General features: G+C 40.5%; 1 protein-coding gene across 2 annotated transcripts; it reads left to right on the plus strand.

The window, feature by feature from the left end:
* The first annotated feature begins 16,016 nt into the window (after window positions 1–16,016).
* On the plus strand, window positions 16,017–120,576 carry TBL1XR1 (TBL1X/Y related 1). Of its 2 annotated transcripts, XM_014871512.2 has the most exons (17): window positions 16,021–16,353; window positions 63,387–63,451; window positions 86,137–86,204; window positions 102,450–102,552; window positions 104,787–104,932; window positions 106,391–106,610; window positions 108,598–108,730; window positions 109,855–109,996; window positions 110,274–110,337; window positions 110,439–110,536; window positions 112,257–112,317; window positions 113,337–113,458; window positions 113,941–114,015; window positions 116,433–116,560; window positions 116,737–116,902; window positions 117,782–117,883; window positions 119,580–120,576. In XM_014871512.2, exons 4-17 carry the CDS (start codon window positions 102,495–102,497, stop codon window positions 119,604–119,606), a joined length of 1,542 nt encoding a protein of 513 aa, XP_014726998.1. In that variant the 5' UTR covers window positions 16,021–16,353; window positions 63,387–63,451; window positions 86,137–86,204; window positions 102,450–102,494; the 3' UTR covers window positions 119,607–120,576. The 2 variants fall into 2 exon arrangements, with proteins under 2 accessions (XP_014726999.1, XP_014726998.1); XM_014871513.2 differs by lacking the exon at window positions 86,137–86,204 and having other exon boundaries at window positions 16,017–16,353.
* The last annotated feature ends 1,320 nt before the right edge of the window (window positions 120,577–121,896 follow it).

A 121,896-nucleotide genomic window follows, 5' to 3' on the forward strand; every position in this document is an offset into this window, starting at 1 on the left:
CCTGCCATGGGGAGCTGATGTGCTGCTGGGTGCAGGGCAAGAACCAAGGGCAAGAATCACTTCCCAGGGGAATTCCTGCTGCTCCCAACCCTTCCCCACGCTGTGGCTCGCAGAGACTATGCCTAGAGGACCAAGTGATGACAAACAGGTCAAAAATGGTGGCTTGGCAATGTCAGAGCCAGGAGTCAGCTCGCTATTCTGATTTATAAGAGATCTCTCTGTGTGTCCCAGGGCTGCCTTGGCTTTTCATTCATGCTGGCGATGACGAAGGGCCGTGCTTAAGCAGCATGACCGTGCTGGCATGGGCGGCTTTTAGGAGCAGGAAACCGCTCCCTTTATCCTCACTTGATCTTTGGAGTGAAATACGTGCAGTGCCCTTGTCAGCAGTAAGAGCCTCCTAAGGAAAGAAAGAAAGGTTAGCAAGCAGAAACAGATGTTTACCTTTAACTTCTGGCTTTGTGTGGACTGGGGAGACTGGGGGAGGGGGGTTTGCAGGGCAGGAGAAAATGCTCTCTGAAAGCCTGAGAAAGTCCTGTCGGATCGAATCTGCCTTTCCCTTGATTTTGCTGTGGTTTTTGTTTGGCCCAGTGTCCTTTCATCATCATTATTATTATTATTTAAACACACCATTCTCTTAAGGGAAAGATAATTGCTTTTTCTTTCTTCTGCCTGAGCTTCTCAGCATGATTAAGATATAGAAACCAAATGCCTGGACATGAGGATGATCTAATAGGCACCAACCAGGCCGAGTCACTGTGGCCCAGTTTAAAAACATGGCACTTTTCCAGAATCTATTTGTTTCTCTTAATATGGTGATTTGTTTTTCTATATTGCTCTCTATAATTATCACTGTGTTGTGTATTCACTGGCTCTAGGCTCAGTGTAATATAAATCTGGAATTAGTCTATTGAAGTCAGTGTCAGATACATTTCCTTTAACATCTAAACTAGGTCTTAAGCCCATTTATCCTACTGTAGCTCCAAACTAACTACACTGAAATAAATACACACCAGTGTTTCTCAAAAAGCCATGGTCCTTGCCTAAACCTTCCAGCCTTAGTCTAAACCTTGGGCTAGGGATTAGGAAAAAAATATTGTCAGAGAAGGTAGTCCAGATTAAGTATTAGAACCATTTCTTCACTAAAAAGGTAATGAAACATTGAAGTAAGTTGCCCAGGAAGGTGGTGGAGTCACTGTCGCTGGAAGTGTTCAAGAGGCCTCTGGATGTGGCACTTGGGGGACATGGTTTAGGGGTGATTGTGGTGGGCTGTGTTGATGGTTGGACTTGATGATCTTGAAGGTCTCTTCCAGCCTTGATGAGTCTGTGATTCTGTGAAAATAACAGCTGTGACATCTTGCTGTGAGCCTTTCTTAACCCCCCCACTGAAATCTGGCTGTGTTTGCCCTTAATGGAGAAGGGATGGCTCAGAGCCAGTGCCTGCCCCTGCATTGCTGGTGATGAGGTTGATATTCCAGGGAGTTCAGCCTCCCTCCAAAATGCAGGATAACCCTGGGCTCAGTCTGCTTTTAAATCTGCTGCAAAAGACGAAAATTTGTCCTTCTCTGTGCTGCTACGGCTGAAACTCCTTTTACAGGTCCATGAGATCCTGTGGCTTGTCTCCACACATAACATGTGCCTGGTCAGAGCTGAATTGGGTCCAATATTTATCCTTCCCAAGGCTGTGTTCAGTAGTTCAAGAGGAAGGTGGGGAGGCCCTGGCACAGGCTGCTCAGAGAAGCTGTGCCTGCCCCATCCCTGGAATTGTCCAAGGCCAGGTTGAACAGGGCTTGAAGCAACCTGGGCTAGTGGAAGGTGTCCCTGCCCATGGCAGGGGGTTGGAATGAGATGGGTTGTAAGGTCTCTTGATGTTCATAGAGGTCTCCTCCAGCCTAAATTATTCTATAATTCTTTATATGTGGAAATTATCAGGGAAAATATTATCAGGGCTGCTGTGCTGCACACACACATGGAGCTGACCTGCCTTGAGTAGAGGGACCACAGCTGCTCCCTGCTCATCCCCTGGAAGCAGCCAAATGATTTTCTGCACACTCTCTCAGACATTTCTTTAAAATAAAAAAAAAATATATAACTTTTCAATCTCTTCCAATTTTAGGTTCTGATAATCTGGAGAGATCCTAATATATCTGAGGGATTAAGGGCATCTTTTTCCCTTCTCAGATGAAGGCTGTGCATATCAATGGGTGCCCAAAAACACATCTTGTGTTTCCCAGTGTTTCCCCCATTTTTTTTTTTCTTCAGTCGCTGCACAATGAATGCACTTCACAGGGCTGTGCTGCTGCTTGATAACACAGCTGGAGAGAAGCTATTTTCTGATTTTCAGATACCGTGGTTTATCTCTAATGTTGGTTTTCACTGGCAGTTTAAGAAGTTCTTAGAAAACTCTTCAACTTCCCCCTTAGTACCGAGATGGTAAGAGCAGATAAAACTTGTCGTTTAATAATAACCATCAAAAAATTTAGAGGTTTTTTTGAGATAAACTCAGGAGCTATTATTTGGTTTTTAGAGACAACACGTGGCTCATCTCTGCCCCAAGGAGAAAGGGAAGTTATTAACTGTCCTTTCTACTGGATCTAAACGAACAAACACACCAACAAACAAAACTAACAAATAAAACAAACAATCCCCCCTACCCCTAAAGAATGTACTTTTTTGTTTTTTTTAATTGAAAAGTTGAAACTTGAAAATCTGGGGGCAAACTTTTCAATTCAGAGCCAAAAGTTCTGATTGGGAGATTTTCTTGCTGGGTAGTTTTGTGGGTCAAGACACACACCCTGTGTCACCATGTGATGCCCTTTCAAATGTTCCTGGTAATGGTGCCTCACTGAGGATGAGGCTGGGCTTGGGAGCTCTCCCCATGAGGAAAAAGAAAGTATTTTTTGTTGGCAAAAAAAAAAAAAAAGCCAAACTATTTTCCACAAGACAGGAGACTTATGTTACAAACCCACCATTTTTCCAGAAAACGTTGTTCCTGCTGGCTACATGCATTGCTTCAGAGCAGAGAGAACTTCTGGTCCTTTCCTAAGCATCCCCCCAAACCAGCAATATCCAACCAGCTCCTGCTCCCTGTTAGAATTCAAACCACAGCCTTCCTCACCATTCCTTTTCTCAGATGACATTTAAACCTGTCAGCAGTTACAACTGGTGTCATGTAATCTTTGCAACCAGTGCAAAAATTGTATTCTGGCTTCTAAAAACAGAAAAAGGAAGGAGATGGCTAAGAATGGACATAAATACTCCAAAATGCCTGTGTGCTGCTGGCCTGGCAGTATTTCCACCACTCTTCCCCTCGGAAAGCAAAATAAATCAGGGCAGTGGTGAGCAACAACATGTAATAAGCAGAGATGAGAAATACATTTATCAGTAGTCAAATGACACAGATAGTGTCACCCCTGTCCCCACGCCACATTTGATGGCACCTAAGTGTCTTTAGGGATAAGGAAAGGGTGCTGGGACATGTCTGCTGAGAAGCTGGAATACAATTCCCATAGAGCAGCTGGAAAGGGATCCCAAAAGGAATCCTCAAAAGACTCCTAGAGGGATTAATAGAATTGTTAAGATTGGAAAAATCCTCTAAGGTCCTGAAGTCCAACCATCAGTTCAGCACCACCTCTGAATTCCCTACTAAAGCAAGTCCACAAGTGCCATATCCATGTGTTTTTAACACTTCTAGGGATGGTGACCTCACAGCTTCCTTGGACAGCTTGCTCCAATGCTTGACAACTCTTTCTGTGAGGAATTTTTTCCTAATATCTAATCTAAACGTCCTGAATTCTGTCACCCATGGGCTCTGGCATTTCAGTGCTGAGCTGGTCGGAACACAGCCATGCCCTGATACTGCCTTGAGTCTTGAACACACATGTGAACCATCCTAATTGCTTTCATCTGGCCCAAAATGTGGCCACTGGTAAGCAAAGACCTGCTGTTTATGTAAAGTACAAAGCAGGCCAGACAGTCCTCTCGAGCTGTTTCCGTTTCCCCATGATTAATATATTCAAGTCTATAGTCATTTGTTTTTACAAACTTCACAAACAAAACCTTGATGTTTTGGTACCAAGCTCAAATATGGGAACAATTTGGTTCCCAGAGCCAGCATTTCTGATGCAAGAACTGAAAGGCGTCCAGAAATGCCGTGTTTTCACTGAATAGTCTTCAGTCCCAAGATATAGCATTTTTAAAGCATTACAGAAGCAAAAACAATCCCAGTGCCTTGAAAGCTTTTTACACTGACTCTGCTTCATGGAAACACTGACTCAGGGCCAAATGGCTGATTATGTTGTGTGATGTAAGAAGGAGTTAGAAAGCTTAGCAGGGCATTAGAATAATGCAGTGTGTGTGTCTGTGTCTGTGTGCAGTGAAGGGGGGACATGGCATTTATTAGAAAGCTTTAAATCTTTGCAGCTCCACGTTAGCCACTTGCAAAACAGCCTCAGACCCAGTTGAAAGCGATGGGGATGTGATGTGTGACAAGCTCTAAGCTGCTGAGCTGAGCTCCTGCTCGAGATCTTTTCAGTTCATTTCAAGGCTGCAAAGCCTTTCTCGCTGGGGTGTGGGGGAAGCAAACGCCACTGCTGTACAGCCAAGGCAGAAAAGGGCTCTGTTATGCTTCTGGAAGGGGGAGCTAAATTGTGGCTTGGCTTCTGCTGCCACACGGAACTAAGGGGGGAGGTTAGGAGATGGTGCAGCTCTCCCCCAGTTCAAATGCTGGCAAAGGGAGGACGATGTGATGTGATGTGAGTCCCAGCCCTGTCTGCTCTGTGCTGGTGGGAGCCACTTCGTTGGGAAAGATTTTATAATTTACTTTATCTCATAGTCCAGAGAAGCCATTCATTGCAAACGTGAACTTTGAGACAAGTAAAAATCAGAGATGACCCAAGTGCCTGGAGGCATAAAACCAGCTGCTGAATTGTTCAGCTTGTTTAATGAAATGGAGCAGCACAAAGACACAGTTCAAGTATAGATCGGTATATACAACACTGGCACTCAATTTATGGAGTTCACTGCAAATTTAAGATTGGGAAACCTGGCTGGTGTCAGCGGTTAGGAAGAGATTTGGGATGAAAGTCCTATCAGAAAAGCTGCCCTCACTGTAGTGCTGTGATGGCAGAACATGAAGGAGCTGGGGATGTGCCAGCTCAAAGCTGCTGTGGGAGGTCAAGGGGAGCTGCTGCTTAAACCAGGTCTGGCTACAGCAAAGTGCTGTTGTCATCTTGCCCTTGAGTGGTGACTCCCTGCAGAGCTGCAGGTAAGTCACTGTCCCTGCTGCACCTGCAGGACAGACTGAGCTACGAGGCAGATGTGCTGCAGTTCACTCCTGTTTTCCAAGTATTTCCATCCTACACACACACACACATACACACACACATACACACACACCCCACAGTCATATCACAGCCCTTTCCTTCCCAGCCACGCCATTTCCCAGCAGTCTGACTGTGAGTGGGCAGCTGTCTCTCTGTCCGTATTGCCCTCTGTGCCCCCACCCTGCACCCTGTCTGCCCATGGCAGAGCCCGTGGCCTCTCCTGCCCGCTGGGCGGCTGTGCTGGCTCCACACGGTGAGTGTCCCAGCCTGTTCCCCGTGTGCAGGGTGAGTAAGGCTGTCTCATCACGCTGCTCCCACCTCCAGTGAGTCATCGGCCGAGAGGACATGCAGGCACCGAACTATATTTGATGCCTGTATCTGAAACACTGGGTTTGAATGACTCTGCAGGTCATTAGATCCCTAATTTCTTCTTTAATGGATTTTCTAATATATCTGATGAATAAAGAGATGCTCAATAGTAAATAGAAATACCATTTGCAACCTTGGACACGAAATGGGGCCGTAATGCTGCCTTTATTTATGTTTACCCAAGGGCTGTGGACCCCACGGAGGTGGAACAGTGTGAATGCTGCAATGCCAGGGGCTGGGAGTGCACGGCAGTGCCACACCAGGCTACTGCCAAAGGAACAACTTGCGTGTGCACGGGGTTTTTGGGATGTGAATGATCCCATTGACTCCTGATCGACTGCGGATATGACCTGGGCTGAATGGGTCTTGTGTTTGCACGGAGAGATGGCCCAGAAGGACCCAAGAACCATTCCAAGCAGACATTGCTCAATGTTGCTTTGTGTGTGCAGGGTCTGTCCTCCCCCTGGCTGTGACCCCTGAGGGTGCCAGCGTGCCTGAGTGTGTGCTCGGGGAGGGGGTGGCATGAGCAGGGTCCTGTCTGTGGCCTGACCAGCTCTGAAGGCTGGACTGAGCCCTCAGAAGGGCTCACACTGCCTGCACAGGGGCTGCCATCCCTCCTGCTTGGGAGGGAGCTCTGTGCCCTGCTGGGTGCAGCAATTTGAGCCTCTTGTTTCGCAAGTGCCACGTTGGTGCAGAATAATGTGATTATACATCCACATCCATTTGTGTAAAGCTGGCAGCGTCCTCGGTGAATATTTCTGTACCTCCAGTTTCTAAATGGCATTTCTGCTAACAGCCATATATCATCATTACCAGCAAGGCTTTGGAGGATGCATGAGCAAAGCATGATATTACTTAAACCTCTGCAAGTACTGTCTGATAATTAATCAGGTGTGGGTAGGTTGTGTTTTCACCTTACTCAGTGAGAATAAAGCAATGCAAGAAAGCAGGATTTTGGTTAAAATTCTGTGGTGAGCTGCTCCCCCCAGGTCAGGGCACTGTGTGTGTGTGTGTGTGTGTGTGTGTGTGTGTGTGGGCACCATGCATGGACCAGAAGGCTTGTCCAAATCTTTTTCCTCCTCCTGGAGCATCAGATAGCCACTGAGTCAGTGCCAGAGGTGAGAATTCAGCCCAGAGGAACCAAGGGTCCTATCTAGGACTGCAGACTCCCAGCCATTGCTGGCCCAGACATCATTTGATTTTTGGGGTCTCATTCTGCAGCTGTTTCTGCTATGGTGTTTTCTCCAATCGTGCCATTATGTATTAATAGGGGATGGAGCTGGCAGCAGGAAAGGGCAGCAGAAGCACACATTTGTCTTGCTGTCCAGTAAGCCACATAACAAATAGTGATGCCAAGTGTAATCCTGCTTCAGTTAAAACTTGCTTTGGTTTGTCATCATTCATTGTGTGCAGTACAGCTGCTTAATGACAGGATGTGGGAAATGAAAAGTTTTTTATGTCCTAGGAGACTTTTTAAAATAAAAATTCCTGAGTGATGAAGGGGAAGAAGGTGCTTGCGTGGAAACTCTGGGTCTCAGCACTGAGACACAGCCTGGATGGAGTGAGCCTTCCCCAACAAGGCTCAGGAGATGGAGGTTTTGCTCTCAGCTTTAAAAATAACCCTGCTGTGTAAATCCAGGCAGTATCCATGCCTCAGCTTGCTTTGCTTACATTACACATCTGGTGCAGCTGCCTCTGCCTAGTGCCTTGCAGAACAGGACCCGTGTTTGATAGGAAGAAATTAAAAATAAAAGACAAATGCCATGGATCTGTGTGGGGCCACTTCTTTGCAAAACACCCCATGGCCAATTAAGTTAGCAAATGTTACATATTGAACCTAATACAGAGGAATGGAGGGAATTTATCCACATGGACCATGAGAAAGCAGATGAAATCTGAGGTGGACAGGGCACTTGTAGAGGAGACTTCATTAAGTCAGTAAGGAAAGAGACAACCCCAACTATGCCAAGACCTGGGATGCATGGAGGGGCCTTTTTTATTTCTGGGTACATTTTAACCATCCTAATTTTCATACAGGCTGCAGTGGGGCCACATTGGGGCTCCATCTCTTCTGCCTGTTAATCACTTCTAATTGACAGTGCAGAATTACCAGTGGGTGCATGATCTTTGCTCCCAGTGGGAACTCTCCTACGTGGGTGCACTGCACATCATGTAAGCAAATAGGGAGGGTGATGGGTTTGGTGGGAGATGCATTTCATTTGGTCTTTAAATTAATTTCTGGCAGGTACAGCCCTTGAAGAACCACTGATGTGTATGTGGCCAACAAAGTCTGCATAATTGCTAGCCCATCCCCTGCTTCACTCTGCCTCTAGAAATACTCTCCCTCTCTTCTGTGTATATTTAATGAGTCATGTCCTGAACTATGTGGAATCTGTGTGGAATTTGCCTGAGGTACCTCTCTTCTGGCCCAGGGCTTCTCAGCAGCATAAGCAAAATGAAAGGAGGTGCTGGGGTTAGGATGAAACCACTCCTGCTTATCAAAGAGAGAGAAAAAGACAAGTTAGGGAGCTGTGCTCTCTGCCCTCAGTGCTGCAGGAGGATTGGGGAGTGGCTGAAATCCCTGTGGTGGGCTTTCTGCATACCTGGGATTCTCCACGTTTTACAATCTCAGATAAATGTCACCTCTTTTTAGAATTATTTGATATATTCTTGCAGTAATCTTTTGATGAGCAATGCTCATCAACACTCTCTATGTCCAAAAGTTGGTTTTTTTACTGTGTGTTTGCTTGTATCCCTTGAAAATTTCTATTTCCAACAAGCCTACTGTTATCTCACTTTTGCTATTTTAAGTTCCATGGCACAAAAAGGCTGACTCACAGAAAGCCAGGTTGTAGGAAATATCGGCTCAGCTGAGGAAATAATTCTCAGTTCATTCTTCCACTGTGAGATTTGGGGTTGTTTTTGGTTTTTATTTTTTTTTTTGTTGTTGTTGTTTTTGGGGGGGGGGGGGTTGTTTGGGTTTTTTTGTTTGGTTGGTTGGGTTTTTTTTGTTTGTTTTTTGTTTTTATTTTGTGGAGGGTAGTTTGGAGTTTGGTTTTTTTGGTTTTTTTGTGTGTGCACATGTGTGTGTGTGTTTTGGTCTCATGCTATGGCACACGTCGAGCACTGTGAAATATTGACAGCTATTCCTAAATGCACTGCTCTACCCAGTCGGATCTTTCTTTTTGTACACACCCTCAAGTGTTTTATGTACCTGCTAGGAACATTACACAGGATGCTCACACAGCTCATAAAATTTGTTCTCGTATTGGAAATGTTTTGTGGGAATGTGCTGCTTAATCTACTGCAGCCACTCACAGTTACTGTCGTCGGGAGGGGGTGAAGATTACAGCCGGCTTGGGGAAGTTTGATACCTTATCAGAAGTCCTCAAGAATAAAACTGAAAGAAGTGGATGTTCAACAAAATGTAGATAATTGACTAAAAAAAGGAGAATTACGGCAGGCCCTAGTGAAGTCATCCTTTTGGCTGGACTTACACTGCTGGCAGTTCCCTCTGAGTACCTGCAGTCACCCTCTCGCTAAGGGATTGAGTGGAATAAATCCTGGATGTGCTTTAATTGAGTGTTAAGCACATCAGTGATGTGCAGTGAAAGACGAGGCTGGAGATCCAGGATGGAATCCTTGCCCAGCGGGGTGAGGAAATAAAAACAACCCAACAACTACAAAACCTCTATTGACTTCAAGGGCTTTAATCACTGGAGCAAGTTGTCTAATAACATACTGCAGGGTGTGCTTTGGCACTGCCACCTTCTTCATTCATTTTATGCTTAATATGCTAGAAAACAATGTTTAACATCTGGTATAAGTGGATATAGCATACCTGTCTACAAGAAAGCAGCTGATGCAAATAATTTAAGAAATAAAACCAGGGGCCTTCAAGTGTACCTATTGGTATTTTTTTTCCTACACTTTTTTGACACCATCATTAGCAAAACCTAATTAGAAGGTGGTTTTCAACAACTGCTGTCCTCAAGACATAAAGTATAGCCCTCACATAAATAATATTATAATCTTAAAAATACTTCATAAACACTAATTTACCCTCTCAATTTTCTTGTGAGATAATTATGTGTTAACAATAATATAATCACCATTAGTAGTCGTGTTAGTCCTCTCTTTTTATAGACAGAAGCTCATGCCCTGATAATAAACAGCTTGCTGAAGGCCACATGAGGAGTATTTCAGGACTCTGATTAGGGAGAGAATCAGTCCTGGTTCTGTCCTCCCCTCACATAAAAACCAGAACAATGTTGGTATAATGAAAGAAAAGCAGGGTTTAAGTGTGGGCAAGAAAGAGAAATCTTCTTCAGGTTGGCTGGATTCTTGGAAATAGTAAAAAAGTATGTAGAGATGAAGGTAAATATCATATATTATACCTTTTGTACTTGTGCCTTTATTTACTCTGCAGTAATTACACCAAGTAATGTAGATTACATTATGAATCACTATGACGCTTACAAGACTGAATTTTTTGCAACCACATCCTGAGCCTGTGAGATAATCTATTTGATCTCCTACGAGGACCAGATACGTCTTGCTTGAAACTTCAGAGGTGTGCCAGAGCAGCTGGGACACACCCTTTTTCGTAACCCTGTTAAAATAAAACAAGTTTGGATTTGCTCAGCCACTGTAGGATGTAATATTTGAGTTACAAGCCCGTTGTGAAGGCAGCTTTGCTGTAACCTCAGAGTTAACTGAGGCCTCTCCAGTGTTTCTGTCTGAGAAGTAACATTTTCTTTCCATCTTAAAAAATGTGCATATTTACATATGCAAAAAAAACCCCAAAACCAAAAATATCCACCAAAACAAAACAAAATCCCCCAATCCTTAGCAAATTATTAAAGCCAAAACACAGATTTGTTCTCGTGCCTGTAACAACCCCAGTTCAGTTCACTGAAGCTACAGTGCTGCACCTGCAATAACTAAACTCACTGAGGTCAGTCTGTGTTGCTTCCCAGAGTGAGGTCTGTATCAGCATCTTTCCATGCTGTTCACTCATTTTTCTCCTCTTCTTGTATGAAACCTCCACCAATCCTCCTGGGGCTGGATTATGAATAGCGAGGGATGATATTTAACTTTTATTTTGTCCTCCCTCTTGTGCCAGGAACCACAGTGGGAGCTCAGATGGGCAGGGACATTCTCTGCTCCAAACTACAGCCCTCCATGGAAAGGAAGGCCCTGCAGCAACAAACTCACTGGTTTTCCTCACAAAAAAAACCAAAACAAAACTACAAAAAAACACCCCCCCCCCAAAAAAAAAACAAACCCAAAAGCGAAAAAAACAAAAAACAAACAAAACACCAAAAAACCCCCCAAACAAACAAACATGGCCTAGTAGAAACCAAGGTGCAGGAATCTGGTGCAGGGTGCTTGAAGGAGCTCAAGCAGTGGGCATTGCTTATTTTCCTTTAAAAATCCGTTCCTCTGGCACTGATCTGGAAGCTCTCCTTGATGTGACACGTTTACACACACATCTGTGTTTCTCTTACAGCCTTCAGGGAATGAATGATGGGCCTCTGGATGGGACCTCGGCACCAATAAACAGTGAGGCCAGACTCTGTTTGGTAGGCATCCTCATCTTGCAGCAGTCCTGACCTCGGTTATCTGTACTATTTTTGGGGGTCCTGTAGTAGATTTTGAAAATAACAACATGCAATTGCTCCTGTGCAGAAGGGCCAGGGCCAGCAGCCGTGTCCAGCAGAATCTCTGTGTCCTGGGGAGGTGTGGAACAGTTCACATGCCTGAACACGAAGTGAGCTGAACATGCTCTGAGCAGGGTAACTTGTGTCCTGAAACTTCTGACAGGACCACCTGATGGCTTTGGATCACACAGTTCATCACCTGCCTGTGAATGAGGGACTGTTCACCTGGTCATGCTGTTCCTCTGCTCTGGCTGTTTATTCTGGAAGAAAAAGCCTCCCAAATCGATCTAGTAAGTGTATCAGTGAGATGATTGTTTTCGGATTGACTCTTCCCCAGTTTATGGAGATACACAAGGTTATCCCTGTGTGTGTGCTTTAAAGCAACTGAAAAAAATAGTTGTACTGGTATGTTGATCACCACTTTTGGACATTTTTTACCATATATGATCAATAAATGACGAATCACCAACAAAGTTATGCTAAGTTGGAGCAGAAGATGCTCCCTACTCAGAAAGAAGCCGTATTCCAGCATGTCTTCTCCCGCAAAGTCATTGTCAGCAGCCTCAAAAGGAATAAAACCAGTGCCTTCAAACCAGGGAACCTCCATTTCCTTTCTCAGTATGCACAATACAAAGTCAAATAATTTAGAGGAGTTTTTAAAATTCTGGTCTGCCATTTTTTTTTTTTTAATGTCGATATCTCCCCTCAAAGGTCTTAAGAGTATGAAGGCCTCCAGGCCTAACTGCTGAGTGCTTCCGACGCAGAGCTCGCTGTCACAGGGAAGTCATGGGAAGCCTTGGTGGAATTGCGAGGCTGTGGGTGTACCTGCTCATTAGGATTAAAGTGCCCTTGTGCTTCCCATTAATCCACTTTGGGATGTGAACTGACAAAAGCATCTTTGTGGGGGATCTGTCCTGTGGGGAGCCTGCTCCCTCCCCTGCCCTGCCAGGCCCGGAGCTCCCCCGTGGGAGCCTGATGGCTCTTGTGCTTAAATCAACAGGGTTTAAATCCCGCTGGTTTAAATATCAGGTTTAACTGGGGCTTGCCTGCATATCAAAGGCACTATGGTAATTCTTACGAGGGAGAATGTGGAGGGAAAGTGTTTTCCTGGCGCTGTCCAGGCTCCTCCCTGCCCTGCGCTGCTGAGCAGTGCTGAGTCACCGCCCTTGGTCACCCACCCGCATTTTCTGGGGCTGTGTTTGTGCAGGATGGGGTCATGCACGCCCAGCCTGGGGGAGCCCTGCACAAACAGCAGCTAAAAATGAACAAAGAGCCTTCCTGGTTCGCTGGTATTTATTTACGCACTGCCATGCTCCATTCTAGCACCTGGGTTGTGTGTGGACTGGGCTTGAACTTTTCTGGAGCCAGCCATCTGCTTCCTGCTGATGCCTCGCTGTGCCTTCGGTCTCGCTCCAATCTGCACAAGATTTATGGATGGATATTATATAGATTTAACACAATAGCATGGGTTTTATTATTTGCTGGAAAATGTTAATAAACCCCAAGTATTACAGATGCATTTTAATCCCTGAAGTGATTTTTGAGTAGAATGCATGAATTATTAATTGTTGTTATTGTTATTATTGCAGCGCATACCTACCTCACAGGGCATTGTGAGGATTAATTAATTCTTGTAAAGATGTAAAAGGCCGTATAGGTGTCAAGGGTTATGACTAAAGTGCTTTGAAAATGGAAACCACTCTGCAAGTGCCAAGTATTATTATTTATGGAGTCCAGGCAGTGTGCTTGGTGCTGTGCAAACAGTGGGCCAGTTATTGCAAATATTTGCTTATATGTGCTTCGTAGGCCAAGCACTCCTTGTTACAAGTCATTTCAACTATTTTAAGGATGTGTCTTTAAAATATGGCTGTGAGAAAACTTTCCAGTCATTGGGATGACGGAGCCACTGGCCATGAGCAGCTGTGTCGCTGAAGAACTTCAGAAGTGTGCTTTTATTCAAACACAGGGATGAACCAAGACCTCAGATCTGCTCCAGCTGCACATCTGAAAGTTAGGGTTTTGTCCAATCTTTCTCGCTGCTTTGGGAAGGGAAATGTAACAAAGTTACTGTTTAGAAGTGGCTCTCCCAGAAGGCAAAGCCAGCTCCCTGAGCTCAGCTGGCTCACCAAACAACCTGCTGTAAACCACAACGTGCTCAACTGCCCCGTGCTACCCACCATCCATCCTTGGACACCTCTGAGGGTGAGAACCCCCTTCCCATATGCTCTGAAGTGTCCCCTGTAGCTCTGAGTCCAGCTGCACATTTGGGTGAGAGATCTGCAAAGGCTTAAGCTCATCACAGAGAGTGAGAGGCCTTTGTGCAGTCCTGTGGGGTGTTCGCCTTCGTAAAAAAAGGGAAACCAGGACAAAACAGATGGGGGACGACTATTAAAGCATAAATCCTCCAGAATGCACTTTGTAGATCCTGGAGAGCAGAACTTCTCCTCGGGAAATCGCCCAGTTGAGCACGTCATCATGTTAAAAAAGAGAGCCTGGCACCCCAGAGCCGCGACTGAACATTTGGAGAACACCAGAGCATGGAAACCTTCAGCCAGATGACTTCAGCTCAGCACGCTGTCACTGCTCGGCAGATGGATGGGAAGACAGTGTTTGTAGTTCCTGAGGGCCAAACAACGCACACTTCAGGGATTCTCCCTCCCCCGTTTCTCACACAAGCTTTCTGAACGTCACACCTCTCACTCCCATTTCATGGACTCCTCACATATCCTCCTTTAGGCCCCTGCTGTCCCCCTCAGTCCCCCAGAAGAGTTCCCTTTGCTCTTGCCTTAGGCTATGTGCACATTCCCATTCCCCTTCCTCCACACACTGTTACTGCTTATCTTCTTTCACCTGGGAAATAAATCAGAGTATCAAGAGGTCAAACTCCATTAGAAGCATGGACAGATCTAAGATTATAATGCATGAACATGATAATGAGTGCCTTGCTACTTCTTCTTCCACTCAAATTTCTTTCAGCAAATTTTGGAGCTGGACTGGATATAATCTTCAAAATTATGGCCTCTTTACACACCTAAAGCAGAGAGCCTACACACCATTTTAGTGAGAAAAGAAAGTCACCCACTTGGGCCACCAAAATCATTAGACAAATAAATGCTGGACACAAAGTGATTTGCAATTACAAATATGCTTCCTGGCTTTCTAGAGAGATTTAGGTTTCCTGACGTAACTCTGGCCTCTTCAAGCAAATGGACTGAACGGCTAGGGTTATCTCAAAACTAAATAATTTTGCAATTTAAAAAAACCCCCAAAAACTAATTTCTGCAAGTATTTTAATCTTTTTCTTCATAAAGGAAGGAAAAATGCATGGGTTTGATGCAGAAGAGAATGAGTACTATGAGGGGATCCTACACCCAGAGAGCCACCCAAGGCTTTGTGGAGATGATGGGCCCCATCTGCTTGTGCGATGATGCTCAGGTGGGCAAAATCTGCCTGTGGTATATCCCAGGTGTTAGAGTGAAGGTAAAATCCAGAACTGCTACCTTAGGACTAGCATAATTCTCTGGCAATGCTCTATCCACAAAACCCCAAAAAAACAACAACAACAACAAAAAGCATAAAAGCACTACATTCATGGGCACCTATTTATCCAGTGCCAGCTGCAGTGAAACCAAGTTCTGAAATTGAGCGTGGTGATGTGGACGCCCTGTTTGAGCAACACCAGAGCTGGGCTGGGGTGCGTGGAGAGCCTTGGAATGAGCTGGGATAACATCGGATGTTGCCGTCGGATCCGTGCAGGGTTTGTGGTCACTGGGACTCTGCACGGGTGCCAATGTCCGGACATGAGAGTGCTGGACCATCGCCCAAGAGTGTGAAACGCTCTTGCAAAACCATTTTAAGATGGAAAGGGCTGCCTGGTGACGAATGTGGTTTCGATTAACAAAGCTCGCTTTCAAAAACAAACAATGCAGCTACATAGATGAAGAACAGCATTTCAATTGTAAAAACACCCAGGTAGGACATTGCATTAGTGCTGCGGAGGTTTATTTTCATTAAATGGAACGAGAGGGCAGAGGCGGTAGCGCGGTGCCCGCGCAGGGCCGGGTCCCGGTGCCATGGCCAACCGCGACGGGCTGCGAGGAGAGAGGCAAAACCACCATGTTACATCCTGCATTTACATAAGCTCTGTTGGCAGCGCAATTTAATGTCTTTCCTAGAAAAGCTCCGCGGCCCGGGGCCTGCCGTGCCCGGGCGGCCTCCCCTCCCTTTCCCCGCGGCCGCCTCCCCTCCCCGCTGCCGGGCGCGGCGGGGAAGGGGTCAGGGAGCGCGTCCCCCTCCCCGACCCCCGCACTGGGCTTGTGTGGCCGGGCCGGGCCGCTCCTCCTCGCCTGGCCTCGCCTCCCGGCTCCGCTGCTTCCCTTCCTCCTTCCTTCCCTCCCTTCCTTCCCTTCCCTTCCCTCCGCCGGCGCCCATTTCGGCGCGGCCGGGCACCCGGAGTGTCTGCGGGCCGCCGGCTGCTCCGCGCCGCTTGGCTCCTTCCCCCAGTAACAGCTCCCACATTCCGCCCCGATCCCTCCTCAATCTCAATCACACACACACATATTACTTTTTTTTTTTTTTTCCCCTCCTTCCTCGGGACTTAATCTCCAGTCCCCCCCCCCCCCCACCCGCCCTCCCCACCCTCCCCTCCCCCGGCCCCTGGCTCGGATATAATTGAATATCACAGCGCTACGCGCTGGGTATTTTTTTTCCTTCCTCCTCCTGTGTGTGTGTGGTGGTTTTGTTGGTTTTTTTTTTTTTTTTTCCTGGTGTGTTTTTTTTTTCTGCTCCTCCTCTCGGTGTGGACACCTTAAAAATACAGATATATATATATATATAATCGATAACTATACGCGTGTACACACACACACACACTCACACAGGCAGGGATGTGCGCGTATATACACGCGGCGGTATAAAACACACGGGAGGAGGAGAGACAATCCAGGGTGAATTCCTCGTGCCTCCATTCCCGGGGAAAGGGGGGAGCAGCCGCTCGCAAGGTAAGAACCGGGGGGCTCGGAGCCCCGGGGGCGGGCAGGGGCCGGGGCCGGGGATGGGGGTGGGGGGCGGCCGCCCTGTTTGTGTCGGTGGAGCGGGAGGGGGATGGGAGCACAACGCCTCTGTGACCCCCCGGTTTTATTAATATGTGTATATATACATGTGTGTGTGTATATATATATATATATATACAGACATATGTGTGTGTGTGTGTATATATATATATATATTTTTACCCCTCCCCCACCCCGAGCCGCTGGCTTCCCCTCCCCCACCCGCATTCATTTTTTTTTTTTTAATTTAAAAAAAATATATAAAAACGTTTAATGGAGCGGGGGATGGGGGGGACACCGGCCTCGGCAGCGAATGGCACACGGGAGCCATGGCGAGAGGCCTATTTTTAGCCCGATTTGTGTGGAAGAGCGGCTTCCCCTCCCCCCCCTTCCCGCATATTTACTTATGGGGGGAGGGGAAGGGGGGAGGGGAGGCCCTTCCCCTCCCCTCCCCCACTGCCCGGAGTTCTCCCCCATCCCGGCCCGGCCGCTCCTCGGAGGGGATGCACCCCATGCACCCCCACCCCCGGGCCATCCCCCATGGCTCTGCCCCCAGAGCCAAGTTATTGATCAGTTTCCCGGCCAAGTTCCGGGCGGAACATGCAATACCCCGCGGTGGCAGGGAGCGGGCCCGGTTCGAGACACAAAATCAGCTTTTATTTTCCCGTTTCACACCGTCTGTCCTTGCCACGGCTTACCCCTGACCGAAACCCTGGTGTAAATTGTGTGTTGCATCAATTAGAAGGGCTCGCACGGTTGATGTAATGTGTACTGTTTTCTTGGTGGAGGATTTAAGTCCTGAAATATGTGGCTTGTTATTGTTGTACCCTCGAAAGGGTTAAAATTTATCGTGTTGTTCCAGGTGAATTTAATCTTTCATCACCGAATTTCCTTTTAAGGCAGCTTGACAGAATAAAAGTCTCTCCCTCGCTTGTCTTTATTCCCCAGAACAGCAAAACTTTGTCAGTGCTTTATGGCAGGGGCTGGTTGCTGCAGATGACACGTGAGTCTGGAGGAAAGTTTGGTTTGTAGGTCGCTGTGTAGGAAAGTGAAGTTTGCTGGTGAAGTTTTTACTACTCTCCAGTGTGCTCGACTTCCTCGTTTTCCTGTCTGTGTAAATCAAATTCCTAACTGATTTATGGGGGAGGGGATCACAAAACATATTCCTTCCTTATTGTTAAGGCATGGCAGACATGATCAGGAGAACCAGGTCTTTGTTGCATAAAAAAAAAGTGTTGTGGGCTTGTCTGACTCGCTTTGCTGTCCTTTGGTGCTAAAATAAATTCTGAGCACGTTGTGTGCATTAACAAGGTTTGCTGCTGTTGGTGGTCTCTACCCTTTGGGTGTTGTGAGTTGTGCTCCTTTAGCAGTGAGGGCACCATATGCAAAATTGGTGTTTGGGGTTTGGTTGTACCTGGGCTTCGGGGCAGTTTCGTGCCCTTGTGTTGCTGTGAGTAAGCCAAAGGCTTGTCCATGTGAGACTCACGTTGAGTTTGGGGCCTTCCTTTGGAGATGTGTGTTAGCGGGCCTTTCGGAATACATTCCAAATGAGAACTGGACCTGCAAGCTCCTGTGTATGTCCTGAAATTTAAGCGTGTGGGTATGTGCTTGTGAAGGGTTTTTTGCCCTTATCTATTGAAAAAAAGGGGCTGGTGATGGTGCTTAGGGCACAGATGGTGCCCTGTAATTGATCGAAACAAACTTTCTGTGGTTTTTCTCTGGTGTTTTTCTTTCCTTTGTTTTTGTTTAAGGTCTAATGGAATGGTAACATTTTGTATTATTTACCTAAGGTCACCTGAGCTGGTACACTGTCGCTGTGTTAAGTTTTCTTGGGGGAAGTTGGCTTTTTCTCCGTGAGAACTCCGTGTTTTCTTGTACTGTGTCTTGGGAGCGTGGTGGCCTGCCTCCCAAATTGTTATTGGGAACACCTGGAGAACACTTAGCTCTCATTCCTTGAGGAAGGGAGAAGGAAATGTAATTTAGATGTATGAAAGGAGTTAGGGTTTGGCTTGTGGGCTTTACAATTTATTTTTAAGACCGTGCAAGAGTGTATAGTTTTTGTTTGTTTCAACGTGCACAGCCCTAACGCATGTGTGTAACATAAAGAACACAATAATTACAGAAGATTCTGTTGCTTAAGCTTTTTTCCCCCATTCAAAGAGGTAGTTAAGGTTTTTTTTTCCTGTGAGTTTCCTTTTTAATATGAATACTTCTTTCAGTTTTACTCTATATATGGTAATTATTGATGTTTGTGTAATGCTTTGAAGTTGTAAGGCAGGGTATAAGCGCTAAGCACCCAACAGCAATACTTCATAGTCATTTTCCCATCATGAAAGAGTTTGATGCTAAAAAGTGCTGCAGCCCTAAGCATAAAGAGGTTCTGGATGGATTAGGGGAAATGGCCAAAATTGCTGATAATGTTGTTTTCAGATAATAGTTTTAAGTTAGGAAGAACAGATCTGAATAATATAAAGCAAACTGAGTTATTTTACCTAACTTCATTTTGGTCTGGAATTTAATAGAACGTGGACTTTACATTTAAGTCAGAATGTGTTTGCTGTTATAAGTTTTGTAGTGGCAGTGAAGACCCACATGCTACAAGGATGTAATCGTGCAGAAGTCAGGAAGTCCTGTAAAGCACAGAGCTTTGTGAACATCAGTGCTCTCATTCAGCTGAATGAGCTCTGCAGCTGTCTGTGAAGTTGCTCCCAGAAGTTGGCTGTGTTTTGCATTAGCAGTGGGCAGTAGGATGTGAATCTTTCATTACACTGATGCTGTTTTGGTACACCAGCACTGTGAAGTGTTTTGGGAAGGCTGAGGTAGTGGCAGGTGTGACACCTTTTCATCACTAATTCCTCTGCTCATTGGGAGTCCCAGGTGAAGAGTCACCCCTCCAGTTTTTGCTTGCTTTGCCAATCTCTTCTGTCCCCCCGGTCCCGCAGCCGCTGAGGATCGTGGTGCCCGTGTGAATTCTGACACCTTGCTGGCGAGGACACTGCTGGCAAGCAGAGGAGAGACAGACACAAACCTCCCACCAGCTCTTCCCCTTCCCAGCTGGGATAGGGTGGTGGCAAAGTGGTCTGGTCTGTTCTTTGGAGAGGAGGGCAAGGACAGGGTGCGCTGCAGGTCGCGGTTGTGTCGATAATGAAATATTGCAATACTGAGATGTATCGTACCCAAGTGTGACTCATTCATAATCTAATTCACGTTGTTCATATTGAGTGGTGTGATACTGGTCTGTGTGCTGACCATCCTCACTGGGTGTGTGTTTGCACATGTGTGCACCCAGAGTTCAGGGTGTAATAATGACTGTATTTAATGCCCTAAACATCAGCTCATGCAAGTAGCTGCAGGTTGGGAGAGAAGTGAAAGTGTGTGTGCACACTCTGTAATTATACATGTTTGGCTTCTGCAGAAAGTAACTGCTCTGAGAATATACTCATTTTTAAATACAAATTTAAGTGTTTGTATTAGGTGAAGAAGTGTCAGTAATTTCCCATTAGGAGCTATGATTGACAGCTCTTCTCTCTTTTTGAGTTGCATTGCTGCATTAATGTAGTAGCTTCAAATTAACAGGTGATGAAGAAACCATTTCTACATTCTTGCTATTGATTTAGCTACCCCTGTCCCAAATGTTCTCAGTTTTTTATGTGCTGAAGTATGAAGTTAGATGGTCTTAATTTCTATAAAGTCACTTAATGACAAGTGACTCTACTAGAAATAAGTTCATCCAGTGATCCCAAGCAGAGTAGATGGAGACCGCTTTATTCATTTCATAATTGGTTTCCTCCGAGATAAAGTGTGACAATGAAATGAGGAATAAGGAATATCTTTTGATATGAAATTGTAGGGGAATATATTGGCTTTCCTTTAATTTTTCAAAATTGAATTAGCTAACTGGAGGTAAGAAGCAGTGAAAATGAGACAGCATAGCTGTCACTTTGGGAGAGTTCATTGCTTGAGTGAAAAGGTTTGGAAGTCTGGTCTGGAAATTGCCAGTTTGTATGGAAACTGGCAAACGTCTTATGATTCTGTCTTGTGGTATCTAATCCAAGATGAGAAGGCCCTTTCCTTCCTTCTTGTAATGAAAACAAGGCTGAACTTGTTCATACAAAATGCCCTAGAGTCTTAGTGGCCTTGTTTGAGCTCAGGTTAAATGTTCCTTTGGTTTAATAGGGTCTACAGAACTGTAACTCAGCTTACACTCTGAAACCTTTGTCTTTAATACCTTACCACTTACCTTTCTGTGATATCCTTTAGACTTGACTTTTTATATTGATAAGGAGCCTTAAAAATAATTCTGCCTTGATAAGAAGTGGTTATTCCAAGCTGAAGGTTGTGTAATTGTAGGGGAAAATGCACGCTCTGGTCCGGTGTGTTAGGGTTTTGCTGGCCTGGCTAGCCAAGGAGTGAAATTGCTGTTGCAGCTCACCTTGCTCGCTTGCTTCTTGGATGGGCTGATTGCAGGGAAGACTTTTGAGTGTATTTCCTTACGTGTAGCAATAGTAATCAGAAAGTCTAGTGAATTGGTGTAGCTTACTGAAAGAAGCTCTGAAGTAATGAGGGGGAGTGTTATGGAATTGTCTTGGCCAAAACATTTAACATCTTTCAAAGAGTCTCCTTTTACTTTGAATGTAATTGTGTGTGGCCAAACTCAGAGCTAAGTGGAGATACTGAGGTTCTTGGGAATATGTTAGCTGGAATGCCAGAAGCAAAATCCCTAGGTATGCTATTGGCCTAACATGCCAATTTTTGAAGATGAGTAATGCAGGCAGATTGGGTGTCAACCTGACTGTGTGGTTCAGTGCCTGCCCGTGGCCCTTCCTGGTGCTTTGTGTTATCCTGCTTGTCTCCAGGAGCTGGAGGTGCGGTGGCAGTGGGGATCTGCTCCCTGAATTTGTGCTGTAGTTGTGCTTGGTGCAAGCATGACTCCTCTTAAGAAGAGTATAAGCTGGCATCTACATCTCTAAAGTAAGATATTAATAGTCTTATTTTCAAAGATGCTGAGTCCCCGCCGTTGCATGTGAAGTTGGCAGTCTCTGTGTGTGCTTAGCATTTCTAAAAATCAACTCTTGTGTGTGGTTTGCAGGCTTTTGCAAACTCCCGTGAGGGTGTCTTTTCTGTTCCTGGGAGCAGTATTAGTAAAAGGCTATGTTGTGTGCTCTGACTTGTGTTTATTGTTGTAATTCTGAAGTCTCCATGTTGCAGAGGAGCAATCTCGCTTACTAGTAATGTCTAGCAGTAAAAAATCAGAATCATCCAGAGAAAACAGTTGTGTGGGTTTTTTTTGTTTTATGATCTGAGGCTCTGTTCAATGTCAGTGTGTTACAGACACTCTCTACAACCGTGTGCCATATGCAGACACACTGGGTGTCATTTGGAATTGCTCGAGATGCGTTGCTGGAAGTTTTAGCTGGTGGGATGTGAGTAGCAGCCCTTCCCTTCCCCTTCAGCGGGGCAAGAGTTTTGGCAGCCTGGCAGGGCAGGCCAGCAGCTGTCCCTGCTGTAAACCTGGTGCTCCTTTTATCCCCTTGTGGGTTTGGGGAATGATTCAGTCACTTCTCCGGCCACACGTGGAGCTCCCTGTCACCCCACTGACGTCAGGCTGGTGGTAGATTTTTATGAATTGGGACTGTGAAAGTGCAGACTTTGCTCTCTGCACAGCTACGTGAAAAGATCTCTGTGCTGTCTATTCCTGGAGCATTTTTCGAAGGTTATGAGTTAAGGGTCAAATATTTACAGTTTGTGAAAATGTAGTGCTAAATACTGTGCCTGATGCCAAAACCACAGAAATTGTCAAGGTCTAGAGTCCTAAAAGTTGCATCCATTTGACATTAACAATGTTAAAAGTTCATTCTCTTCACTTGGGTGACCTATCACTAGCAAACTGAGTGGGGAATTATGGATGGTGAGCACATGTGAGACAGATTTCAGTCCCCTCATGGTTCCCTAAAAGTACCAGGCAAAGAGGAGACAGTTTGATTTCCTGGAATAAGTTGCCCAGGCTGGCTGAGGAGTGGAATAACAAGTTTCATAGCTCTTTAGTGGTTTTTGGACAGACTGATTCATGCTCGAGTGTCAGCACGACTTCTGAAAATATAATTTTGCTTTGTAAAAATAGTATTAAAAAGATGTCGTTATTTTTCATTTATTATTGATATTGGTATAACTTACAGTCCTTTTGGACAAATGAGCGTTTTTGACATTAATTTCAGCAGTTGAGAGAGGAGCTTACCTTAAAATACCGATTGATCTTAGGAGACATGAGTGAGTCTGACCCTCCCCCTGCTTCCTGGTCTCTCTAGCTCACAGTAAGCGTGAGTACTTTCCCTCTTTTAGGTTATATCTAAATTTGTGGGGGAAAAAAATAGTTTTGATATTGCATAGACCTGTGGGGGAAATAATAAGAGATCTGGGTCAAAAAAGTAGGACGTGCAAGATTTAGAAGCTGTTGAAGTGTATTTATTTGTCCTATATTAGGTTAAAGGAAGTATTGGTGCTCTCAGTTTGGCAACGTGTCCTTCAGTCTGCGGTGTGCTGTAAAGGGAAGACAACTGTTAAACAATGAATCACCACTAATTTTTGTATGGATGTCCACATTCTTCTCTAGTGCAGAAATTTCTGCTTGTGTATCAACACAAACACACTTTCCTGAATGCAGACTCTTGGAGATAAATTTTAATTGGGAAACGCTTTGTAAAAATGCGGATTTTTGCCAAAAAGATGTTTGTGATTCTGTAATGTATTTATTTTGGGGTTACTCTTGTTCAGATTTTATAATTTTAATGTACTTATAAAGCAAAGTTACCACGAATGTAGATGGAGGAAAATGAGGGATGGTGTTGTCAAGCCATCTACTAATGCTGACATCAAATAAATTGTGGTAGAAATATCTTGTGTAGCAATGGATTAGCTGTTTCCCACTGCTAGTGCAACAGATCTGGGGTTTATAGAAGTGGGGTCTGTACTTGCTGAACAACATGAATGTTTTCCTGATGCCGATGTGGTACCTGATTTTCCACTTTATTTTGAATGCACAACTAAATTTCACAATCTGGTGTCTTGTTTAGACTGTAAGTATCTAGCATTGTGGGCATGAAAGAAGTCAACAATATGAAACGTCAATATGTTGAGTTGTGACAAAACTTGAACACAAATACAGTGAAACAACCTGCTAAGCAGTTTTGGTGAGCTTGATCTGATACTAGTAATGGATATCTAAATGTAGCTGATTAATAGAAACCAACTTATTTTCCTTTCTTTTTTCTTTTTTTTTTTTTTTTACAGCTTTTGCCTTCATAGTAAATATTTGTCGCGGTTGTTTGAGTTGTAGGAAAAATGCTTTGTATTTCTGTGAATGTCTTCCAGGGCAGATTGTGAATGGCCTTTGATTACGTTAGAAGTATCAATGTTATCTTGCTGTTGGCAAAATCCATGTTAGCTGGCTCTTCTGCTGTCTACACGTGCAAGGTTATTTTGATATGGATTAGTTAGTCTTTGTTCATCAAGGCCCTTTGTAAGGTTCTTGCTTAGAATACATATGATGCACATTAAATATGTTAGCATTTACATTTTAAGAGCCTCTTCTATTAAAGTAAAACAAAAGGCCCTCTTGACCACTGGGTCATCGCATTGAGGTGCCTGGGTACCACAGCCCTCCCAGGTGTATTATCTTCTGGTAAGATAGGCATTGCTTTTACCTTAAGAAATGAACCCTCTCTCTGTGTGGTTTTGTGGGTTGGTTGTGAAGGCTCCAAATTCAATTTTCCCATCAGTCTGCTGTTGTCCCCATGACTGGAACACAGTTGAGGTCCCATGTTAGAGAGACACTCATTGCTTGCATGTACTGGGGACTTTTATAGATCCTGTGTATATCGACAGAAATGGTGGGAAGAATTAAAAAAGAAAAACTACACAGAAGATAAAGGGATGGAAACTTTCAGGTAGCCAGGGAAAACACTCTCGATGTGTTTTGACTCGCTCTTTGACGCTAGGGATGACTTCATACGCGAGGCTCGGAGGGTATGTGAAATGCAGTGTCAGACTCCGGCTAGGAGAGCGTCCCTTACGTAGGCTGAGATTTGTCTGTTGTGCCAGCAGCAAGGCTTGTGTATGTTGGACACTGCTGCAGAGCTCCAGAAAGCTCCACCGATGGTGTTAGAGTATGTGAAATTTCATTTGCGTGCTTAATGTGCCTTCCACTTTCCCAGCTGTGGCCTGTAACTACCTGCTTGCAAAATTGAGTTTTTTCAAGGTGAAATGAAAGAAATGCACAGGTTTTAAAAATGCATTCAGAGATCAGGTTAGTCAGATTTCATTTGTGTTAATGTTCCTGTAAATGGTGGAAGTTTGGAACTGCAATGTACTTCCTTGTGCCTGTTGCTGCCTACTTGTGTTTGTTAATCTGGTGCTGCTGGGCCTACTGCTGTTCTGTGTAATTAAAATAACCCCCCAAGCCTCCCCCTGTGTGATAAAAAGACAAGTGGTGCAAGCTTGTGCTGCTTTTTTCTGTCTGAATTAACCCCTTCCAAGTGTCAGGGTGGCTCTGCCTTCTCATCTTGGCTCTGCTTCCTTGTCCATGCTGGAGCAGGAAGGTGGCAAAAAAGTGTAGTGAGCTGCAGTGTTTTGTGTCCACTCTGACAGTTTGTACCATTTTATTCTTACTCTTTCTAAGGCTTTATTTGATTTTTCTAATCATTCCCTGCCTGTTTTTTTCTTTTTTTTTTTTCCCCTGGGCTTTCTCTCTCCTTTTTGTTATTTTGGACTTTTCTTTTGCATTCTCCCCATCTGTTCTCTTGTGAGTCCTTTAAATCAATTTGGTGCCCTTTTTGTTTCTGTTCTCTGGGTTTTCTCTGCTTTCTTCCTTTTTCTCAGTTTATATTCAGGACTCGGTCCTAGGTAGCCCTCTTGAACTGGAGGGGTTGAATGGGTTTGGATGATGTAGCCTGAGTCAGTGGTAGAGCAAAACCTGCTGGGGAAGTCTCGTTTTCCTGTGTGTGCCCCTGGCAGCGAGCAGGAGGTGAGCGAGGGGCTGCCTGCGGGCACATGGGTGGTTGGGATGGGCACACAGGGCAGGAAATGCAGAGGACAGATTTTGGCAGTGCTTTGATATGATAAAAATAATCTTGGCTCTAGGCACGTAGCATTGATCCAACTCTTGATGAAGTCAGAGGGAGGCTTTGGAGGGAGGTGGTGTGAGCATTTAGTACAGACATGAAAAGCTAAGGAAGTTGGAGCGAAAACCTCAGCGCAAGGTGGGGTTGACTTTGGGCTTTTCAAAATAAGGGGTTTTATGCAAGAAGTTTTTACTGACATTGTGACTTAAAATTAGCAAAAACAAAGCCAGTCATCGTGAAATCAGTGGCAGCCTTATCTTATTGTTTTTATTGTGGGTAGTGTTGACAAGTCACATGCCCCATTGTTCTGGGTGAACAAACAGGGCTTTGAGGCTGCGAGCTGGGACGTGCGCACAGGCGCCTTTGTCCTGTGGGGAACTGCAACTTCGGAGTCGAGAGATTTGTCTTTAAAGAGTTCACATCCAGAAACTGTATGATAAAATACTCTCACGCTTGGTATCTAAGCACCGTTTTTGTTTCCTGTCTGGGTTGTCCAGAACATAAGAAAATAAACGCAGGTGACTGAATGGATCATAAACTCTCTCCTACCTCATTGCCCCGTGAAACCAATGCATAGCAGACTTGTGTTCTGGCTCTGGAGTGGGTATGCTTGGGACAGAATGCAGAATGTACTGTTGAGAAAGTCAGTAAAAGATTTTTGCTTGAAAGTCTTCCAGGTGTTAAGTGCTTTACCACACAGCTGGTGACTCTTGAGACAGTAGTAGTGAACCTCATCTCTACTGAAGTCACAGTTTTGTGGATCATCTCTAAATCACTCATGCCATTTATAAATCCCTGTAATCAGGATATGTGTAGTGTAACTAAGATGGATGCAGTAGAGACTGGCTGCAGGAGCAGACTTGGCACGTGTAGGCAGTGGATGTAGTCATCCAGCCGTATCTGGGGGAGAATTCCATTGAAATTGCTGTGAGTTTTGCTTAAGGAAGAGCAGAAAGATTAGTCTTCCCAGCCTACAGTGATTTTTATTATGCTGTTGTTTTTAGTGCATCTTAACAATGCCCGTGTAGCTCATTGTCTGGTCCAGTATTTTTGATTTGTAGAATAAATGTGGTTGTGGTTTGGTTTTCTTTTTGTTTGTTTTATTGTTTTATTTTTTTAATCAGCGTAGAGACTTGCTGTTTCCTCTTTGGAAACTGGTGCTCGCAGTGTGTTTTAGCCTGGTGCTTGCAGTGTGTTTTATATCTATACAGGACTGTTCACCAAAATGATCTTGAATTTTTAGAGCACCACAGTAGGTGTTACCAAGTTGCTTTCATATGTAATGGCATGGAAGGTGGTAGAAACTTTCAAGCTGGTAGAAATTCTCGTAGCAGTCTTGACTGAGTGTCGACAGTGTCAGCTGTGTGTCCATCTGCTCTCTGATATTAGCGAACTTCCCCAGTTTGTGTGGCTTGCAGGCAGTCTGTAAAATACTGCTTTAATTTCAATGTAGAATGAATGGCAAACTTTTGGCATCCTAATGTGGGTGTAATACAGCAGTGGAATATATTCTGTGGGTTACTGCTCAAGGTTTTCAGACTTCTTTTTGAGCGTGACTGCAGTTCCTTCATTCCCTTCAGAGGAACTGCTTGATAGAGAGAATTATGGAATTATGGTTATGAATTCTCTATATAAGTTTCCACAGGCCTGTCTAGCTCTGTGGTAGATCCCCAGAGATACATCTTCACTCCCCATACCCACAATTTTGCTTTTCTGAGTGACCTAATATACGAGTATGTGACAGATAACTGTGTTTACTTTATTTTTTTGTTTACATCACTGAAGATTTTCTGTCCACATAATGATTGGGACAGAAAGCTGGTGTCAGGATTATCTGTTATTTCTGCCACTGTGTGACCTTAGCAAATGGATTAACAAATTTGCCCATGCACCAGTGATTTAATACTTAACAGGAGCTTTTTCAGGCCAGTTCAGTGCCCTGAGATCTTCTGGTGAAAGGCTGCGCAGCAGTGTAAAGTGGCTTTTGTTTAATTTTTCAGTCTCTGCTTACTTGGATGGAGTTTTCAGTTTAAGCAAGTGCTTAATTTTTATTTATGGGTTTTGTGTGTGTGTTTTAGTTCTCTGTTGGACAGAATGTGGTCCCTCACATGGGAAATATTTTCTACTGCTGCCAGGACATGTTGAAATTAGGCTACTTGGTTCATGAAGTTAGGCATGTTTTTGTCCTTAGTAATATGGCAATCCAACCTTATATGAAGTTTTAAGATGCCTGCACTTTTTTCTGGACCCTGGCAGAGTTTTGGGAGTGAGGAAAGGTAAAACTTTCTTGGTGGAGCCACTTCAGGAATGGGTTTTGGAGAACAGCTTCCCAAGCAGCTACTTATCCCAGCACTGGGTGTGGGAAAGGGGGTGGTGAGACCCTTGAGATGTCCCTGGTCTTGATGGAGCAGAGGCACAAAAAAGTTTCAATCTTCTAATGTGATATATTGAGTCCTCTGCCATGCTGAGACAGATTTATGGGTCTTAAAAACATCATCTCTGGAAGGATGTATTAAACCCAACAGCTGTTTTGGTGGGGAGAGGGGATTAAAGTCCAGGTATTTTTGCTGCAGCAGTTTGCAGCCTGACTCCACAAACACCAGTGTTGCTACCATGAAGGCTGTGGCTGAACCACTGGAGTGACTGTGGGTCAGGTAAGGGTGGGCCATGAACCTGTTACCTCAGCTTTGCTATCAGCACACAGAATAGCCAGCTGATAGCTCAGCCACTCTCTACATACAGGCTTGTACTCACTGCTTGGGTTCACCCATACAGAAAATAGACATAAATCTTTGTCATGTGCATGTAATTTCATTTGGGTGAGTCTTCTTTTATAACTTCCTAAATGATTCTTGTTTATAAGTTTAACTATAAACTAATTTACAAGCTTCTATGAAAATCTTTTTTTTAATGTCCTTTACTGGGAGGCAGTGGTGTTTTCCTGGAGGACATTAATTTCTGGTGAATGTTTTCTTTGTTGGTATAGGTGTCTCCTAAAGCACATCTTGGTCCTGGCTGTCACAGCTGTGCTTGTGACACTGGTGAGCAAACATTTGCTGTTAAATTATCTTATTTTCATATGTTGTTTAGATATTTTTCATATGCTGAAAATTTGAAATTTTAGGGGATATTTTAATTCTGCAGAGTCTCTTCACTTTGAGAATAGCACTTAAAATTGTATACATTTGGGTTTTGCTATTATAAATTGTACTTCTGTGTGGTGACTTTTCTTATTTTCACCATACTCTACCCTGAAAAGTATCTCTGGTTAATTTGAAAAGAAAGTCCTGCTAGTACTTTAATAAATACCTTAAACTTAGCAAAAATGTATTTACACACAGTGGCAGCATGAGTTGAAGTTAAAAGTAGGAATTAACAGTGCACTCACATTTTTTTTGGAATGGCTCCAGGAAGAAAGTGTCTCATTCCTGTTTACAGTAATATATATCTATATATCAGCTGATATAGCTGTTGGTGTAGTCAAGCCCTAATTGTTTAAAAAAATATCACTTAAGTGTGATTCTTTGGTATATTTAGAAGAGCTGAGTGAAGCCCTTTCTTGGTTGAACCATTTTCTTGTGATCTGAGGCAGTTTGCAAGTTCTTCCTAAGAAATACATTATTGCTCCATTGAAGTCAATTCAGGTTCCCTGGAAGTAATCCAACCTTCAGGACAGAAAAATATTAGTGTGCATGTTGAGGGAAGGGTTTCCCTTTATTTCGGAATTTGCTTGTCATGTGTAGCAAATAAGCCATTTTCAGATGCATTAAGGCTCTGTGAAACTAATTTTCGGCACTGACAGTTTTCTAGTCCTGGGTTAAGCAGAAAGATTTAATGTTTCCAATTTTTTTGTGTTTTATTTTAAATAGGAAGGGATATGTATATTTGCTCAGTTATAATTTGAGTGCCCTGAATGTTTCAGGATAACAGAAAAATGAACCATTTGAATTGCTGAGGACGGTGGGGGTTTTTTTTAGCCAGTCATTTGTTTCAGTGTCTGACATGTTTTGTTGCTAGTTTAAATGTTGGAGTTTACAGAAGTAGCCTTTGCTTGGAAGCCTTAAATATTTGCAATGTGTTGTTTATTTGGTTTATGAAGTTTTGTGCTTTTTTTGAACGCTGGTTTTTGTTTTAGCAATGGGTTTTGGCAGAGCACATTCTAGCATATGTAGTCAGTCATAAACAAACTCGAGACCACTAATGCTTTAGTCCTGTAGCTGTATCAGTGTGTAAGGTTAAATTAAAACTGTCTGACTGTGCTTCTTGGACCTGTGCACCACTGAGACCTTCAGGGTGCTCACGTTAAAATTCTGTGCCTTCTGTCATTGAAGCAGCAACTCTCTTTATAAGTTTTTGACTTTAATCTTGTGATCAAGGAGGGCTTTTCAGGTTTCCAGGCTTGGTTTGTGTCTGAAGGGCAGCGCTGCACACGCAGAGCTGTGTGTTGTGCGGAGCCCCAGCGATGTCTGCGGGATTTAATGTGCGTGCCAAGGGTGCGGGGCAGGAAGGGCAGCCCCAGCACCGAGGGCTCTGCTCTCACCCCAGGCGAGGGCACAGCCAGCACAGGCATGGTGGTCTCAGGACAGGGTCCACAGGAGAAGAGTTTGGAGCCTTCCCCTTGAGGTTAAATTGGCTGTGCTGGAGCACAGCCCTTGTCCCGGAGGCTGCCACCCTCCCTGGGACCTGCCCTTCATCCTCCTCTCAGATCCTGCCCCCAAACCCACGCCGTTCTTCCTACACCTGTACAGAGCACTTCTTTCAGTCTTGCTTCTGAACCAAATGTTATCCTCGCCTCCTTGTCATTGCAATCATAGAGCTACAGTTTAGAAATTACTATTTTTTTAATATTTGCACATATTTCAATCTATTTTCCTAAATAACTTTTTTTGCCTTTTAACACCTTAACGATTCAAAACCTCAGCTAGTTTTGTTTGAAGCTATTTCTTCCTCCGGCATAAATCAAACCTGAAATGTTTTTTTTTTCTAAAGTTTGTGAAGAAAAAGCTCTCTTGTAGCATTTCTGAGTTGTCGAGATTAGCTCTGAATTTCCAGATAATGTAATTTTCTTTTTTAAAAGAGGTCCCCTCCCCCCTCCCCGGCAAGCCCCAAAGTATTCTTTGTGTGAATGTACTATATGATCTCTAATTATATGATCACATACCATTCCACAAATAGTGCAATACAATAGCATAGAATTATTTCTAGGATCTGGTAGAGGTCTATTCACTAGACTACCTTAAACCCTGAGCTTGCAAGTTGTTTTGTGTAAATTGACTCCTTCGCCTCCCAGAAGCCCTGTTTACTGTAGCTCTGCCTTAAGCCCAGGTTCAAAGCTTGTTACAGAATCGGGGTTTGGGATGTCAGCCTTGAAAGTTGCCATTTAACTGCTCCTATACAGCACATGCATATTAAGTAGGATAGCAGAATAACAGTGAAATTGCTCACCTTGGTCTGCAGATGAATTACCATAATTAACTGCTTCTTCCCATGAATTGCACCTAACGAAGGCTGTGCTGTTTGCTGAAAATAAATTGCATAATGCATTGCTGTTGACTAAATTATTTACATACCTCAGAGAGGAGATGGTATAAAAAGGCTGCAAGAACAAGCGCTGGACCATTATGAAAAAGAAATGGGGGGAGGGAATCACAGCTAGAACTGTAGTCTGTCTTCTCCTGGGTCACCCAGGAGCTCGGTGTCCTGTTTGCAACACAGTGTGTGCCTCCATGGTTACATATTTATCACATTGCATTGCATAATGTATCTGTGGAGAAAGCAGAGTTAGATCTGTGCACACAGCCTTGGGCCTGCTCTTAAAAACACTGTGGCTGTGTAGTTATAAATGGCTAAAAATTACTCTTTTTTTTTATTTTTTCCTCCCCCTATTTAACTGGTCCCAAAATATCTGAAGTCAAAAGCAGAATGTGGCTTAAAAAAAAAATCAATTATAAACCAAACTAGACAATTTTTGAAATGCTCGCTGTTCTGTTTACCTGTGAAGTGTTCTTTGTGTGCCTGTTGTGAGGTGGTTAAGGATTAAACTACATCCATTATGTGTTTTTCTTCTTATTTAGCCAAGAACTATTTTAAAAGAGCTGCATTTGGATCTCCTCTCCTTTTGTTTCTTGTGGAATGCTGTGCAGCCCTATTTATTACAACTTACTAAAAAAGATGGCTCTACTACATAGAGGTTGCTTACACTAATTTACCAGAGGAGTCAGACAATAAATATAAATAAATATACGTGTGAGCTGCTCCATGCACACTCAGTGGTAACACCAAAATAACTGCAACAACTGAACATGGGCTCCATCAGAGGTGGTGTTTTGTGGTAGAATTTTCCAAAATAAGGCTTGTCACAGCTTGTGTTTTCTGTAGGCAAAAGCCAGTCTGGAATTTGTAAATGTTGATTCCTAATTTTCTGGGGGGTTTGCTTGGTCTGGGACTTTGTTTTGGGCCTAATCTTGACAAAATCCTTGGCAAAACTTGAAAATACTTTTTGTTCCTTGTGCACAAGGTTGTCCATCCGTGTGCCTCCATCACAGAGCTGGTGGCTCAGGATGGGCAGAGGAAGCTGCAAGTGGGATCATGGCCCTCACAGAAACTCAGTTGTTGATGTGATCACTTCTGGTCATGATCCCAGTGGAAATGTGGTTGCAGTGGGGAAAAGCTTTGTAAAAACAACTCTGCATAGGAAATTGGATCACAAATAATTTTTTATAAGTAGGCCAAAACATTGTGTGATAAGTATTGTATTGAGTAGGATCCCTTTTCTTGCCAAATTAACCAGAATAGGTCAGCTTTTGTGATAATAGCAGCAAGGAAAATCAGTCAGTTGTTTTCTGTATTTTTTTAACCTATTAAAATTTTTTCTTGAAAAGCTTTATTTCCTGTTTGAGAACATGTGCTTGAAGTTTGGCAAAGATGTGATCTTTGTGTCAGCAGGGGATATTTTTGGTTTGATGTTGTTTTGGATTTGTTTTGTTGGTTTGAGGTTTTTTTAATGCTGGTAGGGCTATTCTGTAAAATATAAATCTGACATAGGCAACCTTAGTTTTTGCATTTCTAATAGACTGTTCAGGCTTGTGAACCACTTACTGTGGAGAGGTTGTGTTGTACTATTAAAAAGCGATAAATGACAAAACCACATTAATTGGTATGCAGGCAAAAGTGCAAAGATAGCAGAACAGGCTTAGGAAATAAAATACATTGATGCTCCCTAAAATTTGTGACATACCTAACAAATTATGACAAAACATTTTCAACAAATGCTTTTCTCCAAAATTTCAGAATGCTTTCAAACATTTCACACACAGTTCCTGCACTGTACCCTTCATAGTGATGAGTGATTAACAGTGCTGCAAATGCATCCTGTCCAAAAAAATGCCAGAGGAAAATTTGTTTTGTGTGTGTAGGTTTTGGGTTTTTTAATATTATTTTTCTTATTTATATTTTTAGAGAATTATCCAAATTTAACTTATGGAAACAAATGGGAGATTTCCATAGAAAGATTCTGAGATTTGCAGTGAACAGAAAGGGAATCTGCTCAATGGTTATTACAGTCCTTTAGACACACAGGGAATCTTGAAATCACTGCTGGAGGATGGAGCCTTTTTTGCTGTTCTGTTGTTGTTGTTTGTCACTGAACTTCTGAGTTGTTATTTAGGAGAGAGGGATGATCAGAAAGGACAGTAAAGACCTTGGAAACACCTTGCCAGAATTTGAACTCTGAACTGGGGCGTTGTAAAGGTGTATTTCCTTTTAGAGGACTGGAAGAGGAGACCAGGACCATAAGAGTGTAGAGGAAGGGGAGAAGTAGCATTAATTCTGGTGTTTGCTCTACCCTTGGGAGCACGGATTCTGTGAATGCCTGAGTTCAGTGCCCTGCTTTAATGTGGTGGGAACTTCACCTGCTTCCTTGTTCTGTTAACAATCAACTGGTTTAGGGTCACGAGTGTGTTACAGGACATGGCCACCTGATGTGGCACTGCCTGTTGCCTGTGGGACAGGGACACATCAGTGTTCTGGGTTTAATTGTGCCTTATTGTGTGCGTGTAGAACTTGAGTGAAAAAACTGCAGTAGGGAAAGGATACAGAGAGGAAAGTGTGTGTGGAATTACTGATGTTACATTGTCTGGGAGGAAAAATGGTAATTTCAGAATGTGGCATGACTGTCTTCAAATTTGTTTAGCTTTTTGGTGGGTTGGATGAAGATTTTTGTGTGTTTACAGAAAAATTGTAAGAGAAAGGTCACAAAGGGAATAAATGAACAAATTTTGGGCAAAGCCTCGGGGCAGTGAGAACCTGCTATGAAGCATGAGTAGAAGGGGCAAGACTTGACATTCAGTGTATAATTATAGTTATGGAACAATTGTAAATTTGCAGGTGAGAAAATACTGTACTTTGCATCAGGCTTTCCAAGTCGCAGTTGAGCAAGGATGATATTTGTCTTGGCTAACATCTGTTCCTTTCTGGAGTAAGTGGCTTTAAAGGAAGGCATGAAACTTTAATATGATTTCTGGTTAGCTCAATCTGTCTCTTTCTTTGTATTTTCAAAACATACTTTATTTTATTAGATTCAAGAATACAGGTTACCTATACAAGCTGCTGGCTCCTTACATAAATAATCATATGATAAATGCAATTAGATTGAAGTTCAGCAATATTGAAATCACTTCCATAGGAAGCTGGCTGACTGCCCAGACATCTGACGTCATCTAGGAACCACACTCTTGGTCTTGGACAAATGTCTTTGGCACAGCCCTGTGAAAGTCACTGTGGTTGGGCTCCGGGTGGAAATAAGCTCTGAAAGGCTGAGTGTTTATTCCTGATGCCTTCCCAGGCATCTCCCTCCCCTTAGACACCTTCCTTCACACCTCTGAGGATCCCTGCTCTCCACAGGCTCAGGGAGGAGAATGCCAGTCCTTAACCATTAGGAATTCTTTCATGTATAGCAACAAGTTTCCACTCAGCCTTCCAAAGCCTTCTGTGCTGTAATAATGTGGGAGAAGGACTTCGTTGTGGCCAATGTAATTCTTGGTAAACAGAGACGAGGAATGATATCTCATTAAAAAATGTAGTGTGGCAATAGGAAAATCATGTTTATTACCAGTTCTAGAGTTGTATAAATAGAGATGTGAGACATCTGCTGAGCATTGCTGTAGTAGAAACACTGAAATCATGGTTTTTTTCAAGTTAATAAATCTCGGAGCTAGGAAGGAAAGTAGTGGAGTGAAGGCTAAGAGCAAGGCAAATGAAATGAGCAGGGGCAGTGGAATGATGGGAGATTTTTTTTGGAATGTGTTTTTCCAAGGAGGTAGTTGTATAACAATATTCAATGTTTTAGGGTCTATATCTCCTTGTGCTTGTTAAAAAGCAGGACAGACTGAACATAACTAGGAAAAGCCTTGCATCAGGCCATTAATTGCACTTTTATTTAGGTCCTGAGTGTGTATTGGCCTGGTGGAAGTGAGAGCTGCATCTGCAAAGCAGGTGTCATCCCAACAGTGGGGAGCTCCCTGTGTTTTTAGGATAGTTGTTGGGGGATTCCCAAATTTTAGGAGGTTTTTGCCTCTTCCTCACACACCTGCAGGATTTGGACTTGAAAGATCACTAATGCTTATAATAAAGTGGGACTTGGAGTTTTCTTGGTGGCCTTTTTTTTTTTTTTTTTTTTTTTGATTGGTTATTTATTAATTTTAAAACATTGAATGTGTCTCAATGTTCTGAAAAATGAAAAAAAAAAAAAAAACAACACCTCTTTTTGTGCAGCGTAGTTCTAAGCTGCTAAGGAGCAGAATCATACTTTAGATTTAAATCCAAAAGTAAACTAGTAATTTATTGCCTGTTCAGCATGTGCAAACAAAATCCCAGTATATTGAAGAATGTTTTGAATCCATTTCCACAGGAAACATAGGCAAGAATCTCTCAAAATTGGTCGATAGTGGCCCAGACGAGATAATTGTGTCTGCTGTGTGACAAGTGTGTGTTCTTGCAGGATCACTGGTTTTACCTATTGGAGCAAGAATAAAATAGAAGGTGCAAGTGCCACAAAATGTAGTTTCACAAATATATGCCAGTATTTCTCTTTATTACAACAAAGTTGGTTGAAATAAGGAGAAACTTAGAAATTGCATCAAGTATATTTCAGAGTGGGTTAATGGAATTCTTATGTTTCATTTTGTTGTTTGGTTTTGGGATTTTTAATACCTTAAGGTAGACTGCTGGATGTTTTTCTGCTGTATTTAGGTACTGAAATTTGCGAGTTATTCAGTTGACCACCACGTATCTCTCATCTTACAGATGTGTATTCAAGATTTTTTGTTTGTTTAACAAAAAAACCCATAAAATAGTACTGTGATGTTTTCCATTCAAACCACTCCTTATTGCCTGAACAAAATTGTTTTTGATGGTAGTAATGTTACCTCAAGACCTGCCGCCTCCCTCTCCAGTGTTGGTTTTCCTCAATAAAAACTCAATCTTCATCCATTTCCAATTTAGCAACTAGTTCCCCAAACCCATTCAACTTTTTCCAAGTCTGATGCCAAACCGGATTCTATGTGGTGTGGAGCATCCACCAATTTCTACATTGTCACCCTAGTGTTAGTATAATGATTTTCTTTAACCTTCTTAACCTTCTTTAAGGTTATTGTTTGAATTTTCATAACAAAAATCAATTGTGAACAGCTCAGCAGGAGCAGGGCAAGAATTTTTTTTTTTTTAACTCTGAATCATTCTAGCTTGAACTTTTTTTTTTTAAATACATTTCAGTATGTGTTTTGAGGTGGAAAAATTGTAAGATTCTGAATATTATCCAAACAGACCTGAAAACTTAGTGACATTCTGACTGCAGGCTGGATGTCTGCTCTCATGTTCTGTGGACATTTATGTGTGTAAATAAAATGGTTGCATTCTGTTTAATTTAAATGGTGGAAATTACTGTAGTATTTAGTGAATCCAGTATGATTGCTGGAATGGCGTGGCATGGGAAGATTGAGAGACTTCATTATTTATGGGACAACTTTTATTTTGTGGTTCATTACATTGACTTCAAATTAATTCAGGGTAAGGTTGCTGTAAAATTGCTTTGTGCAAAATAGTATTTATTTTACCTTTTAATAAAACGTCCTGACTTCTGTGAAAGGCATGAAAATAATTGAAATAAATTATATGCAAATAATTATTTAAATAGTGTGGAAATATAATGTGTGGTGCAATTAAAATTCCTGGACTCCCATCAGTCTTCCTAAGTGAAGTCCTCATAGTGTTTTTCAGCTGCACTTTGTCCTGCCCTTGGGCTTTTCCACCTGAAATTCAGCAGCAGCTTGGGTCAACCAGAGCAACCTTTTGCATTAGAAGCATGACGAGGATTATCTTTTTAGTGATGCCATGGTGAGGATTTTAGGAACAGCTAGACAGAGCTGTTGTCATTGCTGCCTAAATTTAAGGTCCCAGGAGGATTGAATCTCTAACCCTACTGGGGTGAGAAGCTGGGCAGGGCAGCAGCTCCAGTTGCTGTGTGCAGTGGGGAGGTGCCCAAATTGGGGTCTGAGCCACGCAGCAAACTCTTACTGGGATTTTGATACACACAGGAGTAAGGAAAGCTCTTTAGGACCCTTTTGTAGGCAAGAAATTAAGCTCTAACCAAATCTTTCCGTTTCTTGGATGTCTCCCGGTCTAGTTTCCTCACATTGCTGTGTTTTCTGAAGCTCAAAATAATGCCTTGTTCTCAAGTGATATTAATCATCTTGCATGCATTGAAGTGTGGATCTGACTGTGACTCAGAACAATTTAAAATCAGGCTTCATGTCTTATGAAAATAAATGGCTCCCAGAGGAGAAAGGACTTCTGTTTTCATTTATTGCTTGTGATGGTGAGCTGTGTGCCTCAGTTTGAGATGTCCCATCTTGCGCTGATTTCCTCCGTGTCCCAGTTCATGCTGACAATGCCATTGGCTTTGATCCCAGCCTTTACTGGGAGAAAATCTTGTAATGGTTTGGGTGGCTTGTGGACAGATCTGATACGAGAGGGTTTCTGATGTTCCGTCAGCAGGTCAGGCAGGGATTGACAGAAATACTGCTGGCGTATGTTTTAACATGGGGAGGGAAAGGTATCACTGACGGGAAAACAGCTCATGGGAAGAATTGAAGGGGCTTTGGGAACAGCCCTGGAGCAAGGAACTACTGAAGTAAAGGCTGTGAGGATTGATCTTTTGGGGGTTATTGCTGGAGGGTATGTGAAACATTTTGCTATCATTAAAATAAATTGTATTTGAGTGTTTTCTCACTGGTACCTTATCTTTATCCCTCAATCAAAAGAAGTTACTTTGTGTCCTTTTGGATTGCAGTAGGTGTGTCTGTTTCAGGCGTTTTTAGCCAGTTTCAGGGGGATTTTTTTTAAACTTGGAAGGAATGGTCAAGGTTGGTTACTTAAGTGACAGGTTTCGAAGTGGGAAGGGAAAGTTAAATTTTCAGCAGTGTATTTTGCTCACAGTGAGCTCAGCTGAGAAGAACATTTAATGGTTTCATTGAAAACTGTCGAGAGCTATGGGAATATTTGCCTAAATTAATTCACCACATTGATTTCTAGATGACACTGGGTAGTATGGGTATACAGGCTACACTGTAGTTCCACCTCTAGGTGTGGTAGATTTTTTTTTTTTTTTTTAAAAGCATGATCTTCCCCATCAGAGACAGCATGTAAGATTGGTTGCCCATTGGTCAGAATTCTACGTAATCTAAGACAGAGTTGCTTTTGTAGGCAAGTCTATTTTTGGAGTGTTCTGGGAACAGTAAGTTGGGGTGGCAATTTTTATTTATGTTTTGGATGCTTTCTCATTGTCCTCATCCTTGTTGAGCTGGACAATATGGTTACATTTTAAGCAAAAAATGTAATCTGGTTTGGGAGCTCATGCATTGCATTATTCAACAGCAGCCTCCACCCAGTTAAATGTACTATTTACTGTTGCAGTACCATGTTTCAATGTATTGAAGATTAAAATGTTTGTGTATTTGTGGGAGAGCATTTCTGTTGCTTTTTATTTGATACATGTAGTCATCATAGCCCATTTGTCATTTATCTGTCTAGTTTCAGACACATCACACCTGTGATCCTTCAGAGAATGTGTGATCAGTTCTACTTTACTGCAAAGGCAAGAGATTTTTGGTAGTCTTCCCTGAAAAAAGTGGGAAACACTCACGGACATTGGTGAAGGTTTGGAGCCTGCAGTGTGATTTGGTGTTATCCTATATAGTTGCCATGGAAGTTTGGCCTCCTGTTCATTAGGTTATTTCTTTATTTTATTATCTCACTTAGGAAACTTATATTTTTATAACACTAGTGAAAGCAAAAATCTCAGGGGGCTGTGCTGAATGGCTGCAGTTATTGGAGAAAAATTCAGAATGAAATTTACCTTCTTTTCTCAGCAAGCAAGAACAGAAGAATTAGTACTGATTAGGACCTCCTATGTTATCATCTTGTTAATTATAATTTTCAGTTATGGCTTAGGGGGAGGGGATGTGTCAGTTTACCCAATGAATTAAGAAAAGAGTAGCAAGTGGAGAGACTCTAAATCTTTGAGCTGTTATGTCCAGCAAACAAAGTCCTGTGTTTGTGTGGAGGGGACTGAATTCGTTCTCCTTGCTTGTGACATCTGGTTCATCTTGTGCAGCAGCGTGTGGTTGGATTTGGGGCCGGTGTTGGATCTGTGGTTGGATGTGTTCTGGGTCAGCCAAGACTTTCTGTTGCATTTCATTGAGCTGTGTGTTCCTGGACATGATAAGCTCTGTGTGGCAGTGTGAGATTCTGCAGTTTCTTTGTTGTCCTGAGCAACATCTGTAGTCAACTGTTTCAGAGGGCAGGTATCTGAGAACCCCAAATCTCTACATGACAGCTCATGCTTCCAGCAGCAATTGCTTTGTACATGGCCAAATGGAAAATGAGAATCCTATTTGCATTCTCTGTCCTGTTTTCAGTCTGGTGGAGAGATTTAGATACTTTAGTTACGTAAATGACATAAAAACCCAAGCAAGACTGGCCTTAGGCCAGAGCTCCATCTCTGTGCTAATGGGTGAGTGTGCTTTTTGTAACTGTGCTTGTTTACCAGGAAATCAGCAAGGGCACGACTGATACCCTGCCTTTGGAGGAGCAGTAGTGTTTGATCAAACTGGGTGTGTGCCAGATCACAGCTGCTCCTTTAGGGCTTTTTTGTGCCAATCCAATCTGGCAACAGAATTTTGTACCAGCTCATCCTTTTGCCTTGTGTGGTGAATTGATGTGGTGTTTCATGTTCAGCCCTTGACCTGGTTTAGCCAAAGTCCTTTGTGTGGTTGCAGAGAGAATGGGTAAAGGTTCACATCTGTAACAAAAACCTGAAACCCTTGCTAACAACACTATTTACCATTGTAAGAATTTCAAAATATTGCAGTGCAGAGCGTGAGGGGAAATTCTCTGGTAGTCAGTGTTGGAATAAGATGTATTTCTCCAGTATCCTTCTCTAGCCTTCAGACACCAAAGGATAAAAGCATTTTGAAGTTTCTCCTGGCAGTTCCACTGTGGTGGACCAATCTGCTGCTGGGGGTTTGATGTGTTGTTAACAAGTGTGCTGGGAGAGGTGTATTTTACAGGCACAACCATGGACCATGTGCTCTAGGCACAGTTCCTTTGTGTTCTAAGCATGCTAGTAGTCTGTGGTTCCAAGCTCCTGTGGATTTATCTGCTTTCCTCTAGAACCACAACAGCTGAAACAACTTCTATTAAACTTGAGGATCAATACGAGGGAGTTTGCTTAGTAAAGAAACAAATTCCATGATGATTTCTGCATGTGAACTTCTAACATAGGAGTGTGCAGTTAAGGTAATTTTAAAGAAATGAAAGTTATTTTATGTGAGTGGCAGACTTTCACATCTCCATATGATTTCCTCATTGGTTCCCCTGTTGGCAATTCACAATCTGTCCTTCAGACTTGCACTTAATGGGCGAGTGTTCACTGCATTTTCTGCTCCTAACTACCACAGGTGCTTATTTGCTCCTCTCTGGCCTGTGGCACTTACAGGTATGCCTCTGGAGTGAGGAAAAGAGGAGTCATTAAACCAGAGGAAACTTGAAAATAGCTTGCTTCAGGCAGCTTATTGCAAGGTTGTTTAGTGTTTTTTGGTTTGGTTTTTTTTCTAAATAGCAGAACAAAGCCACAACAGTACAAAGGTTTTAAAGGCCTTTTCCTCACTGCTGTGACTTGTTTCTTTTTTTGTAATTCTTCCCTCCACCCTCCCCCCATGTCATTATGAAATTTTTGGGCTGTTACCTTACCATAGCTACAGCTCTAGCAAAGATGAAAATAGTAACCTGAGTAATACCATATGCCAGGGATGGCAGCAACACTTCCACTGGAGCAGCAGATCTCACTCTCAGGTTTAGCTGTGGGATAGGTGACACATTGACCTTTCCTCCAGGTTTTGGCACTAAATGCAAGCTGGGCTTTGTTCCACGGGCCGGGGCGGGCAGTGGCTCTCTGTGGCTGTGATGGGGAGCAGGGGCATTATCCCATGGCCATGCTGGGTGGCCCATGGCACGGCTGGGGACAGGCTGTGTCCAGGTAAGGAGCAGGCAGAGCCAGGGCCCCCGTGCTTGGTGAGCAGCTCTTCCCACCTGGTGGACTTTGGGATGCTGGAGGTGAGGAGCAGTCGGATGTAAGGGGGAGCCCAACTGTGTGGGGCTGCCAGGGAGGAGAAGAAGAAGGTGTCACCCCTCGGGACAAAAAGCAGGGAGTCACCAGGAATTTGGGGTGGCAGCATTTGAGAACAAAGGAAGTGGCAGCAAAGGCCGGGGAGGAAAAATGGCTGGAAAGTGTCAAGGCAGTAGACAGAGGTGGCAGAGGGTGAGTAGCTGGCAGAGGAGAAGCTTGTTTCAAAATGACTGGGACCATTTGGTTTATGTTAACACATTCTACTTCACAGTTTGGGAGGAGTGCAAATAAACTAGGTCAGCTCATGCAAGCCTTGTTAAGAGAAACATGAAAAAATGGCTAAGTGTAGTGAAAGAAACTATGGGAAATGTCAAAGATAAGATTGTTTCAATGATTTTATAATTTTTAAAATGATTATTTTTATTGGATGTGCAGTGTTAACTTAGTGAGGCAGCATGGATTTTATTTTCCCTGCTGCTATAGTTAATGATTATCTTGCTTCTTTTGGAGAGTGAAAAATAACAGTGGTCTAGTGTGGCTGGGGCTCTGGAAATATCTGTGACTCAGTAGGCAACAGTTCTGTAAACAGATGCGAGACATCCCAGAAAAGGATATAAAATTATTAAACCATAAAGCAGTGAAACCATAGAACCTTTCAGTGTGTTTACCAAAGTTTTTATAGGTTCATGCTCAAAGGAAATAAAACCACTGCTAGAGAATCTCATTCATTTATGTCTCAGTCAGCTTCAAATCTGTACCAAAAATGCATTTCTTGACTTAAAAATATGAATTTATTAGGATGCTACTGCTGTGCTGTGGGTATCATGGGGAAGTTGCTCATCTAGTAAATTAATGAAGGCATGTGTGTTGAACTTCCTTACACAGCCATTCCCTTTTGCTACCCAAAGCAGGAACTGATGACTTTTTCCCTGCTGTTGCAGAATAAGGAATTGGACCAGAGGCAGATTAGTTTCTAACAGCAGAGCTGCTGCTGAAGTTCACAGGAACCAGGTCTGTGGCTTCCCTGCAGGTTTCTGGTTCGTCACAGCCTCCTCGTCATCCTCAGTAAACTTCAGCCCTTGAGAGAAAATCCAATTCACTTTTCATGGTAGTGAGATGAGGCGTGGAGATGGAATAACACAGCAGTGGGGGAGGATTTGACAGTCCTTGGTGTCCCTCACTGTCTTTCCCCTTCTGCTGCCATGATCTGGGTGACATGGAGCATCTCTCTTTTCCTGGCAGCAGAAATTAGTAGTGCTGACATCTTTCTTTGTGCACTGGACTCAGCATCTAATGTCCTTGAGGCAGAACAACTCCAAAAGCCTGCCCTGCTAATGAGAAACAAAAACAAAGTGATTACTTCGAAAGTCTTTTCTAGAAACTTAGCAAAGTGCCTGCTTGGGTTTACAGGTTTGGGTCATCCCCACAGTCAGAATCAGCAGTGGAAGTTTCATTAAGCAGTCGAGTAGTCCCCAGTTTGAGTGGCAGGAACCCATTAACAGCTGAGGGAGGGGATGGGAGAGATTTGTAAATTGGGAAGCACTGTGGTGAAGATAATTAGGGAGTGATTGCTGTTGCTCTAATGCAAAGACTAAAGGCATCAAATGAAACTAAAAAGTGCTGTCCAAAATAAACACTGTTAGGTATCTTTTTCCTAGAATATTCCTGCAGAATTTTTTTGCCTCAGGGCATGGTAATACTAAAAGTTGATGTGAATTCAGAAAGCCATTATATATTCATGGAAGAAAAATTGACCTGGAGCTATTGAACACTCAGTTTTTGAGCTGACATGGAAAGGGAGACTTTTGAAAAGGGATTGAAAGGAGACTTGTGAATTTAGGAACAGCTCTCATAATGAGCACTGTGTGAGAAAGCATGCTGATGCTTCTCAGAAAATACATCAAGTGCATCATTAGCCATTTGGAGGGATCTGAAGTTGCTCTCTGGTACCAAATTGCTGATAAGCAAAGTGCAAAGGCCCTTCTTGGCTAATAGAAGAGAAGCCTGGTAAGTATGTTATGTTTGAGGCATTAGAAGGTGAAGCTGGTGCAGGACTACAAAGAGACGTGGAAGACAAAAGCCAGTCACCTTTTCAGAAGGATTTTAAGTGGTTCTGAGTGAGGTGAGACTGCCTTTGCCAGGAGCAGCATAAACTCAAGTGTGAGATAACAAAAAACATCAGTTGTATGGATGGATGGAATTGGCCATGTTTTACTGGTGCTAAGCAGAAAGAACTGTAAAACTTAGATATATCCTAATTAAATCTATAGTCTATATAAAGACAGAGGCATGTACACCAGTAAAAAGTGTGGGTTTTTTATGAGTGGCATTGTGCATCTTGTATATGTGCTTGAGCATTTTGAAGATGTAGAGTCACAGTCTCTAAGGCTTTGGAAATGATTTCAAAAAAAACCCCTTTGGTTTTTATTGCCATTTGCTTAAAGTATAAGGAGCCCTGGAATGTACACTGAGGCTTCAAGAACTAAAACAATCTTGCTTTTCATCGTGGTTATTTAAAGAGTAAATGCTCTGATTGTGCAAGCTTAGTTAAGAGGATTCTTTGAAGAGCAATGGGAATGGAATGGTGGTGTATGTCAGCCTTTCAGTTAATATGCCAACTATATGCTTTGATTAATCTTTATTTTTCTTCCAAAGTGATTATTACATGAGATTGTGGTTACTCTAATGCAAAGACTAAAGGCATCACATGAAAATAGAAGGTGATGTCCAAAATAAACACAAGGGTTTTTTCACAGAATATTCTTGGAATCTCTCAAGTATTCCCCAGATACGTGTCATAAAGTTTTTTTTTTTTTTTTTTTTTAAACCTTGATTTGTGAATGTTTATGATACTTTTTCAAGTTTTTATGTTAGGAGATTGAGTTTCATTGTAAGGAAGAAGTTTTGTACTAAGCAGATACTTAACTAAAGGGAGGAATTTTGCAGGTATTGCAAAATTCTAGGAGTATTATAAGCATCACCTTACCAAATTAAATTTTAACCTCAGGATGTGGTTTAAACCTGAATTTTTAAGAGAATTCCTTTCAACAACTCTGATTTTTATCTACGTAAAGGTTTGATTAGCAGCCTTGTGCTCACACAATTAGAATATGTCACCGTGCAATTATGAATGTTACATATTTGACTATTGGCAAGGTGGGATGGGATGAGGGTAGGGCTGCTGTTCGAGCTTGGGAAGACAGTCATGTTAAAGTTTCTTGCCTCTTTGTTTTTTTTTTCTCCCCCCTAGATATTCACAGTTTAATCTCCAATTTTGTCTCTGTGCAGCTGTTATTCTTTCTCCTGGCAGAAGATAACTTGGGGAAGCATTGGTGAGGTGTGGGTGCACATGTTTAGCACCCCTGGTATTTAGGGGAAATGAAGCTGGGCTCTTTGTGTCCCTACTGTGCTTTGCTTTTCATGTTTCAAAAATGTGCTTCTATATAAAATATTTAAGAGTGTTTGTGCCTATATACATATATAAAATACAGTGTTTATATGAACATGCTTCTTGGATAGATTTGCCTTGGTTTAGGTTAGAAATAGCAATTATGTGCTAACAAATTGCCTATTACATATGCCCAGTATACAATTTTTCCAGCAAATTTGTAACAGTTTGCTCAGTTCCAAGCCTGTGTGAGTGTGTGCTGCCTCTCCAACCCATTCTGGTTTTTGCATGCGGAAATAAATTAATTTGGTTTTGCATGTTAAGTACTGTATTAATGAAAACTCAAATAGTCACATATATTTATGGGACTTTGCAATTGCTTGACTTTTAAGATGCTTGATAACGGATTAGAATTAAATACAAACTCAAGGAGCTCCTTTGGCAAATAAGCCTAGATGCTCATTGCACTCATCGTGTGGCAGTTTTTCATGCACACAGTATTTACTTTAGTAGCATGAACTGTAGAATGTGCCCCTTAAAGTGCCAATTGTGGCTTAATTATAGATGCAGGAATCACAATTTTAAGTTGTTTTGTTGCAGGCTGTGCACTGGCTCTCTCTCTGAAGTCAAAGTGCACATTTTGGAAACAAAACTCCACTGCCAGCAGTACCTGCTGGACATGGATGTGCTAGAATTGTGCTTTCGATGAGGGTTTATTTTATAAAATGTTATCAGGGTTTCAAAGGCAATGGCAGTGAATGGACAGAATAAACCATTGTAGGACCCATGATGTCCAAGAGCACACAATACCCCTGGCTGGTGCTTGGCCAATACCCACAGGTTCTTCTCAGCTCTGGATCTCAGCCTGGGTTGATAGAAGGGCTCTTCCCTCCCTGGAACAACACCCTGCATTTGTCCTTGCAGAATTCCAGTGGGTTCCTGGCCTCTCTGGATGCCAGCCCTGCTTTCAGGTGTAGCTGCTGGTTGCCTCCAGACTGATGCTGCCTACAAGTTTGATGAGAGTGCATTCCTGGGCTTCTTCTAAGTCCTTGGTGGAGATTTTGGATAGGTCAGGTCCCAGCAGAGATGGCTGCAGTATCCCAGGGGTTACTGGCCTCCTGGTCACCACCAGGTGTTGGAAGGGACATTAAGGACCATCTTGTTCTGACTCCTACTTGGCCTGGAACAATTCCTGGCATGGGGCATCCACATCTTTGAGAAATCTGTTCCAGTGAAACCCCTCACAGTAAACAATTTCTTCCTCATATCCAATCTAAACCTGCCCTCTGTCTGTTTAAAGCCATTCCCTCTTTTCCTGTCACTGTGTGTCCCTCTCTGGTTTTTTGTAAGTCCCCTTTAAATGCTGGAAGGTGCTCTAAGGTCTCTCTGAAGCTTTTTTTCTCCAGTTCTCTCAGCATGGCTTCATAGCAGAGGTGCTCCAGTCTTCTGAACAACTTTGTGGCCTCCTCTCAGTTGCTGAAGGACCCATTAATTGCTGTGTTTGGAGTCCAGCTGTGTTTCCACCCATCTGGTGGTCACTTGTCCAGCTGGCCATATCCCAGACTGGATAGACCCATATTGTGGGGTATAAATTGGGGTAATACTCTTTTTATTTGAGGGTGGCAGAAAACCTGTCCTTCTGTAGTCACTGAGGACCCCTCAGTCTCCATGAACTCTCAGACATGACGGTGGTGGCTCTGCTGTGACCTTGATTTTCTGTACCCTTGGACACAGCCCATCTGGTCTCATGGGTCAAGATCAAATAATCCCTGATATGAATTCCTCAGCCTTATCTCCCATCTGCTGCCACTAAATCATCCCCCTTCTTCAGCAACAGGCCCACTTTTTCCCTGTTTAGCCTTTTACTCTTATTTGCAGCATTAAACATCAAACTATTTTCTAAGCATTTCCATGAAATGTTGGTTTGAAAAGTTATGGTTTATCAGTGAAATGTAGTGCAGTGTGTGTTACACCCCAATTATATGTGCATTAAACGTTCCCATAAGAAGTCTAAACTGAATTTTGCAAATTTTTATTTAATTATAGACTTACATTTCAGGATGTATTAGGCCACCCACTAAGTGTGAGGGCGTTCTAGATTGCTCCCAAAGAGCTACCCGTTGCTTTGGGAAAACTTAGTTCTTGTCAACCTGATGAAGTTTATAGGAAATCTTCCTGCAAAAATGACAGCAGCTCTCCTCTGACTTCTCTACTGTACCCAATAGTTTAATTTTAAAAACATAAAACTAGTATTTGAAATAATTTCTTGTTTGTGATGAGTATAAATATTTTTCACTTTTATTCGATACTCAAAACTAGTGCCATGACTGTTTGTGTATGAATGTGTGCATTTGTACACTGCATAGAAAAATACTCAGCATTTATGTGTGCTTCATTCATTTTGCTGTTATGAAAAAACCCCTTGTATGTCTGGCCAGAACAGAATTTTACTGTAAACCTAATGCAGTGTGCTCATTTGTATGGGTTGCTGCAACTGGAATTTTTCAAATGCATAATGTGGTGGTCATGATAATGTGTTTACAGAGTGTAAAATTTGAGCTTGAATTATGATTACTAAAATAATTGATCGTCAGTATTTGTGCTTTGCATAAGAAGAGTTCAGGGAAGATGAATATTAAATAAACAGCATGTTGGATGAACAGTATTTCTTTTTCAACTCATGAAATGAACAAAAACTAAAAGAAGAGCATGTATTCTTATTGCCAATTACTGTCCAAGGAGGATAATGATACAATCTTTATGACCTGCTAGAACTGTAGTCTTAAAATAAATTTCCCATTACATTCCTCTCAGTGTTAAAATACAGTCTTTCTACCAGCAGATAAGTTGTGCCAAAAATAAAACCAGAAAGGTCTCTCATACATAGTTTCTGGTTATTAAATAATGTGCTCTCTCCCTATCCCTTCCCAGCAGGATCTTCTGGTTTCTCCAAAGGCTTAAGGAACTCCTGCAGGAACTCAAGGAGCTGGTAGATGCAGGGGGTGAATGAACAAAATTAAAGTTCTCTCTTTAGAACTTCTCACTTGTTTTGATCATCTTGCAAATGAGTAGAAATGTATAGAATTTCTGTTTATTGTAAAATGATATTTACACTGCATCTCTGATATGTACAGAAGAGCGCTCAGACATCAAAGAGGATCTTCCTTTTGTGGGAATTTTAAGTTCTGTAAGAAAATTATTAGAGAAATCATTATAATTTAGGGGTACATAATTAATATATGGGAGCCAAATGCATTGTGCATTCAGTGTTTGATCAGCCCATATTCTGGGAGTGCAGTCTCTTAGGGAGAGATGCTCTGTAGTGTGTGTGGGCCAGGGCAAGGATGGAATAAACATCTCTGATCAGAGCAGAAAAGCACAGTGAGCCTCCTGCTCTGTCTGCATGAGGAGTGTTTGCTGCTCTGAGGGAAGAAATAGCAGAAATAAAATAACAGAACTAAAACTGTCTCAGGGCCGAGGCCATGGCTGGAGCAAGTGGGGGAAGTCTTGGAGGAGATGATGCTTTAGTCTCACCCAGATGTTTGCACCCCTGTGCTGTTGTTTTGCTGGAGGTCTGTGGTCTGCCAGTGTGGGAGCAATGCATCTGCTGTTTCCAAACCCCAACAGGTTACAGGGGTTTGGATGCAGTGGAAAAAAGGGGGGAATGTGTCTGGCATGGCATAGGCAAAAGGAATACAGGAATATGCAACCCCCACCTTTTCGGGTTCTGTTCCCTTTGGCAGTCTCTACCATCCCTAGTACATCTCTGTTTGTATGCTAAAATGATCAAATCAGTAATGATCACTTTCTTGGGTTTTTATGCTTTTTCTTGTTTCTTTTCTGCAAGGAGTCCTTCAGGGCTTCTGAAGATCTCATTTCTATTCTTGTGATAGCAGGTGCCTTTGATAATCTGTTTTTCTCCAGTCTTGATTATTCTTTTTCTGTGTTGTTTGTTTCTTCCTTTTGGCAATTACATCCTCAATTTTGGATTATTTTAGATTTCTATTGCTAAAATCAAAACACAGTCACTAACCGTCTTTCTGCATTTGCTGATTTATTTTTTTGAGCAGCGAGGTCCCTGCTCCTTTGGCATCCTAGTTGTCTGCATATGGTAATTTATATTGTCTCTTAGCTGCAAGATATTTTTTTGTTCAGCAAATTATTCATGTTTGTTTGCAGTTGATCATTTTTGTTTAATAGCATTTTCTATTCCATGGCACAGCAGTGCCCTGGGAGAAAAGGATTTTCTCCTGGTGCTCTAATGAGTTGTTTTCTTAGCTCTCCCAAATGGTGTCCCGTTCTTAGAAACAGTCCAGCAAATGTCCTTGTGGTGTGGACGTGCAGCAGGGCTTGGCAGACTCATTGTGCCCTGTTTGGAGATTTCTCAGGCACTGAACTGGATCAAAGGGACTCCTTTAGGACGTTTTGGGGCTGGGGTGACAACTGGATGCCAGTCCAGGATCCCAAATCCATCTGTGCTGCTCAGTGGCTCCAGTCTGAGCCCAGCTGCTCCAGGGGACCAGTGACTTGGCAGAACACGTGCCCCCCATGCCTCCAAACCAGGAGTCATCTGAAATCAGGGTTTTGGTGCTATGATCAAAAGAATTTTTTTGTAGTTTCCATGAGTAAAATCCCTCCAAAAGTAGGAAAAGGGTTCTATCTGCTGATCAAAGGGTCCTTTGGCATCCCCAGCCAAAGAGATTCAATGCAAAGGGAATTTTCAGAAAGCTCATTAAAAATTAAAAGTACTGGAGGGGGGGAAAGCCCAGAGATAAATCCTTAGAGATCATGTTCCTTTAATAGAAGTTTTTACTTGAAATGAGAAATACCTGAATGCCCACTAGAAAACAATTTCTGTAATATGTTATTTGCACCACATTCCATATTTGAGGATATGGAAGGTTTATAAATTCTGGGTTTATTACCTGTTTTGTTTCTTGTATGGAGATCTCTTTGATTTTTCTGAGTGTTTGCTACTGTACAATTTACCATATTAAAAAAAAAAATCAAATTATGGATTTCTTCACCTTAGATTCCTATGGGTCGTATTGATCTTTCAGGGCCTTTCATGTTTTTGAAGTGTGTAAGACCATGAAACCTAAATTCAGAAGGTGTTTCTCAGGTTTCTTTTTTTGTAATGTATGTATTTTATATTATCGATTCCTTATTTGCTACTGTACAAATGGGAACAACTTTATTATTCTTCTGACATTGCTTGTAGTTAAAATCAGCCCTCTTGGTCCAGTCTTTGTTGTTTCTTACTGATGTTCCAGAAGGGATACAGAGGAGGCACTGTAAAAGAAACTTCTGGATGACATGCACAAGTTAATTATCAATGAGCTGTTTTATGATATCCACAGTGAACTTGTGGGGAATGCTTCCCTGCAGAAGCAAGAGCAAGTGTGGCACTGCTGGAGTGAATTACAGAAGTGAAGTGTAAAAAAAGCTTCGTTTTGAATGCATATGAATACAAAAATAATTGCAGGCACAATTAAGATAGGTGACTTCCTGTGGCAACTGCCCTCTTATTCTTTCTTTCTCAGTGTAATAACCTGAAGGTTACTGTAGTCTGGATACAGCTTCATGGTTTATTTCCATATATTTACTGGTTTTGAATTCAATGGTAAAGCTAAGCTTTAAAAAACAAACAAAAAACCAACCCACCCAGGACTGGATGATTAAATTTCCTTTGTTTGTTTAGTGCTCACTGTTCTACCTCCAGAGGAGCACTGAGCACCTCAGGATGTGGGTTATGTCCTGTAGGATTTTCCTGGGATCTGTTTTTAATCACTTGCATCCAGAGACAGAGGGACTACCCAGTGCTGTGTGCTTTTGCTGCCCTATTCGAAATCTTTCTATTTCGAAAGTAGTGAACATCAAGACTGATTATACATGTTGTTTTAAGGAGGTCTTTTAGGCTTTAATTTACACTTTTGACTATTTAATACCAGAAGAAATGTCTGCTAGGTCCAGGGTGGATCGAAGGGAAAACAATTTAATCAACAGGTAGAAGCTTTTGTTTGAAGTAATTGATTGTAATTTTGCTTTGGATTTAGAGAAATCAAACTTTGCCGAGAAAATAACTGTGCTGCAATCTATTAAAATGTTTGATTTGCTACTAAGATTGAATTGTTGTAGTAGAGGTGCTATTTGTTTTGTTAATCAGGCTGATTTACTGCTTTGCTTTGCTTTTGTTAAAGCACATAACCTTTTATTTATACAAATTATTTAAGTTTTTATGACTTTTTAGGAAGTTGCATGTTGATAAACAGCGTGTTTCTAATTTATTGTGGCAGACTGCATTTAGAGGAAGGTGTGTATCTAATGCAAAAAATCTTCCCTTGGTTTACTGTTGCAGTGTACTGGATAAAGAGGGAAACTTCTGTATTTCAACCTAGGGAAAAGTTCTCTTTTGACAGTAGTGAAATGAAACGATTTTCTTGTTCAGTATTTTGGAATTAGTGGGGGTTTGTAGTCTCGTAAGTGGCAGATAAATTTATTATCCTTAAGTGTCCAGAGTACATACAAAGCACTGAAGCCACTTGAATGCAAAAATAGTTATGGTCTTAAAAAATAATTTGTATACCACTGTAAAAACTGGCCACTTAACACTTTTAATTCATGAACACTTTGCCTGTGATTTCCAGCAGTTCCATTGATTGGTTAGTTGATTTTTTAATTTATTTGATTTTTTTTTTCCTGGTGGCTTCAATCAGATTTTGGTACAGGTTACCAAAATTTTAAATTGAATTTGAAATAAAATTCTAAATTCAGTTTTGACGTGATATTTCTATAGTATCTATATCTGCAGTGAGTTCTGTGGTCACAACACTGAAGAATTTCAGTTGAAAAATTGCAAAAGGAGTTTCTACTGGCTTTTTTTTTTTTTTTAATAGAAATTCTTTGCAAATATAAAAAAATTCCCTGTTTTTGAAAGGAATAAACAGAAATGTTTGTGTAGTATTCTCTGTTCTGCTTCTCTCATGCTATGAGGCAGCAGCACTGGGCAGGAGACACAGCCCTGCCCTGGGGAGCCAGTGGAGATGCTGCCCTCCAGGTCTCTTTAGACACCATCATTTAGTTGTGTTTTGTTCTAGTTGGTTAAAATAGTGAGCAGCAGGTTTAGAATTTACTGTGTGGTATCTGTAGGGGTTTGTATTTTAATCTTTCTTAATTCTAAACATATTTAATAATAATGTCATAGAAGATTTTCTCTTCTTTACCAGAATTTTTACGTTCACCCTGCCTCAGTTCTGGCTTTTTGGGTCTCTGGCCTTGAGTAACTCAGCTACTCATCTTGGGCAGTGCCCGCAGTTTTTCTTTGCAAGAGATTTGGTTTCTGTAAAAGAGAAAAATACAATCCTCAGAAGGGTTTGGGTGGAGTGCCTGAGATGGGGCTGCTGAAATGACCTCACCGGGTCAAGTCTGCTGCTGACTAAGGATGAGCAGGAGTATCTCTGTGCTTAGTTAATCAAAAGAAATGCAGATGTTGTTTTTAATGCTTTTGCAAGTGCACCTCCCTTCCTAAAACGTGTCACATGAGAGATGTGACATGTGTTTGTACCTGGAGGGTGACATGTGAAGTCACATTGGCCCCTCGGCAGTTTGAAGTACAATTTTAAGTGCAGTTTTAAGTACTGCCAGAAAGGTGTTCCATTGCACCACGATGCTGGAATCCAGGGTTATTTCCTTATCTTGCCCTTTATGGCTCTGCAGCCTGTGCTGGCACAGAGGAATTCCAAGCCGTGATGGGAGGCTCTGCAGATCACTTTCGTACATGTGTTAGTGACACTTTACACTGGTGTTGCTTCCCTGGCATGAATTATTTGCCTCCCTTCATCCATGCTCAGCCTTGCCCTGTGAGCCCCTGGATGCTCTCTGGCTTGTCCATGCAGCCACTGTCTTCAGCATTTGGTAAGAATGTTTGGTAAGTGTTGTTCTGAGGACTGGCAATCGTTCAAGTCAGTTAAGAATTTTTTAGTAAAGTCGTTACACAATGAAGTTTTAAAAATTAACTCCTCACCGGCTAAAATAAATTAGCGTAGTTTGATTTTTTTTTTTTTTTTTTTACTGCTTTACGGGAAGGTATTAGGAACAAAAACATAAAACTAATAAAGTTCTCTGAATCACTGAATCAACGGATGAGCTAAAAATGCCCCAAGGAAATTATCTGAACTTGACCAAAGAACAAATAGTGCTAATTGCTTTTAAACCGAGCTTGTTTTAGTCTGCAGATGTTGCTAGCAAAACTGCCTCCTTTTTGTTTTAGTGGGAGTGTCAGTGTGTAGGTGTCGAGCACACCCAGCCTGCCACAAGTCCAGGAGGATCAACCAAGACTTCTCTGAAAAGGTGTCAAAACCAGTCCAGTAGTAGTATTTGGGATATTATGGCAAGTGGATTTATTTCTGGGTAAAGTTGGTGTAAAAAAAAAGGGATATATGTTAAATGGGTCAGAAGTGCTAGTGTTTTGAGATATTTTTATAATTCCAAGATTTTGCTTGTTCCTTAGGCAATGATAAGAAAGATAAGACACAAGAAAAAGTGATAAATGATAAATGATTGCAGCTGTACCGTGTCATACAACAAAAATATATTTATATATTGAACCTTGTTTTTATCTGATCCAGTAAACAATCTCTTCTGAAGTGCAGCAGCTTGTAAACCTGGGTTTTTATTACTTGTTGGTGATGGAAGAATCATCATTTTTGGGCTGCCAAGTCCTGTGCATTTATTACTCTGTGCTGTATACGGTCTGTGTATTTATTAGTGCTAAATACCTCATACTGTTCCATTTCAACCGTCTGCCACTGACCTGGAAAAGCATGGCATAAAAGTATCCTCAAAAAAACAAGGAAGAAAAGCCCTTGACTAGGTGTGACTGAAATAATATCTACAGTGTTCTGTTTGGAGATGAACCAGACCCCAATATTTGGTGTTTGACACTGAGGGGAAATACTTTTGCTAGGTGGAGTATTTTTGACAAGTGTGTTTAGTACTCCTGCCCCTGAGCATTTGTCACTTGCTTCCTTGGTTAACCAATGCATGTTAGCATGATCACAAAAGAAAGCAGCAAAATTTGCAGACCTTCTGTTCATTCTCCATCAATAAAAAGAATTAAATATCTGTAGGTTCAAATGGAAAATGGAAGCATAGGGTTTTTTTGTTCGTTTGTTTTTTTAAAGTTCGTAAACATTCATCACTTTTTTTCTTTTAAAAATGAACGTCTGGTCTGTGGATGCTTTACTGAATCTGTATCAGAGGAACAAAAACCACATCAGGTGCAATTCACTTCAGTAATGGTATCTACCTGGCATATTTTAATATTAAGATGTGACTAAATTTTCTGTCTTTAACGATTTGAAAGATTGAGGAAGCTTTATTTCCCAAAGACCAAGAACAGAGGTCTTGAGTTTGTTACTTTCTCTGACTAATCTAGTAGATCACATTGATAAATGTGAGTTGACTTAAAAAATAGCAGAAAAGTCCCAAACCTACCGGATTCATGAAGCCCTGACAGCAGTTACAGAGAATGACAATTCTGTAGGTGACTGCAGAGGCAGAGTTCTGTAAATGAAATTCCCAAAGGGTGAAATCCTATCCCCAGCCTATTCCAGTTTGAACGAGATTTGCAGGATGCACAGCTCAGCCAGTTTCAGATTCCTGGTGTGAAACAATCAAGATAAGAATCAAAAAGTAAAGAAAGGGAAAAGCCCTTTTAGATCAAACACTATACGCTAATCTTTCTCCTTAGGCAGAATTGCTCCTTCCAGAGTCCTTACCACTCTTGTTTAAAATAACAGAAGCCCCATGGCACTGGGAGTTTTTCTTAACTTGTATTTAGCTGAATGATTTTGTCATGGGGAAGTTTTTCCTGGTTATTTAAAATGTATTTGCAGCTACACAATCTTCATCAGACAAACCTAAGTTTTCTCTTGCCGTTGAAATTTGCTCCTGTGAAATTGCTATTTTTTCTCCTGTCGGTGATGTTACATAGCTGTACTTGAGACTGATCCCTTAGCGAACATCAGCATTCTTTTTTCTGCTTTTTAACTGTCTGTAAAGTGGTGTAATATGTTATCTAATCTCACTTCCACTTGTTGGTAGGATAAACACCTGCTGTGTGTTGCTCTGTATGTGTAACATATAAGTTCAAAGGGATATAAATTGAGCTGTACAGCTGCAATGACCATAGGAAATCCAACAGAAAATATTTCCAGTGAAACAAAAATATTGACTTCACTCATTTTGGCAACAAATTAAGTTTGCTTAGGGGTTTTTTACACTCATTTTCAATAGGAAAAAACCTTTTCCTACAAGCAGGAAAACCAACATAATTGAAATTTTAATCAACATATCAAACAATATTTTTAGAAGTTTTGTGGTTGCTTTTTTTTTTTTTCTTTTAAATTTCAGCATAGACCACCTAGGTCTATCCTGGAAGGTACACAGTGTAATAATTCAAGTGTATGCACACAGCCAAACCCTCTTTACTGCTTAGGACAGGCTTGAATAAGGGCACTGTTATGTTGTTACCAGTTAATCCTGGCCTAGTTGATGATCTCCGTAAGACTTCTCTGCCGTGGTTTCGTTTCCTGATGCTCATCAGTTCTTTTGAATATGTTGTCTTTGATGAATCAAATACATGTTTTCCTTGGTCATGATTAAGTCCTGTTGTTAAAAAAAAAAACAACAAACAAATGGCATGATTATATTAGTGTAATATGCTGCTGTTGATTAATGACTTTAGTCCATTTATTTAATAGATGCTTTTCTCCCTGACCATAGTGCTAAAGTAAATATTTTGCTGTGTTTCTCTGTACTGTAAGCTCCTTTTTCTTTGGAACAGGTTTTGGTGTCTCTTATTCCATGTACAAATCTAAAGTTGATGCAACTATTTTTGCTATTCAGTCAGTGTGGCAAACAGCTCTGGTATCTAAATGGTTTGAAAAGACAACAGAATAAGAGATACATGTTTTATACAGTTAGTGTCTGTGCTGTTTCTGGCATAGCTCATACCTAGTACATAATTCCATGTTTGCTGGGAGCTTTTTGTGCTGGGCTCCCTTTTGCTGTCCAAGGCACCAGGCATTCTTTGGAAATGTGAATATTGATGATAGAGCTATAGGGCAGTGCTGCTCCTGCATTTCTTCCCTTTCAGGGCTGTGTTCTCTCTTCCTCTCTTGAGCCAGTTCTGTCCTCCTCTGACCCTGCAGTGGGATGCTTCAAGAGCTGAGTAGAAGAAAATTGTAATTTTTTTTTTTTTTTTTTTAGAGGAAAGGAAGTGTTGAGAACACCCAGCTGGGAGAGGGTAGATGAGGGTAGACTGAGGTTTCCCCATGCAATAGCAGTTAGATCTTGGCTAGGATGTGACTTGAGCATAAAACTAAACCAAAGCCTTCAGGTGAGCCACACCTCTGAGCTCTTAGGGACACCAGATAGCTCATTTGGGAATTAGTCCCTCTGCCTTCTGTGGTTTTAGCCTCTGCTGCAGGGCAGGTTTCCCTTCTCGGGAGGTAGGAAAGCTTGCCCTGGTAATGAGAAGCACTGGCTTTTTTCCTATACCCTGCTCTGCAATTTGTCACAGCTCAGTAGCTGCTGTGTAAGAATAAGTTGTCCTTTTAGCAGGGATGGCTGGATAACCAGTGCCTGAACAAGGGCAGCCCTCTCCAGGTGGGTTTTAACTCTTTGTGATTCAGAGCCCTCACGTGAGGTTGAAAAATTGCTCTGTTAAAGAAGTGATGGAGACATGGAAAGAGCAGAGGCCGAAGGTTGTAGGAAAGGTGGTGTTGTCTATTGCTGGCATGGTGTTAAGATTTGGAAAAAGGAAAAAAAAATCCTTGTGTTGCTTGGTCTTGGGCAACTTGTCTGCTACTTAGCCACCGGGTTTACCTGTCCAGGATAAACTTCATCTGTAGGTTATTTGTGTGCAAATGTGACCAAGACACAGTAGTTGTTTGGAGGGGTGATACAACTGCCTGAGTACATTGTGCTTCAGGCATCACTCAGTTTTGAAAGTTCCTGGGGAAAGGAGAGGCCACTGTAAGCAGAAGTGCAGCACCTTTTGTTGACCAGTATTTAAAAAAAACCCCAAGTATTCCTTGATGCATTTAATTTATGATTTTAGGGCATTCAGTGTTACCTTTTATTGGCAATGTGAGAGGCTTATGTTCTTCTCTGTCTCTGCACAAAATAATAATAGTAATAATAATTTTAGGAAGAATCTGGAACACATTATAAACACCTTATTTTAGTGGAGCTGTATCCCAGGAGCACCTGGAGTGTATGAGCCTAAGCTCCACTGCAAACTTTGCTTTTGGCCTCTGATGCGGCTTAAAGTTTTCAGAAAAATGTTTTCGTACCTGTGGATTTTCAAGTGCTTTTGAGTTTTAAAAGTAACTCATAATTGTGAGGGCTATTTTAAAGAAATTCTTGGATCCTAACTCTTCAGCCTCTATGCTACTACTATCACATACTCGATATCACAAGCAAGGTAGATTTTTAAGAACCTTTTGAAATACCTTTTAAACCGGACCCTTTGCTGCAAGGGCAGGTATCCGGGGAATTATTCCTGCAGCGGGCAGACAGAAGGCAGCCAGCCTTCCCACTGTGTCCTCAGACAGGGAGTGTCACTTCAGCACCACTGAGTGTACACAGCGTTCAGGGTCAGTGGCCACAGCAGGACAACTTGAGCCTCTTGACGTCAGGCTGTCTGCAAACACCTCTGGCAGCAGAAACCAAGCCCCACTGCATTGTCTGGATGTCCTCAGCAGCTCCTTGGCTTGGCTGGGCAGAAATGTTCGGTCTGAGCTGTTACTCTGAAAGAATGCCCCTGTTTGACTTCTGGGTGCCCAAACAACTGAAGGTGGTAGTGGGAAACACTGAGGGAAATCCAGCCAGGGTTCCCACGGTGGTTACACTCACTGAGGTTGAAAATAGCACAATATTGTCAAGTCCTTTTGTTATTTTGGGAGATTTCCTTTTTAAACATTTTGAGCTTATTTCCAAATGTGATGTTTGTGTGAAACTTGTGTCCTACCTCCCCGAGTCATGGCATATTTGAGACAGAATTTTGATTAATTCAATAAATTAAGCTTGTCATAATCTAGATAAGTTCTTTTGCAAGGCTACCATGAATCTCAAAGCAGAAGAATATATTGTTCTGAAAACAGTATCTGTCTAAAAACACAGATGAGGCAGGCACCGTGGGGAAGAAGGTGATTTTCCCAGGAAAGCTCTTTGAGCTTTGTTCCATGTCCCCACACTGGAGACCAATTTAAAAGTCCTTCTAACCTTGTAACCATCAGTTCCCTGTAAACACATTTCCATGTAGACAAAAGCAGCTGCTGCTTTCCTTCAGCTGTGAAGGCTGATCTGAGTTAACTGGGTCTGAGTGGGGAAGGGAAGGATTCTCACTCACCAGTGCAGCTGAGTTGGTTTAGTGAGCTGGAGAAGGCTGAATTAGTATCATGGGAAATATGTCTGTTCTTACTTTGAGGAAACGGAATGCTAAAAAAAAATTATGATTTTTTTTTTTTTGAAAGTTTTTGTTTGGTTGGTTGTTTTTTTTTGTGTGTGTCTTGGTTCAGTTTTTTAGGTATGTATTTGAAATCTGTAATAACAGAGTGGTCCCTAAATGTTACACATCAGATTTTTGTTGTTTTCTTTTTTTTCTTTTAGAGAAGGAAAAGTCTTTTTCCTATTTGAAGTGAGTCTGCTGAGACCACCCAGTTTGAGAAGCTGTTTTAGCTGATTATTATTCCAGTGATGAATTTAAATTTAAGACTCAGTTCTAGATTAAAAACACAGAAAAATTATTTGTCAATATGCCACTGTTTTGATCAATATGTCAGTAGTCATCATGTCCACTATTTTTGGAAGAAAAACTCCGAAAATTGGAAACTACCTTGAATTTTCACAGGTGGGCCCCCATCCTGCAGGTAGCAGTCTGTGAAGGTGGGCTTTTGTGGGTGCTTTAAGGTCCTTTGGCATAAGAGTGCTTTCAGTAATAAATCTTTATACTATTTCCCAGTCTAGACTGGATTTAACTTCGTTCTCTAGGACCTTGTAACTTCCAGTTTACGTGAATTGGATTACTTGCTAATGAATTCCATTTAAATGCCTTGCAAGTGAAATGGTGCTCGGTACCAGCTGATTGGCATTGACAATTACTGGGGTCCATTATGGGTTTTAATGGAGCTGGCTGACTTGGTTTCTTCTCCAGCAATTCAGCTTTCTTCTCTTTCAGTGGGCTATGAGCTATTTTCTGTGATTGCCTCAATTTTTGACTGTTAGAGCAATTGGTGTTTAAACTTCTGCAGTATTCTTTTGCTCTGGTTTGGCTTGCCCTGTGTTTCTCATTGCACAGTGAATCCTGTTTCTGTGTCTGGATGAACTTTTCTCCAGAATAGTGCTGTCTGCTTGCCCAATTCATATTCTTTATCCCCTCAGATACCCTTTGTTTTAGGAGTTGATTCCCATACTTCCATAGACATACAGGTGCTTGTTTTATAGAAGAGTATTCCTGAAGTGTGGAAAGTTGTGCAGCTTTAATGTGATATTAATGTACAAGTTAAGCATTTCTTCTTTGAAACATCTGGAAGGTCAACTTGCATCATTATTTCTATGATATATTTCTGATGGAATAAAGATAAAAGAACAAAGATTAGGAAATAACATCTCAATTGATGGAGAAGAGCTGTTTCAGGTAGAGTTGAGGAATTTGTGTGGATATGTTTCTGGGCAGATCTTAGATACTTTCAGTGCTTCCTGATGAGGCTTCTTGTAAAACATGCTCGCCCACGCCGTGCTTTCAGAGTGAAGTACTGGAGCAGTCTGTGCATGTTATTTTGTCTCTAGGAACCCTATTGCTACCTACCAGTTTCAGGTATTGACAGTTTTGAACAATGTATTGTGTGTGATGCTGATTTCCACCCCACACACACACTTGCAGGTATTTGTTTCTCCTGAGTTTTCTGAGTTGGTATCCGTCTCAGTTTAGCCTCTCTGTCAGATTTGAAAAGCAGATGTTGTTGTAGACGTGCTGAATTGCTTAAAAAAAAATTGCCATACATCTCTGTAGAACTGTGATTAAAAGAAATCACTTTGGTTTTCTCTGTTTATGTTCCAAGCACAGCAGTGGTAGAATCACCATTAGCTTTGTATGTGCCTATTAACCAAATGAAAGGAAGGATTCAATAGAGTGATTAGTTTTCAATTTAGGCTTTTAAAATTATTGTCTCATGCTTTTTGCAGCCTAGTTACTGAGGGGAATATACAGGATTTAGTTATTTTTAATTCTTTCTTGATTGGGACACTTTTCCAGATACCGAATCCAGATAAAAGCAGTATACTCAAGGATAATTTAGAAGAAAAGATACTGTGTCCTAAGAAGGCTTTTGTGATTCGGAAAGCACAACATCTAATGACTAAATTTGTTGTTAGAGCTCAAATAGCACCAAAATCTCAGAAAGTAGTATAAACAGTGTGATCCTAAGAGGATTAGGAAAAAAGCACAAGTGCACAAGTTCACATGGGGAACAGGAGCAATTCAAAGCTCACACAAAACATACCAGTTTAGCCATAACACAAACCCAGTGCAATGTCTGGGAAGGAGAAAGTAGCACTAATAGCAGCATTTCTGTAAGGAAATGGTTAAACATTTCTGCAAGTAGCATTTAGAGAAATCCTTGCTTTGAACTGATTGTGTTTGGAAGCAGGTAAGGACTAACATCAGCGTACATCTGGTGTGTGTGTTGATAACCAGTTCTGTCACTGTGTTGGTGCCAGGGTTGTTTTTATCTGTGGCTTCCTTTGTACCACACAATTATTACTTGATTGATAGCAGCAGCCCAGTCTGTGCAAGCAGCCTGAGTGGGTGTTTGCTGCTTTGGTGAAGGTGGTTTGGCTTATTAGCTCTGGCCCTGCAGATGGGAACTGCCTGGCTCATGCAAGCTGGGTTTAAGGCCTGGAGTGTGGTCTAGGCTTGGTTTAAGGGCTGGTCTCTGTACACCACAGCAGGGTAGGATGCTCTTCACAAGGATATGATGTTGGGTGTCGTACTGAGTGTTTGGCCCCGAATCTCAGGGGCACGTGAGCATCAGGTGTGTCATTTTGTGCAGAAAAAATGGGTGTGGGCAAGGCAGCAAGCACTAGCTCTGAGCACGTGTGTGTCAGTGCACACATGGCAAAATCATCTTTGCTCTCAAGTTGAGGGGAGCAGTTTTCAATTGATGTTGAATACATTGGTCATCAGGCAGTGGTGAGCCGTTCCCAGCCTCCCCAAGTTGAAGAATCCAAACTCACAAGCTGCTGTGCATTCCCCAGGTGTGCCTTATAAACTTAAAGGGCATCTAGTGGATTATTTTTAAGTGTCACATAGTATAGCTGTTACTACATCTGGGCACCTGTTTAAATCACTGTAACGTGTTGGAATATAAAGGTGAGAGATAGTCCGAAATCAATAAATTGTAACTGTCACCTGCATTGTTTCAAGGTACGTGCCAAAATCCAATAAGATAAATTTGGAAAGAAAAAAAAAGCTGCTGATGAGGCGTTTGTCCTCAGCAATTGATTCTGGAGAAGGACATTGCAGAGTTTTCTAAATGTTTACATGTCTCTTCAAGCGCCCTTATTTAAAACTGGAGCCTACAACCAATTAACATTGGTGAGGAATGAAGTCAGTGAACCCTTTCTTTTCTCATTCTCTGCTCTCTTGAGTCTTTGCTTCCAGCTTCTTTCCGTGTCACTGCCCTGTTTAGATGTAAAGCAAAGGACAAGAATCCTCTTCCACGGATCAGGAGGAGAGATTTCCCTCTCTGGCTTCGATGCTGAGTACTGCACTCGAGATTGCACAAGGGCAAAGAGGTGTTGGAAGGAGACAGTTTGGGCAGTGTACTGAAGAAAGCCCTTTTTCCTGGAAGAAAATGGTTTATGTTTGTGCAGTCATCCCTTTATTTATGTTTGCAATGTTCCTTCCCAAATGGAATAACCCAAACTGAGCATCACACTGGGAGGGGGTAGCGGCCCTTCTCTGCATTTCTCTGCACACAGTTTTTCTCATGATTTAGATTGTTCTCAAAAGAGTGTTGGTTGGTTGCTGTTTTGTTCTGTTTTTAAGGAAAACTCCTGTTATAAGCAAATTATGTTTTGATGGGGTCTGCAGAGTGGGTGTTAAAGCTTTCTCTTCTCAGCTGGTCAGCAGCCCCAGCTATGGAAAAAAGCTTGCATAGGCTACTGTACCTCTTGAGGAGTGGAGTTTCACTCAGCCTATTTACATATTTTCTGCAGCACTAGTACAACTAAGCAAGGAAATAAGAGCATGTTTGCAAATTCTTTCAATTCCCAGCATTCCTGCATTCCTCAGCATCCTCTGCAGTGCCTCTTGCTTACACTGTGAAGGTGATGTTTCTGCCTGCCTTGTGGCATCTTCCAAGAATAAAATAAGCCCAAATGCTGCAGCTTTTCTTTTCTCTTCTTTTTTTTTTTTTTTTTTTTTTTTTTTTTTTTTTTTTTTTTGTTGAGTTCAAAAATGGCTCTATAATGAATGATTTCCTGCTGGTTGAGCTTGAAAATTGCACGTGAGAACCTCGTGTTGATCATGAGTCCCACAAACCATAGTTACTCTTTACTCATAGTAAAAGTTTTTTGACCACAGTTGCAGATGCTTGGTAAAGAATTTAATCTAAAAATAGTCTGGTAATACTTCATTAGTCACTCATGTCCATCTGTCACCCTTCCTGCTCTTTGAGTGGGCAATTAGATTATGTCCTAAAGAAAAGTCGTCTGGCAGGTATTTGTATGGAGGGCAACTACTCAGGAGTATTAGTGTGGATGAAAATCGTTTGTCACTGCTGAATAAAAATGAATGTTGTAGTGGATGGACTTACCTCATATTTGGATGTCAAAAGCTGTGTGCTTATACTTAGTTATTTTATTTTTGGGTGCATAAAATTATTATTGATGTGTAAAGAAAATTACTAACATCTAAGAGTGTGGATTTGTTTGGATTATGTTTTTATTTGGGTTTTAAAGGTGGGCAAGATTTCTCTTGAATTTTGCACTAGGGAGATTTCTGTTATTTTCATGTTGTCAAGTGTTGCTTGCAATTAGTATGAGCTGGTGATTTTTTTTATTTTTTAATTACTGAGGTCACTGCTGGAGTTGGTAGTTCTTTGGGCTCATGGGCACACCTGTGTATATAAATTGAGTTTAGTGCAAGATGTGTTAGGAAAACAGATTTCTTATTCTTTTTCTGCTTCATAGTGGATGTAACCGTTTTGGAAGTCATACCACTGCAACGTTGACTTTTGTTTGGGGCTTTTCAAAGTGTTAAATGTTGGTAGCTGTGGTTTATTTCTAGGAGAAATTTGGCATAGGCAGATGATGCTGTAAGTTGCCTAGTTGTCTTCCTGAAGCTTTTTGTGGGGAGCTGAAGCAAAATGCAGGCATTGGGATACTTCTACCCAGGTTGTGGTGCATGTGTGCTCCTGAGTGGTGTGGCTGTCCAGAGCCTGGTGGTGCCGGTGTTCATTCAGTGTTTGCTCCAGGCTCTGTGTGCCAGGCTCTCTGCAGGAGCCAGCTCTGGGATGTGGGGAGGGCAGGAGCTGTGCAAAGCTCCAGCTCCGTGCTGTGTCCCAGCTCTGTTCCAGGTCTGAGCACATACGGTGGGGATGCTCAGCTCCAGGAACTGGGAGAGCCTGGAAGGTTAAATGATAACGTTTGACTGTGTGTTAACAGCACAGTTTGCAAAATAATGCCTACTAACATTGCTTATTTTGTCTCCTTATTTCCCTGTCAGCGTCACCCTTCTGTGGCAAGAGGCACCCGAAAGGAAAACTTCTGCATATCAATGCACTGCCAATGGTAAGTACCTTTTTAACTGGCTACAGGTGGTGTGGTTCCTCTCTGCACACATGCCATTAGCAGGCTTACACTGCAAACAGTATTTTTAGAATAACTAGTTTTTAGTATTCAAGTGGATTATTTTCATTTTTTTAAGGAGCATCTAGACCATTATGCTGTTTGACAAAAATATTACAATTGCACCTGGTTTTATCCTGTGGAAAGTAGGGCAGCGTGTTAATTTTGAAGTGAGAAGTGTGACTTGACAGTAGCCTAGCTCATCCTGTTGGTAACTGGTGTTGCTTCCTCTTTTGGCCAAGAGCCTGTTTGGGGTGAGCTGTAGCCAAGCCGAGTGTTCTGTTGCCCCCACTTGGGTCCTCTCTGCAGTTTGTTTCAATACTAATAGATTTTCCCAGAAAAAAAAAAACTAAACAAAACCAGCTCTGCATTGTCAGGTGTATTTTACTTCAGCCCATGTGTCAGTGTAAGACCAGAGAAGTTAAAATCTTAGCTTCTGTAGAAAGGGGCAATCTTCTTATTCCATCACTGGAATGTTAGTTGTAACAGACTATAGCAAATTCATCTTTTCAGGCTGTCCTTTTGGTTTGCTGCTGCTTCCTGATAGCTGTGCAGATGGAAAGCAGAGCTGAGGCCTGAAGGGAAGGACTGGAACTTGCTGTTTCAGCTTTGATCAGTCAACCTCTATTTAGCAGTTTTGGTATCTTGTGTTGTCACAGTTGAGGTGTACAAGAGTGGCACCTTCAGCATTAGCCTTAAGAATTAAATGTATAAAGTGCCAGTGTGAGTTCTGTATTTGAAGCATCTCTAGATCTTTGAGCTCAGTACAGAAGTTAAAGGGGGAAGATTTTGAACCGCTTGCTTTGAAAATTCAATTTTGGATCTGAGAGCTGAGCTGGTTTCCTTTGGTTTGCATGTGGAAATGGATCTAAAGAATATGTAAATCAATTGCAGCCTCACTTACAGCTTTGCAACTCCACTGTCTTTGCCCTGTGAGGAAAATGATGCTCAAAGAGTTTGCTTGGATGTAACTCCTTTACTTTTTGAGGTAGGAAGCAATTCTGGTAACTCCCAAAGACATCATGGAGTGGAATGTAATGTATTTGTCACAAAGTAAAGCAAATATACCTCTGTAACCAGAAGATCTGCACCAAGCATGTATGCTGTTTAATTGTCTGGTTTTCAGGCTCAGGGTTGATATGAGTAGAGTTTTTATTTATTTGGGATGAACTGATTGAGAAAGAATGACCTGGTCATTCAGACTGGTGTTTTAATGTCTCAGTCCTGAAATCAACAGTGCTCTCAGCCTTTTCTAGTATTGTTAAATCTTCATTGTTGTTGTTGACCTTTTTCCAGCAAAAAGCTACTCTGTTTTCTTTTTATTTTGTAGTGGTTGAGTGTTATTTTAGTTATGATTTAAGATACTGATCTGTATTACTGCCTCTCTTAAAAACATGACTCATTTCATATTAACCTAGTCCTTATACTTCATAAAATTTTAAAATACTGTGAGACTGTACTTGAAATGTTACTGCATTTTGTCCTAATTTTCCCCCTACAAATTATATTAGCAATTCAGAATTGCACAGTCTCAAGGGCATGGTAGTTGTTACAGTGATCATAAAATATACTCAACTGTTACTTGCAGTGAAGTGAAGTACTCCCCACTCTTTTCTTTGAGGGCTGTTTTTGTGCTCTAAGTTGTTCTGCTTTATTATTCAAGAGATTTCTGAACCATTACTCACCTCTGATTAACTTTGAAATAGTTTGAATGTAGATTTAAGAGACAAGCTAGACACATTTTTTACCATCCCCAAAGTAATTGTAACTAAACCTGTTCAGTAAAAAAGATTTTTATAGTTTTTTATGTTTTCCTCTTTGCTGTGTGTAAACAAAGTGTGGGCCAGAGATCACTGAAGAAAGCAGGTTGTGTGCATCTCCCAAACAGGATGTGCTTTAACCGTGGTTGCCCATGTTCAACACATATATTTGAATAAGAAATTAATTTCTGATTCCCTTGAGAAATGATTGTAGCATTTTTGGTCATGTTTTAAGCCTGATTGTCAGTTCCAGTTCTTAGTAGTAAGAAAAAACAAAATAACAATTTACACATACTGCATTCTCTTCTATTGTTTTCTTAGATTTTCAATTTTCAAGGTAATTAAAAGCAGATTATTTTTTTGCATCATATTATGTTATGCTATACATACATATGCTATATATATATAAACTGACAAACCAAATAGGGTAAAATACTAGTTACTCCTTAAAAAATATTGTAGTTGTTGGCAATTCTTTAGAAAATTAAATATTTATATTGTGATATAGCATGGCTGTGTTCAGTGGGTGTAAGTTCTCCCTCCTATTCTTCCAGCCAAATTTAATGTTCCTCCCAATGTCAAAGGAAAGATGCAAAGGCTTACTGAAAAAGGCCTGGTAATTGCAGGAAACTAAGTGTTTAATGCTACTTTTCTAGGATTTTGAAGGTTCATTTAGAGGCTGATAACTGGGTACTTAATCTGTGGTCACAAGAATTAATGAATGTGTTGGAAATAAAAATTTAAAGTCTTAGATCTTTGGTCTAAGTAAAAGATGCCATCAGGATTTCAACAAGGGCTTTAGCAAATAAATTTTCTTACTATGTGATGGAACAGGTAGCTTATCCAAGAGAGATTTTCCATTGTATCTTGCAGGGCTTTTTTTGTGAGTTTTGGAAGCAAACCAGTTTGCCTTTCTGCCTTTGCAAGTCATTGAAGCAGGTTTGTGTGTGTGCACATAAATACATGTGGGAATACAGGAGTGTGCTTATCTGTGCATGTTATTTATACACACATATAGATGTAGATCTAAATTTAGAAATATAGAGTGGACTGGGCAGAACCCAGGAACTTACAGAAAGGTGGGAGCTACCAGTTAGTGCTGTCCTATGACAGCTTGCTGGGATGGGTTTAATTCTGCAGAGGTGACCAGAAGGGGCTGTGAAGGACTCAAGGAGGGCAGTGTGGTGGCTTTCTTACAGGCAGCCTGGGAAACACTTTGTCTGCGTTCTGAGCCTTTATTTACATGGATGGTTTGACAAAGATGGGCACCCTGGTTGGTTAAAAGGGTCTCATGCAGAAGAGAAAGAGGATGTTATTGTTTATTACAGACTGGCACAGGCAAAGTCTGAGAATAGGCAGTGAACACAAAATTACCTAGTCCCCAGGCAAGAGGTGTCATCAACAGCCCAGGCAGGTCCTCACAGTCTTGGGGGGAATACCAAGTAGGTGATTTAAATCCATTCTTTTCAGTGTTGCCTGCTTCTCGGTGAACACATTATACTGTGTTTCAAGGGTGTAACACACCTATTGTGTGTTATGTCAACTGTTCCTACATATAAAGGATGTTATAGAGCAGCTCTGCAGGCACTGAGTCTCTTGGGCCAGGAAATTCCATGGGTGCAATATTTCAGTGTAATTACCCAGGCAGGGGATTTAGCTCAGAAACAGCAGGAGGGCTTGGAGGAGCTGGGGAGAAGGAATAAGTCACTCCAAAGTGAAGAGACTGGAAGGTGTCTGGAGAAATTTCCCCAAGACTGCAGCAAATTTTTAATTTGAATGCCTCTGCAGTGCCTTCAGGTAGTCCTGTGACCTTACTGCTCCTTCAAAGCCAGGTGAATGAATAAATAGATGTAACTATTAGCCTGTGCTTCCCCAGCAGCCAAACCCACCCAAATACTGATCTGCCAGGCTAGTATGTTAAAATGTTTCCATGCAAAGGAAGGCAGCCAAGGGAGGGGGTATGAGCTGGAGAGTTGGGTTTGGTGTGGAAGCCTTGTCTCTGCTGGCACCTGCCAAGGACAGCTGGAGATCTGTGCTGCTAGCTCCAAGGTTTTTGCACTGGAATGGCAAAACTGGCTTTGTTTCAAGAGGAGCTGAATGGCATCTCTCAACTGCAGGTGTATAAAATGAGCATCTGCAGACGAGCAGCTCTTTGTAAGGTGGTGGAGCTGAAGGTCACTTGTCATACTGAGAACAGGGACCCCTGCTTTCCAGAGTTCATGAAACTTGACAGTACTAAAGATGTTGCCCTCAAGAGCCTGGAATAATTGATTCAAAATAAATAACCCTGCAAGACTAAGGCCCTTATTCTGTAAAATACAAATGCATGTGCATACATGTAACTTCTAGTGTAGGAGTAGTTCTTTTGAGATATAAATAAGGAGCCCTTGCATGCATAAAGCTAACCAGGCTTGAAAGCACTTTGAACAGTAGGGCCTAAAAGCTCATGAAATTTATTATTGAGGCTGTTGGTTGTACAGTTTATGAAGTGCAGCCTTAAAAGAAAAAAAAAGTGTTTCTAGCAGATTCTGAAATAGTCTGAAATAACTGACAACATGAAGTTTTGGACTGTTTTGGTCCTTCTGAAATCAGTGGATGCTATTATCAATGAAGGAAGGTGAAGTGGATTTTGTGTGATAATTTGTTGTGGCTGAACAATTATATTTCAAAATGTTCATACATCAGTTCTGTTTATTGGATCAGCATGAATTAGCTAATCTAGTGGTTTATGTGTGGAAGAGGAAATCTTACTAATAATGTGATACAAAAGAAAAGTTCCATCGTGTGGTAGGGTGCAAACTGTGATAAGCAGTAAAAAATTTAAGTACACTATTCTGAATCATTTTTGGAAAGGTTTTTGAATTTTGTATTTCTTTACAGAGAGCAAGTTAAACACGCTATCAAGATCCTTTTCTGACTGAGAGGGAAAACACCCCTTTTCTCCTTTTTCTGCCATTAAAGTTCACCACTGAATGAATCAACTGAAACGGAAATGAACGTCCTTTAAAAAATTTAAATGTTGGCTCCGTTTTGAAGTAGCATTTGTCAGAGAACTTTCTCTGCTGTTTCTCTAAGCATTTTACAGTTCAAAAATAATCTTTGACTAAGAATTCTCGGCAAAATCATAAATATGTAATTATCTAAGCAGCCAGGATATTTAGCCCCTGGCAGGTGCCCAGTACAGTGCAAGAGCAAAGGGAACTGGGCCAGTATCTCAAGCTAGAAGAACATCTTCTAAACCAGGGTGAGGGCTATAGATATTCCTTATCCATATTCCTAGGTTTTCAATCTTAAATGCACCTGAAAAGAGGCTCTTTTTGCTGCAATGGGTTGTCTTCTCTTACAGCTGGTTTACTCTGTTGGTTTTTTTTGTTGTTGTCTTCCTCTGTTTCACCTCCCCTGCCTTAGGTTTTTTCTGTCTTTACTGCTTTATACTGGTGTTGGTTCAATAGATAACAGTAGTGTTGTTAGCATTAGATTATATCTTACTTGATCAGCATGCCATGTGCTTTAGAGGAGAGAGAGATTTTGTGTTTTTGGGTTCACTGCCATATGCCCGTGGTGAAGCTGTATAACCTGAAACGACCCTTTTCCTGCTCTATTGTATGAAAGAATTAGAAATGCAGCACAAAGTTTGTTGCATAGTTAAAAAATTAAATTGGCTTTTGGGTGTACATGAAGCAGGATGTTGTAGAGAAAACCCAAGGACAGGCTCTTTTGTGTCCCAGCACGAGTGTTGCCATCTGCAGAAGAGCAAGGCTGATTTCACAGGAGACAGTGTCAATGTGTCACTTGTATCAGCAGGCCTTGATCCTGGTTTCCTTCTTGTCAACAGAAAGTTGATGTTAGCTCAAGTTAACAGAAGTGAAAGTAGTTTCAGCAGTGCTGATGCTGGGGGATAATGAATATTGCTGCAGAACAATAGGAAGTCTGTAGGCTGTGTGGAGTGACACTGCTGATGCTGACTCTTATTTACTCAGGAGAAACAGAGACCTGGTGGCCTTCAAAAACCAGGACCCTGTGTGGCCATCAGCATGGATGGCATGTCTAGAAGCCTGTATTTGCTTTCTAAGTCTTTAGTTCACCCAGTGATTAGAAGCAAAAATTGTAGTTAGTGCAAAAATTGTGGGTTAGTGCACTCATATTTGTAAATAAAGGTCATGTGTAGCATTCTTATTGTAATTTAATGAACAAATATAAGAAACTATTCAACACAAGGGATTTGAATCCTGTACTGAGCATATGTACGTAGGATTGGCATCCATTAATTTAATATTCAACACAAATGGAGGGTATTGATGTCAAATGTGAGCTGTAATTGGAATCTTTGACCTCATTCATGATATTCATGAAATCTTCCCTTTTCACTTCATTTCTTTGGGCTGTAGATGGACCATATTTTATTACAGTCTACATGTGTTTTAAAAGTGTTTTATCCTGTGTCCAGGTGTTTAACAACTGTTTAAAAAAAAAAAAAAGCTAAGTCCAGTAGCATAAGTTAAATTCAAGCCGATCATAACAATGTGAAAAGGAGAGGACTTGAATAAAGTAATAAACTGGGCACGTGGTGTGAGCTGAGAATGGTTCTGTGCAGGGCAAGGAGATGGACTCGATGACCCCTGTGGGTCTCTTCCAACTCAGCTGATTCTGTGAAACTGGCAAAGGAGCTTTTTCAAAATCAGCCATTTAGTGAAATGTAACTTGTAACTTGTTTTCTCTTTCAGCTTAGCTCACACTTTTTATGAGAACAGCCATGTACTTCTGGTAAAGAGCATACAGTAAGCCAAATAACATATACATGATGGGCTCTGAAGAAGTGATTTTAAGTGTGTGCTTACTGATGAGAATCCAGGATAAAGCCACTGGTGGTTAAAATGAACAGAGGACAAATCAACCATCAGAGCAGAGCCTTTTTTCATGAATAAAAGAAACAAATTTAAAACTATCAGGTACATAACGCACAAATTAAGGGGAAAATAGATGGTCAAAGGTTAAAGAGGGAATGAAAACACAAGTTTTATGGTCACAAGATCAAATGAGGCATTAGTTAATTTTCCTTTTTTTGGTGCAGTTCAGCAGGAGTTCAAGTAATTCAACCGAGTGATTGAACTGGAACAGGAAAGAGTGCCAGAAAAACTGGTTGCTAATAATATAAACAGAAAAAATAATCAAATGAAGTTAAGACTTGATGTCAGCATTTCACATTAAAAAGCATTTGAAAAGGCTGGAATTCCATCCTAGTTCATGGAGCCTTATTTACATAGAAAACGAATTTGTAACAAAAATTCTTTTAACAGCTGATAAATTATTCTACTAATAAGCCGTCAGAATGGATTTAACCAAGAAGTAGCTGAGGCTCAGATGGTGTTTTCTGGAGACTGACCATCTGGGAAATTGGAAGTAACCTGAGTAGTAAGTGAAGGTATTTGAACTGTTAGGAGGTGACTTAATTACGTAAATAGCAAATGGAAAACACATTAGGGATGCTGGGGTTTTGCTCTAAATAGAAGATAAAATACAACTTAATATTTCCTACCATTGATAGCCCAAGGTGATGTGCTGCTCTTTAGGCAAGATCATTGCTGCCTTTTCTTGTACACATTTCATACTTCTTATGATAAGCAAGTAACTGGTAAGTGTTTGAGTTTGTGGCTGTGAATGCAGCTTAGAACAGATTGTTGGCATACCTTTCCACTGGCCTAATTCCTGGCTTCTTTTATATTTAACTTTTTCTGAAAAAAAAAAAGATCCTTTTTTTGCTGAACCATTCCATTTTGGTTATTATTAAGATTTTTCCTATGCAGCTGCAGTTTACAAGGTTCCTGTTTTAAAGTCCTCCCCAGTTGGTGAGCAGACTCTTGCAGGTCCCAGTTCTTGGCTCAGACTGGGAGCTGTGGTGAATAGAATAGGCTGTTGTGGAGCAAAGTTGCTTCCACTGACCCATCCAGTTTTGTTTTAACTTCCTTTTTGCTGAAGCTGACAGAACTTTCTCAGCAGATTGGCCTCCTCATTGCCCACAGGAACAACTGTTGCCGTTTTGTTTTGGTTTTTTTGTTTGGTGGCTTGTGGTTTTTTATTCACACGTGTCTCTGTGGTCATCTATGTATTTCAGTTGAATTTCCTTTTCATCATAATGCAAACTAAATAAATTCCTGATGTTTTTGTCTTTCAAAATGCCCATGTCAAGGCAGTTGCAGGGATTACCCTGTTGAGGTTGACTTGCACTTGGACTGTCTCTGTTAAAGTTTCCCATTTTCATCAGTCTGCTTTTCAGTCTGTCCCCAGTTGAATGTGGATTGTGGCATATTTGGCAGAGGAATGAGTGTTATGTGTGATCCTCTGAAATGTCTTATTACTAATGTCCCAAGTGTCTGGAGTTCATGGGAACTGGGAACATGGGGCAAAATCTGTAGCTGGTAGAAAACAGTGTAATGATCAGAAATATTATAATTCAGCAGATTCAGAAGCACATAAGCAAACCCTGGACTCATTTTTTGTCTGATTTGGAAGACCATTTAATCCGTTATGTAAATCTTTAAATTTATTCTTTGAAAAAGGAGTGTTATATGCGCAAGTTCTAAATCTTTCCAAAAAGAACTCGTGGCATCTATACATAGCAAACCTATGGGGAAAAAATAGTCATTTTTAGGGTTCCTGAGGTTTTGTTGTTACCCCAAGATAGATGTGGGACATGTTGCAAGTGCAGGAATGGAGAAACATCAGGAAAGGCAAGTTTTGAGCAGAGTGTTACTAGAAGTGCCAAGTTACAGCTGTGATGGGTGACATCAACTGAAAAAGATGTCAACTATGCAGGACTCATAAGTTAGGAACCTCTCTTGCTTGCTTTTGAAGAAAAAAGCATTGCAGCTTAAGTGAAGTCAATTGTTCTGCATATTTCTGTGACTTGTAACTCTTCTGGTGAAAAGTCTCCAGTGGTTTGTAGGGAAAGGAGCTTGGGGATCCCAGGAGGAGGTCTGGGTCACAGAGTAAACACACTTCCTTCCTTATTCTCTTGCCCTGGCAGCATGGCATTTGTGTATTTGCAGTGCTGTATCCACAGGAATCTTCCACTGAAAAATTAATTCATGTCAGAGAAATTATTTATTTAAAACAATTCCAGTCTTGCCTCATGCATCTATCTGGCTACACCCATGAAAATTGCCAAGAGGTCAACTGAAAAATGTCCTAGAGGATGAGAAGTGGGTGAATTCACAGCTCTTCTTTGGATGGTTTATGGGAGCTGAGTAGCACTTAGGACAGTTGGGAAGATGATGCTGTGGCTCGTTTCCACAAGCAGCTCACTGCACACTGTGTCAGGGTTGAGAAATGACAATGCAGTCTTGCCCTGTGTGTGCTTTCAGGGGGTTTGAAGAGCAGTTTTGTGGCTACCTCAACTTGAAATTCACTGTGATACACAGCACCTCTGCCAGCATATGTTGAAATCCTGTAAGAGTGCTATAATTAGGAAGCTTAGATGAAGAATTGGGTGAAGGAAACACTTGCATTCCTTAAGCATAGAGGATTTGTCAAAAAGCAAAGTGTTCCTTAACTTGCTATGAATTCCTAGGAGGATTTCACAATGGACATCTCGGGTTAAATGAAAAGGAATATACTGAAAAGGGGGAGGGGGACAATTGTTCTGTGAATGCCATAAAATCCTCTAAAATGCAGCATTTTGAAGTAGGGGTTTTGCTTGTTTTTCCTTCTCTCATTTTATCTTGGTGCAGGAGGACTGTAGGATCTGTAAAGTGTGGACTTCACTGTAGGAAATGCATTTATTTATCACTTCAAACCAAATCTAAGCGAGCTGTATGGATTGTTTCAGTAACACCTAGGGAAAAGAAATGTTTTGGGACCCTTAAATCTACTAAATATTTGCTGAGTGAAGAAAGAATCACAACCAGGCAGAAGTGCCTGAGTAACATTTTTCCTCACACTAGGATAATGGCTGCAAATTTCTGGAGCTTCAGCTGTTTAATAAGACATTCCCTAACTCAGCCCAACAGCCAGAGCCAAGAACAGAAAAAAGTGCCTTTTCCTGTGGTGCTTTTACCTTCCTTCTCTCAGCCTGTTCTTCCCTGCTTGCTCAGCTCTGGTGTAACTCAGTGCCTGTGTTTGTGCTGGGCTCACAGGGGCTGAGCAAGGAGCTGCCTGCAGGAGCCTGGTTGCTGTATGGTTTGAAAATAAGAGAATCTCATTCTCTCACTACTAGCTCTATATTGTTTTGATTTTTTCTAGACACAGACTTGTTGCATAGCTCTTTATCTAGCTCTTTTTCTAAAGTAAATCAAGGGCTAGCATTTAGTCCTCATTTGGTACTACAAATATTTCATTCCATTGGCCAGGGAAGTTACTGAATTTAGATAAAGATGACAATATTCAACATTGTATTTATCTGTGTATTGTATTTAACTCAGTAACAACTGGCACTTTTAGCAATGTCTAGAAAAGCTGTGTTACATCTCAGCACTTCCATTATCATTGAAAACTCCTCAGTGTATTTTGTCTCCCACAGAAGAGGAATCTTTACTATTTTTTTTTTTTTAATGGGTTTGCTAGGAGGACAGACCTGGCAGCAGCAGTGATGGTGACTCTGGAGGACCTCGGTCCATAAGAGAGAGTAGCAGATGGTCTAAGGGAATATATATTAAAACAAAACAACAAAAGTCCTGGACAAGACACTTCGTTGTTGACCTTTGGTGTTGTTTATTGACCTTGTCTGGTGAGATTACAATCTCTTCAGCACAGGAACGAAGTCCTACGTGTTTATGCAACCTTAGCACGATGGGGGCCCCATCTTAAAAAGGGATCTTTTGGATGATGCTGTTATTCCTATAAATGCCCATAATAATAGTGTTCATTATGTCTGGTTTTAGTTGTTTTGAAGGTTCCTTGAGCAAAGAGATGTGCCTGAAGTAGAGCAGCAACATTTTAAGTGAAATGAGTAAAGTCCCCATGATCCCTTGCTTTTTAATTGTCTGTGTGTTTTGTAGAAGTTTTTGTATCAGTCCGTTTTATCCAAGTGTGTATAAAACCACATCAGAGATTTTACAAGGGTTCGTATCAGTGCATTTTGTGATTTATACTCAGTAGTAAAGATGATGACTGCCAGAGGTTTTTAGTTTTATATAATCCTGGATTTGCAGCCTTGTAATTTGCTTGCTGTCTGTTTTAGAGTGCAGAGCAGTGAAAAAAACTTCGCACATAGACTTGTTTGACTTTTCCTTCTCTACAAGAAATGGAATCACAGCTGAGGGGGTGGCCACCCCTCCTCTGCACGGTACCTGCTCGTTTTCCTTCCAGGCACTGATTTCTGGTACCCTTGTTTTGTTTTATTTTGTTTTTTTCTCCTCAGATTTCAGTGTTGCAAATGGAATTGAGGGATAGGGTAAATAGAGATGAATTTGGTTATATATGGCTGTGCTGTGAAAAATGCAGGTCGTTTGTGTCTACAAAATGGGTCAGGTTTTAATTGCATTATCAAGGGTAGTTAATGCTTAAACAGTTTGCATCTCAATATAAAAGGGAACAAAAACAGATCTGCTATTAACTTTTCAAAGAATTTCTAAAATCATAATATATACGTATAAACCTAAAGTACAACAGGCTTAGAAAGCTCTACAAACCTTTAACTACTTGCAAGTGCTCTCAGTTTTCTTCATGACAAAATGAGCTATTTTTGTTTTTCAGTACTGTATCTTGTGGCATATCTCCAGTGAGCCTCTTCTCATCCGAGTGTTGCTGTGCTGAGCACACAGACCAGTTCGCATGACCCGAGGCAGAAAATAACATTTTCAGTATGTTTTGAGTAGCTTTTCTAGCAGATTAAGGAGCTGAAGTTCAAGTCCATGATCAGTTGACAGTGCTGCCTCATCCTTGTGCCTGTGCCTGCCTTCCCCACCCTGCAGCCCCTGTTCACCCTCGGTGTAGCCCAGGTTGTGTTCATGAATAACCCTGCCTGCTTTCCTTGCTCTGCTGCACAGGGTCGCTGCATTTTGCTCCTTTCTCAACTGCAGTTCAGGTGAAGAGCACCATGGCAAAGGATTTATTGTTCCTGTGGTTATATAACGGGATAGTCAGTGACAATAATTTCAATTAATTAGGTTAAATTCAGCGGAAAGGCAGCTTCTGTGGCATGTTGGAGAGAGAATCCTCTTACCAGGAGATCACCTTAGGCTGACTGTGCAGCCTGTGGTTTGTCTGGTGGAAATTCATTCCCTCAGCAGTGTCACGGAACCCGTGGGATATGTAATAGCAGTCTGAAAATACGTTTACAAAAGGGTGTTCATCTGTCAGCAGAAGGGGTAAAGTGTCCATTGTTTGCTTGAATATTTTTTTTTCCTCTTGTGATTTGAAGGAACTTTTGGTGTGGATTTTTTGAATCATCTGTATGAGGCATGACTTACTAGAAAACCACTTGTCTTCATCTCCATAACACACCCAAACCTCTTAATCCTATCCCTCTTCCTATTAAAGATTAAACGAAACCATAAAAAATGATGTCAAATGTCCTTCCCTCTGTAAAGCCAATTTTTCCTAGGGTAAGTGTAACTAAATAAAGAAAAAGAAAATGTTTTCCTATTGCTGATAGTGTTTGCAAGTCTTAATGTAAGTGTTGCGAGTAAAATGATTTGGAATAGGACAAAAATCAGATGTGAACTAGGTCTTGACTTGGTGCTGGTTTTATATAAAAGCAGGGGGTGTGAGGGTGGTTGTGGTGTTACAGCTATAGAGGCAAAACTGTTTATTGATTGCTGGGCTCCAGTTTTTATTCATAACTGTAAGACATGTGGATTCCTACAGCTGTTGCTTGACTGAAATTTGCTGATAACAGAAACTTTTACTAAGCTGGCCAAGTAATAATCCTGAACATTTAAAAAATTATCTCCTTAAGGTTGAAATACTTTTAGTATCTATAAAGAAAAAAAACTTATCAGGGGATGGATGAAACCACATTCATGTCCTTCTTACCTTCTTTTACCTTGCAGCTTTTTTGCATAGAAGTCTGGCAGTTATTAGAAAAAATGAAGTGTACAATGGATATAAAAATAGCCCACATTGTGAAAGTGGCTTTGGATCCCAGCTAGCTTTGTATTTGTTTCCTTCTCCTGTGTTTTTTTCTTTTAGTGTTTTTTTTTTTAAAGTTATAGTGTTAGTGTGAATTTTATGATAAAAAGAAAATTTAGGAAGTGGAAAGCCATAGACAATCCTGTTCCCAGACAGCAAATGATGATCTTAACTCAGGATTCTCTTTACTCCCCTTGGATTTAAAGGTGAATTGGCAACGTGCAATATTAGTTACAGCTACAATTGATTTCTTTGTACAAGTACATTGGTATGCATAAATACATGAGAAATTAAACAGCTGGCACAGGCCTCCTGGTTTTGTGTAAATCTTAAGGCTAAGAGGATGAATTTTTAAATTTTTTTCAAGATTCAAAGAGCTAGCTGTAGGAGGAAGTTCTGTAAATGGCATTATTAGGAGTGTGCTCCTGCAAGCTGATGGGAAGATACCAAGAGAAAAGCTGAGTAGCAGTGATTTCTGTGTTTCTCTTCAAGTCTGTCTTTCCAACATTTCTGAGTATTCCAAATTATTCTGCTGTACAACTGTAAAAATGGGTTATTATCCACTGAAACATGAATACAGGTCACCTTTTGGTGTTCCTTAGTCTTGTTTCAAGAGCTGTTTCTATATAATTCTGTCTCCATTTTTGTTTTCTCTCCATGGCAGACATACCTGAAACAATGAGTCCTGCTTCTTTCCCAGCAGAAGGTTTGAGGCAGTTTAGTGTGTGTTGGCAGGGTTTTTCCTGCCAGCTTTCCATCTTCACTGAGCATCCTCTGCAGGATGCTCTTTTTTCTGCTCTTCTGCAGATAGTGTGAGGCATCTGGAGAGATAAAAGGAGGAGAACTGTTTTCAGGGCAAATCACAAAACCTAAACTAGAAGAAAGCTCAGTGAAACAGGTGATATTCTTTCAAAGTGTAACTCTCCTCATCTGAAGTCCCTGACCCAGTCAAGTTTTGCCAGAAGAATTTTGGGCTTTTCCACTTTGTTGGTGACTCTTCCATGTAAATCCAGTCTAAAGATGGAGTAATATGTTGTATTGCATCTCATGGTGCACTGCTTGTGGTACCAGCAATCGAAGTTAGTCTTTCTCTAGGAAGTAATAAAATCAGATCCAGGAATTTCTTACCACCATCTCCTGGACACTCACTCCTCCTAGCATCACTGTGTACAGTGTCCCACCCAGCTTCATTCCAGTGTATTACTTTACTTCTTTTTATTTTCTTTTGCATAGACTTCTAGATGGAAAAATGTTTGCACCAGCTTATGTGATGTAATAAAGACTATTAAAATCCAACATGGCATCCTGTAATGAAAATTAGGTATTAATTTGGGAAAGCACACAATAGGAGTATTGTAATTGAGCAGTGGCTGACATGTCACTCAAAACTCAAAGTAGGTTGTACTATAAATATAGTCTCTTGTTTTGCAATTGACATTTTGCTAGTGGGTGGCTAATTTGAAAGGAAATAGACCAGTGATCTAATATTAATAACTAATTAATAGTTATGTGGATATTTTAAGTCTATTTTTCTGCTTATTTATAGGCATATATTATTCATCTATGCTGTGTATCCTTTGCGTATATGTTTAATTCTTTAACTTTTGCTTCGGTAACATTCAGGCTTTGCAATCAAAAGCTTGATAGCAAAGTTGGTATGTTCTTCAAACCCACTTTTTGAGGATGACAGTTTCAAAGTAACAACACCTCAACCACTGAGGGAAGTCTCCCTCTTGAAGCAAGACCTAAGAGGAAAGCCAGTGATGCATTATCTACATCTCACCTGCATTTGAGTCCTAAATCAGCATCATACCTCTGTTTTCCTGTGTTTAAAGTAGAACACAGAGCAGTTTTTAGTTGTTTTTTTCCATTGAAAGTGTGTAGCTCAAAGAAAAATTGAAGAGGAATAAAATAAGAAGGAGCATCTCACAGGCAGCCTGGTCCTTTGGGATCAGAATAAAACATGCATTCAAGTGCTCATTGCTTCTCACAGCATGTGTGTTACTATACCAAAGAGATGTGATGCTTTTGTTTGCTCTGATGGGACAAACTTCAACATAGGGTTGAATTTATCTACCTATTCCCCTCGTCTCCTGCCTTCTCTCCCACACTCACATTTGTCTGTAAATTGATAAGCATGTATGATACTTGTCCTTTTAATGAATTCTTAATTGAATTGGAAGGAAGATTGTGTGAGATTCATTGTACTTTGTATATGCCTGGCATTTTTAAATCTGTTTTGTCACATATCCAAACATTTTTAAATGTATTCCACCAAACTCCATAGAGCAGTGCTGTGGTATCTGTTAGCTGTGGAATTTGTGTGTGTTGTCTTTGCATCTCATCCCTCTTGTGTGAATAATTTTGCTGTGAGTGCTGAACTCACAGGGAACAAGAATTGCTACCCACTATCTCTAGAGTTTGCATTACTGATTCAGCTACTGTCCTAGGAGGTTTAAGCTGTGTCCTAGATAGTGTTTCCTGTTGTTGGATGAAAACCCTGCTGCAGTTACCTGCAGAACTCACCTGTTAGTGGAAGCACCTGCACTCCCTTCACCCACATGCTGCATCTTCAGCATTAAGGTCTTTGCAGCATGTGTGAGGAAAAGCCCATATCAGCAGAAAATGCGTAATAAAAAGCATATACAACATTCTGCCCTTTAATACCCTGCCCTGCAGAGGCTGGGTGGGGATTGCAACTCTTGCCTTGTTGCAGGGCATGGCGTTGGCAATAGGTGAGATAGCCCCCTTGTGTGGGGCTTTTAGCTTCTGTGCCTTTCCAAAGGTCCTGAGCTCTTTTGTATTTGGTCTCCCCAAAGCTGTGTCTGTGTTCCAGCATAGTTCACAGTGTCACTGTTGTGAAACAAGCAGCTGTGGATAGACAGATCCCTTGAAGCAAGCTTCCTCCTTCCATTTTCTTACAGATATCCAGAGATTGCAATTTCAAAGTGCTTTTGTTTGTTTGTATGGGTTGTTTTTGGTTTCTGGTTTTGTTTTTTTTGGAGGGGGGTTGGGGGGAGGTGGTGTTTCTTTTCCCTGACTCTTATGTACTTTGCTGAGCAGAGGGCAGCTCTGGGCAGAAAACCAATCCCTAAAATCTTGAGTCACAGATGCAGGGATCTCAGCTGGGGGAGTTGATGTTTTGGGCATCACTTAGGATCCAGGCCACTTCAAGAAGTGCTTGAGAATATTGTCCATTGATAAAATGCAGCTGGCAGTGTTTGTCCAGCCCAAAGGACAGAGCTGACTCCAGTAATGGACCCGTGTGTGCTGGTGCTGGGGGTTGTGTATGGGGGTAAATCAGGCACACGTTTGACCTCTGCAGGACACGTGAAGTTTGGTTTCTCTCATTTCAGAGTCAGTTTGAGGCATGTTGGAAGTGACTGTCAGGGTTGTTTTGAAGATTTTGTCCCTGTATATTTTTCTGACTCTCTTGGTGTGACAGTACATGTTTTTATTTTCAGTTCCCTGTGGCTCAGGGAATTTTTTTTTCTATGTATATGCTTATTGCAGGCAGTATTTAATATAGTCCTGTTGATTCTCATGTAATAATGAGAACCCATCACAAGGTGCAGTCTTAATCTGCCAAGTTTTTTACACATTTTGTTATTCTCTAACAATTTAAAAAGTCTCTTAATATGTAAGAAATTTTCAAAAATTCTCTTGTATTTCATGTGCTGACATGGTATTAGGTTGTAGGTTGGACTTGATGATCTCAGAGGTCTTTTCCAACCTAAAAGATTCTGTGGCAACTTCAGGGTTTTCTCCTCTGTGAAAAGCATATCTGCATCTGGGCAATCCTGCTACCCTTGTAATACTTACAATTTTTAATAAAAGTTAGCAAGTAAACCATGTTTGTCAAATAATATAATAGGTCTTGAGGCATCTTAAAAATTACCTGTCAGTCCTGGTTGTGCACTGGAAGTGTCTGTCAGGCACTGGGAATATGAAGCAATGGTTCCTGTGCAAGGTTCTTGTGTCTTGAGCTGTTTCTGATCTACCCATAAATTCAAGGACCTTCACGTCTGCCCTGTGAGGGTTGTGAGCAGGAGCAATAGTTCACGTGTTGGAAATAAACAAGTAAAGTTCATGAGTGATTCTCACACACACGAGTTTTGAAGTTTGGACTTTTTTAATGGTTGAGATCCTTGTTTGGTTTGGATGTATAGACTTGGAATACAGTCTTCCATCTGAATGGATTTTTTACTGTTTTTGTTTTAGTTTGTCTTATGTTCCATAAGTATCTTGCTAGTGCTGCTTTGGTGTTTATAGGTTTTGAGGTGGTGTTTTCCTACACGAACACACAATTTTCTGAGTAGCACCACAAATAAATGTCCTTCTGCAAACATTTTTTTCCTCCCTCTCATATTATTAAAGGCCCATTGAGTCTGAAAATTAAGTAATGTAGCTTCCCACAAACATGCATATTTTTCAGCGTAATTGGAAGATGTTTTGGATTACTGTCTTTAGGCCTGTGGAGCCAAGAACCCAATTATAGGCATGGTTAGAACGCGATCGTGTGCATTAGTCAGATTATAACAAGATTCCAATAATGTAAAATTGCTGCACGACAAATTAGTTTGTATAGTTTTGACAGTTGTTGCCTTTAATAAACTAAATTATTAAGCAATACACAGCTGCAACGCTTGCAAAATTGAAGAAAAATAGACTCTTATTTCCCTGTCAAAATCTTTTCCACAGAGCAGGACTGCTCTCTGGTCTGGTTTGAGTTGTTCAGTTGACTTTGTGTATCCACCTGTCCCGAGATGATTTTCTCTGAGAGTAGATGAGAGGTTACAGGAGCTACATTTAAGACTTAGTCAGGCACCTTCTTTTTACTGGACGTGGTCACAATCTTTTGGGCTGACACTTTTAAAGCAAAGATTTGGGGAAGTTAATTGTAATTTATGGATCAGTGGTGACTAGATTAATGCTGCCTGCTTATTTTCACTATGAACCTGAGCCAAAAATTTACCTCCTGGCAGAGTGCAAGAGCCATCAATGTGGTACCTCCATGTACCAATTGAATTGTATCTCTGAAATCCAAGAACCTGTTGTTCCCTGGAGTAAGGTGTTAATACAACATTAGAAAGCAAAGCAAAATCTACATTCTAGCAATCAAACTATTCAATCAGTAGTTTTTTTTACACTTTTCTGTCCTGAGCTATGTTCCAGCTGCAGGTTTGAGAACCACTGTGGCTGCCAAGTGACATTTGTATCAATGCTGGCAAGTCTTTATTTTAGTGATATGGACTTAAATTAGATATGACATAGTTATGATACAACCTGCCTTTGGTCCAGTTTAGGACCAAGCCCCACTATTTTTGCATGCATTTCCAAGCCCATTTTGAGGTGTGTGCTCCATCTCAGTCTGTTCAGGAGGAGCTGAGACTCCAGCAGTACACAGTCACTGCCCTGCAGTTTGGAGCTTTCCTTTTCCCAGCCCAGGAGCAGCAAGGACAGACCTTACTGGAGTGTCCTTGGCTGCTGTCACTTGTGGTGTTCCAGCCCTTGCACTTTTCTCCTGGGAGAACATGATGGCACTGACTTAATGGGGGTAAATGGAAAGATGAAGGCTGCTCGTTTTCTGTGCATGGTGAGGGTGAATCTCTGGTCATGAATTCAGAGGCAGGCAGGGAGTGCAGAGCAGCCTTCTGCTCCGAGTGCTGACAGTGATACTGGGTGACGGCGTAAAACAAAGCTGCTAGAGATTGGGTAGAGGGGCAGGGGAGAAAAGAAAGAAAAATATTGGACAAATTCTAAAAATGGAGGATTTTCAGGAATGAGAATGATCACCAGTTTTACAGTGCTTCTGAATGGCTTATATTTTGAAGGGTGGCTCTTTTGGAAAAAGAGCTGCAAGCTCCAGACATATTTTTAATGAGTTTGCAAAATAGTGGATGTAGTATTTGCAGCACCAGTCATGAAACAGTACTATTGGAGGCAGTCTTTAAAAATTAAATACTTCTGCCTTCCAGTTTTGTAAAAATTATTCCTGTGTTTGATTTTTTTTTCAAAAAGCATAACCTTGTAAAACTTAAATGCTTTAAGCCAAGTAGTGTGCATTATGATCAGGCCATAAAATTGGAATATCTGTCAAATAGAATAAGAATTTCAGCATCTTGTTTCCAAAATAGTTGTACATACTTCTTGCTTCCTTCATGTGTCCTTGGCAGTCAGTCAGCTATAAGACTTTTTGAGTACCATTGATGTACTCTGAAAATATCCTCTACACTTTGTAAATCGTTAAGAGGATAAATTATGGAAATGCCAGTGGATAAGGAAGAGAAGCAAAGATGCACGTTCACTTGGGACATTGCCTTGAGGCTGATGTCATTTGTTGGTTGGATGGTCTTTGAAATAGAGGCATTAGAGGGAATAAGTTGTAGTGAGGAGATCAAATATCTCATTTATAGTCATACTTGTAGCACAGAAAGAAAACAACATCAAATATTATTAACAGGTGGTCTAATGGGAAGACAGCAGTAAACAATACTTCCTAGAAGTGGATAATTCCTCTCTCCCTGATGGGCCACATTCAATTTATAAAATGCACATCAGTATTTTTTATGACCACATACTTTACTTTTTTGTCTTGTTTTCTCTAGCTTCGTATGATTTAAAATCAAAACAAGCAAAATCCTAGTCAGCCATTAAAAAAAAGAAAAGAAAATTACTTGTTTATTTGTTGAAAAAAACCCTCTTAAAATTTTTCCTTTTTCTTTAATTTAAAAATTGAGATCCAAGTCCCAATCTAACAGCAGTAGGGATTTTGTTTAAACGAAATGGAAGAGAAGAAAAAAAAGAAAAAACCAAAAAACGTTGTGGGAAGAACCCCAGCAGTGGGATGGGTAAATGGCTCCGTGCTGATCGAGGAGCACGCTCTAGTGGCAGGTTAATCCAGCCTGGCCTTCTGGGGTTCCCATCCTCCACTGGTATTAATCAGCTTCTCCAAGAAAGTGACATTTTCACAGAATCTTTTTAAATTTGCCATTTCTGTTGCTCTCCAGTGCCAAAACAAGTGCAATGTGTTTACATGTGGCATCATCACACGTATTGGTGGTAGTGAGATGAAATTCCTGCTCTCTCATTAATTTTGCAGTGGGGAAGTATATGTCTATTTTTGCAGATGGTTTTTAAATGCACAGATATTTTAAGCTGCAGAGGGAAAGATTTCATGCTCACGATGCACAAATTCTTATGGAGTGTGAGCATTTTAGTAACAGACACAGTTGTTAAGCTTGCCTGTTAGCATCACGTAAAATGTTGGGTTCTCAAAACTCTGCGCATTTTTGCAGTGTTTTCTGTTCTAGTCCTCTTCCTGAGGCTGGAAAATTTCTTTACTCCTTCCTCTCCTTTTCAGCTTTTTTTTTTTTTCTGTGATGAGACTGTGGGTTTACAGTTTGATTCTCTTCAGATTTCTGAAATACACATAGATAAGAATCTTGTAAGAAAGAAAAAGAAAATACTAAGTAACTATGAAACAATCCACAGCTGAAGAGTAGATATAGTAAGGGAAATTATGCCCTGGGATTATAGGTGAGCACCCTGAGGTGTGCTTCATTTCATCATATCACTTGGTAAAAATATAATTAAATGTGAATTTTTTATCCTACATCCTTCACTGTATATGAAGGGATTCGTGCCACAAATTCTATTAGCATCACTGACATAAAATAAAAAAAAAAGAACATATAGTCTTTCAGGAATTTGCAGCACATGCAATAATTTTTACACTTACTTATTAATTTGAAATAGGTTAAAAATATAATTTAGAGGATTGTCTAATGGTCCTGTTATGAGCTGCAAGTGTCTGCAGAAATAGCTGACCGTCAGGATCCATCTGAAAAATTACTTTTGTTGCTTAGTCATTCCTAAAAGCCCTGTTAAGTTAGGCCATGCATTTAATTCTTGCTGTTCCCTCACCATGCCATGGCTGAGGTAACTGAGCAGGCTTTGCTGTTGTTCATGCAATGGTGAATTTCTGGTGTTCAGTGTGTTTTGTGTTTTCTGTGTGTGCTCTGTAGGGAAGTGTGGAGAGGAAAGGAATTTTTCTTAAAGCAGCTTCTGTTGAGGGTGTGGTGCCTCTCTGCTCTCCTGCAGGGCCTCCGGGTTCTTTCTCTTGTTTGGCATCATTTTGGGGGTAATTTCAGTTATTTACTTCAGCAGAGTTTGTTCCAAATGAATGAAAAATCCTTAATGTAAACATAAAGTGTACAAGGTTCAAAGCATAAAAGTTGAAACTCACTGCTGTCTTGTTTGTTCAACCAGCAGGATCAACATCCCCTTTTAATGACCTTTTGCACTTGGAGTTAAAATTTTATAAGCTTTTTAAACTTTGCTTCTGATCATTTTTTTCCAAATTAAATTTTAGCAATGCAGTTGGCATATACAGTTAGGTTTCTAGAAATGATCAAAGCAGTACATAATAGCCTAGCAAAGAATTAAAATTACATTAATGGAGGGTCAGGGCCTTTTCGTTTAGTTCTTGTGAACTGCTGTCAGTGTTACAGGGAGGACCAGGACATTTTCCCAGTCCAAGGTGGTGGTATCACGTTTTTGGAGATTATTTTCCATTTGGCTGTTGGAAGCCTTTTCAGGAGGGAAAGAGGAGAAGTTTACTTGATTTTTCTTGGGAATTTAAACATGGAAAATGATTACTGACCAAAATACCCTGTGATTCCCCAGTCAAAAGAGGAAAAAACATTTTTAAATCGTATTGAGCTTAGCAACAGAGTAAATAGCAGAGGGGGAGGTCAATGGTTGCTTTTGGGATGATGAAAGTCTGAAATGCTAAGTCCTGTTTAAGGCATATATTGCCTTCCTTGATTTTAATCCTAGTATTAAGGAGGTGCTTGGGAAGTTTTAGTGTTATTTGTAATTTGTTTTGTGAGCCTTTGTAGATGGAGTTTAGTACTTAGAAACTTGTTTGTTCTTTTCCAGATCCTCTTCCAGAGGGCAGAGTTAGCTGTTTTGAGTGCATCCTGCTTCAAACAGCAGTTTTTTGACATGTGCATTCTCTTCTTGTAGTGCCTAGTGTTCCTGTGCTTCTGCCTTCAAATCTTCTCCTTAATCCCTTAGTTTACACAAAATCACTTTCTAATGATTTAATCTGTAACGAATATAGGTAGGAATCACCATGTTACACAAATACAGGATCAGTAATTATTCTGATCACAGGTGTGTAATGTATTCGTAGGGATTGTTTAAATTTTGAAGTAGAAATTAACTTCATGAGGGTTTTTTAAGGATTGTTCATATAACTCACTCTTTGTAATTTGTTGGTGTGAAATTCAGCTCCTGAGTGGTCACTTGGAAACACTGGATGGTTTGATCATGGCCTTGTGTTTCCTAGTTTTTATCTTCCTATTGAATCATTTTAGTATGTATTGGTTAACACTGCAATATCTATTGCATCAATCCTTAGCCCTTTGTAAAGTTTTTCTGGAGTCTCATAAAGTTCCCCTTTGTCAATGTGGACAGACAAAAAGAACAGAAATTCCTTTGAAGCTAATGTGCTGTTCTGTAGTGGGAATTTGCTTTCAGCTAAAAGAGTGAGAGGGGGATAGAGTTGAAACTGTGACTGTAATTTGTTTTTTAAATAAATTCCATGTAAATAATCAAGGTCTCTAATTTTTGTTTGTTTATTTTCTTAACTAAGCATATATTGTTATCAGTACAAAACTGAATGTTGTTTTAATTCTTTCAGTAAAAAGACTGGTAGAAAAATAGCTTTTATCCTTTTTTCATCCTTTAAAATAAATATTGATAGAAACTATCATAATATGGTTTGTGTTACAGGTGGTGTAATACCAAGGGCTGTACTGCTGCCACATCACAATTTTGTGGGGTTTCAGAGAGTAGTTCTGGTAAGGACACTCAATGATTTATCTATTTATTTGTCATAAAAGTGGACTGTAGTTTGGTACAATTTAGTATTAAGTGCATTTACAGTATTTGTTAGGTATCAGTTTCTGCACTGAATCCTTACATTAAGTGTTCTTTTATTCAGTGGTCCTTAACAGCTCCTTTTGGAGCTGTTAGTGTCTCATGTGTAAACCTGTATTCATTCTGTTGAGAGTTACAATATAACACATCAATTCACAATATGGAAATATTAATAAATAGACCTTTTGTCAAAACACATTGTAAAAACTGTATTGTCTCCTTGAAGTGTGGAGTCACTATTGCCTCTGTATGTATCAGTTCTTAAAAAAGGGTGCAAAATTACAGTGTTTTGATTATAGTATGTTTTTGTCAAGTGCTCAGGTCTTGTCTTCCTAAAAGAAAATAAAAGTGTGTTTTTCAGAGGGCAAATATCCAGACAGTGTGCTGTTATTAGTGTCTTTTAAAATGTGATATACAGTCATGATTTTGCAGTTGTTTTCTTTAAATGTATGTAACTGCAATCCCTGTATCATTTCTTTGGAGTTTGGAAACTTTCCCTAAATATATTTTCTTATCTCTTCTCCACGACTAGAATTACAAGGGAGATGAGATTACCTATGCTTATTCTTAGAAAGGGAAAATTCCTTGTGCACCAGGCCACCAGCAGCCTTGCTCAAGTATTGTGCAAGAGCACAATTGAGCATTTGTTCTTTCAGCAGGAGACAACTGAGACCACATTTATATCTGTAGAATTTTTTAATATATACCATAATTTAACAAATGTCTTGTGGGTGTAGCAGATGTCTTTTCTTTCCCTAGCACCCCCCTCCTTTTTTTTTTTTTTTTTTTTTTTTTTTTTTTTTTTTTTTTTTTTTTTTTTTTCCTAATTCACAATACCTTAAAATTTTTGATAATTTCTCTTTGTGTGCTGTTTTAGGTCATTAGAGGGCACTCAAAAACAGAGGGAATTCGTTGTAACAAACCTTACCTTGCCAGTACCCCACCAGGTAGAGAAGGATTTTGCTGATGTTCTTTGTGGCCTTGCAGGGTAGTGTTGTACTGGCTCTGCTCCAGCACATCACTTAAGCAGTTGAAGGCAGTGGGGCTGGAATATGTTTAAATATTCCTCTGGATTGATCCATATTCATGTGTACTTTCTAAAAACAAGGTGAGGTCCACAAGAACTTCTCAATGGGATTTTCTGGTCAAGCTTAGAAACAAATATATATTTATTTGTGTTGTGAGATGTGTTGGAGATACTGAGGAGAGAGGGGTGTGTTTACTTGAAAAGTCTCTGGACTGATAAATGAAGGAAGCAGAAGGTATTGGAAGCTGTGAGTGAACAAAGACTGAAACCATTTTCACTTCTGCCATGCATTAGGTTGGTTTAGCTAAAATAATAGGGCATGGCACTACTCACACTGTGTGATTTCCAGTCCTACAAGTCCATAATGCCTTGAGCATGCACCACTCAGGCATGTAGGCTTACTCTAGAGTGTCTAGGTCTTGGAGTGGCACAATATGGCCTTTCAGATTTACAGGAGAGAAATGGCTTTGAGAAGGTTTGAGTAGCATCACTCAAGAATGTTAAATGGCAATTCTGCAAAGTAAAAACATCATAGCTTTATAAATATTGTAAGAAAAGAAAGATGATGGGAGCTCTTTGGAGTCTGAGAAATAACTGAAAATTTTTCAAAATGTTGTGAGCCATTTGTGCAGTACTTATTAAAGTATAATGTCATCTGGAGAAGTCATGGACTTCTTCCTCTCTATCATCTCTTTATTTTCAAATAATGCTCCCATTACTGGAAATGAGTGAGCAGAATTTTACGTGCATAGAATCTGCTTGAGGTGAGGTAAAGATAACCAAGGATGGTGAGTTTCTTTTTGTGAAAAGCCATCCTAGCTAATTAGTTTGACTCTGAACTAGCAAAAGCAGTTACTGTCATTGGTTAATTCTGCAAAAAGCAGAGTAGAGGTCACTTGTGGGACAAGCTGCAGACCATTTCAGTGCAGCTGCCTGTGTAATAGTGGCCTGCAGTTACAAGGCAGGGTGTATTTCCATCTCTGCTAATGTTTTAGCTTGACTCAGCAAAACTGGTTTTTCTACACAAAGCTATGGTTGTGTTTCCAACTGCATCAGTGCAGGAGCATTTTAATTCAAAATAGCACCTTCTGCTGGAGGGGGGTCCTTATTGGACAGATGAGGCATTGTCAGGTTTTGAATAGTTTGGTTCAAAGGGGATTAATTAAAAAATTAGTGAGAACAGATGTCTGATGTTGGCCTGAGCAGTCAGAAAGAAGAGGAAATGTCCTGGGTTTGAACTTTTTATCTTAATTGGATCCCTTGTGACTTTCAGCCCATTTGATAAGAGTTTCTGCTGTAGACTCATTCTCCTGCTTCTACTGTACAAAGCCAACAGCTTTAAATTTTAAGGTATTTATATGTGGGTATAGGCACTCGGGCAGGTTTTTGCATACAGCTTGGGAGGATGATTCCTTCACAAAACAAAAACTTTATATACCACAGACTGCTTTAGTATAGCTTTTTTTATATCCCATGTGCTATACAGAAAAGCAAAATAGTGTTTTTTTTTAACTGCTTTTAAATGTATTTTTGAATGTCATTATATATTCTTGTACAGGTGTGTTCAGGCTCCTTTTACCAGTTAGACCTTCTGTAGAGTGCCAAATTAGCAAGAGGAACATTTGGTATGCTGCTTTAATCGACTAAGATCAACAATGCAATTACTTCTAGAGATGCAGGTGACTTTGCAATGTGTAGGAACTGTCTGGGGCTGTGTTATGGCAGGCACAATCATCCAATCTCTGGGAATTTTTCTTTTACAGTAGTATAAATATACCTTTAGACTTAAGCACTGATGAAGTATCAGAACTTGGCACTTATTCAAAGTTGTCCTTAGTGTGGGATAATTTGAGTTAGGCAAAATATTCCAGTTTCTACAGGCAAGGAAAGAAGCTTGTTTTTGTTTTTCAGGACTTTGTGTAAAAGAAAAGACTTCTCTTGATGATTCAGATGTTGGAACAGTTACCAGTTTAAAAAAAAAAAGGTATATTGCAGGGCAGGGTATAGAAAATCTGGTCAAGGAGGCTGACACTGACAGTGTCATGTGCCTTTTCCATGTATTATAGACATATCACTTCAGCATACATGCTATTCTTAATATTCTGTCAAAAGACCCTTGGTACAGCTTCATTTTGACAAAAAGAAAAAAGCAGATGCTGAAGGCAGGAGGGGGATCAGCTTAATGTCTAGACAACTTTTGGAAGCATGAGTGAATTTTTCATCAAATATATATATGCTTGAAGGGAAAAATCAATACAACTTCTTATTGAACTTTGGGTATAGCTAATATAGATGGAGATGTCTCTGCCAAAATACACAGCATAAATACCTAGACAGTACAGGTTTTGCTCATGAAAACCTCCACAGTCAGATTTGAGGTATGGTACAGAGTAGGATGTAGAGATGGAATGTCTGCATTGAGGGTGGTTCCTGTAGCAGGAACTGAAAATTGTATAAATTAAGGGAAGAGATACTCGCAGGCTTGGAAGAACAATCTGTCCCTTGTTTCAGAGTTCCTGGGGGTGAGGTGTTTTTGTCAGAGCTGCCTGTGTGCCCATCAGGGTCTGGTGTTGTCCAAGGATCGTTACATTCTCGTGCCTTGGTTGTCACCCCGCTGCCTCCTGAGCCCTGAAGGGACCACGATGACAGAATGGTGGCCCAGGAATGCCCAGTCTTTCATTCTGTAAAAGTAAAGCAGCACTTTGCCCTAATGACAGACCCCTACAGCCCCTACCCCACCTCTGGGCCACCTTTTCCAGAGCTGTCTCAGGATCTCGCTCCTCCTCCCAAGCCTCGGCAACTTGGAGATGTTGTTGGGCTTGCTGTTGCTTTATTTCTCTATTACTTCATGATAGATCACACCAGTACTGCAGACTGGCATACAGAGCAGTGAAAGAAGAAATGGGAATTTTTACATTGGTCTCGCATTCCTGATATTTTCGGTTGCAAATGGAAAACAGGATGAGTACAGTGGTGATGCTGTGTCACTGCCTGGGACAATGAATCAGTGCTGTCTGCAGCTGCAGTCGCTCTGAGTGCCCATGCCCAGAGTCTGTAGCAGGGCTCAGATCGTGGGTATTAAACCCCTTCTTTTATATTTGATACAAGTTTAACAAACAAGAGCTTTGCCTCTCTTCGAATACCAAAAGTCATCATTGTCAGACAGTGTTTGCTTCTTTATTTCTTTCATGGCTTTTGAGAGATGGGTCTTGGTAGGAAGTAGCCACAAAAGGCAAGAACTTCATGACCTGTTCTTCATTAGAAATAATTCCAGTATGGCATCTAAGTGATCTAGGTGCTTCTGAAAAATTTACCTGCCTAACTTCAAAGTTCACCCGAAATTAAATCTTGAGGTGCCAAAATGGATACAGTTGTTTTCTGATCCACTTCATAAACCTTTTTTCTGAAATAAAATTGTAAGTGTTAAATTGTTTTAATTAGTACATCTTTTTTTTCTTAAATGAGGAATATCTGGTTTAATTTTCTTTCATCTGCTAGTTGGTCTTTCATTATGAAATAAAAAACCTAGGTAAAGATGCTTTCATACTGCCCTTTTGCACCCGATGTTGTTTACACTGGTAACTGATTTCTGTATTTTGTCCTCAGACACTGCAGTTTGATTATTCCTGAACAAAATGTGCTGTAGTTCTAAGATGGCTTCTTAAAGACTCAGAGCTGTGGTTTGCACTTTCCAATACTGGCATTGCTTTTGGTTTTATTTAAGAATAGGATGGTGTTGTAGGTGGCTTTGGTAGAGTGGTATGAGGAAAGGAGGCATTTTTTTGCAGATTAGCAACCAGTAGGGCAGGGATAGTGCAGGAGTGTGGGAGTAGACACAGCTCATGGAGATTCACACGTATTCAGGTTTTGCATTCATGTGACCAATTGCAGAACCACATTATCTATGACTTCTGGTTTTGCAAAAAGTGGTTGAGGGAAGTTTCCGCTTTTTTCAAGACCCTGCACTCATCATGGTTATTTACCTGCAGATTCCCACAGGCTCATTTCAGGCTGCTTTAGTGAACACAGGTGGATGTGAAACTGCTGGGGCAAAGCAAAGAGTTGAGTTTTTAATCTGAGGGTAAACTTTCTTAAGCTTTCTTTAGAACTCCATTCATGCATAATGCTGCAGTCAGTTGTGAGTTACACGTCTTTAAATCTCTTAAGGTGAAATTCTGCTGGCCAACTGCATTAGATTTTTAGCATGTTTAATATCTGGGTAAATGGAGAAAAGCTTGTTTAAAGTGCAGTGTATTTCTGCTATTAATGTTCACAAGTGCCAATCCACCTGTTTGCCATTAATCCACAGCTCATGAGTAATACTGACCTTGTCCTAAGAAGTCAGAGATATTAAAGGTTTTTTTGTTTAAAAATTCCACAACAAACCCTTGCATTGTTAGTATAACTAATTAATTGTTTTCCCTGTCCAAAGGGCATGCTCTTCTTTTTCTTCATCCCAAATTTTAAAACAGATACAGAAATCTGGCCTCTTCTTCTGTAAGGAGCAGGTTCTGATGTTGTTGCTCTTGAGCTGATTCTGTGATTAATGGCCACTAAAGCTGGAAATTCTCTTTCCTTGTTAACAGTTCATATTTTCTTGACTTGAAATTTCAATAAATTGTAACTAAAGGATTTTCTCTATGTCCTGTGGGGTTGTTAGGTTGGATTTTTTTCCCTGTTTCACCCCATTATGGTATTCCCTCACAGGGGTTTTTTGTTTCATCCTTAATTTTTCAGGAACCCAGGACTCAGTTCAACAAGACATCTGCCTCAGGAAAAGAATTGGCAGCTTTTATGCATCACAAAGGAATTTCAAAAAAATTATTTATTCCCAAACTAGATTCTGCCAGAGTACATAATTCCAAACTTCTTTTCTTATGGGGAAGGCATAAAAGACTAGGCTTAACAAAGGGGAAATAAGCTGGGTTTGTTTGTGTTTAGAATGGATCAAAGCCTCTTCAAGACCTGTTCTGTGCACTGAGCACCTCGTTACTGCCTCTCTCTTTTTCATATGTTTCTATCCTTAACAGTGCTGAAGCTGTACTGTGCCTGATAGTCCCTGATCTTTTCCAAAATAATGCAGGGGTCAGGAAAGATGTTCACAGACACAGAGTATCCTTCCACTCCAGAAAATCCTTCTCCTGCTTCATTTACATGTTCAATATTTTTTTTATGGAGTAGTTCTGTCAACTTATTATGCTGAAAATAATACCTGCACTTGAAAATAACTTTGTAGGTGCTTAAAAAGCTGAGCTGAGGGTGTTCAGGCTCAGATATGAAGGGCAAGGTAAATGAGGGGGTGGATCCTTTGTTGGAAAAGGTCATGTTCATGTGCCCAAACTGATGCATTTTTGGTTTTTGGTTTTAATTTGATTGTTCACTAGGAAAGAGGAACCAGTCTCTAAAGACCTGCAGAAATTTAGTGTAGTTATCCAACTAATGATAACCTTACTAAAGCCAAACCTCAAACCCAAAAATACAGTGTTTTGTAAAAAGGCTTATTCCAACACCATCAGGCAGGAGTGGCCACCAATAAGTATTGCCAAATTTGGACTCTAGCAGAATTCACAGCTTTAAAACTGCCAGGCAAGGGCTGCTTGGATCCCTGCAGGCTCAGCCTTGAAGGTCCCCAGTCACATCACAGAGCACAGATGGAGTCGTTTTAATTTCGCTGTTGGTTGTGCAGAAATTCTAGATGTGCAGTCTGAATTGCCCTGAGCAAGGAGGTGCCCAGCTAACACGCTGTAGGCACCAGGCTGGGGCAGAGAGCCCTGCTCTGGTCCCAGTTTGTGCACCTGCTCAGGTGCTGGGAGCTCAGAGCAGCGCTGTGCTGGGTGTCACTCCCAATCACCTGCAATTCTTGTTGTTATGGCAACATTAAAAAGACTTCCTTATCAAGAGTGAGGGAACCCATTCTGGTAAATACACTGAAGTACCTCAGACAAAGGCCTTTTTCCTGCAGGCAGTTCAGGACATGACTCAGGGCACCAGGCTAAACAAACAAGGACAAATAAAATTAACAGGATTTACTTGGACTAGAAAACACCGTTGTTGATGCTGAATTTAATTTTTTTTTCAACCAACAGAATTTATTTGTGCAAAATGTTAGCGAATTGTGTTGTAATGGCAAAGTAATGAAAGAAGGAGATAGAAAAAGGAGTGACTGAAGGAGGTACAGATGAATGCTCTGGAGAGCAGATGGAGAGATGGGCTTAGGAGGGCAGAGTATGTGTAGCAGTGCACGGTGAGGAGGTGAAAACCAGGGCAAATGTGTGACCACAGGCTTGAGATCGGATGTCAGATCAAGAGATGAAAGCTGGAAGATGGATCACCAGCTTGGGAAAGATAGCAAGAGCAGTGGGCAGAAGCTGCAAAAGGGTGACACTGCATGAAAAGGGAGGAGGAGCCCATACAGCCATATGAAAAAATCCCCAGTCAGGATAGGGCTGCTGTTGTAGGAGTGCAGAAATACCTTCCCACAGCTGCTTCTGGGAACTACATCTGCTGTTTTATTACCGGCAGGTAGCAATGTAAATATTTTAATCATAACAAATACAATCCATGCCAAGCTATACAGTCACTAATCACCATTCCACAATAAGATTTACAGAACACACCAAATCCCCCCTAAAAACCACAGACAGCTGAGGACTGACTAATTACAAAAGTCCGCCCAAACTTCAGCAGTTTTCCATGGAGAAATAAGTAGCATTAGTTGGAGAATGAGTCTTGTTTTGTAAGCCAGCAGCAGCCTAGTGAAAAACCATGTCACTGTTAGTGCACCAGTATCCATCAGCTCAAGCAATTGATGTAGATGTAATCACTGTCTCTAATAGAAATAAAGTCAGGGTAATGGAACATTGTCACAGGATCAATGTCTCCTGTTTTGAAAATAAACCCCCTCAGCTTTGCTTTTGCATTTATGTACCAGCAGGCGACCACATCATTCAATTCAATTGACACAGTCCCTTAGAGCCCTGAATGATCTATTGTGGGAACATCAAGAAGAACATATTGGAAAAATGGAATGTTCCTGATCAGACTTACAGGCCACGTTATTTAGTGGGTTTTCTAACAGTGAAATTAAGTGAAAGCAGAAACTTAGCATGGTATGGAGATTTTTAACCCCGTTTAGCTGTTAATTTCTACAGGTTCTTAATCAGAAAGATTGAACCACAGGAGTTGTGTTTATTTTCAGTGGTGGTGTTCACAAATAGAAAAGCATTTTTGGACCTTGTCCCTCCCCACCTTAGTCTCAGCAGAAGCCCTTGACAGGGCTCATTTTGACTGACTCAAGGGCTCTTCTCAATGTTATTTTCTCAGATTTTTTTACACAGTTTGATCTAAGTGAGGTTTAATGGGTGTGCTCCCACATTCATCCATAATTAATTTCTTGCAAAGGCTTTAATGCAGCACAGGAGACCAGCAGCCATATAGTTGCATACTTAAAAACAGGTGCATGCCAAAAAAGGTGTATAGAGGATTTTAAACAATGTTGCAGAAAAGGCTTTTTCCAGTTTTCACCTTTCTTGGACTTGATTCCAGCAGCTGTTCTGTGTCTAGATCCAGGCAGCATTAGCAGGCAGCTATTTTAGCACTGAGTAAAGCCATTGAACAATTGCACAAAGCCTTCTTGAGACAGGGTCTAAAAGTTTGATTGCAGAAGTCTCTATTTATTGGAATTAGGCTATTCCTGAAGGACTGTAACTCTGTCTAAAGGGACATCCTTCTAATGGCCTAAGAATGGAAACTGCAGAGCTTGGTTGGTGTTACCACTGCTCCTGAGATGCCCCTGTAATAAGATGGTTTTCACTTTTGAGGGACAGATGGACAGATGTCTCTCCCTGGAGGAATGCCAAGCATTTGTCTGGTGCTTCCCTCTCCATTACAGAGATATATTTAGCACACTGAGCCTGGAATTTGGACCTTGCAGGTCATCTTGAAGTAATCCATACTGGCCAAAGCTGCACTAGTGCTCCCTCAGGTGATTCTGCTAATTCTGGTCATCAATCAGGGCCAATCACTTTCTAATCAGTTTTACAATGCCACATTTCCAGTTTTGCTGCCATAATCATCTGTCCAGCTTGTGTGTGGGTAGGACAGTCTAACCCTGAAGGTCATCCCATCAAGCCATAGGTTCTTCCTTTCTAAAAATGCCTTTAGTCTGGACTAGACAATTGATCAAGGAGCATTTCATAATGTTTAGCTGTATTTCCTGGAGTGTTCTGATAATTATTTAAATATTGAAAGAGGGTGGTGGTTTAGTCTTTGAACTATGTCTGGACAGTTTTCATTTAATCTCAGTTTGTCTCCATCAGGGAGCCTGAGCTATGTGATTAAAAATCCTTCACTAAACAAAGTGTTTGGGCTTGGGATCTTGTGGGGAGTCAGGCAGGGATAGCTTTCATGAAGTAATGAGAAATGAGGCAGAACTTACTCTGCTGGAGGTTTTTCTAACATGTTCTGAGCAGCTGAGTTTGGCTTTTAAGTTAGAAAGGAACATATTTGCATCTGCAGAAGGATGTTTCAGGACTGGCTCCATTTCAACAAGGTTGCAACTGTCATGCAGGAGAGTTGTGCCTTTAAAGAGATGTCACAGAATGATTGACATAGGAAGGGACCTCTGGAGATCCTGTAGTCCATCTGTATCTTCTTTCACTGTTACCCAGAGTGTTGAAAAGTCTTTAAAATACTAATAAACAATGCCTTTACTATTCTGATACAGGAAATGAGGAGAATCTTCCTCAAATATAATTTCTTCTGGTGTTGCATTGTAATAATGAAAAGAAAAAAAGGTTTAGGAACATAAAGTGTTGAATAAAGTGTCAATACCAGAAATATCCCTGCATCTTTGGTCAGCCTAGGATTTACAAAATGTGGCTGCCAAGAATCACTGCAAGATGCCCTATAGCTGTCGAGGAGGATGTATTTTCAACTCTAGAAAACACAGAAGTTTGCAGCTTTGTAGCCACAGCAGTGGAAATACAACACTGGCTGTGCTGTCACTCGTGTCTGTGCTGTAACATCCGGAATTCCAGCCCCCTGGCTCACACAGCATATGACTTTGGGGAGGAGATTTGGAGTTCAGTAATTAAATACTACTTTGCTCTAGGCAAAATCAACAAATGGGCTTCATCTGCAGCATATTTTGTAACTGTACTCAGGACTGGGCTACATTTTTCAGATAAGTAGACAGTAACTTACTTTTAGCCAAGGTCTTGGGAGGTTTTGTGTTTTGTTGTGTTTTGTTTGTTTTTTTTTTTTTCCTTCTCTTCCCTTTCAGGGTTGTAATTCTTTTTCTTCAGAAGATTTCAGACTGGCTTTGTCATCTTGTATTCTTCATACTCTCAAATTGGCATGGAAAGACAGAGATTGTTGCCATAAATTAGGTCACTAAAGCTGAAGTACAGAATACAAATATTTATTGCCTGAGCTAAGGAAGGCAATTCAGATGAGGAAAGGAAAAGTTATTTTTTTTAGTGTTCAGAAATTAAGCTGTATTCCTGAGGTTAAAAGCAAAGCAAGAGAGTTAAACAATGAACATGAGAAGCATCTCTTGATTTAAATTACTAGAAGGAAAACTAGCAAAGCCTGATGATATGAGAAATCAGTAAGAGGGTTCATAAGATAGAATTACAGATAATTTTAATGCAAGTGCACATCTGACATATTATTAAATCTTAAACAAAAGGGCATTTAGCTAAGAGCAATTTAGAGGCACAGGTAGAAATGCAGAAAATGAGAACACTATTTTGAGATATTGCAGAAAACACTTGGGCATTTAACTTGAAAAAATGTTTTTTTAATTCAGAATGCTAGAATTTCTAACAGCAGATCATCAGATAGCAGTAAAACTTGACTAAAGGTTCAGCTGTACTGTGCCCAATACAATATTGGCCCCCATCACTCAAGTGAAGATGTGAAAGAGCAAATAGGAGTGTTTAGAGCAAGTAGTTGGTACACGTGAAGAAAAGTCAACCTTTTTTTTTTCTTTTTAGAGTGTGACAAAATGTTCATTTTGGTCAAAATTCAATAAATAAAACTAATAAATTCTTATACAAAAGGATGTACAACAGGAGTCATAGACTGCATGCTTGATATAAAGGAACCACTAATTAATTTTACTAGTTTTCCTTTATAAAGCATTTCTAAAGGGCTGTGCAGAGCTCTTCTGTGAAGGTAAACTTAAGAATTTCATCAGCCATTGGGGCTGGGCCCATCATGTCTCGGGGAAGAGAATTTGGAGGAAGCTTTAGTAGAACAGCAGCCACAAGGAGTGGTGTTTTGTGGTTGAAATTTCCAGTTCTGTTAGCTATGGTGGCTTTGGTATCTGAATGAAATTCTGCTGAAACCTCACACATCCAGGAGTTTACCAGGTCTGAGTGATTGAAACAGCACCCTTTGCTCTTTTTATTTTAATTATTGTGGCCATTAAAAACAAGAGAGGTTCTTAAGCAACAATTGATAAAATGTCTGTGTGCACATATGCTAACAAAATATTTGTCCGGATTCCTTGCAAAAGAGGAAAAAAATAAAATCTCTAATGGCAATATTTCTGTTGTAGGGGATTTATTGTTTCTGTAGCCAGACTTCTGTTTTCCATGGATAAATGTAGCAGTCTGTTTATGTCTGAACATTAAGCATTCTTCAGAGCTACCCAGAGCATTAGCTGCTCCTTTAGCATATCATGTTTGGTATCAGACTGATGATTGGTATGTTTTTGGGGAATTATTATGCACAGCAGCCTGACAGGTTTTCCTGTTATCCTACCTATTGGGAATGTGTTTGAGCCCGCCTACAACTGCAGAAATATCCCTTTCTTAGGCTGTTATTTGATGATACAATAACTCTAATTGTAGTGTAACTCCAGTATACATTATCAAATGGTGATTAAGAGGTACCCAATAATAATCTGATGTATAAACTTTCTCTGCCAGTTCAGGTTTATCTGAAAAAACCCCCTAAAGAACCAAAAAACCTATTAGGCCAGGAGCCTTCTCGGGTGGCATCTGTTCTCCAGCATTTGGCATGAGCCTGGACAAGGAGTACAAAGCTAGCACAAACATGTGGAGTGGAATAATGATTTGTCAGAAACACAACCAGATTTGCACTGCTGCGCACTGATCAGCCTGCAGATCTGGTGTTGGTGAGAGTGGAATTTGATCTGCTCTTTAATGGATTTTAGTTGTGAATTTTAGTGTGAATGGTTCTCGAGGGACAGAGGTACAGGGGTGAGACCTGCCCTGACTGAAACACAGACACACTTCTGCCAGGCTGGGGGCAAAGACAGAGTTAGTGTTGTCTCTGGGATAAGAAACCTCGTTTCCTTTGAAAAAATGAATTTTTGTGTGATTGCTGGCATGGAGTGAGTGGGTCAGTTTGTCTAAAGCACAGGCGTGTCTTGTCTGCTCCTGACCTGTTAGTGAGGAAATCTCAAGTCCAGCCTCTCTATAGACTGTTGACTTTTATGGCTGATGGGTGTTATGCCTGATAAATTTTGGGATTTTAGGGACTTTCTATAGCAGCATTAAAAATTACCAGGGCTATCTGGATGTTGTGCTGATTCTGACTGAGCTGTGGTGTTACAAACCACAGGCCCATCCTCTGGGAATGGAAATGAAACCTGGGAAGGGGCTGCTGACATTGAATTTCTTTTGGGCAGGGGATATCGATCCTGGTGTGATCAGTGTGCAATTTGGGCATCGTTCATAAGCTCTCTGCCCATCCTTTTTTTACCTGTCATGGGGTGTTTTATTTATTTATTTAATCCTGGTTTTACCAGTGAGGAATTCGCTTCACATGTGCTGTGCCTGCTCCAGGGTGCAAAACAAAAGTAGAGGCAAGTGGGAGAGATTTCCTTTAAAAGCATAATTGGATCTAAAACAGCAATGTGGGTGCATCATACTTTGTAATTGCACAGAATGTTTTGAGGAAGACCTGGAATATTCCTAAGGGCAAGAAAAAAAAAAGGGCCTTAAGGATCTCATCACATTTTTAGAATGGGTTTGGGACATAAAGCTGCAAATATTTTAAGATATTTTTAATGGTCCCTATGCAAATTAGGCTATAAATCTAAGACTGCTAGGAATTACATGTTAACTTATACTTATTTTTTTCTCATTTGTGTGTCTCTTAGGTGATTTAATTTCTGCATATAAAATGAAGAATATTATTATCTATTAAAGTGCTCGAAATAAGTAGTTGATTGCTTGTGGAAATAGTGAATTGGGGGGGAATTAGCCAGCATTGATGAAGTCATTTTTTTTAGGATGTACAAGTGTACATTCATGGGTCCATTGTCACAAATAATTTGAGGGTTAGCAGAGTAAGCCTGGTGTTAATTCAGTATGTGTCAAAGGAAAATAATTATTGCACCCTCCTCTAGTGTATTTTCTGTTTAATGTGCTGTTTTGCTCTGGGTTGGAAGGAAGGTTTGGTGTTGCTCGTTCTTCTCACATTTCTTGTCCTGGGCTGTGGGATGCTTGTCCCAGGCTCAGCCTGGGATGAGATGGGGGAAACACAGCAAAAACCCTCTAGAAAATGCTAAGGAGCGCTGAAAACATGCACAAAGCAGGATTTGGATAAAACACCGGAACGTTTCGCCACCCTTTCCAGTGTGAAGCCGTGTATTTTTTGGTAGCTGTTTGTGTTTTTTGTGGGTGCCACCGCTGGTGCTGCAGTGCCACCTCCCGATGGCCGGGCAGGACAGCGGGGACAGCTGTCCTTCCAAAGCCTCTCCTGCCAAACACCCAAACCAGCCTCCTAAAAAACCGGCCTGCTGTGATCCGGCTGGGGTGAAGAACACTTCTGACAGACTAGCAAAACGTTAGGGTTGTTTTTTTTTGTTTTGTTTTTTTTTTTCCCTTCAGCTACCCAGCTGCATAACAGGGGAATTGATGTGGCACCTCCACGGTTCTGCTTTGAGGGGGGGAGCCCCCTTTATATAAATAATTCAGGACCTCTCTGTGTGACAAATAGCGCTTTCATCACATTTCTGCGGTTTGATCTGTTGTTTTTGGTGATGCAGCAAGATTTTGAAAATCGGTGACAGACCCACAAAACAAATACTGCCATTTGTGTGTACGTAATGTAAAAAAACCTTCCTTATGAGTGTCTTTAAAGTTAATTACCTTCTCCTCTGAAGGAAAATATTGTTCCTCTTCCTATGGCATTCTTCTGTTAAAAACACTCTTAAAGATATTTTGCTCCACGTATGGCAACAAAATATAGTTGAATAAAATGAGTGTTTGGTCCTGCACATGGTGGAATCGGTTGCTAATGCATGAAATGGCTAAAAATGCCATTCATTTTACAGTCTGCTGAGTAAACAACTCCTCAAAGTATATAGGGGGGTTTGGTAGGGATGTCTTGTACCCCAGGTATGGCTGGAGCTGTAGAGGAGTGGGGTAGGGTTGGTATCAATGTACCTTCCTTTACCAGTTGTGTTGCACTTACTAGAAGTCACTTTCTTAGGGCAGCTTTTTCCTTTAGAAACGAGAAGGATTTAAGTAGAACTGCAAATTTATTTTTTCCTTAAGAAACTAAAGCCATCTCCCCTACAGCATGGCTGTGAGCCTGGTGACCACATGCCTGGGGCGAGTTTGGGGATGTCCATGTGTGGTTTCAGGCAAATAAATTCCTTTTCATACCCAGGTTCATCCTTTTAGACTCTCCTCTTCTTGAGGGGTTTCACTGGGTCTCGTCTTCCCAGCACGATGGGACTTGTGGGAAAGTCACATCCTAGAGGGCTGTTCCCACTGTCCATTCAGCTGCAGCTGACTGGTAAAACTCAGTTAGGTGTTCAGAAAAACAGTGTGGTTGTTTTCTTCTGTTGCCTTGGGAGTTCTTGCTAGGAGCAGATGCCCAGGGAGAATACACGTAGCAGCCTTAAAATGCCAGTCATAAGCTTGTAGTTGTTACTTTCTATTTGGTGTTCACCACTTTCCCACTGGAGCAGCAGTGTAAGTGGCCTGGCTGTGTAGCAAGGACTTTTTATTTTGAGCAGTGTAGAAAAACCCATTCTCTAGTACTTTTTTTACACCAAACTTTGTCAAATAACAGTAGGAAAGTCACTTGCCTTCTCAGACTCCAGTTCCATAGGAAAAACAATGGTGGCGGTCAGCTGGGTTAAAAACCTGGGAGGGTTTGCTAATGAAAAATACTGGACAGATAATAGGAACAGGAGGTGGACATTGTTTCATAACATATTCTGGATGCTGATGTTTTCACTTGTTTACTTGGAAAGTTCAGAATCTTCAAATATTCAGACATCATGAGAATGTTCTCAAAAACGAGACTTTGAGTTAGAAAAAATACTGTATTCGGTCTCTTCATGTCTTAAAGACTGTTGCCACCTCATATTTTCCAAGTTTATAATCAAAAGTGATATATAGTTTGATACATTATTTGTCTTACTAGATATTTGCCATTACTAAAATAAAGAAAAAATTGTGCGTGTGTAAATATATAAATCCCATCAATATTTTTGAAGCACTGATTGGAAGCCTAGGGAAGTGTTACTAAAAATGTACTGTTTAACGTTTGTTTCTAATGTGAAGAATTTTGCAAAGCCAAAAAGTGTGGCTGAGGTGTTTTCTCATCTTTAGTGGGATTAGCTGGGCTTGTTTGAACAGACACCATGTTACAGTTCATACTGTTCTGTACCTTTTCACTAGAGCAGGAGTACCTGAAAATTGGAGTAGATAGGAACATAAAAATGAGAACCTGCCTGGATGCCAACGTGAAAACAGGTTCTTGGTCTTTAACCAGGCAGAGAGACCCATGTTACAAAAAATGTGTTCCATGGCAGTAATGTAGATTGGATGAAACTTACTTGTTTATTTTTTAAAAGCTGTGAAATGAGGCCTTTTGTAGTACTGGTATTAAACAGCAGAGTTTCCCAGTCCATACCAACTTGCATCGTATGAGAATCCGGCCCTTCAATATTTAATTTACTGACCTTTATCTTGTGGTGAGACAAATGACTTTTTAATGACTCCAGCAGACTTATTTGCATTTTAAAATAAAGCCATTGTCTATGCTGCCAGGGAGCTACTTACTTTATAAATATAGCATTTGTTGGGAAATACCTATTAGGTACTAAAAATATTTAATTGACCTACTTTTTTTTTATTTGCAGGGTTGTGTCCTTTGTTGTGACCTCATGGTTTAACTGGGAATAAAGATGAGTATAAGCAGTGATGAGGTTAACTTCCTGGTATATAGATACTTGCAAGAGTCAGGTGAGTTTTTACAATTTTGGTTATTAAACAATGTGTTATTTATTTGATCTTCATCTGCAACTGGCTTTAGCAAACACTGGCTCATTTAATTATTTTGCCAGTAGGCATGTGCTTCTGTCTGAACTGTTTCTTGGTGTTTCTTCTCAACAAGAGAATGAATTCCTGCCAAGTTACCTTCTGTAACTTAATCAGATTTAGTCATTTGGAGTCTTCAGATGGCAGTCAACCAGCCAAGGACTCACTCGATTGCTGAAATGCATTTTCCTGGAGATCACTTCTCCACAGGGTGATAATGGCACTTTGCACCATTTTCTTCAGGGCTGCTTGAAGAAGAAAATAGAATGATCAGCAAAATGCTGTTTTTTTCCTGTTGTCTTGGAGTGATGGTGCTCCTGCCAGCTAGTCCTGTGTAGCCAAATTCCTTGCCTGAACGTGACTGTGGGAGGGCAGATGTGGCTGAGTTTCAAAAGAAAAGTGACAACTGTGACTATGACTTGTATCACTTGACTCTAAATAGAGATGAACAGATTTTTTTACAGGAATAACTCTTGGGGTTCCCAAAAGTCCCTGCAGGTCCTTTATTTTGTAATCTTGTCCTTCTGTGTAGCCAGAATCTTCTGCTTCTTAGGAGAAAGAGCAAAAGACACTTGGATATTGTCAGACTGGAAAAAAAACCTTTTTCCTGTCATGTCCCTCCACACTGGCTGTGTCTGCACAACACGAGAATGCAGCAGTGCTGCATTATTTTTAAAGCTTCCCCAACCCAGTCAGATCAGCATTTTGAGTTTGTGCTGCATGTTTGGGTTTCTAGATGCAGCCATATGGCTGCAGGGAGTTTTGTGGTGGTGGTTATTCGTGAAGCTCTGTAAGAGACAACATCATCTTTCACTCACAACTGTGATATTGATTGCTTAACACAGCCTACATTTAGAATGGGAAGATTTGACTGGAAGTCAGGGCATGCCCTAGTAAATGAACAAGTGATGATTGTCAGCTGGCAGGAGGGAATATGATCTCAGCAATACATGAAAGAAGTCTGCATATTAAGGCAAAAATAAACTCCAGTCTTAAGATAATAGTGTAAGAGATCAGTTCTAATGTACATACATATATATATAAGAAAATGTACACATGTATTTCATATCTTACCTTGCTGTTTCAATGTTTATTGATTTGTAGTTTTTGTTTGGTGATTGCTGATGGGTGGATTCAGTCTTGTTGAAAATGCATTTTACTGATGCAATGTATGTCCACTGCTCATGGACTTCCCAAATTGAGGCAGAGAAGCACCAGAAGCAGTGGTGGATGGCAGACTTACAGTTTCTGCTTGTCAAAAGAGAGCAAAACCTCATTTTCCTGCCTGAATTTACTGAAAAATACTACACATTCTTATTCCAATTGCAGATTGCTTTTGTCATAGAAGCCAAACTTTAAGAAAAAAATTGCCTCATCTTCATTTAAAAGTTTGCAGGCAGCTTCTTGCTTACCTGACAGGGAAAAAGAAAAAAAATGAAGTGGTTTAAGAAAAAACACCATGACAATAAAGTTAATTTGCTGAAGCAACTATTTTTCCCTATATTTTTAGCTTAAATTAACTTTTTTTTTTTACTAATTTAAGCTAAAACTATTTTTTTAGCTTAAATTCACTTTTTTCAGTGTGATCAACTAAATAGCAAGCAGCTGCCATTGCTGCACCATAACTTGTTTGCCACTTCTTAATCAGTGCACAGTGCTGATGTAGCTCTAAATGCCAGAGCATATACAATTATGACAGCACTGTACCATGAGCTGAATTCTGTTCACATACAGATCCATTTCACTTTCGTGGCTATCAAATCAGGGAGTGAAAATAGCAAGTGAGTCTTGTGTCTTGGATATGTTTTTTTAATTAAATATTACATATGATACAATACTTGCATGTAGTTTGGGAATATATACACACGTTGAAATACTATAGTGAATTCTGTATTTCATATTGACTCATGCACAAATGTTTTGCCATTGATACTGTAATTAATTGTTATTTTTATATGGGAACTTTGCTTTTCTCTTTTTGTACACTTAAAGTATGAGGGAATTGAGGTGTTTTGACAAGTTTCTGGTAGTTCAGAAGTATCCTGTAGCATTTTACTTTGTATGATTTGCTCAGGTTTTAAACAGAAGGTCCTACTGTGGTACAGCAAGTTGCATGGTTTATCTGTAAATCAATTCTGATGTCTTTGCCTTGTCTTTAGGGTTTTCCCATTCAGCATTTACCTTTGGTATAGAGAGCCATATCAGCCAGTCTAATATAAATGGTGCTCTGGTGCCACCAGCTGCTTTGATTTCCATCATCCAGAAAGGTCTGCAGTATGTAGAGGCAGAAGTCAGTATTAATGAGGTAAGGAAGCTTTGCCTGCAGGAGCATTGTGTCCTTGCTTGCAGTAAGCTTAAATGTTAGTATTTTTTCTTAACTTTCTTGTATCCTATTTATTTACTTTTACTTCAGATTCCTTACTGCTGGTGTTCACCATGACTCCAGTGGTGGAACCAGAGTGGAGTGACATTACTGGGTGGGGGTTCTGCCCAGTGCAGCCACACAACACCAGGCATGGTGTTCTGGCTCATTGCTTCAAGGTCCGTTGTCTGTAGAGTTTTTACCCTAATCTAATGTTGTAGTGCATCCACACAAGTGGGATAGGATAATAATTGAGAGCAGTAATCTCTTCATTTTTTGGTTTTGTAGACTGGCACTAGGGAGGTGGGAGAGCACTGTGCAGCTCTTGTTTGGGTTCTTGTGTCATCACAGTGAAGTAATGTGAGCCCAAAGGCAAGGTTTCCAAGGAGAGAGAGAGGGTTTGAATTTGTAGCAGGAAGGCTGAAAGTATATGCCAGTTTGCCTTTTGCCTCTGCTGGCTAATTCATCTTGAGCAGAATCTGTTGAATTTGATGTTTAAATGGTTATTCCAGCAGTACAGAAAGCCATGTATCTTCCTGCCTGATGCTGCAGACATTCTCCCTCAATTTCCATTCTCATTTGTGCCTGGAAGGTGAGAAGCCTTTCTGTGTGTCAGTTAGATTACAGAAGGAAACTTTTTTTTCCCATTAATTCTGCTCACTTTCCAGTCTCCCTTATGTCTGCTGTTTGTGTGGTTTTCACAGTCCTAGTGAAGCAAAACCTTTCTCTTAGGAAGCCTCAGAAAAATGAAGCAAGTGATAGGAATAGAAGAAGACCCTATATTTATTGCAAGGAATCCTTCTAGTCCCTAAAAATAGATCCTTACAAAGCCCTAGCATATGTATAAGGGTATTTTTAACTGGGTCTTGTCCATTTCAGGATAAAATTCTTCCTTGTTGTTTGAAAGCATGCCAGCACTGTTTAAAAAAAGGAAGAAAACTAGTCAACTCCCCAGATAATATGTTTATGGAAAGTATTAGTCTAATAAGACTGTAACTTCACAAGTCAGTGACCCGAGCTGCAATGTTTGCAGCTCTCTCTTCAAACAAACCATTAGATTTTGCTGCAGCCACTCATGTTTGAAATCATATTCATAGATAGCTTACAGAATTTTTTGCTTTAGCAGACAGTTCAGCAAACTAGAAACAAGTAACTTTTGATTCCACAGGCTCTCCCAGAGGCCTGCAGTGGCTTTTATTGCATATTTATGGTGGTCACTTAGCTTTATACTAAAATTCCAGTCCTGACCACAACAATGATAAGATACCACTTCCAGTACCACACAAAACTGCTTTATTATATTAAAACGTTTTCTTTAGTTTTGCCTGGAATCTTTGACTGTAATGTTAATTTGTACTTGGTGTTATTTTTTTTTTCTTTTCTCCCTGTGCTGTAATTTAGGATGGTACCTTGTTTGATGGTAGGCCGATAGAGTCTCTCTCACTGATAGATGCAGTGATGCCTGATGTGGTACAGACAAGACAACAGGCCTACAGAGACAAACTTGCACAACAGCAGGCAGCAGCTGCTGCAGCTGCAGCTGCCACCAACCAACAGGGATCAGCGAAAAATGGAGAAAATACTGCAAATGGAGAGGAGAATGGAGCACACACTATAGCAAGTAAGTTGAGACAGAAACGGCTTTAAGCTGGGTTAGCATTTCCTAGTTGTTTATCATAGCATGAGCTTGTAGACAATAAGGTGAAAATGCAGAGTTTGGAGTAACTCTTCAGCTTGCAGAGAATTCCTTCATCGTGGGTCATACTGGGACAGATCACGTCTCACCTTTGGCTGTCCCCAGTTTTGATATCTGGGGTTGCAGGAGTCAAAGTTCTGAATTCATTAATTCACAATGTTCCCTTGACTGGTCTCACTTCCAGTACTGCTTCTTTTCCATCACCTGAAGGTTTTTTAAAGGGCCCTTGCATAAAAAGGACAAAAAATTGTGATATTCCCGTACAAGGAGTGAGGAGAGAAGTCTGCCAGTCCATGGCTGATTAAAACTGAGTATTGCTTGTGAAGCTCTGCAAACTCCTTCCAACAAGTTCTGTAAATCCCTTGGATCCAAAAGCTGTACCTGGCTCTTCGAGTGATGTTGAGGTCAGGGTTGCTGGGACAAGCCCTGTGTCCCTTTCTCTTTTATCAATATCAGTTTTTACAATTTGCTGTTTCAACTTGCTCAATGCAACTGCTTTCAGGTTTGTTTTATTCATTAATTCCATTTGAGTTGTGATCAGTGAAATAAAGGAGTCCTGTTTGTCATCACTGGTCAAAGGAACATACCTTACAATGAGGCTTAGTGTGGAAAAGTTTGGGTCAGGCATTAAACCGTGATTTTCAAAATACTCTTCTGGAAGTCTGATTTGCATGTTGAAGTGTGGGAGTTACAGTTCTTTCTGTAAAAACACCTGAAGAAATGACATTTTGGAGACAATATTAATACTAAGCCATGTACAAGTTTTACTGCCTGATTTTACTAGGCTTTTTCATTAATATATATGATAAAAAGCTAGAAATACATTCTTTGGCTGAAACACATGAGGTCTCTACTTTGATGCTTTCATTTAACAATCTCAAAAGAATATTTACTTGATAACTGTGAACTGAATAGACGAAGGGTAGACCTTGGATCTCAGCCCTGTTAAATGTGATCTACCAGCAACCCCTGCTGGCTGTACAGCACTTCAGACTGGCATCGATCTGACTGAAGCAATGCTTTATAGGATGCTTTTTCTGAAAAAATACTCATGTTGTAATAGCCTTTTTTGTTTTCTCACATACACAAACAGTGACAGAAACTCTTAATGCTAAATTAAGCAATAGCTGTGAAATTATTTCTTTAAATGCAGTGAATAAATATGGAACAGGTGAAGTGTGCAGCATTTCTTATATTCTGCATTTGCACTCACTGTGAATTTATTTTTAATAGAAAGTGATTGATGGTAGATGCCACGAAAACTGTTTTTTCAGTTGAATTACCCCCAGTATATTCTACAGAACAATATGGTTTCAACCTCACTTCCACGCAGAAAGTTACACTGTCATAATTCCACAGTAATTGCTGATGAAGTTTGAGAAGCTTGGTTATGTTTGCTCTATCACCAAATGTGATTATATTCATTAAAGTCATTTTGTAAATGGAGTGTTGGAGATGTAGATTTAAAACCTGTTTGACTGCAATTGGTGAAAAGAGATTTTTGAAAATGAATGTGTTGTAAATGTATTCTTGCAGCACAAGCTAGACTAGTAACATATTGTACTATGCAGTATTGGGCCTGAAAAACAGAGTACTTGTAACAGCGTTTATTTTTTAACATAGCAAAAAATCAACTTTGGCCCTAATTCTGAAGCTCCAAAATTAAATCCACTTGGATGTGAAGGTTTACAGGGGCGAAGAGCTTTCTCACATTTTCGAAACTCCCCATCTGTTTATAGTGCTTCATTAATTGGAACTGAAAAAATAAAAGAGCATGACAGCTCTGTCAAATTTTTGAATCACATAAATTGTGAATTCTTGCACTCATCGCAGAAGAATCTGAACCATACAGGAGTCCCAACGTCCCAAAATTCTAAAATCCACCTCTGTGCTTCTGTTTCCCATAATGCAGATAATCACACGGATATGATGGAAGTAGATGGAGATGTGGAAATCCCTCCCAACAAGGCCGTGGTGCTGCGTGGCCACGAATCTGAAGTGTTCATCTGTGCCTGGAACCCCGTCAGTGACCTTCTGGCCTCAGGGTACGTGCCCTGCCCACCTGTGTGAGTGTGGAGTGTCCCTGCTGGGGCAGGGCAGCAGGGAACACCTGCCCCAAGCATCCAGAGCCATGCTGCTCTGTAGAAAATAGTGCCTTTACATGGAGAATTGTAGTAGTAATAATAATAATGCACAGGAAGGGAAGAAGGTTCAGGGAACACCTGCCCCAAACATCCGGAGCCACTGCGTTTGTTCTTTGGATAATAGTGCTTTAAAATTGATGATGATGATTAATATTATTACTTTTATTATTATTATTATTGAATTCATTAATATAACACTAATGTAATATAACATACAATTTTAATATGTAAATATATGGGTATAATTATGCATAATTATTGCTATATACAATAAGTATATATTATATATATCATATCCTGTATCTTGTGTAGCACATATTATATATTGCTATATTATTGCTATAATAGATATTGCTATATTATATATCCTGTGTTACATACTATGTATGTAACATGTATGTAATACATATAAAAAACTATATGTAGTGTTTTATATACCTATATATAAGTATAATATATATTATCTATTATTTTACATACCATCTTTTAGAGTACCATTATTAGTATATTGTATATTATTAGTGTATGGTATATTGCATATTATATAATACTGCAGGCTGTCATTATAATGATACATGTTAATGTATTCATGAAATAAATGGAATTACCCATGTGTAAACAGCAGGATTTCTATCCTCGATATATAAAAATATATATTATATTATCTATTATTTTTCATGCCATCTATTATAATGTCGTATATCATTAGTATGTCGTATATTATTATTAGTGTATGGTATATTTCATATTATATAATATTACAGGCTGTCATTATAACGATACATGTTAATATATGCATGAAATAAATGGGATTACCCAGGTGTAAACAGTAGGATTTCTATCCCCGCTATATATATAATATATATTATATTATCTATTATTTTTCATACCATAATGTCGTATATTATTAGTGTATGGTATACACTAATATCATTATAATGATACATGTTAATATATGCATGAAATAAATGGGATTACCCAGGTGTAAACAGCAGGATTTCCATCCCCCCTGGGTTGTTGTGCAGGTCTGGTGATTCGACAGCACGGATATGGAACCTGAGTGAGAACAGCACGAGCGGCTCCACGCAGCTGGTGCTGCGGCACTGCATCCGGGAAGGGGGGCAGGACGTGCCCAGCAACAAGGACGTGACATCGCTGGACTGGAATGTAAGTGCCCTGCTGCCAGGAGAGCCCTGCTTCCACCTCCTCGTGGTCAAACTTTCAGGGACAGCAGCAGTGCCCTCTGCGGCAGCACCTGAAACATTTCTATTTCTGAGCAGCGTTGTAACTTCTCTCATACTTCGGGAATTTCTTTCTAATAAGTTGCAGTCAATGAAATAAATATCATAAATCCTGTACAGATCTATTCTACCTCAAATTTTCTTTGTGCTCTTTAGCTTTGAGTTAAGCAGTAAAAAAAAATAAATAACCTTTTTGCTGGCAGAGTGAAGGTACACTTCTAGCAACTGGGTCTTATGATGGCTTTGCAAGGATATGGACTAAAGATGGTAAGCAAAACGCTTTTTAATTTACAATATATTTTCCTATATTGTGGCTCACGGCATAGTTTTTTATTTTTTAATGTATTCATATCAATATAAATTTTCAGGTAATCTTGCCAGCACCTTAGGGCAACATAAAGGTCCTATATTTGCGTTAAAATGGAACAAGAAAGGAAACTTCATTTTAAGTGCAGGAGTGGACAAGGTGAGATAATCTTTGGTAAAATTAAAATTCTTTCCTTCACCGTTATAATCTAACTGTAAGCAAAATAGCAAAACTATGCAAAGTAAGTAAATGAAACTAAAGGCATGGGATATCAATATGTGCTTACAAAGATCTTGTTTGCTTAGCTATGTTTCCTTGGGTTTTATAGTAGTTCACTGAGATTTTAATTTCATAGATTTCGGTGTCTGTGAATCTCTTCCCATTTAGGTTAGTCTGAGTTGGAAAGTAAGTGTATTGAAACCAGAAACATTAAACTTTGTAAAATCAAACCATCTAAATTCAGTGAAGCACTTCATGCAAAGCCTCAGGAAAAAAAATTGTACTAGAGGGATAGGTTCAGGCTGGGTTGGATATCAGTCAGACCTGAGAATGTTTACAAAGATTAGAGCTGGAACATAAGGAAGGTTGATATATGTGACTGGGGAGGTGCCAGTTGTGTAATGCCATGGAGTTCATTGTTTGACTCTTTTATTTCACATCTCTAAACAAATTCAGGTTTACAAGGTCTTTCAGTTCAGAGCTGCTGTTAGTGTGAGAGGTTTTATGTATGAATGGTAGGAAGGGCACAGAGTGATGGGAAATGTACTTAAAGTGAATTCAGAGAATCAAATAACTATTGCAAGAGTAAGGAGAGTTATTTTTTCCTCTGTAACTGATTCAAGGTGCAGAAGTCAGCACAGGTTTTCTCTTAGTGAGAGTGGCAAACTGCAACCTCAGTACAACCACTTTAGACTGGCAGTGTCACAGTAAAGTAGTAAATTTTCTCCTTTATTTGCTTTTTTTTCCCTGCATCCATTTACTTAGTCTGCTTTATTAGCCAGCTTTATGAATGCTTGTGCTGGCACAAAGGAAGGAAAATTTAATGTCTCAAAGCATGGAAAGGATGTGTTTACTCTTTTGGCATCTGTGATGCTTATGCCAGTTTTTAAATAATTTTGGAGGTATAGCTTTCATTTGCAGGAAAACAATTAAGGAAGGAATAGAAACCTCATTTCAGTCAATAAAACTTCTCAAACTGAGATTATGCTTTGAAAAATATTCTGCTTTAGCCTTTAGCAGAGAGAGAATGACCCAACCTTAGGCTCCTTTTCCATAATTAATTTGTGTGGTCAGTTCATGCTTCTATTGAATTTAGTGTCAAAATTTTCATTGATCATTGAGGTGGGGCAGGGATATTGGCATATAATATACTGATGATAAGATATTAATTCTGTCACATAAGATTTCTTTAACCAGAAGGTTATGAAAGTATTGGCAGAGAACAATGTAGAAATTACACCCTTAAATTTATGTGACTAATTGTTAATAACATCTCCTTAGGAACAAGTGAGTAGCTGATACTACAATTTGAATATACAAGTATTTGAAATTAAAATAGGTGTGTGGAATGTATTACAAGACTATAAATAGGACTAAGGGGATAAAACTATTTAAAAGCACATGTATTCCTTCTTCCCTCTAGACCCCAAAATGTTGTGGTTAAACACCTTTCTAATGCAGTCTTAAATTTTCTATTGTTTTCTGTACATCTACTGCTATTTCTTTTAGTACTGGATCAAACTCTAGAAATGTATAATCAAGAGCAGGTTTGGGTGATGGTGAGCAGGGTAGGTATTCTCGTATTTGTGAGTGTGATAGTTGTGGGGAAATTAGCAATTTGTTCAAGTTTGTTTATTGTGTATTTATCTGTTTAACACAGACCACAATTATTTGGGATGCCCACACTGGCGAAGCCAAGCAGCAGTTTCCTTTTCATTCTGGTAAGTCTTGGTTTCATCATTCAGATTTGTCATCTGAAAAGACAAATGCAAACTGAATCTGAAAAGATATTTTGTGAATATTAACAATAATTTGTTCTGATTTTGTAGCTCACAGTTTTATTGCAGTTCCACAAAAGTCATAAGACATAAATAATCCAAGTATTCCTAACTTTCTGTAGTATGGTGGCAGACAAATCATGTGGGTGGGCCACAAGGGATTAGTGTTTATCACCTAAGCACTGCATTTGTCATCCTGCTGCTGCTGTGATCCCATCCCGTATCCCAGTGTTCCAGCTGGGGGTGGGAGTGCAGGAGGTCAGACAAACTGCTTTTGTGGGCTGCATGCTGAGCAATCCTGCCAGGATCAGCTGGAAAACAGAATGGAGAGAATGACAGACGTGTCACCTTTTAGAAACGTGTCCCGTTCCCACTCTTTATTCTGCTCACACCACGTTTCCAGTGGCATGACAGCAGTCAAAAGCATCAACTCAGCATTTACTCCAAGCAGTTCTCTCTGTGCTGTCTGCCATAAATGGCTGGCTTGATCAAATGGAATATGTTGCCCATTATTAAGCTTCAAGTTACCACACCTTACAATGCTGGAGTTAAGAAAGGAAATAAATCCTTCCCTTTCCCTGGCTGCCATCCCTGAGAAGGAGCAGGAGCTGCTGGTGGAGATGAGCTCATGCGTGATGATGTGTGAAATTGTGGGAACCTGCTCCTTGTGCTGACTCTTGAGATTTGTTTATAGATGACTTAACTACAGCTTGATGTCCTGCTGCACTGTCTTCTGTATAACTTTGATTTCAAATATGTTCCATATTATGATGACTTATATTAAATTTTTTCCATTTTGTGTAAGACTTGTTTTAGCTGAATTTCTTACTGCTCATAGTGTTTATCTTCAGAACTGCTTTAAAATTAATGATGGCTTCCTGTTGGCTTTTATTCCAAGGTGGTGCTAAATTTGCACATCAAATTCTTGCAGAGTGCATTAAATATCTTTCTTTTTCTTTCAGCACCAGCATTAGACGTTGATTGGCAAAGTAACAACACATTTGCCTCTTGCAGTACAGACATGTGTATTCACGTTTGTAAACTAGGACAAGATAGGCCCATCAAAACCTTCCAGGGTCACACAGTAAGTACTGCAAAAAGGGGGTTGCTCTGTGATATTTTTATCAGTGAGACATTGGGGGCTCAATAAACTTACCAGTACCCAGCAGTTGTGTGATGGCTGGTCCTTGGCTACAGATAGTAGATGCACACATAGGTAGTTATGGTTAAGGTCTTATGGTAATCACAATCTCTGTGATTATCAGAACAATTCTCACCCTCACGTGCAGCTTGTTTTACCAATGCCAGGATGGAAGAGTGAGCTTTAGAAGAAGCAGCATGGTAACTTCAAGACTTTACCACATGGTGTACAGGAATGCTTGGGAAATGTGATAAATGGATAGCAAAAAGCTGTTGCTATTGAAGGCAAAGCTATGAATAAAAATGAAGTGTTAAAATCCTGACAATTATGCAAATGCTCATAACTGCTGTCCAGCTTTATCTTTTGTAAGCTGTCATGTGTAATGGAAGGGACAACTCCAAGTTACTCTCATTGTTCACTTTTAGAATGAAGTAAATGCAATCAAATGGGATCCAACTGGTAATCTGCTGGCATCCTGCTCTGATGACATGACTCTAAAGGTAATGGGAGTTCTGGGGCTGGCCCTTGTCTTTGTAGGACTCTGGAATGCACTCCATTAGCCTGGACATTCTGGCAGTATCACTGTACTTGCCGTGTCGTCCAATATTTGTTCTTTTTTAATATAACAAGGTTAAGCAATCCTAGAAATCCTTGTTAATCAGGGCCAAGCTTTGGTCCAGAGAACTTGTTACAGGCTGCCAGCCTGAGACTTGGAGCATGATTTATTAGGTGCTTTTAGCTGTTTACAGAATCAGGTCATTAATCATTAAGCTGTCACGCTTGATGGTTGCTTTTGGTTAAAAGGGAAAGTTGGAATGCATGTCAGGTAGCACATACAAGAATGGGTGACTTGCTCCTTTCCTGGTTGTCTTCTCTTTCCCCTTCTTTCTAGTTAAAATCTTTGGCATGTTGTTTCTTCAGAGGCCGTGTGCACTCCTGGATTTTTCTAGTTTACCAGGAGCCATTCTGCAGTTTTCAATCACACCTACGCTTGTCCTTGAAATGATTCACAGCTACGTGCTTTCTTGTAGAACAGGGGCAAACTTGTGAGTGCAGAGGACACTGCAGCTTACACATGTGATTTGAGGGCACTCTGGAGATCCTTACAAACCTGCCACCAGCAGAAATGAGGCTGTTCATGCCTGACAGGCCTGTGCTGCTTCCATGGCACAGATGCTTTCCATTACAGTACTGCTTTGCATTCACTGGGACCTTCAGCACTGTGCTTGGTAGAGTTTCAGGATACATTTTTTACATTGACAGCACTGTCCTGCTAGTAGCCCTTGGGACAGTTAATTCTATCCAGCTCACTGTTATTTAATCAGGGAATGGCTGAGTAAGTAGTCACATATCCCTCCTGCTGGCACTTAGGCTCTGGCAAGGGAAATCACCTTATCTAAATACAAACACTTAAGCATTAAGCCTCCAGTCTAAAACTGGATGTCTAGACATCTCCAGTCAGCAGTGTCTAGCACTGCTGAAGAGCAAGTTATCCTTTCCTAAGTTAAGTGTCTTAAGTCAAGTGTGATGAGTAAACCCCTGAGAGCATCAGTTGTTCTCCATTAGCAGTGGATGGAGTCAAAATAGCCAGCTTAAGCAGGTATTTAATACTTAAACAGCTGAAACTCCAGGGTAATGAATTCCAGTCTGGAGCTCGAGCTGCTCTTGCTGCTGCCTCTCTGTGAGTAGAGGTGACAACTGGGAATGTGTCAGCATTTGTGGGATTCAGGCAATTAACTACTTGGTGGCTGATTTGAATGGAGCCCAGGCTGCAAAGAATGTTATTTTGTTCAGGGTTAGCTCAAATGCCAGGTGCTGGAGGATAAGTCTACACATCACTAATCACTTGTGGTTCACTTACTTTTTAATGGCAGAAGGAATAAATTCCAGGTTTGGAAGCACATGGAAGGTACCTAGTGATTTATTTCCTTGGTTAGTTTCTATCTAAAACTTGATGTTCTCTAGGGTAGTGATACAGACTCTTTCATCTATGCTAATTTTGGGAAGAGAAGCTAGATTTTGATCCCATCAATTAAACTGGAAATACAATTTCAATTCTGTCTGCACATTGAAAATCGATTTCCTCTTCAGCAAAATAGCAGTTCTAAAAAGCACCATTTATTTACACATGCACCTCAATTGCATCTTAAATACAGTTGGGCTTAAACATGTTCCTGGTAGCTCTTTCTAACAAAAAGTGAACTAAAAGCATTACTGAGACAGATATTATTAAAAATAGAGTTCAGGTGATTATCTGCCATATCAAATTTGAGATGTAGGAAAAGGTATAAAAGCCTCCTCAGATCCCTTCGGTAGAAGCAATGTAAACTCCTAATAGGATAAAGTTATTTTATTTGTTGAGCATGGTCATACAGGAGTTGGAGTCCTCTAATGACCTCTGTGAAGTGCTGAACACTGAAGTCTGGCAATGCAAATACTAATAAGTCAGGAAAATGCCATAGTGATATTTGTGTCTCTGGATTTGTATGAAAACAGAAAATTTCTCTACTATCCCTTTATTTCACTCAGTCTGCGTGGCAAGAAGTTAATTTAAAAATAGGACCGTGATATTTTATCCACTCAGCCATGAACATTTACATATTGCTCTTCTCATTTCAGCATCTGCTCTCATTCCTGCACTTTTCAAGGGGTTTGCAGTCCACTCAGGCAGTTTGGTTTCTACAGGCAGCACCTTTATTACTCATTAACTTAATTGGGGACTTAAAACACAAAGAATGAAAGGTTCTGGAATAAAACTTGACATAATTACTCTAGAAACCATGCAGTCATAGCAAATGTTTTGAGTGGCCTAAAAGGTAACAGTCAGCCTGTAAATGATACAGAAGAAACATGTAAAACGTATTTTAGTACTATATTGTACTAAATAATTTGTATTTTTCCTCCCTTTTTATCATAGATCTGGAGTATGAAACAAGACAGTTGTGTCCATGATCTACAAGCACACAACAAAGAAATTTATACTATCAAATGGAGTCCTACAGGACCAGGAACAAATAATCCAAATGCCAATCTTATGTTAGCAAGGTACTATTTAATCCTGGTTTAAAAAGCTTGTTAAACATTATTTTTACCTCACTTTCTATAAATGTAAGTTCACAGAATGTTTTGAAGCACCTAAGATACTTTATCATATTCTGTTTGTATTAGCAACAAAAATATGTTGAATTGAGGTGTAATTAATCTGTTTTTTTCCTTGACAGTGCATCCTTTGATTCTACTGTTAGGTTATGGGATGTAGACAGAGGAATTTGTATCCATACTCTGACAAAACATCAAGAACCTGTGTACAGTGTAGCTTTCAGTCCTGATGGCAGGTACCTGGCCAGTGGCTCCTTTGATAAATGTGTACACATCTGGAATACACAGGTATTGCTCTTCCCCGTGTTGAGAAGTTGTTTTGGTCTTTTCCATCCTTCAAGCCTTTGTTTATCCATCATACTTCAGCCACAAAGAGCTTTGTCCTCCCCAGCAGACTAGTTTTCTTTTTACTCTTTGTCCTGTTATTTCTTTTAATGGTTGTACATTTAATTTCTCATTTTGAATGCTTGTCTATGATGAAATAATAATTGTCTTTACTTTGTCTTAGAAAAAAAGAAAATCCAAACCCAACCAAACAAAAAAGACCCAACTAAAAACTCACCAACAAAACCCCATATTGAACAAAGTTTTTCCGAGAAGATATTTCATCCAAAAATAGTCTTTGTTAACTCTGAACTTTAAATTCCTGATAAAACAGAGACTTTTGTGAAAAATGTTGACTAGGTGTAGATATACTAATCTGATTGGCTGTTTCATTGAATTTCACTGACAAGATAATGCAGAGTGAGGGAAGATAATGATGACAAAGTATTTCTATGAACTTTTCTCCAAAAGGACACTATTACTTGTTTTGTATTTCTGGCAAAAAATAAGGTCTTGTTATGTTTGAAAGTCTAAACAGCTTATTGTCAGGGATGATGCAATCTCTGGCTACTAGGCATTGGGTATTGATTTCTGAAAGGCTCATTTTAGTAACTGGAAGTAGTTGTGACCATCCCCAGTTTTTCCTGTCAAACATAGGAGCTCAAATGCAATGGTTGTGCCACATTCTTTAACAAAGTGCTGAGACTGTCCACAAATCTATTCTGGACCACTTTCCTCTGAGAATTTTAGCTTTGGAAGGCAGTGGGGGGATTTTACATGTACAAATTGTGCTTGTTCACTTTGATTTTGTTGTATTAATTACTTGCTTTGTCCCTTTTTTAGACAGGTGCCCTAGTTCACAGTTATCGGGGAACAGGAGGGATTTTTGAGGTTTGCTGGAATGCAGCAGGAGACAAAGTTGGAGCAAGTGCTTCAGATGGTTCAGTAAGTGTTGCTTGACTTGGTTGGTGTTCTAGTAACAAACACCTTCTGGAAATCTTTTAACTAACAATGGAGACGAAATTTCCTTCTCTAGCTGAAGGTTGAATACAGCCAGCTCACCTGTAGGTTTTCAACTGTACCCGGGCTGTGGTATTGTAGGAGAATATCTTTATTCCAGTCCAAAAACCTCAGAAGGTGGAGATACCTCCAATTTATATTTTCTGTTCCTTCTGGGGCCCACTGTGCCAGTGTGTTCAGTGTGGCTGGTTTGGAAACAAATTTGTTTTCCTTTCTCTGCCCTTTTTGAGTGAAAATTCTCAGTGTAGGTGATATTATTATAATGCATGACAGGAATGAAATGCCTTCTGCATTGCATTCAGCAGCAAAACAAAGTGCAGATTTCTAAACGCTTTTAATTAAAAAGTTCCTAAAAATGTCAGCAGCTATATATAAATATCAGTCTGCTTACTTTGCTTAGGAAAAGCGGGGAATAAAATAATGTTGAACTAATCATGAGTGTTCCCACTGTCATTTCACAGCAGAGTGTTGGAGCATCACCTCCTGGCTGCTCTGGCACTGTCCTGCAGTGGGATGGGAATGTGCAGGGTCTCCATAGGGAGCACAGTCCTGGGGCTTTTGCTTGCCTCTCTCTTGCCATGGTTTGCAGAGAAAGGAGAGGAGAGCCTAAGGAAAAGCAAAATTAAAATAAGGCTGATAAAGGAATTGTGTTTTGAAGTGCTGTAGCTTCCTTTAACAAAAGTCAACAAAAAGCAATCCTGGCAGCTTAGTAGTACAGTCTTAACACAGGTGCCAAAGCATTTCCCTCCTGAATGCTCCTTGCTGGTAAGTAAGGTTGTTTTGTTAGAGTTCAAATCACAAAATAGGAAGTTCTGGATTTTAAGAAGCCTAAATTCTAGAGAATTAATTTTGATTGGTCTTTATATCATTTTAGTCTTGTAAATATAGGCAATATCATAAAAGTACAAAAACTCAAGGCATATCCTGAGCAGAAATTGATTATCATGCCCCCCCCAGATGACTCTTTTTTTATATATGCTGTGTAACCTTTCCAGTCCTCCAATTAATTTGGCATAAGAGGCTAATTGTACTTGGAATAGATTTGTTTTCATTTAGTTTCTAATATTTTTTAAAAATGTTTGGCTTAATTTGTTCTATATTGTTTGCTGGCAAAAGCCCTTCTCCTCCACTCTGTTTTAAATGTGCTTGCAGCTGGTGTTATCTTGTGTGTGGTTATATTTTACTAATAGATTTCTATATCTAACAGACCCAGAAGCACTATTTAGTGGAGATTTTGAGAAGACTAAAACTGGAATTTGTACACCATTAACTGTTTTTCTGATCTATTTTAGTACCTGTCCGTGTACTTTAATTTCATTTTATATTTTTACAAACTGGATTTGAGTAAGTTCTCAGCCTCACAGTATTAAATAACAGGCAAACATCTTACATAAGATGTTGTTACTGTTCTGATAGTAATTCTGGAGGCAGCAGCTCCCTTAGCTGGCTGGGGGTTCAAAAAGGGCTCACCTGGTCATTTTGATATTATTAATTAATCATTGTTTTGGATATAAGGTTAAGCTTACCCAATCCATGTGGCAGGTTTTGCTCTGATAGTTTCACAGCACTGTGAAGCCCGTGGTGCTGTGCAGCTGCTGCATGTGTGTCTCTCTCTTTGCAGGTTTGTGTATTAGACCTCCGGAAATAGCGCTCTTAGTTGGAAGCCATGGACCGACTATGAATGTGTACATAGCCAAAATGACTGTCCCTGACCCATGTACTGCTATAGTCCCAATCGAACCATGGCCAGTCCACTACAGCCAAATGTAAAAGAAATATATACATATACTGTATATAAAAAAAAAAAAAGGAGAAAAAAAAAAAAAAGAGGAGAAAAAAAAAAAATTACACCCTGAAGAGGATGACAGAGTTTTGTCACAGCTTGTGAATCCTGTTCACCAAGTGCTGGAATCTGCTGTGCCCCAAAATAACATTTAAAGGTTTTGGATATGAAAAACAGAAGAGAGCGAGAGAGAGAGAGAGAGAAATATACCATGTACAAGAGCAGACCCATATACATACCAAAATCAGAAGATACTAATGGCAGCCTTCATTACCCCTTCCCCCATGAAATCCATTCTCTCGTGGATTGTGGGGTATTTTTGTGTTCCTTCTCAGTAGTTGAGCAGTTTGTGTGTACAGAGAAAATGGACTTACAGAAATCTGCAGCAGTAGTTTTTTTTTAATTTGCTTTTAAACATTGGGTTTTCTGTTTTGTTTTGGTTAAGTTTACGGATGCATGAAGTAAGGGAGTGATTTAGTTTCTTGTTTATATTTTTTCACCTTGGAAAACAAAAAAAAAAGGCGTTTCTTTGAAACATGTTTTGATGCATTCTTTGAAGAAGTAGTTTGAACCTGATAATAATTGGTACATTTTGTGGCTCCCAGAGCACAATTTTGTGAACAGAGGGAGGGTGGAAAAGGGATCAGGGAGAGAGAAGAAAAACAAAAAAAAATCCTTCTTTGTGGCGTGATATTTTACGTCCTTCTCATCTACAAAGTAGGATGGAAATGGGTATAATGCTATGTTTGATTTTCTGGTGACATGGCTGAAACGCAGTAATTTCTTATTTGGGACATAATTCTGCCAAACTTAAGAACAGAAGGGCACAAAAACAGAGGAAAAAAAACAGGGATGCAAAAAAAAAAAAAAAAAAGATAAAAATATAAAGAGGAAAACGCATCTTCTGTTGCTTTAAGACCATAGCTAAAATATGGTTAAATTGTGCACTATTGTGAAAAGGAGCAAAGTATAGCTGGGGGATTTTGTTTAAGAGGTTAAGATCTTTCTGGACAAGGGTTCATGCCACAGCTTCTTTGAGAGTTGCCCATCATTATTTGTAGGAGCTTAGATGTATAATTGTAACCAAACTCCAGTATTAAAAGTATTTCATGTAATTTTTCTTTATTAAAATAAAATCTTTGGCATATATTTGATAACACTGCCATTAAGAGGCAAAATGTTTACTACCTTAGATTTAAAAAAAAATCTTAAACAGAAGACTTGCTTCAAGTTTATTTTAATAGCAGTGATTCAGTTTATTTAAAAGATGAATACTTGCACTAATTCCCCTGCTGCTCCGGTCCTGCAGTTTATTGTATCTTGTGACTACATTTTTTTCCAAATATAGGGTAGATGTAAGCTGCTATTTTTTTAATAATCACTACTATATAGTGTCTTTTACTCTGTTTACAATATCAAGTATTTTTCTTACAATGACAGATGTATATGGCAAACCTTTTTCTGCTCATGTGATTAAAAGTATACTAATAGTGATTTTATTTGTAAATGATAGCATGAGGTTGTGTTTATGCGTATGTGTAGTCAAAAAGGTTGCATCATGTCTTGCATAAGATTCCAAGAGTGTAAATTTATAAAAAGAGAGGTTGTCAAATTTATGTCACAGACATTTTACTTAAGGAATGGTTTATATTACAGAGCTTTGCAAAGTTATCAGTTTTATAACACTATTTCAATCACAATTAATTTTGTGACTTATGATTGTTAGTCTCTAACCTATTTTTTTATTCATTTGGGGTTTTTTTTTCCCCCTCCAAGTTAAGTATAAATTCATTTAATTGAGATAATGCAGCTTTGACATTTTAACCATTGTTCTTTAGGCATCGATTTCTGCTATTTCCATGAAATAAACATGACTTGAAGCAAGTCTGAGTTTGGCTAAGGTAGGGTAGCAATTTGCCAGTGGTAAAGACAAGTCAACAATACATGCTTTATCTACACCCCAGGATTATACTGCTATCATACACAGCATTTAAAACCAACACCAAGTCATATCCATAAAGACAGTTATCCGTGGTGGTTCTGTGCCAGCTATTTTTAGGGTTTTGGAACATATTGCAAATGTTTAGAGCAATTACCCAGTGAGTTACAATATGTAGGAAACCTAATATATTGAGTGTCTGGCACTTGAAATATT

The sequence above is a fragment of the Sturnus vulgaris genome, chromosome 10 (genome assembly GCF_052056855.1).
Source record: "Sturnus vulgaris isolate bStuVul1 chromosome 10, bStuVul1.hap1, whole genome shotgun sequence".
Taxonomy (NCBI): Eukaryota; Metazoa; Chordata; class Aves; order Passeriformes; family Sturnidae; genus Sturnus; species Sturnus vulgaris.

Bases quoted from the DNA above. Each gene is read 5' to 3' on its own strand.
- TBL1XR1 (XM_014871513.2), top strand. From the start codon at position 102,495: ATGAGTATAAGCAGTGATGAGGTTAACTTCCTGGTATATAGATACTTG. The intron at 102,553-104,786 runs GTGAGTTTTTAC...CCTTGTCTTTAG, and splicing joins TAGATACTTGCAAGAGTCAG to GGTTTTCCCATTCAGCATTT. The intron at 113,459-113,940 runs GTAAGTACTGCA...GTTCACTTTTAG, and splicing joins AAACCTTCCAGGGTCACACA to AATGAAGTAAATGCAATCAA.